The 140,645-nt window shown below is 43.4% G+C and overlaps 3 protein-coding genes across 9 annotated transcripts in view; 2 read left to right on the top strand and 1 right to left on the bottom strand.

Annotated features, from left to right (window-relative positions):
• The window catches only part of slc35f6 (solute carrier family 35 member F6), a 42,656-nt gene extending 34,629 nt beyond the window's left edge, over nucleotides 1-8,027 (top strand). Inside the window, exons 3-6 of the mRNA XM_041188267.1 lie at nucleotides 1-15; nucleotides 1,915-2,130; nucleotides 3,182-3,292; nucleotides 7,523-8,027. The exon at nucleotides 1-15 is cut by the window's left edge and continues 157 nt beyond it. Coding sequence (XP_041044201.1) covers nucleotides 1-15; nucleotides 1,915-2,130; nucleotides 3,182-3,292; nucleotides 7,523-7,995 — 815 coding nt within the window. The 3' untranslated portion in view covers nucleotides 7,996-8,027. The remainder of the gene's footprint in view (nucleotides 16-1,914; nucleotides 2,131-3,181; nucleotides 3,293-7,522) is intronic.
• An 11,677-nt stretch (nucleotides 8,028-19,704) lies between these two features.
• clu (clusterin) lies at nucleotides 19,705-64,582 on the bottom strand. Of its 4 annotated transcripts, XM_041187996.1 has the most exons (10): nucleotides 64,446-64,579; nucleotides 51,986-52,113; nucleotides 50,119-50,238; nucleotides 47,987-48,135; nucleotides 42,393-42,557; nucleotides 37,474-37,861; nucleotides 33,589-33,717; nucleotides 29,776-29,996; nucleotides 21,803-22,017; nucleotides 19,705-19,899 (listed from the first exon to the last, which is right to left on the bottom strand). In XM_041187996.1, exons 3-10 carry the CDS (start codon nucleotides 50,204-50,206, stop codon nucleotides 19,890-19,892), a joined length of 1,365 nt encoding a protein of 454 aa, XP_041043930.1. In that variant the 5' UTR covers nucleotides 50,207-50,238; nucleotides 51,986-52,113; nucleotides 64,446-64,579; the 3' UTR covers nucleotides 19,705-19,889. The 4 variants fall into 4 exon arrangements, with proteins under 4 accessions (XP_041043930.1, XP_041043929.1, XP_041043931.1 ...); XM_041187995.1 differs by lacking the exon at nucleotides 51,986-52,113 and having other exon boundaries at nucleotides 64,446-64,582; XM_041187997.1 differs by lacking the exons at nucleotides 51,986-52,113; nucleotides 64,446-64,579 and adding an exon at nucleotides 64,344-64,362.
• A 73-nt stretch (nucleotides 64,583-64,655) lies between these two features.
• On the top strand, nucleotides 64,656-120,883 carry scara3 (scavenger receptor class A, member 3). Of its 4 annotated transcripts, none has more exons than XM_041187993.1 (7): nucleotides 64,656-65,445; nucleotides 65,645-65,742; nucleotides 89,095-89,151; nucleotides 103,358-103,480; nucleotides 105,244-105,342; nucleotides 110,424-111,470; nucleotides 120,321-120,883. In XM_041187993.1, the coding sequence occupies exons 2-7, from the start codon at nucleotides 65,736-65,738 to the stop codon at nucleotides 120,731-120,733; spliced, it is 1,746 nt and encodes a 581-aa protein (XP_041043927.1). In that variant the 5' UTR covers nucleotides 64,656-65,445; nucleotides 65,645-65,735; the 3' UTR covers nucleotides 120,734-120,883. The 4 variants fall into 4 exon arrangements, with proteins under 4 accessions (XP_041043927.1, XP_041043926.1, XP_041043925.1 ...); XM_041187992.1 differs by having other exon boundaries at nucleotides 103,355-103,480; XM_041187991.1 differs by having other exon boundaries at nucleotides 103,331-103,480; nucleotides 120,321-120,882.
• The last annotated feature ends 19,762 nt before the right edge of the window (nucleotides 120,884-140,645 follow it).

The following is a 140,645-nucleotide window of genomic DNA, read 5'->3' as shown; positions in this document are numbered from 1 at the left end:
GTATTATGTACATTGGTAAGAACTATTGAATGCCAATATTTGAAGGAGTAGAGTATAAGCCAAAATTATAGTGCAGATTTTTAAAAGAATAATTATAACTTTCTTGATTGGAAAAACGCTTACTTATTTTGGAAAAACATTTATTTTGGTTGTATCATTGTCCAAGCCCCTCAATTCCAAAAAGTTGGGATTGTACGCCAAATTCTTGTCAATGGCATTTTTTTTTTCATAATCTTAAACCATGCTGCCCAATTTGTTATACTATTATGAAGTTAATGCACTGAAATAAATGTTTCTTGGTTTTTGCTGCACATCTTTGTCAAATTTAGGTTTTCAGTTCATAAGTGGTGCACTTTCTGGGAAACTTTTGAGCCAGTACACCTGACCTGTATTGGCCATATCCTATTTTTTTTGGATAGCAGTTTGTTTACTAAGCACTCCACCCCATTCTGTGAACACTGGAACTGTTATTAGCTGTTCTCTGCTGCTCCAGTTCAGATTGACTTGACTAAATACACAGATCAGGAATTGGTCCATATGACTACAACACCATATTTACACAATGAGTCAGCAGGGACAAAGCAGTGTGACTTGAGCTCCAAGTAAGTGTTCACAGATCATAAGATTGCATTCAGTACATATAATTGTTGCTGTTATTTTAAATTAATGTCTATTGGGTGTATTAGTTGGCATAGCAATAAAATTACTGGGGCTGAAGATGCACAGCAGTATTGTTTTGATCTTGCAAGCTGCACAAAAATTCAATTTTTTGTGACACTTTTTTTTGATGTGCGCAAGGGTCCTGAGGATGGAAAACTAAATCCCAGGTTGATCATGCTGGGTCAATATTGGTGATCAAAGAATTTGGTTTTGTTGAATTTTGGAACACTAACTTCTACAATGTAATCCATTTCATATGTAGTCTGTTATCCCCATTGACATTCTGGCTGCTTTTACCTAGTGTCTATTCGTCAGGGGTTTTTTTTCTGCAGCTAATGCCCAGCAGGGAAAATTGATTACCTCCCTTGAGGTCACAAATCAACCCACATGCTGTGGCACTAGATAATTTACTGTTTACATTAATGTAAAAAAAAAAATGTCCAATATAAATATGTTATACAAAAATGTCATTTTGCTAACAAAGTCTATTTGTTACTGTTGGATGCTAGAGCTACCAGCCCAAGCAGAGCTAGCAGTTTAGTGAAATGTGCACCCTTGAAGTGGCTAGATCAAAGAACTGGTTTCATGGAGAGATCAGAATTGGGTAATGGCTTGGGCTAACTGAGCATGTTGCTTTTCAACATCCATGCTCCTCTGAATTTTTAGTGAAAATTAAATGTTTTGAGCAGTGGACAAAATCAATAAGAGATTAAATTAAATAATTTACAATTCCATTGGTATTTCATACATAAGTAAATTTAGTCATTGGTCATTGCAAAGGGAAAATGTCCACCCTCCATGCTCTGAGGATAGTCTTTAAGATGCTGGTGCTCTATGGAGGTTTCCTTGATTCAACCATAACATTGTATTCCTGAAATCCTGCCCCTTTTTTTAGGTGCTAAAGGGTTAAAGAATTAGTGCTGCTGCACACTGGGAATAACTGTTCCTGATGGTTTTACAAGACCAGAGATTTCTATATCTACCAATTATCAATTTTAAATTTAATCTGTTCAACCATGGACCAATGTATAATTCTCAGCAGTTTTACCTCAATTTCAAATTGTGTGAATGTTGTGTATACCAGCAAAAGTTTGTTATTAATAGTGTATGCATTGTCATAAGTCTTAATTTTTCTTTCCTCTGTATGCTTTTTAAAGTTTTTTTTTAAACTCCTAGCCTGGCACATATGCAACCAATCAGGCCCATACATTGAAATGCATGTTCCTATACATGTTGTCTTTTTTTACCTTCCAGCTTTAACCTTGACGAGTGCCTCCAGTTTCCAGATGCTACGCGGAGCTGTTATCATCTTCACTGGCCTGCTTTCTGTTGCCTTCTTAGGCCGTCGTTTAATGACCAGCCAGTGGATTGGGATTTTTCTCACCATCTGTGGCCTTGTAGTAGTGGGGCTGGCAGACTTTGTCAGTGGAAATCATGACCAAGGGAGCAAATTATCTCAGGTTATAACAGGTAATTAAATACATTTAGTGTACCTTTGAACACTGGGTGTGGATCAGTGAATCAACCCCATGTTCATTTTGTGTGTGATGGTTGCAGTTTTAGGCTATTTAAATGCATATTGACTCAGCTATCAATACTGTTATGGCAGGAAAAGTGAACATTCTGTTAGCCAAGTCATTTTTGTCCGTCTAATCTGACACAAGTTTGAGCTGCTTCATAATTCAGTTGAATGCATAGTTTTAAATTTTTCCATAATGTATATTGCTGATCATACCTTTTAATATTTAGATTGATTTTCTTTACAATAAATTGTTTATATTTTAGAAGCATTTATTCTAGATCATCCATCCTGATCCATAAACATTAAAGTTGGCTGACTGAGACAAGCCAGGAGCAAGCCTTTATTTTTTTTTTTGTATGCGGACCTCCCTATGGTATATCATTCTGTTCATGGTCAGTGTTTTGTTTTTAAAAACACTTCACATCCCAGTTTTGGATTGTTGATTATTGCAGAAGTTTTAAAGAAAAAGTGCTAGGCTTGCAGACTGCCTATACCCAGAATTAAACAGTCATGTGTGAAAGCCAGTTAAATTTTATTTAGACCTGTTATGTTTCATAGATGAATGTATAATGGATTTACATGGTGCTTATAGATGATTGGGATTTCTTGGAATGATTGCTGGAATTTTTTGTGGACCATAAAGATTGGATGAGCTTGGTCTTCAGAAAGGCCCCGAGTGGCCTAGTTTGTTGATTGCTAAACTGAGTTGAACCTTAGACTGTTGGTATTTCTAGAGTCTCATGTGCTGAAGTTTTAGTGGAAACAGGCCATAATCGCTCCAATCCCTTCTGTCTCCAACAGTTTCAAATACATACTGTTAAAAGTACCAGCCTTCAGTGAACTGGACAATATACTTTCTAATTCAGTCTCTTGTCTAGGCAGAATAATATCTTCACCTTCAGCCCACAAAACAAGGTCAAATCCTCACCCTAGGAGTTTTGCAGCAGTAATTTCCCCATTTCGGTGCCCTTTTTTAAATTCTTCCTTTTTACTACCTAGGAGACCTGCTAATCATCATTGCACAGATCATTGTGGCTATTCAGATGGTGCTGGAAGAAAAATTTGTTTATAAACATGACGTACATCCACTTCGAGCTGTGGGTACAGAAGGTATGTTTTTGTAATAAGCTTTTACTGACAAAGACCATTTTTTTTCGAAAACCCTAAAATATTCTTGCGTTAAGCCATATGATGGGAAGATGTCAGTTTGTGTGAACACTGAAATTCTCAGCTCAGCAGGCACGTGCCCAACATGTACAAATGATAAAACGCAGGATGATATCGGGCAAGTGTCTGGACATCATCGCGCACTTGTGTGATATTTCGGTCAGGCACATGATTGTCCTGCCGACAATTAAGAGGGCTGTTAAGCCCATTAATCAATTGATTAAATGGAATTATTCCCTGCCTGCCCAACCCTGCAGGTGGGTGAATAGGTCAAGTGGCCTTTTGATTTTTGAGGAAACCTCCCCCATGGGTGGGATGAGACACTGATGTTAGTTTAAAATTTTTCAAACTCATTTGCAACAAGCCCCTGGTCATGTTTGAAGTCACATGACTGGACATTTTTTAATGTGGAAAATCTTCAGCTCCCTGAGGCAGCTCTATGCCTTCAGGGAGCTTTGAGCACACCTGCACACATATGCTGACCTCTGTACTCTCCCTCCTAGGAATGTTTAGTACTCGATTTACACTGGCTGTTAATTGGCCAACCAGTGTGAAATTGTGGGCAGCAGACCGTTGCGCAGCTGCTCCTGAACCAGCCCACCGTGCCCGCCTGAGGGGAGCCCCCTCCTAGAAATTTTGTCACATTGTTGGTGGAACATTTTTAACTAGGGCTAGATGTTAAATCTTGCTTAGGATTTGAGAATAATATGGCTGATTCTATGTTGGGAGTGTAATTACTATATTGTGGATCAGATGACTGTGTAGCTTAATCATGGACTCGATCCAAATGAAAGCTAGGGATTAAATAAATACTATTGCTTCTATCCCTAAGGAAATCTAGGAAAAATTCCAAATTCCTTTTATCTGAACTTTTCTTGTAAAGATTGCACCAAAGGCTGAAGACTTTGTATTTCAGTAAATTCAGCTTCCTAGATTCAATTTGTGTGCCTCAGTTAGTGGGAGTGGAAGTTTAGCTATGGGATAATTGCACTTTTTTTGATCTAGTACTGGCATCAAGGATTCCTATCTCAATTGCACCTGCTGCTTTACCAGTGTAAATTTCCATTTTTTTTTTTGGTCTGGAATGTTAATATTTTTAATTGTTAGAAACTGCCACAGAATCACCATGTTGTATCTGAATAACTTTGCATGTTTGCATGTCAATGCATTTTTTGTTATCCTTCTCTTTCCACTACCAATAAGATGAATTGAGTACAACTTAACATAAATGGGAGCAGGAGGAGACCTTTCAATATGATCATGGCATTGCACATGTGCACGTATACATTTTATTCCTGGCCAGTTTACTCCCTTTTTTAAATCGACTCTTGTAGTTTCGCTTTGGTTCTAAAACTCTCTCAATCCTCTGGCTTACTGCTATTCCTGGCAATAAACCTCTTAATCTATAATCTTTAACTTCCTTTAGTCAGCCATGTTTATCGGCTGCCAAACTTTGGTCTAGTTACCATCAACCTTGGCCAGCTCTCCCCTCATACCTATGGAATTTGCTTTTTTACATTTTAAGGTTCTTGCTTTTGAACTAGAGTATGTTGCTGTCAAAACTTAATACCATGTGTAATAAACTTGGGGTAATTTTCTTGTCAGAAACAGTAAACGTTATTTAGAGCTCCTGATGAAGCTACATGCTTGGATCAAGACTAGAAAACTCCGCCTCTAAGATTCTCCTTGCTTAGGGCTTATTTGTCTATACAGTCACATGATCCCCATAACAATTTGAAAGGCTTAACTTACAATTACTACAAATTTAATTTAATTGTATATGACTTAGAGGATCATTGAGGTTACTAATTAACTCTGCCTCACTACACAATACTAGCTTTAAAATATCTTCACCCCCACCTCTGCAGTTGGTTCCAGAAAGGGGCCATGAAAGTGCACTATAAACCCATCTTCTGGATCATATTTTGGCTTATTTAGTTCGTTTTATCTATGAAGATGCCCTCCATTACATTACCTTTTGTTACAAGCTCGATTCCCTGTTTAATATTGGGAGCCTATGATGTTCAGCCTTTTTTAATGAACCTTGTTCCTAATTTCCATCCATACTTCACCTAGTGACCTTTTGAGCCAAAAAGCTTTCTTACAACTGTCCTTATAGCTTATCAGGTCTACTAATTTTTCACTGCCCTGAAATTATCTTGATTCCCCAAATTTGTCATCTTATTGCATTTTGTGCTGCTCTTCTGTCTTATTACAAAAAATTTGCATTCAAAGAGCCTATGAATTACTTTTACCACATTTCTTTGCATGACCTACTTATTGAGCTATTATGTTAAACTGACCACTGTGCTTGTCTTTACCCAACTTCTCTAACCTAAGATTTCACTTCACCTCACTGCCATCACCACCCCCCCCCCCCCCCCCCCCCCCCCCCCCCCCCACCCAAGAAAAAAAGAAAATATTAAACAAAAGCTCTACGTACAAGCCTAGAATTATACATTTTTGCCAGGATGTTTATCCCAGCCCCATGGAGTCCATCTCAACTGAAACTCTCACTCCCAACACTAGTGCTGGTGCCCATGAATCAAAACCCTACTTCCACACTGGTCCTTCAAACCACTCAATTCCTTAATCTTTTCCCTATTCAAATTTTGCTAGGCTCAGGTACTAATCCAGAAATTACCGTTTTTGAGCTTCTGATTATTAATTTTTGTAATTCTTGATTCTCATCTAAACTGGTAGCAAGTACCTAGTAAATTTGGAGAAGATTGAGGGCCAAGGCTCCCCCATCACTGCATCCTGGGTCCCCATACTTGATCAGTGAGTACTTCCCTTTAACTGCAAGGGGTGCCTCCTGACATGGTGCCCCCTCCCTGATGCCCTACAATGTTTGCAGCTCAGAGTCCAGCCCAACAATCCTTGAGCTGCAGATCTGGTTGTCCAGAAACACTCATGCAGCTGCTACCGCACACCAGTTGCCCTGCCATATCTAAGTTGTTTAATTGGTTAAAATAATTGTAGAATTATTTTGGTTCTACAGATTAACTGACTGACTAAACTAGGGAAATGGGTCAAACTCCACAGCTAAGATCTGCAACTTTATTGATTTTGATAAATGTGCTTAGTTTAAAGAACAAATGAAACTGGACCAGATACTGTGGCTCCAAGAGCAGGTCAGAGGCTGGGAATTCAGTTGCAACCCTCATCTTGACTCTCAAAGCCTGTCTGCCATTTATAAGGCACAAGTTCAAAGTGTTATCAAATAGCCTCCTTGCCCAGAAGAGTGCAGCTCCAACAGCGCGAGCTTGACACTATCCAGGATCACGCAGCCTGTTTTTGATTTGGCACCTCATCCATCAACTTTTGTTAAACATTCCTTCGGCATCATCTTCTGAATCTGTGACCTCAGCATAAAGAAGGATAAAGGCAACAGATGTTATATGATTGGGGAGCAGGAGTAGGCCACCACCTGCAAGCTCTCCTCCAAGCCACCCACCACACTTGATTTGGAACTATATCACCATTCCTTCACTGCTGGGTCAAAAAACCTGGAACTCCCTTCCTTATAACAGCACTATGGGTAAACCCATACCATGTGGACTTCAGCGCTTCAAGAAGATGACTCAAGGGCAATTGGGATGAGCAACAAATGCTAGCCTAGCTAGCAACACTCTCATCCTATGGAAGATTTTTTAAAGATAAAATTGCAACACTTCACCTATTCTGCTGCTCCTCTGTTGCTTCATGTACTAGGACAAAAGGAGTGGCTGTAGATCAACAGTCATATTTTAGCCACTAAAGAAGCAAGTATTTTTGGTCAGAATAGTCATTTTCCTACTGCTAACAGTTTTTATGGGAGTGAGTATTTTCTACTTCAGCATTTCAGCAAATAGCACATTAAAAGATCAAGCTACATAAGCTATCTAAAATATCTTGGCTTGATCAAAAGGATTGATGTGGCAAAAATGGACTAGGATAAGCAAATAATATAGTGCACATCAGTCATGAGCAATAAAAGTAGCATAATTCTTAGTAAATATTTGTAATTTTAGAATGCCTGCCTGCAGGAAATTCCACTTACAAACTTGTCTACCATTCTCCATGTCAATTGTTCCTGTATTTGATCATCTGTTAACACTCACTTTAATTAATCTTGCATGAAAATCTTGCAATCCAGTTTTTTCTAATTTTTGTTATTTGTTTTCCCCTTAGGAATGTTTGGATTCATCATCCTAACTCTGCTGTTGATTCCAATGTACTATATCCCTGTGGGCCAATTCAGTGGCAACCCCAGAGGTGTCCTTGAAGATGCACTTGATGCTTTCTGTCAAATAGGGATAAAACCGTTAATCTTTCTAGCCCTCTTGGGAAACATCTGTAGTATTGCATTCTTCAACTTTGCTGGTATTAGTGTCACAAAGGAAATCAGTGCAACCACACGGATGGTTCTGGACAGTCTGCGGACCATAATAATCTGGATAGTGAGCCTTGCAGTGGGTTGGGAGCAGTTCCATGGCCTCCAAATCTTTGGCTTTTTCATCCTGCTGTTAGGTGCTGCACTCTACAATGGCTTCCATAAACAAATCCTGGCAAAGCTTCCTTGGTGCAAGGAGCGAATGGAGGAAGATTTTGAAAGGGAACGATTATTGACTGAAAACAAAGACTCCATAAACGTTACCCCATGAAACTATATTAAAATTTTTCCCTTTTTTTAATTGAAATAATTAGTTCACTTTTTTTTCCCAATTGATGAATTCACTTGGAACATAAGTTTGCAAGGGAGTGTAATTTAATGGTGCTTCTAGATTGTTTCAATTTTCTTTTTACATACTGGTACCATGAGCCAGACAGATGCTGTCTGGGCAGAACTTTTCTGCCTTGGACCATTTGCATGATGCTGTTGTACTGCTTGGGCTGTGATGAGGGGGAACAGAAATGTGCCTGAATGACTTGCAGCTATCATAACTGGTTTCAGTTACTACAAGCAGGAGGCCTGAAGATTGGGAATGGGAGGAAAATGAACAGATCTTGTGTTCCAGTGTTTGTTCAGTGCTCTTGGGGACCTGCACCCAGTCAACAGATCCTTCAGTTTGCAGCCTGCCCTAATGCATTTCCCAGTGTTCCTCTGGAGCTCCCCTCTAGGTGCTGCACAGGCTTGCCAAGAAGGTGAGGCAGGCAAACTGGTAATGCCTCCCTCTACCACTGCCACCCCTCTTCTCCCCCCCCCCCCCCCCCCCCCCCCCCCCCCCCCCCCCCCCCCACAGCTCTTCCCCACCCCCCCAACCAACACAACACACACACTCACCACTGCCGCTACCACTGTTTTATCTACAGTCACGCTGGGCCTTCTGCAGTTGTAAGCCTTGCAACAATTTTGGGAGTCTGGAAATTCCAATGATTCTCAAGCCCCATTTCCTCTGTCATGCCTAGGCACGCTATTGCACAGGCCTAACATAATGTATCGTGTAAAAGTGTGGGTAATTTTTAAGACTAAATGTCTGTGTTTGATCACTTGAATTACAGTAGAATGCTCCAAGATGAGAATTGCTCAAGTTGTATAAACTGCCAAAACTTGAGGGAATCTATGTACATTCCAAGGAAATTATTTTAAATCATAAAACAATTAAGGAAGTTGTATGTATGTAGTCATTATAAATTTATTGCTTTCAAATAATAAGCTGCTATATAAATCATACAGTAGGATCTTGTCTCTTTCTTGTGAAACCTTTTAACTCCTATATGTGATATTGCAATATCTGCATCCTGAACATAATTGGAATCAAAATAGTCAGGTGCCCGGTTTGTTCTGTGATTGGTTACTTTGATCAATGACCAGGTCAACTCTGAAACACCTCTATCTCCCTCACTGTCGTCATCCTCTCTTCCTCCTCTCCTCTCTTCCTCCTCTCCTCTTTGCCCAGTACATTTCCTGAGCCAATTGTAAAATTGTGTGCATGTACCTTCTAGTGGCACAATACACAGGAAGATACTTGTATGGTTGTATGGAAGGTGGCCACTGGAATGAGTAAAGATTTTTAGAAAGCTATTTGATTTATGTGCTGTCTTTCAGGATGATGCCACAGCTCAACATCCCTGCCTGCTATTTAACACTGTTCTTAATGTCAGTGTTTGTTCTACCTTTTTTGCTACCAGAACCAGTGGACCTAGGAGATTGCTAAAATTTAATCTTCAACATCCAACAATTCAGCTTAAGATGTGATTTTAACAGGAGGGTGGCCTTTTACTAATTGTAAAAAGGCTAGTTTACTCTGCTGCACTTCCATGGAATAATTAGAAACCTGGCTTTGGGAAAAGGAGGAAACTTCCCATCCAGATTAATGTAGCCACAATATGTTCTAAAACCTAAACAGTCCATTTACTTTTAAAGTTGTTGGAGTTTTACAACTTGCAACCTATCTTCTATATATGACTGCATCAGGCAGGGACAAGTGAGTTAGGTCTTATGGCTAAGTACAGCCTAGTTTTGTTTCTTTCATAAGTCTACTTGCAAGACTTTTTTGGGTAGTTAATTTTTTTTTTCTGAATTTAGTAAATTGCCATAAATGCAGAACAATGCCAAGACACTCCTCCCTGTCTTTGCAGCAGTATTGATCCGTTTCTAGAAATAAGCCTTCCGTTTTGGTCATAAATTACAAACCTTTGTGTATTAAATGCACAAATAGAGGCACAATTACCATGTTTTTGAATGTTGTATGCTTAAAACAAAAGAACTCCTGTTTTAGTGTGGCCTGAATGAGAAGCCTGATTTTAGTCCAGTTAAATTTTTTATATGTGGAAAGCCCAGATGGTCAGTCAGATATTAAAACAAATCTACAAAATAAAACTGGACTTTTCCTGAATTATTTGTGGTGTCTGTATTTAGTCACCTACACATGGAAGTCACAAGCAAAGACCAGCTGGCATTTCAAGCCTGTTATGTAGGTCTGTTTGACTATGCATCCATCAGTCACTGTGTAACCTTTTCAATCCCAGCTGATAATACTGGACAAGTCAGAACCCAGAATGAAACCTAGTGTGATAGATCCTAACTTTTTTTTGAGCCTGTGGAAGAAGGTTACTGAATGGATTCACAGGAGTCTGCTGAACTTTTAACACAAAATAATACACTTATTAAACAAGAAAAATGAACAATATTACATCTGATGTAAAGGTTGGAATGATCTCAAAACAAACAATATGATCAATATTCCTTCACCTGAGCTATATCTTTTACAGACCTAAATTAGGAAAAAGAAAACAATTTATAATAGTTATCCTATATCCTGATATGAGTATGTGGTACATGTGAATTAATAGGTGAACTATGGTCAGACACACCACACCAAAGTAAACAACAGATGTGCCTGAAGCAGATTTCGTGGCTTCCTCAGCAACCCACCCAGATGTTAGTCACACTGAGCCAGCTAGTTCTTTTCATTCATTCACAGGATATGGGCTTTGCTGGCTGGGCCAGCATTTATTGCCAATCCATAGTTGCCCCTGAGAAGGTGGTGGTGAGCTGCCTTCTTGAACCACTGCAGTACATATGATGTAGGTACACCCACAGTGCTGTTAGGGAGAGAGTTCCAGGATTTTGACCCAGCGGCAATGAAGGAATGGTGATATATTTCCAAGTCAGGATGTTGAGTTACTTGGAGGCTGAAGCATTCGCAACAATCTTCAGCAGAAGTGCTGAGTGGATGATCCATTTCAGTCTCCTCCAGAGGTCCCCAGCATCACAAATGCCAGTCTTCAACCAGTTCGATTCACTCTACATGATATCCAGAAATGGCTGAAGGCACTGAATACTGGCCCTGACAATATTCCAGCAATAGTTCTGAAGACTTGTGCTCAAGAACTTGCCACACCCCTAGCCCAGCTGTTCCAGTACAGCTACAACACTGGCATCTACCTGGCCATGTGGAAAATTGCCTAGGTATGTCCTGTACACACAAAGCAGGACAAATCCAACCCGGCCAATTACCACCCCATCAGTCTACTCTTGATCATCAGTAAAGTAATGGAAGGAGTCATCAGCAGTGCTATCAAATGGCACTTGCTTAACAATAACCCACTCACTGATGCCCAGTTTGGATTCTATCAGGGCCACTCAACTCCTGACCTCATTACAGCCTTCATTCAAACATGAACATGGTCTCACTGAAACTCTGTCTTTCTGATGAGTGTTTCCAATCTCCACATTTGAAGAACTCACCTTGGAATTCTCTCCAAAAGTTACTCTCACTTGGACGGCTTCAACAAGGATCACCTCCAAGATTTCAATCTTCCCTTCTGGGATTCATCCCTCTGGATCTCCGAGTACACTTAAACTTCACCTTCCAAGCACACTTTCAGATATTTGGTCGTGCTAAGGAGAACACTGCTCCAAAAGGCCTGCAGTAACAAGTCACCAATCTTTGGCTGCCTTCTCGTATCTTCTGGGCTTCTCAAGCCCACTTTGCTTCAAGTCTGTTCCCTGAAGTGGGGTCTCTCTTTTAACCCTGAGCATACTTCTCTGCTCCTTTCAACTTTACTTAACGGGATCTGTTTCTGATTCTCTGTCTCTGTTCCTTGCCTGGGATTGTCTTCTCAGACGTCTTTCTGACCCTTGTCTTTGTCGCTACCTGGGACTTCCTTCTGGGACCTCCTTCTGTCCCACCCCTTGGTTTGGGACCTTCTCCCTGTTTCCCTCCCTGTGTCCTGCTCCCTGGGACACCACCCCTCTAGTGACATGCAGTTTTCTGCCATTTCATTTCTATGATTCTTTACCTTCTGCACAGTTGTGCAGGGCTGTTTCCCAGCCTGAAGAACGTAACGATGGATGAGCCGCGCATGTGTGACCCTTTCCCAGCCAGAAGGCCCAAGGAACTTAAAAAAAAAAGAAGCCCGGGCCAATTCAAAACCAAGGTAAGCATTGGATTTTGTCGCAACGTGCATCCTAGATCTTCCTGCCCTATTTAATTCAAATAGTCTATCCACTTGGTCCCAGCCTAGTTCCCTTCATGATTTTAACAATCTCCATCCAATCCTGCTTTTGTAAAGGAAAAAATTCCCACAAGCTCTGTTAGCCTTGTGTAGTAACTAGGGTTTTTTTTAAGCTATATCAGTTTACTGGCCCTCTGAGTTCTTTTCCCAGGGCTTCTGTATCACCTACCTTGTGAGCAGACCAAATCTTGGACCTAATCTGAATAGGTCAGAGCATTGGCGTAATAGGCACGACTGTTGCATATTACTTGCCCCAAACAATTTGAGCTAAGTCAGGTACAATGAATGGAATTTTGTCTTCTCTCGTTAGCATTGCTTTCTGGAATTTTAATGGGCTGATGGCACGTACTAGGGTATGTTCTTTAGATGTTATAATTGACTAAAAGTAGAAAGGGTGAATAGTTCTTTTCATGATTAGTTCATTGGAACTGAAAGTAGCATGTTTACAAGTAAGGATTTGTGCTGAACTCAAGTATCATAGAAATGCATGGGGAAAAGTCTGTCTTCTGGGATGCTCTTGAGTGGAGCACATTAATTAGGTAGTAAAACATGTTAACGTCCCCATGTTTTTTTTTGGGACTGCTGACTTGTTGAGGGTAACAGCTTTCCTCAAGTGGCAATACAATAACTACACAAAGGCCTGTAAGAGGGAATTAAGGGATTGATATAGCTCTTGACTCTGTTACGATAAGGTGAAGAAGGGTAGAATTTCTTCCCCCCCCTTTTCCCATTCCTTGTTTGACCACAATAGGGATTTTTTTTAAAGGATATACTGGTCAATTCAGTTTAACTGAACTGCTGTGACTGTAAAAGACACATATAGACAGATTTGCTTGTAAGTTTTTTTTTAAAAAAAAATAGTATTTATTGTACTTAACACCTGGCCTTGATAAAAATGCTCCAACTCTCATTCACATATGTATTCATGAGTTCACACATGCACACAAGTCACAAAGTGGGAGGATAAATTAAGCAGTTTTTTAAAGTCCAATAAAAGTTAGTGGTTTATGGATCTTGTAGATTGATACCTTGGATGGTTTCAGACGCAGCTTAATGGTCCCTCTGGAATTGGCATTGAGATGATTTAAAGATGTTGATGAACAATTTACACCTTCTGGAGGCAGCAGCTGCCAGGCTGTTCCTTGAAACTCTCCTGCGGTGAGTGGGTGGTTAAACAACAGGCAGGTTTCAAACTTGCAGGATGGATAGAGAGAGAGTGTGCGTGTGTGTCTATTCGGGGACCTCTTCTGTTCTCTGGCCTGGAAAAAAGCAGTTTCTGCAAAAGCACAAAAGAGGGTTGGTTGGCTCATCACATGATCTCTTTTCACCAACTGAACAAATGTGGTCATAGCAAGTTGATTCCATGGTTTTATGGTTTCATGGTTTAGACATGATTAGATTATGGCCAGACGTTTTCCTTTCTTAGCCAGAGCCCATTGTCCAAAGTGATTGATTCTAATGGCTTGTTCCCCATCCAGTTGAATTCGCAGGTGCTTGTCTGGATGTTTTGTGCATGGTCAGGAAACTTGGTCATTCATATTCCTCTAAAGTGATTGCCTTTGATGGGTGAACACAAAATATGAAATAGGAACAGGAGTAGACCATATGGTCTGTTGAGCCTGCTCCGCCATTCAATATGATCATGGCTGATCTTGGGCTTCAACTCCATTTTTCCGTATGCTTGCCATATCATGTAATTCCCTGCAAGACCAAAAATCTGTCTACCCCGACCTTAAATGTATTCAGTGATGGGCATCCACAACCCTCAGGGATAGAGAATTCCAAAGATTTACAACCCTTTGAGCGAAGTAATTTCTCCTCAGTCTTAAATGATTGATCCCTTATCCTGAGACACTGCTCCCCTGTGTTTTAGACTCCTCCCCATCTGGCAGAAAGAATCTCTCTACATATACCCAATCAAACCCCCTTAGAATTTTGTAGGTTTTGATGAGATTGCCCCTCATTCTTCTGAATTCCAGAGAATATAAGCCTAATTTACTTTACCGTTCATCATAGGACAACTCCCTCATCCCAGGGACCAATCAAGAGAATGTGCGCTGTTCCACCTCCAATGCAAGCATGTCCTTTCTCAAAAGTGGAGACCTAAACTGCGCACACATTCCAGATATGGTCTCAGGGTTTTTGGATAGCCTGACTCCATTTTTAATGGTTTGGGAATTTGTAAGGTACAATCATGCAAATATTTGGCCATCTTAGGAGCTGTGGTTTTAAGTCACTGAAATGCTGTTGATTAGTCTTTTAAAACTCAGCCAGCCCAATAAAGTATTTAATAAAAATGACCATTTAAAAAGCATCGAGCAGTAGAGTTAACTAATAAAACCTTCTTTACCTTTTTACTGTGATGGGCTCACAGGTGAGCCCATCAGCAGCAAACACAGGAGAGAACTGGCCTCTGATTGGAGAGGCAGCTCCTTGCAGAATCTTAATTGAATTTTCCTGTAGTTTGAACACTGGCTTCAGGGGCCACTAGGGCTGTGGGTTGGAGAAGCCTGCCATAGGCAGTCTTGTAAAATTTTGTGTACTGGCTGTTTGTAATTTTAAACTACAGTCCTCAGTAGTGAGTCAGCATTGTTTACTTGAGCTGGGCACTTGGTAAACCTCTTCATTTGATTCACTTTACCTTGAAACTTTAACTATCATTAAACCAAAAAGGAAGACATGAGGTTCACAAAAACTTATTAATCTGTCCTTTCTTTTAGAGGCAGGTCCATTTTCATCTTGTGGTTAAATGTCCATGAATACTTCTCAACTTTCTGCTATAAATTTGGCAGCACCCCTGCCCTGCACTCCAAGAAGCCTTTCCACTCATCTCGTGTTGAAGTTGCAGCAGGCAATCGGGAGCATCTTGCAGTCTTACTGGTGCTGTTATTTTGGATGTCCTGATCTGGAGGCATTTCCTAAACAAGAACTATGGTACAATAGTCTCATTAGTACTGCAATTTCTTGTTTTGACTTAATTGAGGGTATACAGTGAATCCTGCTCCTATTGCAGTACCAGTTACTACAAAGCACTGAAACTGAAGTGTTCCAATAGATTGAAGACAAAATCTTCCTGGGATCTGAAACTGCAGTGATAATGACTCTATAGTTTCTTTTAGCAATGGATTGGCTAATAGATAAATCTTGGTGCAGTTTACAGCTCTATTGAGTTCCTCTGAGTTTGCTGCAATTCAGATTCAAAACAGTAAATAGCTGCCAGCAAACTTGCCACAAAAAATCCACAACGTTGTATTCATTCGGTATTAAATACAGCAATATTAGGAACAGTAGTAGCGTAGTTATTTTATGGGACTAGTAATTCTGAGGCCTAGGCTAGTGACCGACAGTTATAAGTTCAAATCCCACAGTGGCAGCTGAGGAATTTCAATTCAGTTAAATTTCAATTAAACAATCCTGGATTGGAAAGCTAGTATCAGCTATGGTGATCATATAAATGCTGATTGTTGTTTTGAAAAATAAACCTACCTGGTTCACTAATGCTTTTTGGGAAGGAAATCTGCTGTTCTTACATGCTCTGGCCCATATGTGACGAAAGACTAGAGCAATGCGATTGACTGTTAACTGCCCTTTGAAATGACCTAGCAAGCCAGATATTCAGTTGTACCAAACTGCTATGACAAAGCATAAGATCAGGCAGGATGGATCACCTGGCATCATCCTGGGTATCAGATTCCAACACAATGGCACACCTTGCCCTGTTGACACTGCAAAGTCTGCTCACTAATTTCTAGGGGACTTGTGCCAAAATTGGGAGAGCTGTTGTACAGACCAGTCAGTCAACAGCCTGACATACTCACGCTCACTGAATGATACCTTATAGCCAATGCCTCAGACACCTCCATCATCATCATCCCTGGGTACGTCTTGTCCCACCAGCACCAGAGCAGCACAGTGGGTGGTATATGATTGGGAGGGAGTTTTCCTATCAATGGTGACAGTGGACCCCATGTTATGACCCTATGAAGTTTTATGGCATCAGGTTAAACAAGCGCAAGGAAACCTGCTGATTATCAGTTACTGCCCTCCCCCACCACCATCTCCATACTTAGCTGACAAATCAATGCTCCTTCATGCTGAACATTGCTTGGAAGAGGCACTGAGGCTAGCAGGGGCACAGAATGTACTCTGGGTGGGGGATTTCAATATCTGTCACCAACATTGGATCGGGTAGCACCACTTATGACTGAGTTCTGAAGGACTTATCTGCCAAACTGGACCTGTGGGAGGTGGTGTGAGAGAATCAATGAGGGGCAAACCTACTAGGCCTTATCCTCACCATCTGTCCGATGCAGGTAAATGTGTCCATTGCACTATTAGCAGTCCTCGTGGAGACCAAGTCTTGTCTTCACACTGAGGATACCATCTATCATGTTGTATGGTACTACCACTGTGCTAAGTGAGAGAGTTTCAGAACAGACCTGGCAACTCAAAAATGGGCATCCATGAGGTGCTCTGGGCTATTGGCAGTGGTTGCAGAATTGTATTCAACCACAATCTGTAACCTCGTGGCTAGAGGCGCAGCCAATTCTGGAGCACAAGGCTCCCTAGCTAACAGCAATGTAGAAGCACCTTCACCACATGGACCTGCAATGGTTCATGAAGGCAACTCATCACCACTTTCTCAAGAGCAATTAGGGATTGGCATTGACGCACCCACATTCCACAAATTAATTAAAAATAAAAGTACTTTGTATAAGCTAAGAAGTCCGCGGTCAGACTGTTTAGTGTGGTTTATGATGTAGGACACAGCAATTATTTTACCCGAGGAGTATGCAACACTCTGACTCCAGCAATGAGTCACAATATAAAGTTACTCAGTCACCTTAATGGCTAATTTTACTGTTTAACTTTTGATTTAATTACGATTGCAAACTTATACAAAGAATTTGTATTCTAAGTCACTGATGTTTTTAAAAAATCAGATTTAGGTGGGTGGTTTGTGATCTTTTTACTACAAGCGTATAGAATGGTACCCGAGTAGGAAAATTGAGTGGACTCCACAATGGGGATGCAGCCTTCCTTATCTGATTTTCCTTATTTTGTTATTCCCAGGTGATGAAAATTTACTGCCAGGGTGTTCAGTTTATTTTCTATCAGTTCCTAGACTCTCCTCCAACCAAAATCGAAAAACACATCTGTCTAGTCTGAAATCAGAAAGATGATAATTCGACAACAAAGCTAATTTTGAAGTTGGTTGCTGTGTTTCAGAATGATGTAGCTGGGAAATTGAGGGTCTGCGGTACCTGATTTCCATCCTTTAAGTAGTGGAAAATCGGCTGCTACAAACTCATGACTCCCCAGCTGGTACTCCTGTGAGCACTGTTTTGTCCTGAGTTCTTGACTGTGAAATCAACCTTTCTGGGTCATTTCAATAATATAGCTAAACTGCTCAAGGCAACCACTACAAGCTGGTTAAATTAATGTGCAAATTCTAATTTAATTACCAAAACAGGCTGACTTGAAGGAACTTAAGTTAACCTTTTAATGGACTGAATTTTATAGTTTTGCAGTTTTCAATTTTAAAACGGTTGAGTGTTTTTTCAAGGATTATGTCTGCTGCATCTTTTAACTTACCTTCAATGCAACCAAATTTAAATGACAAATTTACCAGCTTTAAAAATATTTTCCTTCTGCTATCTTCAGCGATTCCATAATTGTTCATATTCAAAACTAATTGAATTTTGGACTCCACCATTACATCACACAAATTTATCAGGTGATTTGATAAGTCCCATTAATTTTGCAATTACACATATCTGATTAGCTAGTCAAACTTGTTCATGATACAAGAATCCAGGTAGTTCCAAGTGGTTGCTTGTTGCATCCCTCAAGACTGTTATGAGCACATGGTACATATCCAATGCTAATATGGTTGTCCTGTATTAAAGAGTTCCATTTCAAATTACAGTCATTCAGGTTTTAGGAGAGCTGAGCTACCATCATGAGATTTCTTTTTTGTTGTTATGGAACAAGCCAAAGAACTTCAGTCAAAGGATGCAAAGAAAAAGTGAATTCAGTCTATTCAAGGCAGTGATTTTTATGTACCTTACAAATTCTCAGTATATCCTGATAACTTCCCAACTTTGACCTTTTGTTTTGTTAATTGTTGCACTATTCAGTAATTGTGGAAACCATATTTATATCCAACACTTATAATTTAGTACCATATTCATTTACATGAATTTATTGGGATTCTCTGTCTTAGTTTGAACAAATAATATAGAATGTACACAGCGATGTATAAGTTTTATCTCAGGATCTTTACTTTTTTGTGTTAACCTTACTGGAAAGGAACTAGTTCTAGTGAAGGACCTGGTCTGTTCTGTGCTGGTCTGGTTGATGTCAAATACTGGGTCATCTAACATTAAAACCACAACCACAGGTAATGTGAGTGTCCATGAGACCTAGCCTGTGCTTTCAACTCCATTCTCACTAAACCTCTAATCATCCAACTTTCCTTCCTGCTCCCCATGCTAGCTGATATTGTAAGCAGTTTCCTCTCCTCAGGTACTATATCCCTCCTCAGAAAGCCCATCCTTGAACCCTTCTGTCATTGCAAATTACCACCCCCATCTTCAACCTACCTTTCCTCTTCAATGTCCTTGAATGTGTTATTACCTCCCAGATTCTATGCTATCTTTCCTTAACTCCATGTTTGAACCTCAGGTTTTCACACCTGCCACAACACTGAAACTTATTCAAAGTCACAAATTGCATCCTATGTGACTGTGTTAAACTACCCTTCTCAACTGCTTTGCCATCTTTGACTTGACTGACCTCGCCATCCTCCACTAACACTTCACCTCCATTGGGCCTGTAAGTGGGATTGCACTCGCCTGGTTCCACTCTTATGGGGTACATGTGGAGGAGAAATAGAATAATTTGGGTGAAACTAGCACAGTTTATTTCGATGATAACTGGTTACATCTCTAAATAAATATAAAATTATATTTCACATTTAGCAATTTTTTTGGATGCGGGAATAAAAACAAGGCACTAAGCATCAGTGGTGTCCCTCTCTCTCCAGGTCATAGAAGAAAGCTCCCTTCACTGAGCTACTTCCCCCACCTTTTCCTAATTCACTTTCGTTTTTCTCAATTAAATTATGTCAGTAAGATGGGGGGGAAAAAGTTCAGTCCCCCAAGTAGTCAGGGAAGAGTTGGTGTTGCTCCTCCATTCCTTCACCCCTTTTGGGTATCCCTGCAGCGTAGAGTGTTTCAAAATAAACTGCAGAAAATCTCAATGCCGCACTTCTTTCTCTACAGATCACTCACTACAGGCTGAAATGTGCTAGGAATGCATGAATCTAGCTAGCAGCTTCTATGTTAATCATCAAACCCTAAATGAAAAGAGAAATATTTAAAAGTTAATGAAAGCCATAAATCTTGTTTTTTGTGCACACAATAGCATTTATTTAGTAGTTCATGTTTAAGGATTTTAGCATAATGCAGTCTGCCAGCAACACATTTGTGCAGAGAGATTTTCAGTAGCTTTGTGCTGTAAACCTATTTGCTATAACAATAAGGTTTATGGAAGTAGTCTTCAAAGCAGGTAAAGTGAGAACTTGCTCCCTTCACGCTTCTCTGTAACAGAATAAAGGAAGATTATTGACACCTCTTCAATATTTAATATAGTCCAACAGAACTAAATGTTCTGCCCAATTTCAGAAGAAAAAATAATAGTCACATTTTAAATACTAATCACATTAAACAGAGAACACACCAGAGAGGAAAAAAGCAAAGATTAGTTTATCCCTCTTTCCTGTGAAAGTGGTGCAGATTTGGGGTAAGGCTTTTGAGAAGAAATAGATCAAACATGTACAAATGAATGCCGCAGCAGTACCAGCAATCATTAAAATTTATCCTTGGCAGTGGACAACACTCAATTATGCTAGCCACTTATAGAGATAGGGCCTTTGGAAAGTGTGCATGCCTGCGGCAAAACATTTCCTGGAAGATGTGTACTTGTACTTGGACAGAATACAATACATTAATTATGAATTCTGATTCAGTCACGTAAACATGTTGGTAGCTTAGCAGTACCTGTTGTAAAACAAATTTAGTATCAGAAAAATGAGGATATGATTGAGAAAAAATAAAATTTGTGCCATCAGAGAGAAAAAAGGCTCAATCTTTGGGTACTCAATTCTATCAGGTAGGATTGGGCAGGGCAAAGCTCATTCCTCATCTGATAGAGTCGCTCTGAGGCCTAACCAATTCTGGTGGTTGAGCTTCATAACAAAGGTGAGTTGCTTACAGATTATGAGCAGCTCCCTGATTGGAGAAGGACCAAAACCCAGCAGCTGAAGGCAGGTAAAACTGGCTGGGGGGGAAGCAATCCAGGGGAATGGACATGGAAGTCGGAGATCACAGGGTCTACCTTTATGAAGCCAGAGGAATCATTAACACTCTGCCCACAAAAGTCCATTTAAAATTTGAAATCTATCCCTTTTTGAACAACCTACAATAGCTCCTTTAAGCACTGCAGGATGGGTCACTCAATTTATTTTATTAACAATGGTTAGAGCAGGCGCAGTGCATACTATGCCAATTGGTAATGAAAATAGCACTGGGGATCCTATAACCAGCATCAGACTCCAATCCATGTATTGAAATAAGGCTTGTGCTTGTTTTGGGCAGGCGAGTTGGTCACCTATTTCTTTCACGTGTGGAGTTAAGTTTCAGCTACACAGCTGCACTCATGCACTCAGTTGGAAGTTGAGTTGGGATGACCTTGGTGAGCCAGTAGGCGAGAAATTTATTTTTAAAAATTGCGTACGCCGGTCACCCCGAGTTTATGGGGCAGTTGGCCAATGAAAGTTATCTTCAAGAAAGCAGATCGAATGGTCAACCTTAGCAATGAGTCCTAAGTTATCATTAGACTGAAATACATAACATTTACTGTTCTGTTTTTGGGTCAGCAAATCTCTCACCAGATATCTATGATGATTTAGTTCATGAATATCCAGATGTAGGAAAAGAATCAAATTGTCTCTGTGTTTCCAGACAGTGAGTGGGATATTGCTCCACAGTCTATCCAATGATTACGTTAAGCAATTTAGTGCAGGTCAGTTATAGTGCAGAACTGGCAGATCTGTTCTCATCCTCAAACAGGGCAGTGTGAGAGGTAGTGCTCTGTTCTTATAGCTCCTCAGATGAACAAAGGGACGGAAATTTGTTTTTGCATTTTATTTCTGTTGGCCAGCATGAACTTCTACCAGGCTTCCACCAAATCTGCAAGTGACAACTATGAGGTGTATGACTGAAGCAATAAGATTGATTTTCCTGTTCCGCATTCTGTATCAGCTTACTGTAGTATGGCTGTGATAAAAAATTCACCAGGTATGAAACTGAGGGCTTGAGCCATATTCTGTCACTGGACAACACAGTGATGCAATGTAACATGCAGTGATACTGAACCACCCCTCCATAAAATACATCTTTCCTTTAAATGCAAGGTGCCATAATGAGTAACAGTGATACTCACATGGTCTCCAGCTTATGATCTGGCAAGCCTTGTAACATTCTGTTCTCATTGTAGTGCTTCAATGCTTGCTGTGCCAGCATTTCCGAGAACTCAGGATCTTCCCAGTGCATCTGTCCTGGGACCATGAAGGTCAATGGAGGCGAATCAAAGATCTGGACAGTAACAGTGGTACCGGTGTCTTTGGATGGACCATCGTTTGCGGATCTTGACAATATCTGGGATGGGGGGGGGGGGGAGGTGTAAATGATCTAAGTCAATTCAGTTGTGTATAAGCTAGCAGAATAGAAAAAGAGTGTCGTGACCCAAACAAGCACAGACAGGAAAGGTTAATTGAGCCCAATTACAGTCAACTTAAATGGTATCTTGTTCTATCTTACTTCATCTTGCCATTGATTTCTGATTATCACCCTACTGATATCTCCCACTACATTTCCTTAGTTCAGAGAAATGAGAGAATTAAAACGTCTGTGCCAAAAGGCTATGGTGTCTGGGAGCTGGGTGCGATGAGGAGGGCCTCCAAGTTCGCACAGGCAACAGGGGCCAGTGTAGGTGCCTGGAAGTGGCCTCCCTGTGGGTCAGAACTCCATGCAGGCCTAGGCCCTCCCTGCCTGGATGCAGGAGTAGCCACATGCTGCCCTGTAGAGTGGTGGCCTTTGGCTGCAAGATCCTTTTTCTTCAAGTTTAAGATTTAAAGCAGTTGGAGAGAGGGCACTTGTCCTCAATTACAGCCTGCTGCTCTTTCCAAGCTGGAAATCCCTCCAACTTCAACCATCTTTAATAGGACACCGAGCCAGCCATTTAAGGGGGTGCCCCCGTAGAAATAACGATGAGTGACTGTTTCCCCCGGGGGTGGGTTCGGAACCCAGTAACAGTCTGTTTCCCGCACCACCACCCCACCCCCCACCTTGTCACAAAAGAGGTAAAATCCTGCCCTATAACTCATCAGCCACTTTTGTTTTCCCAGAGTAATAACCAACAGTTATTCATCTAAATGAAGGTTTTAACTTGGAGTTCCAAAACAAAATGAATACAGCAATAAACATGGATAAAATAGGCACAGGCAAATGGCCAATGTGGAAATTACTCTGTTTTGGGTTTGAAGATTGTTTCATATGTGCAGATCCAAGTTTCAGTTACATTGTTGCATTTGACATTCTGAGCAGCAAATTTGCACAGAGATTGATTTTTACTGCGCACCGCTTATCAGTCATGGTGCTGCTACAGTTCTGCCCATTAATGTGAATTTTAAAATAGATGACACATAAAGGAGGTAAGGATAATTTCTTGTATCCACACTCGTTGGCAAATAATTCTATATCAAAATTTGGTTCTTTGACATTACTGCATAAGTATTTTAAATGACATGCAAATCATGCAACCATTTTACAGGAATTCCCCTTTGTGAAAAGACTGGATTTGTAATGCACAGCACAGACATTGATATAAAACACAAAAGGAATTGTTTATATCAATGTCCTCCTACTTCAATGAGTCAATGAACTAATGCACCATCTGGTGTGGTAGCGAAATGTACAGAAAATGAAGATACAAGATAGCACAGTGCTAATTCAGACAATTTCTATCAGAGCACTTGATCTCAGTACCCTTGGAATCGGGAGGCGCAAAATCACCCAGGACCTGCCCTGCTATGTGATCTCTGCTGATTAATGTACATCCATGGATGAGGTTCACTTGTGCTGCCTTAATAAAATGGGCTTTGACCTTTCATAGATTTTCCAGTTGGGGTTATTTTAAAGCTAAGGCTAAATGTGTAAAGTAACCATTATTTAGTCACTTGTAAAGAATCATCATTTGAATGAGGTACCAGAGGGCTACAGCTGCTTGTGGAATGTAACCCCAATGTCAGTCAATGTCTTCAGCAGAATTCAGGGAAAAATACTGAAGATAGTGAAATTAAAATCACTGTTGTTGAACGCTTTCTTTTCTTTACAAAAAAAACCTCAATATTTTTTCATAAAAATGCCAACGAAAAGGCCCTGAAATTCTAATGGGCCACTTGAGCCCTTTATTTTAAATTCTAATGGGGCACTTCTGCGACGGGTAACTCACCTCCTGACTCCCTCAAGCCTGTCCGCCATCTACAAGGCACAAGTCAGGAGTGTAATGGAATACTCTCCACTTGCCTGGATGAATGCAGCTCCAACACTCAAGAAACTCGACACCATCCAAATCAAAGCAGCCCGCTTCATTGGCATCCCATCCACCTGAAAACATTCACTCCCTCCACCACTGACGCACAATAAGAGCAATGTGCATCATCTACAAGATGCACAGCAGCAAGTCACCAAGGCTCCTTCAACAGCATCTGCCAAACACTCGACCTCAACCACCTAGGACAAGGGCAGCAGATGCGTGGAAACGCCACCACTTGCAAGCTCCCTTCCAAACCACACACCATTCTGACTGGGAAATATACCGCTGTTCCTTCACTGTCGCTGGGTCAAAATCCTGAAACTCCCTCCCTAACAGCACTGTGGGTGTACCTACACCACATGGGCTCCAGAGGTTTAAGATGGCAACTCACCACCACTTTCTCAAGGGCAATTAGGGATGGGCAATAAATGCTGGCCTAACCAGCAATGCCTACGTCCTGTGAAAGAATAAAAAAAACATGGACTGACTGCACCCTTGAGACAGATGTCCCCCTGTACCTGTCAATGCTGAAAATAAATAAATGGCAGACTTAGTAAATGAATACCTTTTTTCTTATTAGTCTTCACAGTGGAGGAAGAAGATCAAGTACCAGAGATATGAGGAAAATTAAAAGTAAATTAATTTTAGATTACTTTTCACTAATACAGTAAGTAAAAGAATCTCAATGGATATTTACTTCAGAGATCATTTCATAACCTTTTACCTAAGAGGTGTTGGCATAAATAGAAGAGCTTGTTACTGAAAGCAAATTTCTGACATGTAAAGAATGGTTAGGATGTATGAGACAGAGAGTAGGGATAATGGTATATGTTCCAATTGGCTGTAAGTGAGTAGTGGTGTTCCCCAGGAATCTCTACTGGGGCCTCAGATTTTCACTACAGAGAGTCATTAACTAAATTTACTAAAGGCAGCCAGCTGGGTGGCATAGTAAGAAGTGTACATGGGAGCAGAAAGTTGTAAAGGGTCATTGAAAGATTCATGGAGTTCAATGCGGACAAGTAGGATTTGAACATCAGAAAAATCAATCTGATTTATTTTCTAAATGGTAAGAAGCTGGGGTCAGTAGAGAAACAGGGAGATTTAATTATACTTTAGTTGCATAAAGTTCCAGTTAGATTGCATCTGGAGTACTGCATTCTGTGCTGGGCATCACACCTCAGGAAGGATGTATAGGCCTTGGTGTGCATGCAACACAGATTCATCAGAATGATACCTGGGCTAAAAACGTTAAATTATGAAGGCAGGTTGCATAAACCAGGCTTGTATTCTCTAAATTATATACAGTTCAGCTGTGAAACAATTGAGGTGTTTAAGATGATTAAAGGATTTATAGGGTAGGTGGAAACTTTTTCCTTGACGGGGGAGTGCAGAACAAGGGGGCATAACTTCAAAAATAGAGCTCAGCTGTTCAGAGGTGAGGGAAGCTCTTCCTCACCCAAACAATACTGAAAATCTGGAACAATCATCCACAATGTTGCCACTAGGTCAATTGATGACATCAAAATTAAGATTCATCTATTTTCTACATAATGGAATTAAGGGATATGGAGCCTAGGCAGGTAAATGGAGCTAAGATGACGCAGCTGAATGGTGGAACAGGCTTGAGGAGCAGAATGGCCTACTCCTGTTCTTGCATCGAGTGTTGATTCTGCTGTGAATTGCAGAATCACCTTATTTAAACATCTATTGCTGTTCAGAATTACAACTCCCATGGCAGCACCCTGGCAAAGGCTCACGAATTATGACTGCAGTCTTTAAAAAGCAAGAACAACAGACTGGAGGAATGAATAATTAGACGAGTTTTTGGCACAGTGAGTTGACTGTTAGGTAGCTGTAATGGATGATTCCTGCGCTTCTGTAAAGTTTTCAAATGGAGGAGCAGGGAATTACACGGAAAAAGAAAATTCCGTTTCAACATTCAGACTCTCCTGGATGTGATGAAATGAAGGAGGGAAACAAAAACAAAAACAGAATTACCTGGAAAAACTCAGCAGGTCTGGCAGCATCGGCGGAGAAGAAAAGAGTTGACATTTCGAGTCCTCATGACCCTTCGACAGAACTTGAGTTCGAGTCCAAGAAAGAGTTGAAATATAAGCTGGTTTAAGGTGTGTGTGTGGGGGGGCGGAGAGAGAGAGAGAGAGAGAGGTGGAGTGGGGGTGTGGTTGTAGGGACAAACAAGCAGTGATAGAAGCAGATCATCAAAAGATGTCAACAACAATAATACAAAAGAACACATAGGTGTTAAAGTTAAAGTTGGTGATATTATCTAAACGAATGTGCTAATTAAGAATGGATGGTAGGGCACTCAAGGAATAGCTCTAGTGGGGGTGGGGAGAGCATAAAAGATGTAAAAAAAAAAAATTTTTTTTCCCTTTTTCTCTTTTTATAATGGAAATAGGTGGGAAAAGGAAAATCTATATAATTTATTGGAAAAAAAAGAAAAGGAAGGGGGAAACAGAAAGGGGGTGGGGATGGGGGAGGGAGCTCACGACCTAAAGTTGTTGAATTCAATATTCAGTCCGGATGGTTGTAAAGTGCCTAGTCGGAAGATGAGGTGTTGTTCCTCCAGTTTGCGTTGGGCTTCACTGGAACAATGCAGCAAGCCAAGGACAGACATGTGGGCAAGAGAGCAGGGTGGAGTGTTAAAATGGCAAGCGACAGGGAGGTTTGGGTCATTCTTGTGGACAGACCGCAGGTGTTCTGCAAAGCGGTCGCCCAGTTTACGTTTGGTCTCTTCAATGTAGAGGAGACCACATTGGGAGCAACGAATGCAGTAGACTAAGTTGGGGGAAATGCAAGTGAAATGCTGCTTCACTTGAAAAGAGTGTTTGGGTCCTTAGACGGTGAGGAGAGAGGAAGTGAAGGGGCAGGTATTGCATCTTTTGCGTGGGCATGGGGTGGTGCCATAGGAGGGGGTTGAGGAGTAGGGGGTGATGGAGAAGTGGACCAGGGTGTCCCGGAGGGAGCGAACCCTACGGAATGCCGATAGGGGGGGTGAAGGGAAGATGTGTTTGGTGGTGGCATCATGCTGGAGTTGGCGGAAATGGTGGAGGATGATCCTTTGAATGCGGAGGCTGGTGGGGTGATAAGTGAGGACAAGGGGGACCCTATCATGTTTCTGGGAGGGAGGAGAAGGCGTGAGGGCGGATGCGCGGGAGATGGGCCGGACACGGTTGAGGGTCCTGTCAACAACCGTGGGTGGAAAACCTTGGTTAAGGAAGAAGGAGGACATGTCAGAGGAACTGTTTTCGAAGGTAGCATCATCGGAACAGATGCGACGGAGGCGAAGGAACTGAGAGAATGGGATGGAGTCCTTACAGGAAGCGGGGTGTGAGGAGCTGTAGTCGAGATAGCTGTGGGAGTCGGTGGCTTTGTAATGGATATTGGTGGACAGTCTATCACCAGAGATTGAGACAGAGAGGTCAAGGAAGGGAAGGGAAGTGTCAGAGATGGACCACGTGAAAATGATGGAGGGGTGGAGATTGGAAGCAAAATTAATAAATTTTTCCAAGTCCCGACGAGAGCATGAAGCGGCACCGAAGTAATCATCGATGTACCGGAGAAAGAGTTGTGGAAGGGGGCCGGAGTAGGACTGGAACAAGGAATGTTCCACATACCCCATAAAGAGACAGGCATAGCTGGGGCCCATGCGGGTACCCATAGCCACACCTTTTATTTGGAGGAAGTGAGAGGAGTCTGTTTAACCTCTTAAATTAACAGCTGCTATCTAATCATCCCCTATTGTCATCAGAGCTATAATCTGTGCTATTGTGAAGTTGCAGGCTGGTATCAAGTGCCATCTGAGAGGGTGGGTTGTTGCAGTTGCAGATTTCTATGAAGCTCCAACACACTGCATTAATTGTTCCGACAATGAGAAAGCTTCAATGTTTCTGCAAATAGTAGTGGCAGATGGCAGAATGACAGCTGTCAGTTTTTTTCCCATTTTACAAAATCCATGGTTGTCTCTGAGAAGGTGGTGTTGGGCCAAGCAAGGATGATATGTGACATGAAGCAGTCCATGTCTAAATGCAGCAAGACCTGGACAATATCCAGGCTTGGGCTGACAAGTGGTAAGTAATATTCGTGCCACACAAGTGTCAGGCAATGACCATCTCCAACAAGAGAGAATCCAACCATCGCCCCTTGATGTTCAATGGCCTTACCAGCACTGAATCCCCCACTATCAACATCCTGAAGGTAAACGTTGACCAGAAACTGAACTGGAATAGCCATATATATACTGTGGCTACAAGAGCAGGTCAGAGGCTAGGAGTTGTGCAACCAGTAACCCACCTCCCGACTCCCCAAAGCCTGTCAATCTACAAGGCACAAGTCAGGAGTGTGATGGATAAATGCAGCTCCCACAATACTCAAGCAGCTTGACACCATCCAGGACAAAGCAGCCCACTTGATTGGCACCACATCCACAAACATTCATTCCCTCCACCACTGATGCACAGTAGCAGCAGTGTGTACCACTTACAAGATGCACTGCAGGAATGCACCAAGGCTCCTTTGACAGCACCTTCCAAACCCATGACCACTATTATCTAAAAGGACAAGAGAAGGGCAGCAGACAGATGGGAACAACACCATCTGGAAGTTCTCCTCCAAGTCACTCACAAACTGACTTGGAAATATATCGCCGTTCCTTCACTGTCGCTGGGTCAAAATCCTGGAATTCCCTTCCTAACAGCACTGTGGGTTTACCTACACAACATGGACTGCAGCGGTTCAAGAAGGCAGCTCACCACCACCTTCTCAAGGGCAACTAGGAATGGACAATAATGCAGGCTCAGTCAGTGAAGCCCACATCGCATGAATATGTTAAAAATAGAAGGGAACTTGAGAGTGGTGGTGTTCTCATGCCATCAGCTATCCTTGTTCTTCCGTGTGATAAGAGTTACAGGTCAGGGAGACATTGTCAAAGCAACCTTGGTGAGACACAGCAGTGTGTCTTATAGATGGTACACACCGCCGCCACTATGCATCGGTGTTGGAAGGAGTGAATGTAGTAGATGGGATACCAACGGAATTTGAGGAAATGGGAATGGTGTGGGAAGGTGGAGTTAAGGTAGATGATCATTAATATCTTATTGAATGGTGAAGCAAACGTAATGGGCAAAATGGCCTAATCTTGTTCCTATTTCTCAAGTTCGAGTGTATTTAGAATCGTACTCATTCCATCACACACCTGACTTGTGCCTTGTCTGTTACACATCAAGTCACTAGCCAAGAACACCTGTTCTTGTAGCCATGATATTATGTGGCTGATTCACTTAAGTTTCAGGTCAATGATTACCCCTCCATGATGTTGATGGAGGCATTCAACAATGGTAATGCCGTTGAATGTCAACAAGAGGTGGTTAAACTTCCTCTTGTTGGAGATGGTCATTGCCTGGCACTTGTGTGGCATGAATGTTACTTGCCACTTATCAGCCCAAACCTGAATGTTGTCTGGGTCTTGCTGCATGCAAATCTGGAAGACTTAATTTTTATGAGAAATTACAAATGGTATTGAGCACCGTACAATCAGTAGCGCAGACATCCCACCTTTGACCTTATAATGGAGCGCAGGTCAGATGAAAATGGTTGGACATTGGGCAGAAATTTTTTTCTGCTCTTAGCCACATTATTTGGTTCCTCAGCCCCTGTTTAGCACCTGTTTTTAGGGATCAGAAAAATTATACTTATGTTTAAAAGCTGTTGCACTTTGTTGATATACAACATGTTATTCTGGCCTTTGAGCTTTGAAAAGTTGCATACACCTGTCATGTGTATCTGCCCTTTAAACTCACAGCTTTAACATGAAATGATCCATCAGGGCTCTGTGTATAATTTGCCAGTTTAGACACCCATCCAAACTGTTTGTTCAGCATCTCTAACTCCTTGGTGCTATTCTCCATCTTCTGCTGAAATTCTTTCATTAGATTATCATATTTCTTTGTAAAATGCTCTGCCATTGACAGAGCCTCTTCAAACGCCTTTCGTAAAGGTTTGTGATCCATATCAAAACACTCTGAAATGAAGGGGAGAAAAACAAATGAGTCATAGAAAAATCCTAATCATTAAAATAACATCATGCTGCTTATTATTAATAGATGGGTGACTATTCACAATTCTACTTTGTTAATACCCAATTTAGAAACTAGCAGGGTGAAGGAACTTTCTGGGTAAATGACAAAAAATAGGTTCCCCCTCTATAATAAGCAACTTTTAAAAATCTTGTTATTTCATGGCATGAACTTTCTTCGAAGAAATTGCTAAATAATTTCCTGGTTTCCGATTATAGTACTTGGACCAGAATTGCCTTGCAGCTTCTAAAATGTTTTGATCAGTTAAAGCAAAGAGAATCACAATTAAGAGCAGAATTTGATACTAACTTATTTTCTATTCATTTATATTGCTTTTTCTAGTTTGAATGTATTCATTTTTATCCAATTTGATTCTTTCTTAACCATTACAACATCTAACTCTGTCAGCGTAACTCTTTATCCCCTTTTCCATCTTACACTTACCTACATTAAATATAATAATGCTACTCACTTCAACTATCCCCTAATGCTTTAAACATTCTAGTTTCATTCTTCATTTATGTTCCAACATATTACTTCCAGTTCATCCATTTATGAGAAAACAATATCTTTGATTGGAACTGAATTGTCCATAATAGATTTACTAGTTTAAAACATTTTGGTATAGCACCTTTCATGTCAGGACACGGGCCAATACAGCAGGCAATTGCACACAGCAAAGTCCCACAAACAGCAATGGGAAAATGGTGCAGTTAACCTGTGTGAGTTGATGGATAAATGCTGGCTAGGCTACTGCTTGAGCTCTCTTGCTCTTCTTTGAATCATATCATGAAACCATTTACATGTATCTGAGCAGGCAGTTTAGTGACTCAAGCAAAAGATACTACCTCCAATACACCAAGGCGATATGTGATGCAAGGGACAGAAAATCCTGGGCAATGCCTTGATAATTTAACGGTAACTCGCCCACTGCATGCAAGGCCCAACCAGTGGTACAGAACCTGGTAGAGTTATTGACCTAGGCACTGGAAACAACAACAGCAAACTCAGCTCTGTCGACCCTGCAAAGTCCTCCTTACTAACATTTGGGGGCTTGTGCCAAAACTGGGAGAGCTGTCTCAGGCTGGTCAAGCAACAGTCTGACATAGTCATACTCACAGAAAAATGCCTTACAGACAATGTAAATTATGCCCATTTACTCTAATCTAATTTCCCTGAGCTTTTATTTATCATAATATGGTGTAGATAGCTTGTAGCGTTTAACATCAAACTTCATCCAAATTGTTTTTCTATTGTATTACCACAAAATAGGTCCATAAATAATACCAAAATAATAAATAGCTGACTGTAGGATAACTAGCAATGAAATACTAATTCTATCTGGCTTGCAGCTATTGCTCTGGAAATAATTCCTCCTTAGAGCAGAGTTCAGAGATTTGTTGTAAGGCATGGACTCCTGGGCTGAGAAAGAAAAGGTCCATGATGTTCTATGTAATTATCACTCCACATCACATCACATTCAGGCTTCTGACTCAGACACATGAATTATTTGAAATACAGCTTTGTGTTATTTTTATGATTTTGATGTTTACCTAGGATCTTCAATTCTGAAGTAAATTTCTTTTCTACCACAACTTAAAATTGATGCATATGCTTAATTGGTTGAAATGCAAAACACAGCAATTACACAGACATAAACAGACAAGGTGAACTGTTAATAATTTAACAGATATACAATTTTGGTCAGAGCAATTTTCTTTCTCTGCATCTCCAACTATTTCTTAATGTAGAAGCCACCAGCCCGGCAATCCCTCAATACTTCACAAGAAGAATTTAATTTAAGGTATTACAAAATACATTTTAATGGGAAAGGAAAGGGCTTGCATTTCTAAATAATTTGTTTACAATATGTTGAAAGTTATGATGGGTAATAATGGTCAGCAGACCAGGAAAACACCCTTGGTTGTCTTCAAAAAATACCATAGGATCTTTTACCTCCACCTGAAACAGCAGTGAGACCTTGGTTTAACATCTCAACCAAAAGGCAGTTCAGAACTAGCTCCATCATGCAATGAAATGTCAGCCTAGATAATGTGCTCAAATCTCTAGAGTGGGGTTTGTACCAATGACCTTCTGATTTAGAGGCAAGAGTGTGCCACTAAGCCAAAGCTTATATCTAAAGAAACATATGTTTACTCAATCACCTGTGTGAAACAGGAAGGAGCTTTTCATTGTGATCCTGGCAGGCTATGACTGTTGGCCAACAGCTGAATGTATTTTTTTATGATTTCCTTGGAAAAAAGTTGGCAGCAAAGAAATATTAAAACATAATATGAATTAAACACAGTGTAAACATTCTCATTGAGGCTAGATCCAATAGAGCCTGGTCTCTCAACTGTTATGAGAGAATGCCATTGAGTTTTAAAATTGAAATGCATTATCTGAACCCCAGAAGGATTTTATTGTGGTTCAATGTGAATTTAAATTGGATATTGGCTAATGGAAAGCAGTGTTTTCATTTAACCGTTGGTGGCAGAACAAGGGTCAGCACTCTCTGAAAGCAAAACTTAAGAACAAGTTACGAAACTGGCCATGTGGGGGGAGGGGAGGGAGGAGGTTGGAAAAGAAATATCAAAATGGAGGACAGAGTTCACAGTCTGAAGTTGTTGAACTCAGTATTAAGCCCAGAAGGCTGTAAAGTGTCTAATCCGAAGATGAAGTTCTGTTCTTCCAGTGGAGGAACAGCAGCCCATCTTCCGATGAGCTTCAGACCATGAACTCTGCTATTAACACATGCTGCTATCTGACCTTTTTGCCACCATTAGCACCTGCCTTAGTCTTTAACACTATCATTACCACTCCCTTTGTCTTGTGTCCATGACATCTTTGTCAAATCCGCCCTGAGCTCCCACCTATCCCTGACCTACTTTGGTTCACCTACTCCACCCACTTTCAACAGTATAAAACCATCACATTTCTACCTCTCATCATCACTGAAGGAGAGTCATATGGACTTGAAATGTTAACTCTGTTTCTCTCTCCACAAATGCTGCCAGACCTGCTGAGTTTTTCTAGTATTTTCTGTTTTTAATTCATATTTCCAGCATCCGCAGTGTTTTACTTTACTTTAGTTAAAATTTAAATTGACTTACCTGGCCAGACTAGAAAATGCACAAATCTTCACTATGCATAGTAGATGCACTTGATTGACCATCAGATGGGTCACCTGACACTGTCCCATGCCAGGGGGCCCTTTAAAGTGCTGGCTGCTACCTTGTTCAGGCTGGGTCACAGCTTGCAGCCTCAGAGACCGGCCATCCCATCCTCCAGCACTCGTCGGGTGGGATGACGGTCTGTAACCTGCCCTTGCTGCTAATTCATGGCAATTACCATATTATCGGATGTGGAGCGATGGCGGGCCCAGAAGTCGGAACGCTGCTGACTTCCGGGTGTGGACCTCGCCGTTGGCGCAGCATATTATTCAGCCCCAGGTCTTTATATATAGCAAAAAGGACTTTTGTTAGTTTATTTTCTCGTCCTCTTTCAGAATTTAATCACTTGAATGCTTTAATTTACCTAAGGACATGAGTTCTTTGCATTTTTCACACTTGTCTGAAAGTTTCATGCACCCAGAAGAGTTCCGACGTATTTCACGGCAGATGAATTGATCCTGTCCTTCTGTTGAATTTGTCCTGTTTTGTCCATCTATTAAACAAGGAATCAAAATATCAGTAAAATCAAAAGAGGGTTTCATGGGAAGTGTTGTCTAAGGTTCTATACAAGTTTAATATTAACTTCTCTGCTTTTCAATTCTATCCCTCTAGAAATGAACAAGTCTTTTGTTTGCTTTTCTCAATTGCCTCATTAATATATATATTACTGCTTTTAGTGATCTACCCACAGATCTCTGTTCCTCTACATCTTTCAGATGCTTACTTTCCAAGCAGTATGTTTCCTCCTTTTTATATATTCATTCATGGGATGTGGGTGTCACTGGCTAGGCCAAGCATTTATTAACCATCCCTAATTGCCTTGAGAAGGTGGTGGTGAGCTGCCTTCTTGAATTGCTGCAGTCCCTGTAGTGTAGGAACAGCCCATATGCTGTTAGGGAGGGAGTTCCAGGATTTTGACCCAGCAACAGTGACGGAACAGTGATACAATTCCAAGTCAAGACGGTGAGTGGCTTGGAGGGAACTTCCAGGTGGTAGTGTTCCATTGCATCTGCTCCTCTTGTCCTTCTAGGTGGTAGAGGTCACGGGTTTGGAAGGTGCTGTTGAAGGAGCTTTTGTCAGTTGCTGTGCTGCATCTTGTAGATGTTACACACTGCTGCCACTGTGTGTCCAGTGGTGGAGGGAGTGAAGGGATGAGTGTCAGTCAAGCTGGCTGCTTTGACCTGGATGGTGTTGAGCTTGAGTGATGTGCAGCTGCGCTCATCCAGGCAAGTGAAGAGCGTTTCATCATACTCCTGACTTGTGCCTTGTAGATGGTTGACAGGCTTTGGGGAGTCAAGAGTGAGTTATTCTCCACAGGATTCCCAGCCTCTGACCTGCTCTTGTAGTGACTGTATTTATATGGCTGGTCCAGTTCAGTTTCTGCTAATGGTAACTCCCAGGATGTTCATAGTGCTGAATTCAGTGATGGTAATCCATTGAATGTCAAGGGGAGCTGGTTTGATTCTCCCTTGTTGGAGATGGTCATTGCTTGGCGCTTGTGTGGCAAGTGTGTTACTTTCCACTTATCAGCCCAAGCCTGAATATCGTCCAGGTCTTGCTGCGTATGAACATGGACTGTTTCAGTATCTGAGGAGTCGCGAATGGTGTTGAACATTGTGCAGTCATCAGCGAACATCCCCACCTCTGACTTTATAATGGAGGGAAGGTCATTGATGAAGCAGCTGAAGATGGTTGGGCCGAGGACACTCCCCTGAGGAACTCCTGCAGTGATGTCCCGGAGCTGAGATGATTGACCTCCAACAACCGCAACCATCTTCCTTTGTGCTAGGTGTGACTCCAACAAACGAAGAGTTTTCCCCCTGATTCCCATGGACTTGCTAGGGCTCCTATATACCACAGTCAAATGCTGCCTTGATGTCAAGGGCAGTAACTCTCACCTCACCTCGGGAATTCAGCTTTTTTGTCCATGTTTGGACCAAGGCCGTAATACGGTCAGGAGCTGAGTGACCCTGGCGGACTCTGAACTGAGCATCAGTGAGCAGGTCATTGCTGAGTAAATGCTTCTTCTTTTAACCAAAATGCACTTATTTATATTGAAGTTTGTTTGTCAATTACATGCCCATTCTGCAAGTTTATTAATGCCTTCCTGTATTTTGTTGTAGTGCTTCTCTGTATTAATGACAACTGCCAAGTTGCTGACAGCCACACATTTTGTAATTGTATTTCCGCTTTCATATTCCAAATTGTTTGTGTGAATGATGAACAGCAGTGGTCCCAGCACTGATCCTTCTGTCAACCTGAGTAACTACCTTTAACCTTTATTGTCTATTTTCTGCTTCATAGCCATTACTATCCACTCTGCTGCTTATTCCCCGAGTTTACATATTTTCATAATCGTCACGATCTACTATGCTGTAGCTTATCAAAGGCTTTTTGGAAATCCAAATATAATCTGTCTGCTGCATTACTCTTAAATCCCTTTTCTGTTACTTCCTCAAAGAATTCAATAAGGTTGGTCATTGCCTCTTGGAATCTGCGCTCACTGTTCCTTGTTATATTTTCAGTTTCTTGGGCCAGGATTTTCTGATTGTCAGGCGGGCGGGCTCAGAAGTAGTCGGGAAGCCAACGACCGCCCGCAATTGGGCCCGGTCGTGATTTCTCGCTGGCTGACCAATTAACAGCTAGCCAGCATGAATCATGTGCTGCAGTGCTGCCAGGCAGGGGCGGAAGGAGCGCGAGCGCTGAAGTACGCGCATGTGTGCTTTGTGCATGCAGTGAAAGCTCCCTGAAGCACAGAACTGCAGGACTTCCTCAGGGTAGTGTCCTAGGCCCAACCATCTTCAGTTTCTTCATCATTGACCTTCCTTCCATCATAAGATCAGAAGTGGCGATGATCGCAGATAATTGCACAGTGTTCAGTACTATTTGCAACTCCTCAGATACTGAAGCAGTCCATATCCAAATGCAGCAAGACCTGGACAACATCAAGGGTTGGGCTTATAAGTGGCAAGTAACATTTGCACCATACATGTGCTGGGCAATGACCATCTCCGACAAGGGAGAATCTAACCATCTCACCCTGACATTCAATGGCATTACCAATGTTAAATTGCTCATCATCAAAGTGCATCCTGGGGGTTACCATTGACCAGAAACTTAACTGGACTAGCCATATAAATACTGTGGCTACAAGAGCAGGTCAGAGGCTGGGAATTCTGCAGAGAGCAACTCACCTCCTGACTCCCCAAAGCCGTCCACCATCTACAAAGCACAAGGAAGGAATGTAATGGAATACTCTCCACTTTCCTAGATGAGTGCAGCTCTACTCCATCCAGGACAAGACAACACACTTGATCGACACCCCATCCACCACCTTAAACGTTCAATCCCTCCACCCCTGGCACAAAGTGACAGCAGTGTGTACCATATACAAGATGCACTGCAGCAACTCACCTAATCTCCTTTGATCGCAACTTTCAAATCCATGACCGCCACCACCTAGAAGGAAAGGGCAGCAGATACGTGGGAAAACCATCACCTGCAAGTTCTCCTTCAAGCCACTCACCATCCTGACTTGGAAATATATTGCCATTCCTTCACTGTCACTGGGTCAAAATCCTGGAACTTCTTAACAGCACTGTGGGTTTACCTACCAGTGCAGTGGTTCAAGAAGGCAGTACATTACCACCTTCTCAAGGGCAATTAGGGATGGACAATAAATGTTGGCGTAGTCAGCACATCCCAAGAAAGAACTAAAACTGTTAGATGGTATGACTGCTGTTTCATGCACACTTGCACTTTAAGAGTGCTTCAAGCTCTAGTTGGTTACAGTCAGGTCTGAATTTTGATGGCGTTCCAACAAAATCCCTGGTTGGATTACACTCATACTTTTCTGTAGTCATTTCTGATTGATCTGAAATGGTGTGAAACTTCTACCTGACCCTTAAAAAAAGTGGAAAGAGTTGGAGACTCCTCACACCAGGAGTTTCCACTTCTGAGGCTCACTCAGGATTCTGTGGAAAACAGTATAATCCTTTAAAATCCAGCAGGCGCCTTTAGATGCAGATGCTCCCACTGGACCATTTTCTGGTATTTAACAAGACCCCACAAATCCAGGAAAATCAGCCCTATTGGCACTTTTATGACGCCAAGGATTTGGCACATTCCCTCTTTCTAACTCCATTGAATGGTGATTAACTTGACAGTTGGCTAAGATGTATGGAATTGTAAGGTATCGTTCTTAAACTGATTGTATAACAGGCCACTCCCACGCCCAGATATTTCTTACCTATCTCATGATACATTCCTCTATCTAACTCAACATCATGCATAATTTTGTGGAATTTTTCAAACATCCGCTGAGTCATATCGAAGAAAGAGGAAAGCATCCCATGACTGTCAAACATGGAAGGTTTAAAGGGGGAAAGGGATGAATCTGGAAACAAAGAGAAGTGCTTCGGGAAAAGTCCAAAGTTGCTGAAGGGATGATCAATCAATCTATCTGTTCCATCAAACGCTCTCATGCTTTCTCTGAACATTTCATCGATGTCTTCATACTGTTTTTCAACATGTTCAAATTGTTCACCCTGCTCTGCATTCTTTTCAACCAGTGAGTCGAATTTATCCCCATTGACCCATACAGAAGCCAGTGGTGTTTCATTAAAGAACCTTTCTACCTGTTGAAAAAAGTAAGTAGTTTAACTTCCAAAGGTGAATGGTGAACAATTGTATGGCAGATTTACAGTAGGAGTTTATTGTTGATTCCCAACCTGCCTCTTATTTCAAAGAAATTGGCCTGCTAAATGAAAACATGAGGAGAATTCTATTCAGTTACTTTGGCACTTCTACCTGTTTTCAGCAAACCCACTGCTGACTTACAACCAAATCAATTGTGCAGACATGTATTCCAACGATTTATTTCTTACTACAAATAAATTATTCTGAATGTCAGGAAATTCTTATTTAGAGAAGATAATAAAATATTCATATAATTTACTCTCACTGTCAGCATGCTCACAGATGTTACAACTGCATCAATCTTAAATAGAGACAGACCTAACAGGGTCCTGATAGTTCAAAAGAAAGAGTTGCTAGGTGCTGAACCACATAGACCAGGAACAATATTTGGTATTAAGATCGAAAATTAGCTACTGCTCTTGCTCCCGATGACTATCCAGCCCTGATCAGGCAGTTTATGTGTGTGTGTTTGTGTATGTGGGTGTTAGATGAGGGCAGGGTCAGTTGCGGCTGTCATGTTCTCATCAGTCAAATTGCTTGCTGAAACCCTATGCTTAGGCTCACATGTGAAGGAGGACGAGCCACTTTAGTGAAATACAGGATTTGCAACTGGCAAGGCAGGTGGGCATAAACTGTGGGGAAATAAGAGCAGTAGGAACAAAGCCAAATCCCAAAAATTGAAATCTTTTAACCTTACAATAGATTCTGTTGCATGCTGGAACACTATTCACATTTTAATGATTGAAAAACAACCGGATATTTCCCTCAATTTTCAATCAAAATCAGACAATAGTGGGATGCCAGTGAGCAGTGTTCCCTACAATGTAATGCATGAAGTCCTACATTCTCCAATTTTGCAACAATGCAATAAGCAGTGACAATACAACTCCTAATATCAGCATGCAAATAAAACCAATGAAGCATCTTTCAGTGAATTAAAAATAAGACATTAATACATTCCTCTGTTCTCTAATCTTTTTCTCTTTAACAGGAAGGTGATGAATTGCTGCAGTTGCTCCAGAATGTAAATACCACAACCACAATGTGTCAGTGCTGGAGGAAGTGCATACTGAGACCATTGTAGGAATGTCAATCAAATGAAATGCTCTTTCCTGGAAAAGGTTGAGTTTCCCTAGTGTAGCCGTAGCTGCACCTGTCTAGATTGATAACTATTTCTTCAATTTTCTGGCTTGATCTTGTAGCTTGTGGAGAGGTTTTGAGGGGCAGGAAGTGAGTCATTCATTGCAAATTATAGAGCTTCTGCCCTGTTCTTTAAGATTAAATTTCCAATCAATGGTGACTTCCAAAATATTGATGGTGGAGGACTCCATGTTGGAAATTTCATTGAAGGTCGGAAGAGATGGCTGGGATTTCTCTTATTTAAGATGATCATTATCTGGCACTATTTGGGGACATGAATGTTATCCATCATCTGCAACCTGGTTATTGTCCAGGTCCCACTGCAGACTGCCATGAATACTTCAACATCAGAGGAGTTGTGAATGATGTTGAACATTTGGAATCATTGGGGACTAGTTCCATTCCTGACCTTATGATGGAGGGATGCCTAGAAATGAAGCAGTTTAAGAAGTTTGGAATGAGGGCATGCCTCTGACCCTCCAGCAGCATTGCTCGAAGGCTACATCATCAGAAAGTATCCTTAACCTGGTCTGACTTGAAGCCTCCCATCAATGTTATGGATTTGGCTTTGTTCCTACTGCTCTTATTTCCCCACAGTTTATGCCCACCTGCCTTGCCAGTTGCGAATCCTGTATTTCACTAAAATGGCTAGCCCTCCTTCACATATGAGCATAAGCACAGGAACACTGGTGGCAGCAGTCCCTCGATTTGAGGATGACATCTATGGAGAGTTGCAGGTTTCTGCCATGGGTCTTTCTGTGACTGAATAGGCAGATTCTTGACCATTTTTGGGTGCATGTGGCAGGATGTCCAACAAGGTAGTGGGATCCGGAGTGTAGGGTTTGCTTCCTTTTCTTTCTCTGCTGCTGCTCTGCCTCGTCATTAAGACATTTGTCTCAAAGTGCAATGCAGCTTGATGGACAAATTATTGTCATTTTGAATGACTGGTAGCAAGTTCCTCCTAGGCGTGAATGCCAATGCAGCCATGTTTCAAGAAGAGTTTCAGAGTGTCTTTAACGTGTTTTCTTTGTCCACCCTGGAATGTTGGCCATTTGAAAGTTGAAAAAACAGACCCTGACACTTCTCGAACATCCGGACACAGTGTCAGTTCACAATAGCATTATAAAGCAAAATATGACACCGAGCCGCATACAGATATTGGTTTTAAGGAGTATCTTAAAGAAGGGTGCAAGGTGGTGGGGGTGAAGAGATGAAGGGAGGGAATTCAAGAGCTTGGGACCTAGACAGCTGAAGTCATGGCCACCAATGGTGAAGCAATTATAATTGCGAATGCACAAGAGGCCAGAATTAGAGAAGTGCCGATATCTTGGGAGAGTTGTGAGGCTGGAGGAGAATTTGGAAACCAGGACGAGAATTTTAAAATCAAGATGTTTCTTGACCGGTAGCCAATGTAGGCTGATATGGGAACAGGACTTGCTGCAAATTAAGAAACGGACGGCAGAATTTTGGATAACCTCAAAGTTTATGAAAGGTAGAATGTGGGAGGCCAGGCGGGACTGTCTTGGAATAGTCAAGTCTGGAGATAACAAAGATATGGATGAGGGCTGCAGCAGCAGCCTGAGACAGGGGCAACATTAGCGAGGTGAAAATAGTGATAATGTAGTCGTAGTGATTGCACAAGAATGAGGTTGGAAGCTTATCCTGGGATCAGATGTGACACCAAGGTTGCAAGCAGATTGGCTTAATCTCCGACTGTTGCCAGTGAAAGGGATAGAGTTGGAAGCCAGGGAATGGAGTTTGGAGCAGGGACCAAAAACAACGGCAAATGCTTTCCCAATATTTAATTAGAGAAAATTTCTGCTCATCCAGTACTTGACATTGGATAATCAGTCTGATAAGTTAGCGACAGTGGAGGAATCAAGAGAGTTGGTGATGAGGTTGAGCTGGGGATTGTCAGCACACATGTGAAAACTAACACTGTGCTACTTCAGAGATCACTACGGCCAAGATTTTCTGGCTCCGTTGTGGTGGGACCCACTGCAGGAGATTTGGCAGCCCGGCCACTTTCGGTGGGATCGGATGATCCTGGCGGCAGAGGGGGCTGGAAAATCCCACCCTTGGGGTCAAAGATGTGGTATGGGACTGGAGTCACAAATCGATCAGACTGCACAGTGTTTGCAAGCTCCCTTTTCTGAAGTACATTCACAAACCAATTGGATTTTTAATGATAATTTGGCAGTTTTTCATGGCCATAAATGATTTGACAACAACAATTCAATTTTGCAACTTGCCATGGTGGAATTTCAGTCCATGACCTCTGTATTGTTAGTCATTACCACGATACTACTGTACCCCAACTACCCACCCAAATTTGGACTTCAGCAATCGTGTGAGGTCGGATAGGATTTAGTGAAAAAATTAAGTAGGGAACTGTGTATTTTGCTTTTGAAGCCTGAGGTCAGCAAGATTGACCATTATTCCTAAGACTTGTTCTCTTCAAGACTGGTGAAGCCATCCTTTTAAAATAAGAAGGGTGTTCCTGACATTGAGTGTGTGAGCTGGCCCTTTTGAGCATGCCTATAATTACATCTTCGGAATGGATTGTAGATTGAAATTGGAAGTGAGGTTTCTAATTACAAAAATATAACTTACCCATTATTAAGGATTTTACCACTTTGATGTGTGATCCCGGGGGCATAGGGGCCATGGGGAATTATGGAGTGGCATATCTTGGCGTGGTGGGGTGTGGCATAAGGAGGACCTTTTGCACTTACCTTCCAAAAGATCCTATGCAGACTATGGTTCACAACACCTCTGAGAGGCCATGAACCGTGACTCATTGAAAAGCTGGCCCAGCTCCATGAAAATTGCAGAGGACTCGGACAAGCTTACCCTCCTCAATGGAGCTAGCCAGGTTGGGAGTGCAGAGTGCAGGCTTTTGACCCAAACCAGCACCCTTAAAAGTTGCTCCCGAAAATTGGAAACCCAGGGAATGGGGTCGGGAATCCCAGAATTGAGTCCTGGATGCCATTTTTTAAGGGCTTCCAAGCCTTCTCGACTTGGTGAGAATTTAGCCCTTAGTGTTCACCCCTTAAGCCTTCAGCTTATTAATCCTTTCCTGATATGGATCCATTGTATTGGTATGTGATGTTAACCTGAGTAGTAAGTAGATTTTATGGAGACAGCAACATAAAGATGGCAAAGTCATTCAAATCAATGAAACGATTCACATATCCAGTTAAGTTTCAGTTTCTTTCAAACAACAACTTGCATTTTAAACGTCCCAAGCCATTTAACAAGAGTGTTATCGACAAACATTTGACAAATCACAATAATCTTACAGGTTTCTTACTATATTACAGTACTTACGTCTTTTTCAACCAGCCCAAAGCCTCTTCTGCAAACTCTTGAGTAGAATTGTGTGCACGTTTGCTTCAAGCATGGCTTGCAGTCTTCCCAGAGGGCCTCCTTTGACTGACATTGCTCAGCATCAGTCAGCTTTCTCTGAGCATCTTTAGCAGCTACCAGAGCTTCCTGGTTAACAGTTGAAAACAATAATTTAGCAGTATTGATATTGCATAGATCATGTAAGATTAAGTTCAAGTACAATTATCTAATTACTCTTTACAGATGCTGCCTGACCTGCTGAGTATTTTCAGAATTTTCTGTCTTTATTTCAGATCTCCAGCATCTGTTTTTGTATCAAATTAATTGAATGCTTTTGAGCATTTGAGGGATGGTAGCAGCAGGTGATTTTGTACATTTGACATCAGTGTAAGGATCTGGGATTTTCAGGTCACTTTACACAAGTTAGATACAGGTTAAATCTCTCTTCCTTTAAATACACAAAATGTATTAGCCCCAGTCTAAGGTGAATGTCCCTTTGCTATCTATGTACCACTTTTTCAATTGCCACTTGATTCATACTTCTGCCTTTTCAAAATAAGACCGTGCTCATTTGTAGGCTGCTACACTGTATTTTCATTCTTCCAATGAAGTAGATTGAGTTCAGAAGTAATTTCAATTAAGACCTTTAAAAATATAAGAGACATGAGAATGTCTCATTCCTGTCAGACTTGGCAACATTCAAACTAGAAATTCAGAGATGAAAAGGTATAGAAGCCAATGCTCCATTTGCCAGTCCTGGCTCTCTGAAAGAGCTATACAATTAGACACACTCCCTTGCTCTTTACCTATAGCACTGCCCATCGCAATGGAAGATAGAAGTCAGGCATTAGACGCCCTACAGTGATGGAAAACTAGGTAGGAGCCAAAAATACTTGGTCTCCGCTCAGAAGTCTTGTGGCTGCAAATTTGTGCTGGGGCTTAAGAGTAGATTTGTCCCGAAAATGGTTCCAATGACACAGAAGGCAGACCCAAAGGGAAAGCTTTCCCGCATTGAGAATTTCCTTGGTTCATGTTTCCTTTCTGTCCATAGAGCTGGATGAACCAGCCACCGGGTTTAGCTTGGAGGAGGTGCCGAGAATTCCAGGGGCAGGGTCACAGCATGGAAGATCCCAAAAATGCAGAATGCTTGGATTGTCCCCTTCTTTTAAAGCAGGGTCCTGAAGTGGCTATTGGGCTTTGGATTTCCCATATCCCCATCCCTATTTGACAGCCAAGATATAACCATGCTGATTCATGTGCCCGATAGATGTAAATGCATTGGCCTCGCTCTCACTCCAGATATACTGATAGGGATAGGAACAGAGGTCAATGGTACCCATTCTGCCACGCATATCTCAGTGGAGCAAGGCAAGGATTTTCAGGGCCAATATGTATATCAGGAAGTAGTGAAGCTTTTAAAATCTAAAGATTATAGGAAAAAGCAAAGGCAGATAAGAAAATATCTTTATAATTTTGAGGTCCTGAATGAGTTAAGAGTTTGATACCATGCTTGATTTCAACAGCGTGTTGTTATAAGGAGTTGTTATAAGGGGGAGGAAAGACACGAAGAATGGTTTACTTGAGACTGGAATTTAGAGGAGAAATTATGTTAGTAATATTGATAAATAGGAAAAACTGGTATTGCAGAGGTGGCGAAATGTTAAGATAAGACAAGGGCTGCAGATCAAATGAAAAAAATTTCCTTTATACAATCTAGGAGTGAAATGGAGTGCCAGAGGTGCTGCTCCAAATTTGGAAACAATATAGAATCTATGGAACATTTTCACTTTGAGTGTGGGCGGAATACTGTGAGCTTTAGATCGGCAGTCCATTATACCCCACACTGGGACATGTCCAAAGTATAAATAACCCCTCAGTGTGGATAAGAAGAAATACTTCACATAAAAAAGAGAAATTTCAGCTGCTTAGAGGCACTTTATATTGCAAGACTTGCAGTTTGTGAGGCCAAGAATGTTCATAGATTTAACGGCTCCATCTTAGTTCTTCAAAGAGATGATCATTGTTGGTTATATTTCAGAAGACAGAAAGCAATTGTGAGGATAAAATTAGTCTTTGCTTTGTCCAGAACGCTGGCCTTTACAATATGATTATGTTTCAAAATGTCTCCTTTAAATTAAAGTAAAATTGAGAATTCCAGAAGCACAAAGATATGCCTATGTGATCTTGTTGCCATAGGGGTGAAACTCAGAGACCTATTGAAATCAAGTGACAGTTTTTGCACCTTGACACTGTAAATCAAAGAAAAAGGACTGCTCTTTTGAGTCAGAGAGAGGGAGAGAGAGACTAGGCAGATACTCTTGTGTGGAACAGCAAAGCAGCTACTGTAGTGAAAAGCAGAGAATGACTGTTTTTTGTTAACAAACAAGCAGGAAGCTTCTCATAGCTGGTGTTCTGTTCGAAAATGAAGGGAATAGAACCAACGAGATTTTTGGAGATTTGAGGAACAAGGAATCACCCAGGGGGGCCTTACTAGCAAAAGACGGATCTGGAAGGCTCAAGTTAAGTGACATGACTTTCAAAGGACACTAGCATGCTGGAGAGCCAAGAGTAATTTTAGACTTGTTCTTGTAATGCTATATGTCTGCCAGAAGTGGGGTGCACAGCGAAAAGGGCTGTAGGATGTATCTTGATTACATTAGTTAGTTAATCCGAAAGTACCTTTACTTTAGTCTAGTGTCTTAGTTGCCTGTTAAGTAAATGTGGGGTCTATGTTAATCTTAGTTGTTTGTTACAGTCAAAGTCTTAAAACATGAAATCTTATCCTTCAGTTATTTCCATTGGTTGCAAGGAAATTCATCTCTTTTAAAAAGCTACTGTTCTCCATGGGATTGTAACAGCTACTAGTATAAAACAGGTAAACATGAATCAGAATCCCATTTTACATGCTACCCAAATTTCTTTTCCATTGACTATGGGTATAAAACTGGTTATCACTATAAGCCCAATTCAAGCTGCTGCTAAAAACTCATTTCACCCACTGTATTTTTTAAGGAATTGAAAAAAACAAGAATATAGACCACAGAATCAGTATGATATTAACATCACTTAAAATAAATGAGATAATGCCAGTCACAAAATAATCTCCAAAAGGAAATTTAGGTTAAGATTATCTTTGTTTCACTGGAGGGTTTAGAATAGTGCTTCCCAAAATTTTTTCTGTTGTGACCCCATTTTAGTGCTTCACGCTTGTTGCAACTGCAGAGTAAAAATTGCAGGGAGGGGAGAGAGTTGTTCAGCTAGCTGAGGGTTAGAACAGCAGACATACAGGAACAAAAAAAAAACTAAGACACATGTTATTTTGCAGGCTCTGATGGTGTCAGTGACTGGGCCTCAGAGTTCATTTGCTTATTTCGTTAGTTTATTTGAAAAATCACGTACATTTAAAGGGGTCTTGCAGCTAATCCCAGGACTGTCAAATCTTAATCTCAGCTCCACCGCCGTTATTGCTGCCGCAGGGCTCTCGATCCCATATCCTGTGACCGCACTGGGGGTTGTGACCCACAGTTTGGGAACCTCTGGTTTAGAATGATTCAGCCATTGTGCTGCCTCTCAATGTGAACACTGAAAGTGCACAACCGCAAACTTTAAGAAATGAATGCACAGTGAAATCAACAACAAAAGACTGGATAGGGTTGAGTAAATTTATTTATTTGTAAAAAGCAAAAAATGGCTGATGTTAAAAAGCTGAAATTAAAGAAAATGCTGGAAACACTCAGCATGTCTGGCAGCATCTGTGGACGGAGAAACAGAGATAACGTTTCAGTCTCTCTTCATAGAAGATGCCAGATCTGCTAAGTGTTTCCAGCACTTTTTGTTTTTATTACTTATTTGTAGCCTTTTCATATAGCCAATATCCCAATTTTCAAAACTCAAAGGGAGTGATTTCTCACAGGGGTTCGTTCATCTACTTGCCTGCCACAAGTTTGACTAACAAGCATTGGAAACAACAGCTTGCATTTATATAGCACCTTTCACATCATAAAATGTTCAAGGCACTTCACAAGATCATTATTACACAAAACGTGACGCAGATTCTTAAACAAATTTTAGGTCAGGTGACTAAATGTTTGGCCAAAGAGATTTCAAGGAGTGTCTTAAAGGAGAAAAGAAAGGTAGAGAGGTGGAGAACTTTATGGATGAATTCCACGTTTTAGGACCTAGGCAGGTGAAGGAATGGCTGGTAATGGCCAGACAAAATATACTGGATTGCACAAAATGCTGGAGTTGGAAGGGAGCAGGGCTGTAGGTAGTTTTTTTTTAAGTCATTCACAGGATGTGAGCTTCACTGGCTAGGCCAGCATTTATTGCCCATTCCTAGTTTTCCTTGAAGTAGTGGTGAGCTGCAGTCCATGTGGTGTAGGTACACCCACTGTGCTGTTAGGGAGGTAGTTCCAGGATCTTGAGCCAGCGAAAGTGAAGGAATGGCAATATATTTCCAAGTCAGGATGGTGAGTGACTTGGCAGGGAACTTCCAGGTGGTGATGTTCCCATTTAGCTGCAGCCCTTGTCCTTCTAGATGGTAGTGGTCATGGGTTTGGAAGGTGTTATCCAAGGATCCTTGGTGAGTTCCTGTAGTGCATCTTGTAGATGGTACACACTGCTGCTACTGTGCGTCAGTGGTGGAGGGAGTAAATGTTCGTGGTTGGGCTGCCAATCAAGCAGACTGCTTTGTTCTAGTCAGTGTCAAGCTTCTTGAATGTTGTGGGAGCTGAATCATCCAGGCAAGAGGGGAGTATTCCAACACACTCCCTACTTGTGCCTTGTAGATGATGCACTGGCTTTGGGGAGTCAGGAGGTGAGTTACTCGCCACAGGATTCCCAGCCTCTGACCTGTTCTTGTAGCCACAGTATTTATATAGCTAGTCCAGTTCAGTTTCTGGTCAATGGTAACCCCTAGGATAACGATATTGGGGGATTCAGTCATGGTAATGCCATTGAACGTCAAGGGGTGATGGTTAGATTCTCTCTTGTTGGAGATGGTTATTGCCTGGCACTTGTGTGGCACGAATGTTACTTGCCACTTGTTAGCCCAAGCCTGGATATTGTCCAGGTCTTGTTGCATTTGGACGTGGGCTGGGAACCTTGGAAAAAAAGAGTGAATAATGATAATGCCATATTTCCAAGGTTTCCTCTGTTGGCATGAGAGTGGAAAAACAAGAAATTCATGTCCATTATTGACAGAAATACTTCCACTCTTATGTCCAATGCTCCATGCCCACATTCTGTTTCTAGGTAGAGCATTTTTGACTGAGATTAGACCAAACTTTAACCCCAATGTTAACCTAACCTGCTTGGCAGGAATGGGATTGATTCTGGTTGAACGGTGTAGGCAGATGAACCCGTACCTCCCCTTTCATACTCCTAACTCTAAGGTTTGCCCAAAGCCGGTCCGGGACCATTTTACATCCCACTTGGTTTTACTTTCCAATTAATTTGATGGGGCGTAAAACAGGAGTTCAACACAAACTCATCCATTGCCACTGGGCAGGTTGAGCTAAATTGGAGCCATTGTAAAAGTAATACAACCACAGAAACCAGTAGAACATTCACAATACCTCCTTTTGCTTGCTGGTTTGTTCCAAACTTCGTAGATACTCCTGGTGTTGTTGGTCACTTTTATCCGCAATAGATTTCATAATCTTTGCTCCACTGATAGCATTTTCGATTTGTTTATTTAGATATTTTTGTCCATCTATCGATAGCTCTGGAAAAATACAGTGCAGTGTTAGCTGAAATTATTTAGGTATTCCCCTATTGCAGGCTATTGCTCAAGAAGTCCTTATCAACTTGCTCCCCCCTCCCCAGTATACCCATTTTCCCTCTTACTCTTCCTTTTCTAAATACGACAAGTTGCCCTGATATATATGCAGTTTCATGGGTACCTATCTCTAAGTGGCTATGCTTTATGCTCAAACCTGTACAGTCTGTGCTTGTGAACTGTTCGACAGGAAAGCTTTACAATTAAGCTAATCCTGACATCACAAATTATGCATAGATGAACATTTCCAGTTAACAATTAAGGAATGGGAACATTTATTTGCCTGTCTAGCTTGGAGCTAAATTCTAACAATGCCCCACCAAGATTTTCTGTCTCAACATAAAACCAGATCAAAACTGGGACCTTCTTCCTTTATGGTCTTTTTAGATGAGTAATTTTTACTGGGTGACACTGGATAAACTCTGATTTTACAATAAATGAGGAATTGCTAGATGAACAAATAATGTTGTCCATCTAGTTCACCTTCTACCATTCTGCTTATTGCATGATGCAATGATAATGGAGTTGTTGACTAATTATAACAATTAATCTCTATTAGTCTACAATAGACACAGACATGAGGCAAAGGAAACCCCAGTAGGTCCACAGGCACCTGTTCCTGCATGTATGCTTCACATACATCAATTTACTTGTTTACCATAACCCAAGGTATTATTTTCTGCAAAAAATCTAATTTGCATTTGAATAAATCAACACCATCTGTCTGCTGAGGGTGCCAGTTCCATATATTTACCACTTGCTCACTGATGTTTCTGCAGATTTGTCAAGTACAGGTCTTGTCCTTTGCTTTTACTGTTCTGGACAAGGTGAAATATCTTGTCATGGTTTACATTATCTAATCCCTTTAGAATCCTAAAAACATTGATTATATCACTTCTCTCTTTTTCAGTGGGAACTTATCCAATTTACATAATCGCTCCTCATAATACAAGCCCTCCATCCCCTCAGTTATACTGGATGCTCTCTTCAGGGGGTATCCTTTCAACAGCTGTATCCTTTGTGTACCATAGCGATCAGAACTGTACACAACATTCTACATGTGGTAGCACAATGATTTACAAAGTTACAGGATTATTCCACTATTTTTGTTTAATATTGACCTTTTAATATCTATCATCTGATTTTTACCCCGATTAAAACTCAATTTCTTTCAGAAATCATCAGGTCATGTATTCCCATCAGTTGGTAAGTTCTGATATGTCCACCAATATGTGAAAGGACATATTGCACCTTACTGGTCACTCTTGGCAAGAAATTCATTTGCTTCAAAAATGAGTTGGAACAGCTGAGTGAATCTGTTCAGTTTTGTGTCCCCATCTACCCAAGTTCTGCCCACTAAATGGAGAAGCAAGAGCAGAAAAATTTGGCTGCGAAATGCACACCGGCTACTCTCAACAAGGGTAAGAATGAAAGTCACACGTTCATCACTTGCACTTTATCACAAACAGAAACACCCATAATACAAAAGTGCTTTGGTCATATTTGGAGCTTGAAAATCTTACCTTACACTCACAATACACAATTTGACGTGCTCTATAAGTGCATTGTTGAAAGAGCTTGGCACAGCCTCTAACCTGTCCTCTAACTTTAAGGACTAAAACTCGAAAAGTACTGTACCTTTTCTATACATTAAATGCATGATAACATGATTGACAATATAATTCTGCTGCTGATTGAACTACCAATTTTTAAACTTTATCGTAATTTTAACTAAAGAAGATTGAGAGAAGACTGAAGAATCTACACAGCATCTGCTAGTGTAAATTTGCTGTGGCAGCATCAACAACACTATAATTGGAGGCAACAATATTTCATTAAACTAGTAACTACTTAAGTAATAAACAAAAGTATTTACTTTAGAGACCTTCACAATCAATAATTTACTCCAAACAGAAAAATGTCACTCACTTTTGAGTTTCTCTGGTGGGATCTGTTGCCAGCTTTCACTCACAGCAAGCACGAGAACGAGCCATACAGTGAACATAATGTTTTTCATTTCTCCCTCAATGGGGCTTGAAAATTCTCAATCTGAAAGGGAGACAAATGATGGCTAAGTTACTATGGGAAGTTTCATAAACATATTGAGATCCAAACTGAACTTGTTACAAAGACAGCAGAATGGGTATAGTTTCGCATACATCAATGGCTGGTCACGAGAAAAGAATGGGCAAGTCCACACATAAACAACCATTTTGTGTTATTAAATCTTAATATCATAATGATGGCAGAGCAGACAAGAAGCATTTGAGTCTACAAGCAATCAATTTAATAATTGTACATTATGAACTAAAAACAAATAAATCTATGCCCAAGTGGTGGAGAGAATCTGTCAGAGCTTGTGCTGGTGGTAGGGTGGAAATCTGGTACCTTTTGTTTATCCTGCATTCTTTTCTAGTGAGGAGGGTGTGGGCTTTTTCACAATACTGGTCCACCCATTCAATGCCTAGCAACCTAGTAAGGATTTGGTGAGCTGCCTTGTGATTCTGATGCCTTGTTGCTCACTGTGGCCCCTTGCTGGAACATGAGCATTTTGGGTTTTGCTAATACATGAATAATTTGATTTGCAGCTTGTTTTATGAATATCTATCTTCTGAGCTTTGACCCTATTTTGGGAATGTAAACGCTAATAGAAATCCAGTTCTCAATTTACAACACTGACAGTCATTTTTAAGCATTTGTTTCAAGCTCACATTGTTAGAAAATAGAGATAGCTTAAGTAAGTTATACTCGTATTTGTCAGTGTTTTATTTGTGAGCATTAGGAATGAGTTTTAGCTTTGAAGTTTAAGTTTGATTTGCATTTCTGTATCTGTGTGTTATGAAAGGTCAAATGGAGTTTTAGTTTCACCTCAAAAGGCTGCTTGCATTTCTAATGAGACATTTACCACCCCTATAAAGTGAAAATAAACACACAAGAGTAGGAAGAACAGTGCTGTTGCCTCGTAACAAGGGAGGTTCCTCCCTGTAGACATACACACAGAAGAAGAAAGACAACAGTTTGTTATGGAAGTTGTTTGAGTTCAGTTGGTTTGAAGGCAGTTGTAAAGCAGAAGCAGCCTAAAAGGGGACAGATAGCAAGTCCCAAGCTGAGAAAAACGTCAGAAGTCCAGGGGAGTGGAAGAAGAGAAAGTACAAAGATTACCTTCTAGTTAAAGGAAGGGCAGAAACCAGGGAAAAGGCCCTGTTAAGTGAAGTTAAGAGTGAGGGTCAGTGACCATAAGACATAGGAGCAGAAATTAGGCCATTCGGCCCATCGAGTCAGCTGAGTGAGAAAGGCTCCAAGTTTTAGATTTAAAGTGAGAACAGCTTGCAAGAAGCAAGAAGGTTCAAAGAGACAAGTGAAGTTTTCTAATTCTTTGCTATGGGCATATGAAACAATGGTGAGTTAGTGAGAAGGATGCATGGAAGACAGCTTGAATGCATGTGGTGACCCAGGGAAGAGGAATATCAGAAGGAGACCTCAAAACCCTTGTGGAAGGTGTCTGAGTGAAAACATCAGTTTGGGGAAAGATTCCAAAGCGAGGTCCTGGAGAGTGGAGATTGGAAATGCTCGTGTGAAGGAGGGAATTCAGTGAGACCGGTTGGCTCACAGTGTGACAAGCGTTTGGGGGGAGTTGGGGAGAGATCCATAGCATCTGGTTGAGGTGACATCTGTCACTTGGTTTCAGAGTGTGGTGAGTCTGACCACAGGGTGCCATAGGTTTACATGGACTGGGTACTTACTGTGAACATTAGATTATAAGCTAGATTTTGTAACTTGTGTCATCCTTACAAACCTGTATATATCTGTAAAGGTATAGTTGTGGGTGAAAGAGTATTGTAATATCATATAATGTTGTATTCTTTTGTTAAAAGTTGATCAGCTGACTCCTGTGCCTCTGTTCAGTAGCTACTCTCCATGTATCTAAACAAACAAAAATAAAAATTAGGATCTATCAAGCTGGGTTCCACTCTGGGATCAGGCTTGTCAAAGGGTAACCTCAGCTTGGATCATAACATACATTTAGACATTCAGAAAATTAAGAGTGAGGAATGAGGAGAAATTAATAACTTTGTTCAGTGGGGAATTCTTGCCTCTGCTTCCTCAGCAATGTCAGGGGAGGCTTTCCCATCAGCCCTGCCTCTGGTGTTTCCAAAGTATTGTACACCAACATATTGCATATGCTATTGACAGGACCGGGGAACACATAAACAGATAAAAGCGGGAATGCCCAATTATGCACACATCATTGGCATCCTTCCACCTGCATAAAGATGATGGACATGCAACAAGTCAAATCCATTGACGATGAGGTATCTTCATATGGTGCACTTTTGCTGATGGCTGATGAGATGAATCCATGAGAAGCAAGTTCTGCCACAAGTGCTGCATATGAAGAGCTTAACAGGTGTAGTTATGGGTTCTTCTTTTTGACATTGGCGCCTATTGCCAAGCTGCTGTAGCCACTGGTCATCATGGTGGTATATGCTAGCCCGCAGGTGCTGATGTCATTTCCCTCTGTCGTTTGCTAGTGTCTCTAAAATGAAAAAAATGTTTAGGGCCTTCATGTCAAGCCCCCTTGAAGCAGAGCTTTGGGGGTCTTACTAGTCTTCTGGCTTCAGCTATCTCATCATACATAAAGTCCATCGTGACAATTTGCCTGAGCCAGCAAAGTCGCCTCTGCTTGATGAGTGCCAGCGTACTAAGGAGATTTCCCTTTGAGCGGACTGCCGCATTCCTAATTTTCTCCTTCTACGAGATGCCTAGAATGCGCCAGAAACAGCAAAGATGAAAGTTGTTGAGCTTCCTTTCTTCATAGTCCTAAGTCACCAATGTTTCATAGCCAAACAACAAGTGCTGAGACACAGGCCTCATAAACCAGCATTTTAGTCTTAAGGATCAACGTGATGTTACTCCATGTATATTTCATGAGTTGGCCAAAGCTGGCAGCTGTTTCCCCTATTCGTGTATCAGTTCTGCATCAGGAGACAGATTGTCTGTTACCATGGATCCAATTGGTTGCAGAATTTGCTAACCACTTCCAGCAGGATGTTACGTAGAGTGATCAAGGATTGAGGAGATGTCACACCTTATCCCATAGCCAAAATTACAGGCATGAGAGAGGCAATCCAGGAGTCTTTGCAGCAATTAAGCACACAGATCAAGTATATATCTATATCTACTCTTTTGAATCATAACATGATAAGATTACTTCTCGGATTGTTATGCAAGATTGTGCATAATACAATTAAACAGACTTGAGCTGGTGGGGAGCTCAGAAATTGCAAGCTCCTTGGAGGAGACCACGTAGACATTTCCATATATGACAGCATGAGATAAAATCCCAGAACGAAATAACAGTAAAAACTGGGAAATAAGAATACTGGGCCAAAATGTTTTTTCCTTCTGGGATGACAGGCCTTTTCCAAGCTCATCCTGCTTTCATGAATAATTCCCCTGCTCACTCGTGTACAGATAGGCATACACATAATCACACAAGCATCACACACATGTATACGTACATGTCAAGTATTCTAATGCTTATTTCTTTTCTGTCATTTTCAGTCTAGAAAAGCACCATGACAGAACAAAGAGTAATACACAGGACCCTGTATCTCGCTTTTACTAATATTTGTAAGCACCAGGAGTGTAGCTACACATATCCCACAAGATGTAGCTAGAAAACCTGAGGAGCTAAAAGTGCAGAGGCAAGGAAGACCAGGTTTTGCTGGCAAAACAAGAACAGGGACCGGATGGTGGGAGGGCCATATCAGTGACCTACTGTCCCTGGGAAATGCAAGCACACTTGCAGTTGATGGGATGTTCTCCTGCTATTTCTATCCAGTGGGAAAGGAAATGAAAGCACTGGTCCTGCTTAACAATATGCCAGTAACATTTTGATATATTAACAGAAATTTGCATTTATATAACACCACATTCTAAGGCGTTTCACAGGACTGTAATCAGACAAAAATTGACACCAAGCCAAATGAAATATGAGGATGGGCGGATCTAAGTTTGGTTGCGGAGGCATGTTTTAATAAGGGGTTTAAAAGTGGAGAGGTTAAGGGATGAAATTCCAGAAGTTAGGGCCTAGACAGCTGAAGGCACGATCACCAAAGGTGGAGTGCAGAAAGTGGAGGACACAGTGGAAGCATGCAGAAATCTCAGAGGGCTGGTGGAGGTCCCAGAGATAGGGAGATGCAAGGCCATGGAGCTATTCGAACACAAGGATGACAATTGGAAAAATCAAGACTTTGGTGGACCGGGCGCTAATGTAAGTCAGTGAGCACAGGGGACATGAGTGAATGGGACATGCGTAGGTGAGGATGAGCTCAAGTTTATGAAGCAATATATTGGAGACCAGGGAGAAAAATTTCAGAATAGTTAGGTCTGGAAGTTACTAAAGCATTGATGTGGGTTTCAACAGTTACGGCTCAGAAGAAATATTATGTCCTGTCGAAGGCGAGCAGATACACGGAGTTGAGAGTGATGGTCGAGAAGTAGATCTGGGTATGTGGAAGCTGATTCTTTGTCTGCACATGATCTCACCAATGGACAACATGTAGATGAGAAAGAAAGGCTCCTCTACCTGCAGCGAATTGGGAGTTGAGTAAATTGTAATGCCCAGAGTAAAAGGCTCAGCAACCTGACCAACATCACGAGGCTTAAAAATGATCTTTTGTGGTGGGTAAAATTGGGGAACCATAGCCACTACATGTTTACCACTTTCTTTCTAAAACTTCCCGTGAACAACAGTGCCAAGTCTTTCAAGGCCAGTTGCGTCAATTTGTAAATATTTAATGCATTCAAGTGACAGGACTGCGCCTGCAATCATTTTGAAAATTCCCTATCTTTCTTCCTGTTTACTAATAAAATGGACAGTTTTTTTGGCAAACAGGCAGACTGAATCTGCTGAGTAGATAAGAAGGAAAAGTAATCATTTCTGAAACAGACTCACCATAACTTCCTTGTTATAAAAGTAAAAAACTGCAGATGCTGGAAATCCAAAACAAAAACAGAAACAAAAATACCTGGAAAAACTCAGCAGGTCTGGCAGCATCGGCGGAGAAGGGCACAGTTGACGTTTCGAGTCCTCATGACCCTTCATCAGAACTAAGTAAAAATAGGAAAGGGGCGGGGGCGTGTTGTTAGTACAAGCAGCCAGTATTTGGGATGTTGGGTGCTCCTGTTCCCCATCCACCAGTACTCTCCTCCGTTTGGCTGAACAATTTCTCCTTTAACTCCTCTCACTTCCTCCAATGGAAGTACCCGCATGGGCCCCAGCTATGCCTGTCTCTTTATGGGGTATGTGGAACATTCCTTGTTCCAGTCCTACTCCGGCCCCCTCCCACAACTCTTTCTCCGGTACATCGATGATTACTTCGGTGCTGCTTCATACTCTCGTCGGGATCTGGAAAAGTTTATTAATTTTGCTTCCAATCTCCACCCCTCCATCATTTTCACATAGTCCATCTCTGACACTTCCCTTCCCTTCCTTGACCTCTCTGTCTCAATTTCTGGTGATAGACTGTCAACAAATATCCATTACAAGCCTACCGGCTCCCACAGCTACCTCGACTACAGCTCCTCACACCCCGCTTCCTGTAAGGACTCCATCTCATTCTCTCAGTTCCTTCGCCTCCATCGCATCTGTTCTCATGATGCTACCTTCAAAAACAGTTCCTCTGACATGTCCTCTTTCTTCCTTAACTGAGGTTTCCCACCCACGGTAGTTTACAGGGCCCTCAACTGTGTCCAGCCCATCTCCCGTGCATCCACCCTCACACCTTCTCCTCCCTCCCAGAAACATGATAGGGTCCCCCTTGTCCTCACTTATCATCCCACCAGCCTCCGCATTCAAAGGATCATCCTCCGCCATTTCCGCCAACTCCAGCATGATGCCACCACCAAACACATCTTCCCTTCACCTGTCCTGGCGGCATTCCGTAGGGATTGTTCCCTCCGTGACACCCTGGTCCACTCCTCCATCACCCCCTACTCCTCAACCCCCTCCCACAGCACCTTCACATGCAACCGCAGAAGGTGTAACACCTGCCCCTTCACTTCCTCTCTCTCTTCACTGTCCAAGGGCCTTTCAAGTGAAGCAGCATTTCACTTGCACTTCCCTCAACTTAGTCTACTGCATTCGTTGCTCCCAATGCGGTTTCCTCTACATTGGAGAGACCAAACGCAGACTGGGTGACCGCTTTGCAGAACACCTTCGGTTTGCCTGCAATAATCACCCAGACCTCCCTGTCGCTTGCCATTTTAACACTCCACTCTGCTCTCTTGCCCACATGTCTGTCCTTGGCTTGCTGCATTGTTCCAGTGAAGCTCAATGCAAACTGGAGGAACAGCACCTCATCTTCCGACTAGGCACTTTACAGCCTTCCGGACTGAATATTGAGTTCAACAATTTTAGATCTTGAACTCTCTCCTCCATCCCCACCCCTTTACGTTTCTTCCCCCTCCTTTTTGTTTTTTCCAATAATTTATATAGATTTTTATTTTCCCACCTATTTCCATTATTTTTAAATGTATTTCCATCCATTGTTTATATCTACCTTTTATGCCCTTTTAGTATTATTTCCCCCCATCCCCACTAGAGCTATCTTTATCTTGTTTGTCCTGCTTTCTACTCTCAATTAGCACATTCCTTTAGATAATATCACCACCTTCAACACTTCTTTGTCCTTTTGTCTATGACATCTTTTGGTTATCTCCACCTAACAACACCATTCCCTCCCCCCTTAAACCAGCTTATATTTCACCCCTTTCCTATTTTTACTCAGTTCTGTTGAAGGGTTATGAGGACTCGAAATGTCAACTGTGCTCTTCTCCGCCGATGCTGCCAGACCTGCTGAGTTTTTCCAGGTATTTCTGTTTCTGTTTTTATAACTTCCTTGTTTTTGTACTCTATGTCTCTATTTGTAAAGTCCAGGGTCCTACATATCTTCTAACAGCTTTATCAGCTTGTTACCAGCTTCAAAGATTGGGGACACCCTCTCCCCCAGGTCTCTCTGTTCCTCTACCCTCTTTAAAAACTTTGTATTCTAGGATGATCCTGGAGTAGTGAGCAGTTCTGGCTAGGTACAGCAGGGCCGAAGATTGCATGGTGTGGTCATGCCAGATATAGTAATGAATGGCTAAACCAGTTGTGCACTATGTACATATTCAAGTTGGCAACTGTTGGATTGAATGGAGTAAAGATGGGGGCCACACCAGGTGGAGCACCAGGGTGCCAGCAGAGTAGAGGTTTTGCTGGGTACAAAGGGCAACAAAGGTGAGGTGAAGCTGTTAGGGAGTAAATCCATAACTGAAGAAGTATAATGGAGAACAAAGGGTCAGAGGCTAGATTGTAAGGTGTTTAAAAGTGTCATTGTAAGGGAAGTGAACAGAAAGCAGTGGGGTTGGAAGGATTAAGCGAGATCTGTGTGGTGAGGGATACAAGAAAATTATCAAAGATGCAGACTATGGAAATGGAGAAATCATGCAAGATGACTTGGTTGAGAGACTGGTCGTGAATATGCACAGCGGAATTTATGTGGAGGTTGGAGGACTGGAGTGGAGTGAACCAGGATGAGCGAGGGCAAGGTGAACTTAGATGGAGGTTGAAATGGCCAAGGATAAAAGCGTGAATGTTCCTGAGTAGGTGGCAGATAATGAAGATTTCAGAGGAGATGAGGGAGTGGTTGAAGGAGATGAGTTGCTCAAAAGAGAAGGTGCCAGTGGAGCAGGTGGCAGGCCAAGGTGAGATGAACAAAAGTGCCATTTGCCCATCTTGCATCTATCTGGGGTTCAAAACGTACGCTACCGATTAATATAATGCATATGAATGATCCAAATCTGAACAGTCTGTTGCAAACTCAACCACCAAATATATGAATGCTACTAACACATTGAGTGAAGGCAGATTTCTCTTCCAGGTTAGGGTGGTTAAGGGGAAAAAGCATATATAACACTGTGCTTTAAATATAGCATGAGTGTCCAAACTTTGTTTGGGATAAGTGGAACTTTGATAATGATTTGTGTACAAGTAAATTGTTTGTGTCAGGTTTGCAATGGTATTCACTAATCAGTTGAAAAACCTTCACAAAAAGGGTTAACATTTCCAGTACTGGAAACACCTTGGGCATCCCCTAGTAAAGGAATAGTCTAACTCAGCCATTCATGTCACAGTTAAAATCTGCATTTCGGGTAACTGTAGGTTTGTATGGATGGGTGAGCTAGGCAGAATGAATGGTCTCCCTCAGCTTTGATTCTTCATGAAAGTTAATTGATTATTGAAAGAGGAAACAAAATCTAAGGGGAATTATTTTTATTAATTCAAAGCTCTCCAAGTTCTTATGGAATTAAAATGATAAATCTATCTAAAATACATTTTTCTTTTGAAAATGTCAATTTTCCTGCAAGCTGAAGACCCCCAGGTCTCCCTTGATGCTACAAGACTCCTGTGATGAGTGACTCAACTGCTAAAATGGGAAGGCAGGACTTCAAATCAGTCTGATACCCACATGGACCTATCCATGCCTGGAAACACTTTATAAGTTCGGAATGCAAATTTCTTGGAAAAGCCTGAAATGTAAATTGACCTAGAAGTCTTACAGGGTGGAAAGAAAAGTAACTAATTGTAAATAAAGGAACTAAAACACTTCAGGTACTAATAAGATTATAAGCCTAAAAATATGAAAGCTAAGATAAATGAACTTGCCAAAAATACTTACTGAAATTGTTTCTGAAAATGTAACATCCCAATGTAGTGTAAAAACCTAACAAAATAATCTCAAAGTCACAGTCCATGCTTCAATGGACAATTAACACAGTTATATTAATGAAGCTATAATAGTTGTCTCTGCCATTTCCAATTTTTCAATGGTGCATGCAATTGCATTTCTGTGGCTCACTCTCTGCTGTCTTTGAGTTACCTCAGGAAACTATCTTGCATTCTGACATTTGACATTCACAATTATTTTACAAGTCAACAGTTAACTATTTTTATGCCATCTGGATTTCTGATAGTATTGGGCTGGAGCTAAAGTGCCAATACATATTTTGTCATCTCTTGATCCCTGACAAATTAAAAAGAGACCTAGCTACAACACCCTGTCAGGTGAAAGGAAGCATCTTGCATAATTCTGTTGTTTTTGGGGCATTGCTTTAAATTTCTGGTGATCAATCCAATGAATCCTTGCCTAGGGCTAGTTTTAAGTTGAAATATTAATGTGTGTTCTGCTGTAAAATGTTATGAATTCCTTTGTTAGTGGAAGCCGATTATTGATGCTGAAAATTATTGCTGGCATCAATAATAGTCAAACTGTCAACTTTGTTTTAATGCGGACCTTATTCCATTTTTGAAGTGTTAATGTCTATATTAACAGAAAAATGTGTCGCACAGGCACACAAGTAATTGCTCTTTAATGTCACATTTAACAGAAAGATTCACATTCTGAGCTTTAGTGATTTTTAATTCCGTTATGAATAATGCCAATGCTGTAGTTTTAAATTTGCAGCCAGTGTTAGTATCAAGCACGCCCACATCAAATATAGCACCAGATAAATATATAGTACCTTAACTCTGCACTGAAAAGATGCTCCAAAACTATACACTTCCAGAGAGTTAAATGTTTGTGCGCTGGAAATATACAGCAGTAATTCATGTACATTTTTACTCCCTTATTTTAAAAGTATTTGTGCTCCCCACACATCTCACACAATTCACAACCCAGGATGAAATAGAGGGGAGGAATGATCCATTTTTCAGAACTGTCATCCTTTTTCATGAAACTCTTACCAGGCCTCTGTCAATATAACTGCAATTTATTAGATGGGATTGTTCTTGTAACATATCCGTGTTCTGTCCCTTAATGTAAGTGAAACAACATTCCCTCAATTGTGTCAGCTGTGGCTCAGTGGGAACACTTGCTTACCTTTAAGTCAGAAGATTGTGGATTCAAGCCTTACACCAGGAATTTGTGCACATATTCTAAACTGATACTCCTGTGGTGTTCTGAGGGTGTATTATACCTTTGGAGGTGTTATATTAAGGACCGGAGGTGTTATACTGAGGACCAGTCTGCTCTTACAAGTGGATGTAAAAACCCCATAACACCTTTTGAAGATGGACCGGGGATTTCTCCCTGGTGTTCAGGCCAATGATTATCTCCCAACCAAACATCACCAAAAACAAAGATAATCTGGTCATTATGGGCAAAAAAAACGTTAGCGGGAGTTGTATACAGACCCTCAAACTGTAGTGGTGATGTTGGGAATAACATTAAACAAGAAATTAGAAATGCATGCAATAAAGGAACATCTGTAATTATGGGTGACTTTAATCTGCATATAGATTGGGCAAACCAAATTAGTAACAATACCGTAGAGGAGAATTCCTGAAGTGTATACGGGATGGTTTTCTGGACCAATACATTGAGGAACCAACTAGAGAACAGGCCATTCTAGACTGGGTATTGTGTAATGTGAAAGGAATAATTGGCAATCTAGTTGTGCGAGGCCCCTTGGGGATGAGTGACCATAATATTATAGAATTCTTCATTAAGATGGAGAATGACGTAGTTGATTCTAAGACTAGGGTCCTGAATCTTAATAAAGGAAGCTACGGTGTATGAGATGCGAGTTGGCTATGATGGATTGGGAAACATTACTTAAAGGGATGATGATTCCCTTTCAAAGAGCACAGGGGTGAACTGCAACAATTATTTATTCCTGTCTGGCGCAAAAGTAAAATAGGAAAGGGGGTCAAACCATGGCTTACAAGGGAAATTAGAGATAGTATTAGATCCAAAGAAGAGGCATACAAATTGGCCAGAAAAAAAACAGACCTGAGGATTGAGAGTACTTTAGAATTCAGCAAAGGAGGACCGAGGGATTGATTAAGAAGGGGAAAATAGAGTGCGAGAGTAAGCTTGTGGGGAACATAAAAACTGACTGTAAAAGTTTCTAAAGGTATGTGAAGAGAAAAAGATAGGTGAAAACAAATGTAGGTCCCTTGCAGTCAGAAACAGGGGAATTTATAATGGGGAACAAAGAAATGGCTGATCAACTAAATACATACTTTGGTTCTGTCTTCACAAAGGAGGACACAAATAACATACCAGAAATTTTGGGGAACACAGTGTTTAGTGAGAGGGAGGAACTGAAAGAAATCAGTATTAGTAGGGAAGTGGAGTTGGAGAAATTGTTGGGATTGAAGGCCGATAGATCCCCGGGGCCTGATAATTAACATCCCAGAGTATTTAGGAAGTGGCCCTAGAAATAGTGGATGCATTGGTGGTCATTTTCCGAGATTCTATAAACACTGGAGCAGTCCCTACAGATTGGAGGGTAGCTAATGCAACCCCACTATTTAAAAAGGAAGGTGGAGAGAAAACAAGGAATTATAGACCAGTCAGCCTGACGTCGGTAGTGGGGAAAATTCTAGAATCCATTATAAAAGATTTAATAGCTGAGCACTTGGAAAACAGTAGCAGAATCGGACAGAGTCAGCATGGATTTTCGAAAATCATGCTTGTCAAATCTACTGGAATTTTTCAAGAATTAACTAGTAGCGTTGATGGGGGAGAGCCAGTGGATGTGGTTTATTTGGACTTTCAGAAGGCTTTCGACAAAGTCCCACATAAGAGATTAGCACGTAAAATTAAAGCGCATGGGACTGGGGGTAGTGTATTGAGATGGATAGAAAACTGGTTGGGAGACAAGAAACAAAGAGTAGGAATAAACGGGTCTTTTTTCAAATGGCAGGCAGTGACTAGTGGGGTACCGCAGGGATCGGTGCTGGGACCCCAGCTATTCACAATATTCATTAATGATTTAGATGAGGGAGCTAAATGTAATATGTCCAAATTTGCAGATGACACAAAACTGGGTGGGCGGGTGAGCTGGGAGGAAGATGCAGAGATGCTTCAGTGTGATTTGGACAAGCTGAGTGAGTGGGCAAATGCATGGCAGATGTAGTATAATGTGGGTAAATGTGAGGTTATCCACTTTGGTAGTTAAAACAGGTAGGCAAATTATTATCTGAATGGCTATAAATTGAGAGAGGGGAAAGTACAATGAGACCTGGGTGTCCTCATACACTAGTCGCTGAAGGTAAGCAGGCAGGTGCAGCAGGCGGTAAAGAAGGCAAATGGTATGTTGGCCTCCATAGACAGAGGATTCGAGTACAGGAGGAGGGATGTCTTGCTGCAATTATACAGGGCTTTGGTGAGACCACACCTGGAATATTGTGTGCAGTTTTGGTCTCCTTATCTGAGGAAGGATGTTCTTGCTATAGAGGGAGTGCAGTGAAGGTTTACCAGGCTGATTCCTGGGATAGCGGGACTGACATATAAGGAGCCACCATTTTATAGATAGCTAGCCGAACAGCTAAGTGATCCCAGTTTGCACTTAGTACCGTCGCAGCCAATTGTTTTGGTTAAAAAAAATCATAAATTATAACATTTAGAATTAAAGTTAAAACAAAATATCTTTTTTAAAACTATCAAACCACACAACGACATCAATATCCCAACTTGCTTCAGAACAGTTGTAGTGGCAAACATAAAAATGAGCCTATCTTGTCTGTTACTGTTTCAAAGCCCTCCCTCTGTGATGCAGTCAGACTGCATCAGGCTGGGAACAAGTAACTGCAGTTTGGCTGTGTGCCAACATCCAAAGCAATAACCTTGACGTCTATAATGATAGCAAGCAGAGTACCAGTCTTTAAAAGAGATAGGTGTGCTATTAACATGTTTCATCATATTGCTAAAATAACCTTATTTTATTATTAATAACAATAAAAAAGTTTAAAACTTACACTTTATTTATTTAACTCTGTAATTTTCTATATTTTGCTCCTCTTCACAAGTCTGGGCAATGGTGAAAGGTGGGAGTAGGCGTTGGCAGCAACCTGCTTTTTGGTTAATTGAGGATCAACCACTAAGCAAAGAGCGACAGTCACCACCACACAGTTCTCCTCTTACCCCACCCTGCCCCATGTCTTCTTCACATTTTTTCTCTTTGGTAACAGGGGAAAAGGAAATCTACAATGCTAGCATCTGCTCAACTTCTTTACATCCAGCATGTGCACCATATGATGCAGATGTTCAGCAATTTAAAAAGCTGAAACTGTGGGAACTGTCTCATAGGATCTTAGCTATCTTTCAACTGTGCTACAGCCACTCTTCCTTCTAGTTCCCTCATTTGGTAGCATGTTTATTATGCCTTTATATATGCCAATTTAGCCATCCTGGTCCTGCTAGATCTTCAAAGTTGCACTTAAAAAGCAGTTTTGGGAGGGTAGAATGTGTGGTTTGCCTGAATTGGATTAGTTTGTAAACAGATTTTGATAATGTTCTAGAATCAAAATGATAAACCTACAAGCTGATATCGGTTTGGGAGGACAACAACAATGTTCCGCATGGAGTCATGGAGTTGTACAGCACTGAAATAAGTGCTTTGGCCCATCTTGTCCGTGCCGGCCATCAACTTGTGTCCGATTGTGGTTTTTTTAAAATAATGCAGTCTTTGTGCGCCCAAGGCCTATACCCACTGACAGTAACTCCTCCACACAAGGTGGAGCAGCTTCATCGCCTGTACATTAATGCACACAATAGTAAACAATGAGCAGTAATCAGCAACACTTGCGTGGAATTTCCTTAATACTGAAGCGAAACTCCTCTTAAGACTAATTACAGTATCAGAATATCTGTACATGTCTTTTACAGTTTTACCTTAAATATTAATGATAGCTCAAAATAACTTTCAAGTTGCATTTAAGTACAAACCTAATGTCAGATTTGCCAACTCACCTCTACATTTCAAACTTTAGGATAGAACGCGTTTAATGCAGCTCCCGGTCTGACTGACAAGACTGAACAGGGTGTCGTTTGCATTACATTATTCTAACAACATGATACACTCTATTGAAATCAGCATATTTATCACCCACAATATATTCCAGCTTGTGCCAATTATTGTTTATTTTTAAAGTTCAATTGCTACAATTTTCAATTTCGTTTTCAAATGTTGCAAGTAATACTTTTGTGTTATCATGGGCTAAATCTATATTGTTGATCGTTCATACTTTTTTATATTCTATATTTTAGATCAATATGTTTCCAAATAAGATTATTTAAAAATTATAAAACACTTACTGCTGTTTAAAGTAAGCTATTCCTTTTTGACAAAACACCAGAGTAGCAGCCCCTCCCAAACCATTAGCAGTTGTAAAAACAAACCCTTTCTTGTGCCCATACCTTGCACAGAAGTCCGTCCCTGCGCTTGCTGATCTCCGCTTCGCACAGCAGTCCTGGACCTTTTTATCCTGCCACTCAAGGTTACATTTACATTTCTGTTGAGTCACCAATACGCAATGTTGAATAGCTTTCTGGGACTTTCTGGAAAAATCTACATAGACTGTCTTCTCCCGAGGTGAAAAAAAACCCCGAACGACTGGAATCCAGGCGATCGGTGCAAATGCTGCGTGGATCCAGCAGTGGGCAACACGACACAGGCTACAAGCTGCCGGAGCAACCAGGGCAGTCATTCTCAAACAGCAAGGGCTTTTGGTTTCTAGCTGTCACATACTTCCCTTCATTTGGCGTCTTGTGTTTATGTGACTCAAAAACAGCAGAGAAATTATTATCTGAGATTAAATCATTGGTAGAAATGTACATCCTGACCATGATCATTTCTGATTTTTGCACGAGTTGCTGGAAATATGGAGAAGTATTATATTCAACGTAGTTTAATGAATTGGGAGAACCAGTAATTGAAAAGGATTTGTTTTTTTTTTCATTTTAGGTTAGTTTTTCAGGGATGGGCTTTCTACATTCGCACATGCTTCTACAGCTGCGGTGCTCTCTATTTGTTGTTGTACTTTTCCCCCAATGTGGTTAAAGGGAACGTGTAGCTAACTTCTTCACATTTTCCAGCTCTGATCTGCACATTTGTCAATGCAAAGTCATTTTTTCTCTCATCTCAAAGACATTTGGTAGCAATTATCATCGCCCAGCTGTGGTTACCCTGCAGACTGACAACATGGTCGCTACGTCTCTGAAAATGGTTTGATTAAAATGAGCCAAGGTCACGGTTCTCCAAACGTGAAACATGTCGCCAGGCAAAAAATGTCCAGCCTTTTTTTTTCAGTGAGAATGTTTATTCAGGCACCAGAACCAGGAAGATTAGTAGAAAATTTTAGTTGGAGTCTGCGTTTCCCAGACATGTTTTCATGAAGGAAACTTAGCTGAAAACAAGGTAACTGTAATCATGGTGTGTTTTTAAAAAATCCAAAACGGGCTTTAATCTTTTAATATGTATATAAATAAAACGATGCATGTTTAAATCTATAGTTACAGACTCTTCGTTCAGTTTTTTTTTGCAACAAATTGAATGTCTGCATCTACGTGTGCCTTTGTTCATTGCACTGTTATCCTAAACCTTTGCTGTATTACAGGAAGTTCTTGTCTGCTTAACTTTCCAAGAAAGTATTTTTTGATGCAGAGATGCAACAGGCGTTTACTGCAGATAGAATATAATTACAGAACATGAAAGGTTAGTACCTCACTATCTCCGTTTCATTTTACTAGCAAGTTTATTCGCCCAGCTTTTTTGTTGCACGTTTTTTCCATTTCTGATACTCTCTTGATAAGATTGTCTAAGGTAGACATCTTATTATAAAATATGTGTAAATATATATAGTGTGTCTGTGTGTGCGTTCCTGTAGCAAGTAAATCACAGGGGTTTTACGATGACTAACTCATTCAGTGCTTGGGATCTTGAGAAAGTCATTATTGGGTAATCTTGGTTGGTACATATTTTGTCATCATTGTAGCTATAGGAGTTTTAAAAATAATTTTCAGAATAATTTATACTTTAGCACATGAATATTGTGAAACAGATTTAGTAGTAGATGCAGTAGTTTTTGGTCAGTTTGTATGTGTTAAAACATTGTGCATATATATTTGCGAGTAGTATCGAGGAGGGAACATTCTCCTCAAGGATTATTGTATTCATTAATTAAATGTGTCATTTTAACAACAAAGAAACGCTCCTTTCGTAAATAATCTAAAAGGTTAATGGAATGTTAACCTTTAATAATGAGAGGGATAGAACAGTTCTGGGCAACCCACCTTAGAAAAGATACATTGGTTTTGGAAGGAGTGCAGCATAGGTTCACCCTAATGTTAGCAGGGCTTCAAGAGTTAGATTATGAGGAAATATTACATAAACTAGGATCAGAGTAAAATCACAGAATGGTTACAGTAGAGAAGGTGGCCATCCCTTGCCCTTTCCCCTACTCCTGGATTTTTTTTTGTCTACAAGTGCTTATCCAAATCCCCTTTGAAAGCCACGATTGCATCTGCCTCCTCTGCACTCTCCCATTGCAACTGGGCTTGTATTCCCTAGAATAATAACAGTTAAAGAGTGATGTGAAAAAGGGATTTAGAATTTTGAAAGGAATTGGTACGGTAGATAGAAAGAATTTTTTTCCACCGGTTGGGGAATCTAGGACAAGGGGACATAACCTTAAAATCAAAGCCTGTTTTTTTAGGAGAAAGAAGGGAAGATTTCTTCATATGAAGGATGGTAGACATCTCTCCCACAAATGCCAGTAGATGCTAATTCCATTAATAATATTACATCTGTGATCTAGCCAAAAGTATTAAGGGATATGGTGTCAAGGTGGGCGGATGGAGTTAGAATACAGATCAACCATGATCTTATTGAATGGTGGAACAGGCTTGAGGAGCTGATTGACTGTTCCTGTTCCTATGTTTCAAGATGCTAAGCCCAGGAACTTGTGAGGTACAGAGCTGAAATGGTAAATGAGAGAACAATTTATTGTAGAATTTTTGACTTACAGCTGGATGGGGAAGGACAACTAGACTTTCAGCTGTTGGCTGCATTAGCATGGTTGAAAGCAGGAGCTCCTGCAATTACCAGACGCCTGCTCGAAACAGCCTGTTTGTGAATTTGGTGAGGACAGGAGTAACCTTGATTGTGATGCTCCTTTGGTCAAATAGCCTTTACTGACACTCACCTTCCATATTATTGTATCAAGAGCTGAGCTGATTGGTGTTATGTATGGCACTGAGTAAAACTAACACATGGTCAACTGCAGGCAGCCATGATTCAGCTAACTTTAATGACACCTCCCCAGCAGAGAGGACAATATAGCAAAACACTCATATCTTTCAATATGCTGCCATAGGTAACATAAACCTGACAGTACCCTTGGAAGCATTGGCATAATTCTGGAACCTCTATCTGAATTTTTGCTTTGGGAGTGGGAAACGGGAGCCGAGACTATTCCCGAATCCTGAATCTGCCCCGTGGTGAACCAGTCACATGTTGGAATTTTGACTTTGGTGCCCCCTTAATTGGCATGGGGACGGGTTCCCTGTCCAATTAAGGGTGGCAGGAAGGCTTGCAAAGCAGGAGAGGCAATCAGAGGCCCTCCAGCTTTGGAGGAGCAGCCGGCTGCAGCAAAGGATATGTAAATGAGAGGATACTTCAATGCGAAGGTGCCCTCTCAACAACTTCTTTAAACATGTAATTAAGCAATAGAAAAACCAGCCTTGCCATTCCTGTGGTGGGTGGGGGTGTTGTGGGGAGGGGGTATGGTGGAAATTCCTCGATAAGGGAGCCTTTGGCTGCACCCACACTCAGGCAGGCAGAGAGGGCCTGTAGGTCTGCCTGGAGCTCTGGCCCTCCAGCTTGCTGCTGGTTGCTCCCCTAGTCCTGACAATTAAATTGATCCACGTTGTATCAGGAAATTAGATGCTGACTGGAAAATCCCAGTCAGCCTCCATTAAATAGTGTTAACTAGGCTCCTCGTGAGCCTATTTAGTTGCCCACCTCATATAGATGGGCAAAACTGGGGGCCCCGAACCCATCCCAGACAAAATGGCCGATACCAGGAACATGGTCGGCAAACTAGATGGTAGGCTGATTAGTGCTGGTATTTTTGGGCCCCATCTACCACTGTTCCCGCCCATCCACTATCATTCTCAACCTTGGCGGGACAGAATGTTCCCTCCCCCCCACCTTGTGTCTCCAGCAGGGAAGATGCACTCAAAGGGAGCATGAGTCAAAGCTGGGGAAGCACCAGTAGCTTCAATTTCCTAACACACACCTACAAGTATAATCCCCAGCCGAAAGTTTGGAAGTAAAATGTTATTCCTCCATGTTTTAACATGAATACTACCTTCAGTAGGGGAAAGGACCGAAACGAAGAAAGGAGGGGCACGATTGAAGCTGTGAGTTTCAATTAGCAATCCATTTAAAGCACTGCTAACATTATCAGCAGCTCTCTGGTTCAGAGGGGATTTTTCTTGGGGTTAGAAATGTAATCTAGATTTCAAATTAAATTAGGTTTCAAAAAATCAAATTGCTCCAACAACTCATCGACACCAACACCCATCTAGGACCCTCCACCCCTGCCTGTCCCTCCGTCCCCACCCCGTCTTCCAATCCCAGCCCCAGCCATGTATTCACTATACCCCCTGACCTTCCCCTCTCCGACGCTGAACGTTCAGTGCTTAGCAAAGGACTTAGTTTCATACCCTTACACCCTCATCTCAATGAATTTCGGGCTCGGCACGATGCTGAACTCTTCTTCCACCATCTTTGTCTCCGGGCTCACTTCTTTGGGCAGGAGTCCTCTCTCTGTTCAATGGATCCTTTTACCCACCTCCAATATTCTCCCTCCACCTGGACCCCTCCCTCTGGATTCTTACCTTGTCTTGATCTTTTCATTGAGAACTGTCGGCGCGACATTAGTCGTCTCAATTTCTCTGCTCCTCTCAATCATTCTAATCTCTCTCTCTCTCTGAACTTACTGCACTCCGTTCTCTCAGGTCCAACCCTGACATTTTCATCAAACCCGCTGACAAGGGTGGTGCTGTTGTTGTCTGGCGCACTGACCTCTACCTCATGGAGGCTGAGCGTCAACTCGCAGACACTTCCTCCTACCTCTCCCTGTACCATGACCCCACCACTGAACATCAAGCCATTGTTTCCAGGACTGTCACTGACCTCATCTCCTCTGAGGATCTTCCTCCCACAGCTTCAACCTGATAGTTGCCCACCTCGGACGGCCCCCTTCTACCTCCTACCTAAAATCCACAAACAGAACTGTCCCGGTAGACCGATCGTGTCAGCTTGCTCCTGCCCCATGGAACTCATTTCTCATTATCTTGACTCCCTTCTCTCTCCCCTTGTCCAGTCCCTTCCCACCTACGTCCGTGATTCCTCTGACACCTTACGTCACATCAACAATTTCCAGTTCCCTGGCCCCAACCACTTCCTCTTCACCATGGACGTCCAATCCCTCTACACCTCCATCCCCCACCAGGATGGTCTGAGGGCCCTTAGCTTCTTCCTCGAGCAGAGGCCCGAACAATCCCCATCCACCACTACTCTCCTCCGTCTGGCTGAACTTGTTCTCACACTGAACAATTTCTCCTTCAACTCCTCTCACTTCCTCCAAATAAAAGGTGTGGCTATGGGTACCCACATGGGCCCCAGCTATGCCTGTCTTTTTATGGGGTATGTGGAACATTCCTTGTTCCAGTCCTACTCCGGCCCCCTTCCATAACTCTTTCTCCGGTACATCGATGATTACTTCGGTGCCGCTTCATGCTCTCGTCGGGACTTGGAAAAATTTATTAATTTTGCTTCCAATCTCCACCCCTCCATCATTTTCACGTGGTCCATCTCTGACACTTCCCTTCCCTTCCTTGACCTCTCTATCTCAATCTCCGGTGATAGACTGTCCACCAATATCCATTACAAGCCTACCGACTCCCACAGCTACCTCGACTACAGCTCCTCACACCCCGCTTCCTGTAAGGACGCCATCCCATTCTCTCAGTTCCTTCGCCTCTGTCGCATCTGTTCTGATGATGCTACCTTCAAAAACAGTTCCTCTGACATGTCCTCCTTCTTCCTTAACCGAGGTTTTCTACCCACGGTCGTTGACAGAGCCCTCAACCGTGTCCGGCCCATCTCCTGCGCATCCGCCCTCATGCCTTCTCCTCCCTCCCAGAAACATGATAGGGTCCCCCTTGTCCTCACTTATCACCCCACCAGCCTCCGCATTCAAAGGATCATCCTCCACCATTTCCGCCAACTCCAGCATGATGCCACCACCAAACACATCTTCCCTTCATCCCCCCTGTCGGCATTCTGTAGGGATCGTTCCCTCCGGGACACCCTGGTCCACTCCTCCATCACTCCCTACTCCTCAACCCCCACCTATGGCACCTCCCCATGCCCACGCAAAAGATGTAACACCTGCCCCTTCACTTCCTCTCTCCTCACCGCCCAAGGGCCCAAACACTCCTTTCAAGTGAAGCAGCATTTCACTTGCATTTCCCTCAACTTAGTCTACTGTATTCGTTGCTCCCAATGCGGTCTCCTCTACATTGGAGAGACCAAACGTAAACTGGGCGACCGCTTTGCAGAACACCTGAGGTCTGTCCGCAAGAATGACCCAAACCTCCCTGTCGCTTGCCATTTTAACACTCCACCCTGCTCTCTTGCCCATATGTCTGTCCTTGGCTTGCTGCATTGTTTCAGGGAATTTTCCCAACGCAAACTGGAGGAACAGCACCTCATCCTCCGACTAGGCACTTTACAGCCTTCTGGACTGAATATTGAATTCAACAACTTTAGATCTTGAGCTCCCTCCTCCATCCCCACCCCCTTTCTGTTTCTTCCCCCTTCCTTTTGTTTTTTTCCAATAATTTATATAGATTTTTCTTTTCCCACCTATTTCCATTATTTTTAAATCTTTTATGCCCCTCCACCCCCACTAGAGCTATACCTTGAGTGTCCTACCATCCATTCTTAATTAGCACATTCGTTTAGATAACATCACCAACTTCAATATCTCCGTGTTCTTTTGTTCTTTTGTCTGTGACATCTTTTGATGGTCTGCTCCTGTCACTGCTTGCTTGTCCCTACAACAACACCCCCCCTCCACTTCTCTCTCTCTCTCTCCCCCCACGCACCGCCCCCCCCCCCCACCTTAAACCAGCTTATATTTCACCCCTCTCCTTGTAAAGAAAAATCAGTTCTGTTGAAGGATCATGAGGACTCGAAATGTTAACTCTTTTCTTCTCCGCCGATGCTGCCAGACCTTCTGAGTTTTTCCAGGTAATTCTGTTTTTGTTTTGGATTTCCAGCATCCGCAGATTTTTGTTTTTATTACTTCAAATTAAAGTTGTTTGTATCGTGGTTTTCAATCGTTTCATGCACAATGCAAATCATTCTACTGATATCTTTCTTGAGCTGTATGCGCAATGTTTAGCTAGCCAGTGCACTATTTCAGAAGGAGTGTGGTATATGTAAATGCTGGGAATTTTATAGAGTGATCATTTAATATGGATAAATAGGAAAATGAAAGAAATGCAAGTTCTGAATTTTCCAAATATATTCTAATGGCAGGGAGCCTACGATTTTCCAATACTTGCTTTTGGTTGGTGAGGTTTGCTCTGCTTAAAAATCACACGCTTAACCTTGGTGTTTTCTAACTTTGTGCAAACCACAATCACACAGTAATTTTAATTTCACTTAAACTAATGGACAATTCAGATCTATTCTGTTGCCCAGTGGAATGTTACCCACTAACCTTTTGTCTGGGGCTAAATCCCTAACTGCGATTTGTTCAAGATTCACTCTCTGGGAAGTTGCAGTACGCTGCATCTTGCAGTGATGTGGGCCTATGTCTGTGATTTCTTGGGCACATCCTGATCTTAATCATTTCAATACAGGCAAATGCAAATTAGACACTGGCACCTCCTCAGGGGCAGCGGGAAAGGTTCAAAGTTTCAATTCTACATAAACATTAGAGGCAATTATACGACAACCCATTTCTTGGGTGGAATCTTGTGCTCTCCCCCATGGGGGAATTTGATCGCCCTGGGTATTTAATTGGGTAGGAGGGTGACAGGTGGGGATCTCGACATCTTCTCGCTCCAACCTGATTAAGTCTGTGGCAGGAAAGCCTGTGAAGCCCTTACCAATTAAGGCTCTTAAGGTTCTGTGCAAGGGTCATGAGGGCTCAAAACATCAACTCTTTTCCTCTCTGCCGATGCTGCCAGACCTGCTGAGTTTTTCCAGGTAATTCTGTTTTTGTTAAGGCTCTTAAGTGGCCAGTTAATGCCCACTAAAGGACCTCATCCAGCTGGTATTAACCTAGCGCAGGGCAGGGGCCCACCATGGGGGAGCACAACAAATAAACCCTGGCATGTTTGCTTGCGGGCTCCCAGGGAGTAGGGGTGGGTGAGCTGTGGAGATGGGGGGGATCCCTCGTTCACAGGCATTCAGCACTCAGTGCCTGACCGAGGGACCTGGCAAGTGCTGAAAGCCACCTCCCTACCGTTGCTGTCGATCACCCCTCCCCCACCACCTCCAGCCTGCGACCCCACCCTCCCTGTAACTATCACCCACCTAGTGGCCTGGGTCCCTCCTCGATCTAAGGCCTCAGACCACCACCTCCCCAGTGCTGCTGCTGAATACATAAGAGCTGCTGGCCTCTGATTGACCGGCAACTGTCTGCAGGCGGGACTTCTGCCTTTGGGGTCCTTGTTTCCGGGGGGGGAGACCCACTGCTGGCCTGTTAAGTGCCTGAGTGGTACAAGATGCAGTGGCCCTTTAGGGAAAGAAGAAACACAGGGGTCTCGCAGCTCTCCAGCCAGCGACCAAGACCTCTGTCACCTTCACAATATTCCACCCCTTGTGAATGAAAGTTATTGCATTGAAATAGTTCCTCTCCCAGCCTCAGGATGTGCACTTTACTGCCATTAATGTAGCCTTGTAGTGTGGGCAATGTTGTAAGGAAGTGCAGCAACCAAATTACACACATCAAGGTCTCCAAACAGCAATGTCAGATTATCTGACATTGTTTGAAGGATAAGTGTTAGCCAGAACACCAGGGAGAACACACTTCTACTGTTCTTCAAAGAGTGCCATGGCATCTTTTACTTCCATCAGAGAGGGCAGAGAGAGCTTCAGTTTAATGTCTCATCTGAATCACAGCACCTCCAACAGTGCAAAACTGCCTCAGTACTGCAATTGAGCATCAGACTAGATTATGTGCTTAAGTCTCTTGTGTGGGACATGAACCCATAACCTCCTGATCTAATGGCAAATGTGCTACCACTGAGCCGAGATTGATACCTAAATAAATGGATGGAAAAATATGAGGGACATTTGCCCAAATTTCTGTTGGACATTCCTGTTGGATATGGTTCTGTCAACAGAGCAATTTTGTAAAATTGTGACAAATTCTTAAATATTTAGCATTAGATAGTCAGAGCTACGCGATCCCACAATTAACAGATCAGATGAAAGCTCTGCAGTCCTGCCGCACCCAGTCATGAATGGTGGTGGGCAATTAAACAACTAAGCAGAGGAGAAAGCTCCACAAATATCCCCATCCTCAATGATAGGGGAGCCCAGCACATTAGTGCAAAAGACAAGGCTGACAATTTGCAACCATCTTCAGCCAGCAGTGCCAGGTGGATCTTGGCCTCCTCCTGAGGTCCCCAGCATCACAGTTGCCAATATTCAGCCAATTTGATTCACTCCATAGCCAGGATTTTCCCCCCGTTTGGGGGGAAGTTGAAGAGCGGGTGTGCAGAGGCGTGCCTCCGATTGGTGCCCCCAGTCCGGGGTCTGCTGCCATCTTATGTGGGTGGGCCAGTTAAGGCCTGCCCAACGTGACGTCCGCACGGAAGTGCTGTGCGTTCCCTGTGTGGGCGGGGGGAGGGGATTCCCTAAACCCAAGAGTGCGCTCTTTCGCGCATGTGCAAGAAAGAGCGCAGTCATCTCCCTGAAGCAACACACAGTAAAAAAATATTAAAAATAGAAAAAAAAAAATTCCCTGATATGTCCCTTCATGTGACACTGTCACATGAGTTGGGGCATGTCCATAACTTTTAAAAAAAACTTTAATTACATTTTTTAAAACCTACATGAAACCTCATCCCGCCCATGGATAAGGTTTCATACTTTTTCTAATGCCCGCCAGGGCTCTTTAAGGTTGGACGGGCAGGTCCATTAATTACTTAAATGACTCTGTCAATGGCCTCAATTGGCCATTGACAGGTCAGCAGGTGCACAACTGATTTTCCTCCACCCCCACCTACCTGAAAATTTAAATGGGGCGCAGTGACGTCAGGAGCTCCACCCAACATCACTGCGTGTCATTTTACGTGTCGGCGAGCGGGCCCCACCCCCTGCTCACTGACGGGAAAATCCTGGCCCATATGTTATCAAGAAATGACTGAAGGTACTGGATATAACAGGTCAGAGGCTAGGAATGCCGTGGTGAGTAATTCACCTCCTGACTCCCCAAAGCCTGTCCACCATCTACAAGGCAATTGTCAGGAGTGTGATGGAATACTCCCCACTTGGCTGGATGAGTGCAGCCCCAAAAACATTCAAGAAGCTTGACACTATCCAGGACAAAGCAGCCTGCTTATTGGCACCCTATCCACAAACATTCACTCCATCCACCACTGACACACAGTGTACCATCTACAAGATGCACTGCAGGAACTCCCCAGGGCTCTGTAGACAGCAACTTCCAACCCACAACCACCATCATCTAGAAGGACAAGGGCAGCAGATAGATTGGAACATCACCACCTGGAAGTTCCCCTCCAAGTCACTCACCATCCTGACTTGGAAATATATCACCATTCCTCCATTGTCACTGGGTTAAAATCCTGGGACTCCCTCCCTAACTGCCTATGGACTGCAGCGGTTCAAGAAGGCAGCTCATCATCACCTTCTCAGGGGCAATTAGGGATGGGCAATAAATGCTGGCCTAGCCAGTGACATCACATCCCATAAATGAATAAAAAAAAGGCTATGAGCCCTGACAACATCCTGCAATTGTACTGAAGACTTGCGCTCCAGAACTAGCTGTGCCCCTAGCCAAGCTGGCATCTACCCGACAATATGGAAAATTGCCTAGGTATGTTCTGTCCACAAAAAGCATGAGAAATCCAAACCGGCCAATTATCACTCCATCAGCCTACGCTCGATCATCAGCAAAGTGATGGAAGTTGTCATGAACAGTGCTGTCAAGTGGCACTTACATAACCTGCTCAATGATGCTCAGTTTGGGTTCTGCTAGGGCCACTCAGCTCCTGACTTCATTAAAACTTGGACAAAAGAGCTGAACTCAAGAGGGAAGATGAGAGTGACGGCTCTTCACATCAAGAGAGCACTTGACTGAGTGTATGGTCAAGGAGCCCTAACAAAATTGAAATCAGTGGGAATCAGGGATGAATATCTGTTATGGTTAGAGACTTATCTGGCACAAAGGAAGATGGTTGTGGTTGTTGGAGGCCAATTATCTCAGTCCCAGGACATTACTGCAAGAGTTCCTCAGGATAGTGTTCTAGGCCCAACCATCTTCAGTTGTTTCATCAATGACCTTCCTTCCATCATAAAGCCAGAAGTGGGGAAGTTCGCTGATGATGGTACAATGTTCAGATTCGCCACTCCTGAGATACTGAAGCAGTCCATACCAATATGCAGAAAGACCTGGACAACATTCAGGCTTGGGATAAGTGGAAAGTTAATATTTGTGCCACACAAGTGCCAGGCAATGACCACCTCCAACAAGAGAGAATCTAACATCTCACCATTCAATGGCATTATCCCCACCAGCAACAGCCTAGGAGTTACCATTGACCAGAAACTGAACTTGACTAGCCATATAAATACTGTGGCTACAATAGCAGGTCAGAAGCTGGGAATTCTGTGGCATGTAACTCACCTCCTGGCTCCCCAAACCATGTCCACCATCTACAGGGCACTAGTCAGGAGTATGATGGAATACTTTCCATTTGCCTTGATGAGTGCGGCTCCAACAACACTCAAGAAGGTCAACATCATCCAGGACAAAGTAGCCCACTTGATCAGCACCCCAGCCATCAACTTAAACATTCAACCCCTCCACTGATGCACAGTGGGAGCTGTTTGTACCAACTACAAGATGCACTGCAGCATCTCACCAATGCTCCTTCGGCAGCACCTTCCAAACTAGAAATTTCTTTCACCTAGAAGGACAAGGGCAGCAGTTGCATGGGAACACCAGCACCTGCAAGTTCCTCTCCAAGCCACACACCTTCCTGCTTTGAAACTATTTCACCATTTCCTTCATTAACATCCTGAAACCCCCTTCCCAGAAGCACTGTGCACGTGCTTGCCCCACATGGACTGCAGCGGTTTAAAAAGCTGCTCACCACCACTTCCTCAAGGGCAGTTAGGGATGGGTAATAAATGCTGACCTAGCCAGCGACATTCACATCCCATGAAAGAATAAAAAGAATAGAAATACGCAGACTAGTCCTATTTACTTGTGAAGGTTGTGAAAAAAAGGTGTAGCAGTGTTATTTTTGAACAGATAAAACTGCTGCTTCGTAAGTGAACCTGGCGCAGAATTTTCCGGCCAGCGTATGGGGTCGGGCCCAGCATGCCGACGTGTAAAATGATGTGAGATGATGTTGGGCATGCGTCCTGATGTCATCGCGTGCCATTGTGATATTTCGTTCGGCGGGCACGCGCCGGAGTCTATTAAGGCCGTGAAGAAATTAATTGAAGCACTTGTGAATGTTGCCTGTCCAACCTTAGATTTGGCGGGCAGGCAAAAAGCCCGAGTGGTGTTCACGATTTTCAGGAAATCTCATCCTCGAGCGGGATGAGGTTTCTTGAAGCTTTCGTTAAATAAATAAATTTTGATAAGTCACATGAGGGGACATGTTTAAATAAATTTTTAAATCATTTCTTTAATTATTTGAATGTTCATTTAATCTCCCGGAAGCAGCTCCGTGCCTCAGGGAGATTGCTGCCATCTTCGCTGGCCCTGATACTCCCTCCTCCCCCCACCTGCACAGGTAGTGCTGAGCACTAATGGCTGCGTATTACACTGGGCGGGCCTTAATTGGCCCGCCTGCGTAAAATAGCGGCGTGGAGCTGTTCACAGGCAGCGATCAGCTTCGCGCCCACTCCCGCCCAGCCTGGGCACCATAGGAAAAATCCTGCCCATAATTCTGTCGTGTGCAATAATTACATCAAGAAACTTCCAGTAGGGCTGGAAATTAAAAGGCTGAAAACTTGGGGATGATTGAATGTTGGCAATGAAGATTATTGGTCCACAATAACAGTATCCCAGAAAGTGAAAACTTGTTTACCTTCAAAAAGGTAGTTGAAACAAAAGTTTCAGAATGCAAGTTCCAGATTGTGAAGCATTGAGCTGAATTCGACAGCTCATTCATGAGGCTAATCATCCTTTCAGGGCCACTTTTGGATAGTTCTGCTAGTGGTCCAGTGGTTGCTGATAGGAACATGATTATAGCTCCATTCTCCATGCACCATGTTTTGCAACACCTAAGCTTCAACTTGAACCTCATATGGGAATTTAGCAGATGAGTGCCAATCTCTCATCGCTGACACTAACATTATGAGGCCTACTTCATTATAATGAACCTGCACATTTCACCATTTATGGATTGTATTTTTTTCTGTAATTTCTATAAAACCTTGACCAATCTTAGCCTTGCTGGGCAATCCTTCCCAGTGCTTTTTGTCATTATACTTTATTGTTGCTGGCAGTTAAATTGCATTGTATAAAGTGGCAAGGGTGGACATTTCTTTTAGAGTTCTGGTCATACTACATGATTTAGATCAAGAAAAATAGTTGATAAATGGCCAGCAAATGTAGGTGCAACAACGCCTGATGTATTTGATCTGCATCCACTTTACCTATAGTCTGCATATATAGACCCTTCACATGTGCCAGGGTTTCAGGGGAAACCATTTCCATTATACAAGGAGACCAAGCCCAACCTTTGCATCCATGGTGCTGATCACACTGAGGAACCTTCTAACAAGCTAAGCGACTGCTGGCAGTTTCTCAGCCTCCACTGATTAGAAAATGTGCTACCTAGCTTTGGTTCAACGATCATGTCTGTGCAATGTTTGATTTAGTATCTTCCAGACGTTTGAAACTAAAGTGTGTGTCATGCTTTATGGGGCCCTACAGTTAAGTATCTGGAAAAATTGAGGAAGAGTTTCATCATGCTCCCGATACCATCAAATGTCATCAATGTGAAGCCAGGTATGGAAGACTTGCAGGACTTGATCAGTAACTTCCTTCAATGCAGACTTGCATCTGTGCTTTTACAAAAGGGTTAGGCTTTAAATAGCACCATCCTACTTTGATGTACCTTCTGCATTACAACCTCCAGCTCCTCATCATCAAAGAAGCATGTTGCCAAATGTTTCTAGTGTGTTATGTTTAGATGAATTTCCTACAAATATCCCTTTAAAGGCAAGCTCCAGTCCTTTAAGAGCAGCTGTTACACTGGATTTCCTGTACCTCAGCATAAGTGTGCTGCTACGAGCTAAGGTTCCTGCCCGTATTATCTGCATGTTGGTCTCCTATTCAAAGAGGGGGGGAAAAGACTTCCATTGGATCTTTTTTCTTTTATGGGATGTGGGTGTCAGGCTGGTGTTGTCCATCCCTAATTTTCCATGAACATTGCTGTGGGGTCTGGAGTCACATGTAGGCCTTCCCTGGTGAACCTGATGGGTTTTTATGACAATCAACAATAGTTTCATTATCATTAGGACTGAAACTAGCATTATGGGCAGGCTCTTCCCCCTATTTGGCGGGGGGTTATGCGGGAACAGGCATGAGTGGACGCTTCCTGATCGGTGTCTCCAGTTGGGGGTGCGCCGCCATTTTATGTGGGCTAGCCAATTAAGGCCTGCCCTGCGTGACATCTACCAGGGAGCGCTTGCGCTCCATGTGCGGGTGGTGGGGGGGGGGGGGGATTCCCTAAGCCGGGTGTGTGCTCATTCGCGCATGCACGCATAAGACCGCACAGATCTCCCTGAGGCAAAGTGCTGCCTCAGGGAGATCGGCTCAGGTTTGAAAGTGTCAATAAAGAACAGGACAAAAATTGCTGACATGTCCACTCATGTGCCACCGTCACATGAGCTGGGACAAGTTAATTTCTTTTATTTAAACATTTTATAAAAATTTTAATACCCTCATGAAACCTCATCCCGCCCATGGATGAGGTTTCATGTGTTTTCAGAAGCCCGCCTGGTCAACCTCTTTATTGCCAGAGTTCCAAATTTGGACTTCAGTGTTTTAAATTATTAAGAAAAATATAAATGGTGGTCTAGACAATGGATAACCTTTTTTGGTAATTTCATGCTATCTCTGAGGAGTTCTGTACATATTTGTTTTCTGAATAGGTTAATTGATACAATCAGTAAACAATATGAAGTGTAAAGGCCCAATCCTTGGCCTCTTTCATAACCGTAGATAGGTTTTAATTTCTTTAAAAATGAGGAAAAATCATTAGAGTAAATTATTCTCTTACTGCTGTGCCCCTGACCTCTCAAGCTTTTCAAGGAAAGATGCTGCAGTTCCTATACATGGTGAAACTGGAGAAATGCGTTTAGATTTTTTTTTTGCTCTGAATTAGATGGGGATGCTGAGCCTAGTGCAGCCTTGTGCAGAATAGAAAGTTTTCTGTTTGTGTTTTATAATTATTTTATCCTCCCCTAAGTCACACCTCAGAAATTTTCTCAGGGCCAGCAGGCATTCAGTGAGCCAGTAGTACACAGTGAGATGGAGAGAGTGGGCGTCATCAGATGTGTGGTCCATGTGGGGTCTAGACACAGCTTCTGACCTGATTAATCCACTTGCTATAGGTGCTTTGGGATCCTCATGCTGGCACTGCTGTCAGCCAGCCACTACCACTCCTTCTGCCTGACCCTCTGCTCTGACAGGTATCCAATATGTGCCAATAGTGACATGCCATATACTATTTTTATATAAGTGAATCTTTCCCTGACTCTGGAAAACAGGTGCATCCTGGTGCTGATACTGGATGCTAGTCTTCAATACCCTATTCAGTATGCCCAACGGATGATAATCCTTTAGCTCCTCAATGCATTATATCCTTATAATCTGTAAACATTGCTATTTAACCAGCAGGACAAGATGCTGTTTACTCATCATGAATGGATGCACACTCTTTAAGGGTGCCACATTAGGAACCATAGGCAAAGAAAGAATGCAACGAATCTAATGACTATCATAATGCTCAACTTCTATACTGTCCCACTAATTGTCATTCATGCAGGCACACACACTGAAGGCAGCCGCAGTATTCTGGTCAATTGAAGTTATACCTGTGAAAATTTGTTCTCTTCACAGAAAGGGAGGAACAAAATGAGTTAGGAACTGGTACCTACCAATATAACCACAAATCACAATATCCTGCAGCTTAAGCACCGCATATTCTAAACACTTGTATAGGTACCTGCATTCTGGGAGTTTAGTTAGTGAGTTTGTAGAGGAATTTCAGGTGAGACACAGTTCAAAGCTGAGGAGCAGCAAGTGTTGTTGATGTTACAGGGCCAGGCACTTTCTGAGTCATGTTCCAGCATTACTGATCATACTGCAGTAGTTGGGGACAGAAGTGAAGCATAATTCTGTTGCTTACAAAGAAAGTGTTGTCATAGCAACACCAGTGACATCTGCAATGACACAAACCATAATAGTATGTGCCTCATAAATTCTCTGATTGGTGCAAGATGCTTTGGGATCAAAACTGCAACAAGCATTTCTTGCCTGTACTAGGATGATTGAGAACATTTTATGCAAGGGATTTCCGAGCGGTTTCTTCTGCCCTCTGTGGAATGGCAGTTGCAGGCTTCTTTTTGCTGTGCACCAACAATGATTTTCCATCCAACAATTTTAACGGCTAGAAAAATATAGGACAGTGAAGGAAGACCAAGGCTATTCTAAGGATAAGGCTCCTCCTGTGACCATGCTTTGTTTAATAGCCATCTGTCCCCACCAGAAAATTTTGGCATCATTTTTGCGTTCAAATGCATTCAATGTGCTCAAAAATGATCAGCGATCATGTGAAATCAAATGTTCTAAATTGGAAGGGGTTTTTTGTGCAGTCCCGTTTTGCTATCTTTGACATCAAATGTGTTCAAAGGTGCTTGAATGCGAAAAGTGCTAGAAGGTATCAAAATTAAGTGCTCAAAAGCACTCAAAGGCATCAGCAAAGGCCTTAGAGACATCAAAATTAAGCACTTAAAGGCATCACATGTGCTCAAAGGCATCAAATATTCTCATTGACATCAGATGCAACCTAATGCATTGAAAATCACAAGGAAATTAATTACTGAAATAATATCTGAACGTATTAAGCTTTTTCATTTAGAAAACATGCAGGATGAACAGTGTGAGTCTTGGCGTCCCTGGTGTCTCCCTTTTCTTCCCACCCTTATCTGCTCTCACGGTTCCCTGGTGCGTCCCCCCCCCCGGCTCTCCCCCCCCACCTGCCGATCTCCTCCCAGCTGCCCAGCTCCCCCACCACCCTGATGACTCTCCTCTCCTCTCCACACTCCATCCACTGCCCTCCCCGCCCATCCAATCACTCTGCTCTCCTCGTTCCTCCCCCCGATGGATGGTACTGAACATTGTGGCTGGAAAGCTGCACTAGTTATAGATTATGAAGAAAAACATCAAACTAGGTTGTCAAAACATATATTTTAAAACAGTCTGCTTTTTCTAAAGTTAGCTCAGTTCTAGGATGTTTGAAGCCATAGAAATTCAGAAATATGGAGGATTGTATGTTTAGAAGTATAAATCTGGTTTAATTTCTAAAATGCCTTTCAGGGACCTCTCAATCAAGAAATAGACCAGTCACCCATTAAAGTTCTAATTGATACACAAAGGGTACCTGTAAAAAAATGCGTGAAACTTAGTCAAATTTTGCTGTGATCGTTATTTCTTAAGATTTTGCTTAAGAACAAATTCTTAAGATCAGTTTTGGCATCAGAATGATTAAGGGAAGCAATTTTGCAAATGTTTGAGGGCAATTGATGACAACGATGTCAGTTGGTCACTGCTTTTGAAGTCAAATGATGGCAAAATGATTACTTTTGAGTGCAAATGATATCAAATGACGGCTAAATGATTGCTTTAGAGCGCAGTTGATGTAAAATGAGTGCAAATGAATGCTATTGAATGCAATAACATTGATATGTCAAAAATTTCTGGGCGGGGTGGGATTTAATGGCAAGCCTCAGGTAATAGAGCCTTCTGCACCAGTGGAGCTGTTCTGAAGTTCTTACCCAACTGATGAGTCTAAATATTCCCAATTATCTGCTGAATGCATGAGTTCTGTAGGCATGCTCTGCTGTTAGATATAGGTCACATAAACACTTGCAGTGGGCATCCAAGATCTACATGCAGAAACCTTCCAAAACAGTGCTGTTTCAAAAATGGGAACTTTGCCTTAAAAGAAAGGTTTGTGAGCTCCCAGAGAAATGGGAATGGACCTGGATTATTCTCCATGTTGGTGTTCACATACTAGCTATGTGTTAACGAGGTAACATTCGGGTCTGTTTTTGCATGGAATGCGATTGTGCACAGGGGCAGCATAGGCATGCTCAATGATTCCATGCACATTTGGGGAGGTAACACTTGGTAAAAATGTATGCTCCTACCTTGCTGATGCTGAACTGAATGTATGCAATTTGGTGATGGAATAAGGCATTTGTCATCTCAGTGATGCAAACTGGCAGCACCCCTAGCAGTTGGCTGTCGTGAATAGAAGTTCAGCGTTGTGGTAATATTCGTTGGCACTGATCTATATTAATGAGCTAGATGAAGGGACTGACTGCATTGTAGCCAAATTTGCTGCCGATACAAAGATAGGTAGAAAAGGGAGTTGTGAGGACGATACAAAGAGTCTGCAAAGGGATATAGATAAGTTAAGTGAGTGGGGAAAAGTTTGGCAAATGGAGTATAATATGGGAAATGTAAGGTTGCCCACTTTGGTAGAAAGAGTAGAAAAGCAGCATATTATTTGAATGGAGAGAGACTACTGAAATGTTGCAGTACAAAGGGATCTGGGTGTCCTTGCCCATGAATCAAAAGAAGTCAGCATGCAAGTAATTAGGAAAGCAAGCAGAATGATGGCCTTTATTGAAAGGGGGATGGAGTATGCAGTTTGTTATAACTGCACAGGGCGTTGGTGAGACCATACCTATAATACTGTTTAAGTCAGCTTATTTAAGGAGGGACATACTTGCATTGGAAACAGTTCAGACAAGGTTCACTAGGTTGAATTCTGGGATGAAGGGATTTGTCTTATGAGAAAAGGTTGAGCAGGTTGGGCCTATACTCATTGGAGTTTAGAAAAATGAGAGTTGATTTTCTTGAAACGTAGTATTCGAGGAAGCTTGACAGGGTAGACTTTTAGATGATGTTTCCTCTTGTGGGGAAATCTAGAACTAGGGAGCATAGTTTAAAATAAGGGGGTCTCCTATTATGACAGATATAAGGAGGAATTTCTTCTCTCAAAGGGCGGTTAGTCATTGGAATTCCGGAGAGCAGTGGAGGCTGGGTCATTCAATATGTTTAAGGCTGAGTTAGATAGATTTTTGATCTACAAAGGATTCAAGGGTTATGGGGGGAAGACAGGAAAGTGGAGTTAAGGCCACGATCAGAACAACCATGATCTTATTGAGTGGCAGAGCAGGCCCGAGGGGCCAATTGCCTACTCCTGCTCCTATTTCTTATGTTCTTATGGTGCCATTGGATGTGTCTGCATGTTTTCTTAAAGGAGATACATCATCTATTGTCATCCTGCTGAACTGTAGCTCCATTAAGCATTGCTCCTCTGAGAATTCCAGGTAACTCAAAAAGGGACTTGGAGACATACCTATATTACACACTATCTTTTACTTTGCTTCCTGGTCCTCCCCTAATAAATGATGCCAGTAGCCCATTGAATTCTGTGACCTCCTGAATGGAAACAAAATGCTTCCACATCATTCTGAGATGGTGCTCTACTACCAGTGAAACTAAACTACCTTCAGCCATTCCTGCTGCAGCAATTTTAAATCTGGTTTGTACCAGATCACACATGCAAAATGTGAGGCAGGGAGTTGCATTCAAGATTTTCAAATGTTGATTATCAGTTTGCAAAGTTGAACCTATACATACAAAATTTCCATTATTATGTTGCACACCAGACTCGTGCAGGAAAGCAGTGATTAAAGTGTGAAAAATTAATGTTATGGTTTAGTACAAGAATTTCTACTCTAATGCCTCCATGTATATTAGCATGTTTCATATTTGTCTGTTGCATGAGGAAGATGGAACTGCCTGCTCCAGCAGTGGGTGCTGGCAAGGGACTGTCACTCAGATTAGAAATTGGGGAGCATCCCTGGCTCCTCCATTTTACTCTCTTGTTTCTTTGTCAGCCAGTCTCCCTTTTTGATAGATACCCACCCCTCCATAATTCCGATAATCGCGAAAGGACATGCAGCAGTTCTTGTGTGTAAGTAAGTCCCTTTTCTTTTTTGGACAGATGTCAGGGCAGAGAGCAGGCTGGAGACTGTCAAATTATTATCTTAGGAAAGCAACCAAAAGGCCCTAATCATGGGGCTCAGCGAGTCCAGTGGTAGACATTTGTCTTCCACACCTAGACACTAGGGGCTGGGCACCACAATGCACACAGCTAAAAAGCCAGTGGAGAGCAGCCAATGACCTTGATGGCTGGCCCACAGTAATTTAACACTGGGAGCAGCATTAAATGGTTTAAGGTGAGACTTCTATCCCTCTCAGAGGCCCAACCACTTCCTATCCGCCACCACCTTGCTCCACTTGGCTGAACTTGTTCTCGCACTGAACAACTCTATTCACTTCCTCTAAATAAAAAGTGTTGCTATGCAACCTGCATGGGTCCTCACTATGCCTGCTGTTTTATATTCTATGTTCCAGTCCTACTCTAGCCCCCTCCCTCACCTCTTTTCATGGTACATTGATGATTGAATCAACACCATTTCGTGCTCTCGCTCTGAATTGGAAAATTTCATTAACTTTGCTTTCAGTTTTCACCTTCCTCTAACCTGCACATGGTTCATCTCCAGCCCTTTCCTTCCGTCCCCTTATTTGATTTACTTGATTTCTTTGTCTCCATTTCTGGGAATAGGCTATCAACCAAAATCCACTATAAGCTCACTGACTCCCACAGCTATCTCAACTATACTTCCTCACATCCCACTTCTAAGGACGACAATGGAATACACAATGAATGGTAGGACCCTAGGATGTACAGAAGATCAGAGGAACCTTGGAGTACATGTCCATAGATCCCCAAAGGCAGCAGCACAGGTAGATAAGGTGGTTAAGAAGGCGTATGGGATTCTTGCCTTTATTAGCCGAAGCATAGAATATAAGAGCAGGAGGTTATGTTGGAGCTGTATAAAACACTAGTTAGGCTACAGTTGGAGGACTGTGTATAGTTCTGGTCGCTACACTATAGGAAGGATGTGAAACAAAAACAGAAAATGCTGGAAAAGCTCAGTGGGTCTGAGTCATATGGACTCGAAACGTCAACTCTGCTTCTCTCTCCACAGATACTGTCAGACCTGCTGAGGTTTTCCAGAATTTTCTGTTTTTGTTTCAGATTTCCTGCATCCACAGTATTTTGCTTTTATCTATGGGAAGGATGTGATTGCACTGGAGAGGGTGCAGAGGAGATTCACCAGGATGTTGCCTGGACTGGAGCGTTGCAGCTATGAAGAGAGACTAGATAGGTTAACGTTGTTTTCCTTAGAGCAGAGAAGGCTGAGGGGGGACCTGACAGAGGTTTACAAAATTATGAGGGCCTGGATAGGTAGATAGGAAGAAACTTCTCCCCTAAGTGGAGATGTTATCATTAACCAGCAGGCATAGATTTAAGGTAAGGCAGGAGGTTTAGAGGGGATTTGAGGAAAACAATTTTCACTTGGAGGGTGGTTAGAATCTGGAACTCACTGCCTGAGGAGGTGGTAGAGGCAGGAATCCTCACATCATTTAGGAAGTATTTAGATGAGTACTTGAAATGCCATCGCGTGCAGGGCTACGGGCCAACCTTGGAAAATGGGATTAGAAGACAGGTGCTTGATGGCTGGCATGGACACGATGAGCTGCAGGGACTGTTCCTGTGTTGTATAACTCTATGGGCAGAATTTCACGGGTGGGTGGGCAGGGGCAGTCTCGAAGCTGTCCGCCGCCCACGATTGAGGTCGGAAGGCAATTTCACACTGGTGGGCCAATTAAGGCCCGCCCAGCATGAAACACAAGTGGCAGCACTCAGTGCTCGGCGCTGCCTGTGCGGGCGGGGGAGGGAATGCGAGCAGGGCGAGCACGATTTCGCGCATCTGCGCGAGTGAGTGCTTCATAATCTCCCTGAGTCACAGAGCTGTCTCAGGGAGAGGAAGAGTTTAAAGAAAAATAAAGAAAAAGATAATGTGATAAAACATGTCAAATCATGTGACTGTCACATGAGCAGGGACATGTTATTAATTAAATTTTACATTTGTTATTTTATTTTCATTTGCTTTAGGAAACCTCTTACTGCCCATGGATGAGGCTTCCTTAAAAATTGCAGAGGCCGCTTGGCCTTTTTGCCTGCCCATCAACTGTAAGGTTGGACGGGCAGCGAAAAATTCTATTCATTTGACCCTTTAATGGCCTTAACAGGCCTTTTAATTGTCGGCCGGAGTCGGCAATGCGCCTGCCGAATGAAACATCGCATGACAGAGCATTGACATGGGGACACTCGCCTGCTGTCAGTGTGCGCCATTTTACTCTCGAGTGGGTTGGGCGCGAGCCTGCCCGCTGAGCTAACAATTTTGCCCTATGACTCAGTTCCCTACTATTAGTTTCTCCGTTGCATCTGTTCATACGATGACACCTTCCATACCAGTGCTTCAGTTATGTCTTCCTTTTTCCTCAGTCGAAGACTCTCCCCCACCATGGGGCCCACAGAGCCCTCGACCTTGTCCATTCTACTTCACGCACTTCTGCTCTCCTTCCTTTCCTATCCTCCCAGAACCATAATATGATTGCCCTTGTCCTTCCCTTTCACTACACCAGCCTTCATATTCAATGGATCATCCTCGCTATTTCTGCCACATCCAATGTGATGCCATCACCAAACACACCTTCCTCTCTCTTCACTTTTCAGCATTTCTAAGGGACAGCTTCCTCCATGACATGCTGGCACCCCAAACATACCTTCCCTTTCCTATATCATGTATCCATGCAAACACTGGAGGTGCAGCACCTGCCCTTTTACCTCCCCCTTTCTCACTGCACAAGGCTTCAAACACTTCTTCCAGGTGAAACAGTGATTTACTGGGTGACTTCTTTGCGGAAAACCGCCACGCAGTCTGTAAGTGCAACCTCGGTCTTCCAGTTGCCTGTTCTTTCAGTTCTCCACCTTGCTCTCACTCTAACCTTTCTGTCCTTGGCCTGCCACAGTTTCTCAATGAAGCTTAACACAAGATCAAGGAACCATACCTTGTCTTTTGGCTTGGCACTCTACAGCATTCTGGACTCAACATTGAGCTCAACAATTTTACATCATAACCTCTGCCTTCATTTTGTTTCATGTGTTTTTTCCTCGCTCCTCTCTCATTGCCTTTGCTTTGCATTTGGACAGCAGCTGCCCTACTATACACAGCTCTTCAAGCCACATTTTTTATTTCTTTACTTGTTCCATTCCCACTAACTTTGGTTTTGCACCATGAAACCTTTAGTCATTTAATGTCTCCTGCCCTGTACCCTATAACAGATCTTCCCTTTTGTTCTTCTTTCCAATCCACCTCTTTCACTTGCTCAAAACCTATTGCATTTCTAAGGGCAGGATGTTCCGGTTTTCCAGTGGGGGCGGGGCCCACTTGCTGATGCCTAAAATGATGCAGGATGACCCCGGGTGGAACTTCCGATGTCACCTGGCTTTATTTCAATTTTCAGGTCAGTGGTGGGGGGGGTGGGGGGCGCAGCCGAGTCAGCTGCACGCCCACAAACCTGTCAACAGCTTATTGAGGCCGTTGAAAAAGTGATTAAAATCATTCATGGACCTGCCCGTCCAACCTTCGGGTTGGAGGGCTGGCCGGGCGCCCTGGGAGGCTTCAGGAAAAAGCATGAAACCTCATCCACGGGTGGGATGAGGGTATTTAAAATTTTAATAAAAGTTTCAGTTAAAGTTATGGACACGTCCCAACTCATGTGACAGTATCATGAAGGGACATGTCAGGAAAATTTTTCTGTCATTTTTATTGCAAATTTTAATTTGGAGCCGATCACCCTGAGACAGTGCCCGACTTCCCCCCCCACCGCCGGGGGAAAATTTTTCCTTAACTCTTTGCAGTTCTGATGAAAGATTCCAGACTTGAAATGTTAACTTTGTTTCTCTCTCCACAGATACCACCAGACCTGCTGAGTATTTCCAGCATTTTCTGTCTGTATTTCAGATTTCCAGAAACTGCAGTAATTTGCTCTTGTGCCAGCAATTCAGTTTCAATTAAATACTCCAATTAACAATTGCAGGTCATAATATCTATCCTTTTTTATTGTGGATGGCAGCTGTTGGTAATGATTCAGCTCTTCCCATTTACAGCTTGGCTAGACATATCTTTTGTTTGTTTTTTACTTGCGCCATTACCATTCCCCTTTTGCCTTGCACCATTATCCCATTTGTCATTTAATTTCTCCTGCCTTTTACCTGATCATAGACCTTCCCTTTTGTCCTCCCCTGCCCCTTTCCCTGCTTCTGTACTTGCTTTAATCCTAACTTTACAAAAGCAAAATTCCGTGGATGCTGGAAAACTGAAATAAAAACAGAAAAAAAACCGGAGAGTTCTGATGGAAGGTCATTGACCTGAAACGTTAACTCTTTCTTTTTCTCACAGATGCTGCCAGACCTGCTGAGTATTTCCAGCATTTACTGTATTTTGTTTTTACTTGTTAATTAAATAGATATGTTTTCATTTTAGACGACGACTTCTCTAGAGAAGAAGAGGAGATGCATTCCTTCGGATGTGAACAAAGCGGTCTGTAAAAAGTTCTTTTTATATATATATATTCTTGTTTCCATGTATTTCACAGAATTGTATTGTACCATCCATATTTTAAGTTTGTTTAGTAATAGGATTGAATTCAATTGTTGGCATCAGAATTTTACTTCACCCTTTTTAGGAGCTGGGAATGTAGCTGGACTTCACTTCCATCTCATTTTGTCCAACCATTGACCCTATCCCAAACCACGGGGACATAGTCATTTATATACATGGCATGGACAGTCAGCACCTGTATAGGTGCCACTGAGGTGACTGGTGAGGTGTTGGAAATTGGAACAGTCTCTGCCAATCTGAGAGGAGGACCCAATGCCCAGGAAGAGTGGAAGAAATATAGTGAAGTATTAGTTTTGGCCTGTCATGAAGTTATGGAGCAGGATTTTAAAGGTAACAGATCCCTCTGTGATTAATTTCTTCGCCTCATCCCTAGGCCTATATCTCCTCTCAGTATAAACCCCACGGGATCTGTCAGGTAACAAGATGGGCAGAGCCGCAGTGTAAATTCAGTCATGCCACCATATGTGCCCCCAAAACTGACTGTGGATAAAACAGTGGCTGCTTTAACACCTCCTTCCCCACATTGACTGTAATTTATAGCAGTTCTTTTATTAATCATTCTTGGGATTTGAGCATTGCTGGCAAGACCAGGATTTATTGCCTGTCCCTAAGTGCCCTTAAGCAGGTGGTGCTGAGCCGCCTACAACTCAATCACTTGCTAGGTCATTTCAGAAGGCAGTTAGGAGACAATCACATTGCTGTGGGTCTGGGGTCACATGTAGGCCAGACCAGATAAGGATGGCAGCTTTCCTTCCCTAAAGAATATTAGTGAACTAGATGGGATTTTACAACAAATCGGTAGTTTCATAACCATTATTAATAAGTAAAGCATTTTATTCCAAATTTATAAATTAATTGAATTTAAATTCCCCCAGCTGCCCATGGTAAGATTTGACCTCGTCTCCAGATGTCTAGATTACCCGTCCAGTAACATTACTACCATTCTGCCATGGAGTGGAAACCTGGCAGATCAGGCTCCTTGGCCAAATTATAGCCTCAGGGCCAGATACTGTTCTCCCCTGAATTTTGGGCACATAGTGCACAGCCATTTCTGGACAGTTATTATTATAGGCCTGCCTTATCTTGGCTTGCATGACACAGCTGCAAATGCAGTTTTGGTGCAGCTACGTTTCAGACCTTTGGAAATAAAACCAGAGCACAAATAAATTAGAACACTGAAGCATTTCCCTGGTGCTTTTCACTGGATCCTGTCATACTATCTCCACATCAAGTAAATGCCGCTCTTCCAAAATTTGTTTTGTCTTCCTTAGAAGTTTACAAGAATAATTTCATACACTTCAGATTTCATGGAAGCAATTTTATTCAGCTCAGATCACTGGAAAGGACTTTCTTGTCACATACCCGTTTCACCACACATTTCTCAACCACAATAACTCCAAAACTGCGGGCTGGATTTTCCCAGGCCCATGATGGCGAGCTTAGAGGGGGAGGGGGTGGGAAATAGTGGAGAGCCATGTGGGATGGCTCCCAATGCATTGCTGCTGCTGGAGTACTTTCCCAATTAACTACCAATTAGGGTAGTTAAATTTCCAATTGGGGATGATTTTATGGCAGCGCTGGAACTTTCCCACTGGCGGAGAGGCCCCTGCTGTGTGCTGAGGCTGCCAGCTCATTCGAGGTGGCCTTCCTGTGGCAGTCCCAGGAGCTTTTGGAGGCGGAGGCTCCGTACTCCAGTGATGGAATCACAGTGATAAAAGACTGCAGTTAGGGCAGCATCCACTCCTGCAGAAGGGTTTCCCCCCATCCCGATGGCCCCAGTGGCTTTTAAATCTTCATTACATCCCTTTTCTGTTGGTTAACGAAGCTGCCTCCATGTTGAGACACCCTCGTAATCCATAATCTGCCTTAGCAATGCCAACCTTTCCCTAAGGGGCTATAGAGGTGCTAGAGCTCATTAGGAGCCCACCCTCTTTCCTTAGTAGGACAGCGAGTGCAGAGGCAGCCAGTTCGGAGACCACTTCCCAGAAGATTGCATTGCTGGTCTTGCTGTCAGCAAGTGTGGGTTCGAGAGCCCCTTTTGGTCCTGATGTCGGGGTCCCAGAGTCTGCAGGGAAATCCAGCCCTGTGTGTCAATTCACATTGAAAATAAAGTTTGCCATTTCTGGCTGGGAAATGGTTAACTCAGGCATAGGCCTTATTTTGACGAATTATGATGGAAGACTTTTTTTTTAGAACAGTCTTCAAAGAGCTCTTACTGATTCATGAAACCATGGAAGACATAATTTAAGGCAGTCCTTTCCTACTTCCAACAACAACAGTAAACTGGCTGAGATAACCAGTGTCTACAAAACACCAGCACCTGAAATGGGTGAAAGTCATAGCAGTTCCTGCCAAACTGCAAAATGTATTTTCCAGACAACCTTACCTCACAGAAAACATTTAAAATATGGTGACCGCGTTGAAAACAAAATCGACCTTCAGTGCAAGATTGTGTTATTCTGTAAGTTAACATCAGCTCTTCAAGGTTAAGCTGCTTTATACAGAAAACTAATTACTATACTCAGGAATTCGTTAATGTCTGGGTTCATTTTAACACAATTGAAAACAGCTGTTCTTTCTAATCTGGCCATGTGTTTTTTTTGACAAAAATGATTTGCTGCACTGTCCTTATAGCAGAATGAGCTTTGAGAGGAATGCTTTCTTTTTAAAGTAATCTCCCAGTGTCTGCGGGCAAATGAAAGGAAAAAAAAAGCACTGCCTTTAAGAAGAAAAATTAAAATTTCCCGCCCCTGTGTAACGCACCAACTCATCTTTCTTTCATTTTGAGAGTGTTCCAGTGCTATCGATGGCAGGGTAAAATAGAATTAGCTACTCCTTATCAGCATAGGTGGAACTTAAACCCAAGGCCTAGCAGCAGTGGCAGAATTTTACGCTGACCCGCCGGCAGATTTGTAGGTGGGAGGGTAAACGTAAAATTCCTTGGATGAGCTTCCCGCTGGGTTCCCACCCGCCCCGACCCCTCTGCATTTTTACGCTGGGACGGGTGAGGTCTTGCCCGGCCCACCCTTATCCCAGCTGAGGCCCTTAAGTGACCATTTATTGACCACCTAAGGACCCTTACCTGCTCAGCCTCAATCTTTAGGCTGGCAGGAAGAGTTCCGGGGTATGCGGGAACCCAAAAATAATTGCGTTCAGCCCTTGCGCAGGAAGGGAGACGGCACCTCCATCAGCAGCCCCATTTTAATATCGGGTACTCCGCTGGTATCCCCTTCCCCACCAAAGTCCGGTAACCTCAGGACATCACTTCACCCCTCCCGGCCTCCCAGCCAACACCCCAATCCCCACTGTCCAACCCCCAAGCCTCCTCTACTCTCCCCGCCTTGAGACCCCCAGACATACTTGTTCCTGCAATCCCGGGACTTAGTCCTGTCTACTGCAGCTTCTGGCACTGTAGGGACCAGAGAGTTGTCGGCCAAACAGATTGGCCAGCAGCTCATTCAGGAGGAAGTCCTGCCTTATTGATGGGCAGATGTCCCTCCTCCAGCCAATTAATGTCCGTTGGAGCGTGAAGTGGCTGCAGGGCAGGCAGTGGCAGCAGGGATGTGTACCCTGCCGATTCCGTGAATGGTGGGAAGGGAAACGCCGCCATCCTAAAAATCCTGGCCCGGGTCTTTTCTGTATATATTGGGCAGAATTTTCCAGCTGATGTGCGGGTGGCGGAGGCCGCACGTCAGCGCTTAAAATGTCGCGCGAGCGTCCCGACGTCAGCGCGCAACATCACGATAGTTCAGTCGGCGGGTGCGCTCAGCAGCGGGGCACTCACCTACCATTAATTAAAGGCTTCATTAAGGCCCTTAACTTGCCAATTGTCCAGGATGTTGAGGGGCCCGTGCAAACTTCGGGTTGGCGCATGGGCCCAATGAGCAGGCGGGAAGGAGATTTTTTAATAAAAGTCATGCACTGGCGGGATATGTGGACTCAGAGGGGTTGTTCATGTTTTCCATGAAGTTTTATTTGCAGAAAGTGTTTTAAAGTTGCCTGTTTGGTTGTTAGCAGTTCACATCGATTTCCAAGTGCTTTTTGTGTACTTTGAAACCATTCTGCAGACAGTAATCTTTCTCGGGCCTGCAGCTTTCCGGGGGCCTCCATTTAGCCTGGGGGTATGAGTTCTGACATCTCCATGGAGGCAGCTCCTCTGAGGAGGAAGGGAGATAGAATAAGGAGGAGGCCAGGACAGGACAGTTAGCCTCCAGGGGAGTCACCTTGGGGAGGCCAGGTGCAGGAACAAGGGGCGCAGGGCCAAGAGGTTGTTCAAGGTGCAAGGGGCTGTAGAAGATGCCACTATCCTGCTGCCAGGGTATACAGGTGGTGAAGCAGCTACCTCAATATGACTGAGGTGCAGTGCTGAAGGAAGCTCCGACTCTCAAGGGAGACAGTCAACTATATCTGTCAGATGATTGGCCCTGAGATCTCCCCTAACTGTGTGAGTGGACACCCCATGCCAGCGGCTCTGAAGGTCAAAGTTGCCCTCCACTTCTAAGCATCTGTCTCCTTCCAGGGCTTGGTGAGTGATTTTTGCAGTGTCTCCCAATCAGCTGTCCACACTGTGTCAAGCAGGTTACAGACCGTCTGTTCAGACGGTCATTGACCTTCATCCACTTCCTCTGCGACCAGGCAAGTCTGGCACAGCGAGCCAGAGGCTTCACAGCCATTGCTGGCTTCCCCCGCGTCCCGGGTGCAATAGACTGTACACATGTGGCCATCAAGGCGCCAGCAGGTAAGCCCGGTGCCTTAGTCAACAGGAAGGGCTTCCACTCCATGAACATGCAGATAGTGAACTGCACAGGATGCTGATTCTACAAATCTGTGCAAGGTACCCAGGCAGCTCCCACGACGCCTACGTCCTCAGACACTCCCAGGTGCCAGGGCTCTTCAGTGCTCTGGCTCAGCTGGATGGATGGCTGTTGGGTGACAAGGGCTATTCCCTGCGAAGGTGGCTCATGACGCCACTCCACCATCCAAGAACAGAAGCTCAGCAGAAGTACAATAGGAGCCAGGGCACCACTAGGGCTGTGCGGAGAAAGCCATCGGTCTTCTCTAGATGCGTTTCTGATGCCTGCACCGCTCAGGGGGCGCACTCCAGTACCCGGCAGATCATGTCTATCTGATAGTGGTAGCATGCTGTGCTCTCCACAGTCTTGCGCAGGAAAGGGGAGATGCAGTTGATGATGAATACCTTGACACCCTGGAGAGGCAGCACATGATGAATCCAGCATTGCCTCAGAGGATGAGGAAGCACAGGGCAATGATGAGGGGCAGCACGCTGACCCGCATTTACACCAAGTAGGCAGGGACACCGAGAACAATTTAATCCAAAGAACCTTCAGCCAGTCCACACACATGGATCAGCAGGAGCAGCATTGCCTGGCGCTTCCTCACGCGGCACTTAGGTGCTACCTCTTCCACCTTATCAGCTGCAAATAAGGGCTTAGTACAGAAACATCAATGTCCACTCAAACACTCATGAGATGTCTGTGTAAAAGAAAAATGCACCACAAAGGATACACCCTCAGCCATAGTTAGAAAAGTGGACTTTATTTTGTCCAAAAAAACAGCACAGACTTCTCCATTGCAATAAGAAGAATTTTATTCCCTATTCTAAGGTCAACACAAAATCACCAGTGACATACCGGTTGAGTCCCTAAGGTGCCTTATGTTTTCGTTTGTGGGTGCTACGTTTAGGTGCCACCCCATCACTCAGAGTGGCTTGTGACTGTGCTGACTCTGCTGTCCTGGTGGCCTCGATGATCTTGGTGGGCGTCCTCTGGCCTGTGTAGCCTGTGCTGGCCCCACCTGGGAGGGAGTGGCCAATTCCAGAATGGCACCTCCCCAGTTGTCGCAGCCTCAATGGAAGCAACATTGACTGGCAGAGGGGCGGAGGAGCTGCTGCCCTCATCCGGAGCGCCCTGAGAGGAGCTCGCAGCGACGACAGGCAGCTGCTGCGCTGTTGTGAGATCCTTTTCGACCTCCCTGCTCACCGCAGAAGCATGGGCACCGAGTGCTGATGCTTGGTGCCCACAACATATCCCACATTGGGAATGACCACCCGTGGCCAGTACTGCTGTGAGGGCTTGCAGGTCAGAGCGTATCCCAATCAGATGATTTTCCATCCGATTGAGCCCCCTCTCCATGAGAGTCACCAATCTCTCAGTGGAGGAAGCGTGAAGCTCTGCCCTGAGGTTCATGCCTTCACTTGCACTCTGCCTGGACTCCTCCATTGCAGAGACCAACTGAAGCATACCCTCTTGCAACCCTACCAGATGCAATCGCGCTTCCTGTCGCTTGTCTTGCAGCTGCTGCATTGGTGACAACTCCAGAGGCACGTCATGAGTGCCGGACTCAGCATGTGCCTGATCCCCTGCAGCCCTCCTGCTGCTGGCACCATTGGCACTCTCTGCCCCTACCCTCTCTTCCAGCGATTGTGAAGTGCCCTCTCCACTGTGACCCGGGACATTAGCCAATGGTAAAGTCCCCACCGAGGTGTGTGAGTCTGCGCTGGTGCCTGGCTGGTTAAAATGATGTGCCGCAAGTTGCACATGTTGGGCCTCAGGTGTAGAGGAGGGCTGTGGTGTCTTTGGGCGCGGCCATGCGGTGGTGATGCTGAAATTAACAACAAGGACAGTGCATCAGTTAGTGTACAGTTAGTTAAACCTTTCATCCCTTTCCCTCCAGCCTCATAAGTCATTCACCCTTCAAGACCCTAAGGAGTCGAACATTGGTGGGGTGGAAAAGAGTCAAGAGGAGCCCCAACTATTAGACGCACATACAGACACGCTGGTCAGATGCCTCAGGAATGGCACATGGCAAGTTATGTACCATAGGAGTGGGGAGAGTGCAGAGGTACCTGACCCGGATGCACTGTGGCCTGGATAGTTGCGGTGCTGAGGAAACATCGCAAACACTTGTGACATTTGCCGTGGATCACAGGAGATTGACAGGTCACATTATTGACCTTCATACCATTAGGAGGGGTATAGACCAGGTGGGCAGAAGGCAACATTTCCCCTTGGCGCAGGGATGAGTAACGTGGTGAGATTTATCTAAGATGAGTGCCATGAGGTTCACAGCTGAGATGCTGAGGACCTTTTGGACAGAGTAATGTGGGGCGCACTGGCTGAAAGGGTGGTAGAGGTCCCAAACCCCCTAAGATGCAATAAGTCTTTGGCTGTGCAGCAGCAATCCAATGGCATGTTGGGCCATGGTGATAGTGGTTACAAATGGGATAAGGTGCCTTTGGAAGGTGGTGGAGGTGCGAATCCTCGAGGGTACGAGGGACCTTTGTGTATGACCCACACGTCAGAGTGTCTTAGTCTGTGAATGAGCAGTGTTGCTGCATTAACGATTGCAGTGGTTTGGATGGTGGGCAGACAGAGTGGATGGGACTGTGGGTCTCAAATACCTGGCCACTGGACCTCAGCCTCGCCGCCCTGGCCTCCTGCCTCCTACCCAGCTCCATGACCTGCTCCTCAAATGTTGTGAGGAGCTGGAGCAGGGCGTGCCCACCTCCAGTCCTCTGGTGCTCCCGAAGATTGTGTTGGCTTTGTGCCTCCAGAACAGTGAAGAGGATTTATTGTGGCTAATCGCTCATGTACTCTGCATGCGCACGCCGCACCCCAACCACAGTGGCCCATCTGAGGCCTCCAGCGGCTCCTGTCCATATGACTGGTGATCAGTCCCCAGAAGATAGCACGGCTGGTCCCAACCCCCTCCCCCAGTGGCCACCTTGGACACATTCGGCATCCATCACTTTGAATAACACATGGGTCTTAGCGCCCATGGCAAGGAGGTGCAACTAGGTGCGGCGCCGATGCCAGCAGATAGCACTTGGTCACAACACCTTGAGGCACCCCTTGCACCATCTCATTACCATCAATAAGGTATGTGTTGGAGTTCTGAGTAAGTGTCTAGCAGCCTCCCCTGCAGGTTGCCCCCAGACTACTCAAATGCCACAAAGACCGACATCTTCTTCTCCTCAACCACTAAGGCTGGTGTAAGCATGGTCAGTACCCATTTGCCCACCAAGTGTATGCCAAATGCCCAATGCAGTAACAACAGCAAGACATGGGGAGGGGCTCAAAGGCTAAGGCTACCTTCTGGGTCAAATGGCCAAGGCTGACATGGTACTCACCCTTACAGAGCGCTGCAAATCATGAATCTCTTGCGGCACTGGGTGCCAGTGCTTCGCACATCATCATGGGCGCTCACAGAGTCACCCACCTCCTCCCACGCCTGGCTGGTGACATGGGGGGCTCTCTTCCTCCCATCTTTCGGATACAACACATGCCGACAGCTGAAGACCTCTTGGAAGAGGACAGCAAGGCATGCATCAGAGAATCAAGGGGTACAGTGACCCCCCGCTGGCCTCTCCTGCAGCCTGCCCGCCACCACCCCCCCCTACTCATGCTCCTCTGGAACCACAGCTCCCTCCCTCGCTCCCCAAGTGGCCATGGTGCACTGCCTCAAGCAGGCTGCCTGGCCACTCTTTATACAGGCTGTTGGTTCCCCATTTGAACTGGCAGTCTGAGGCCGCCCACCCCACGACTATTTTCCTGTTCTCTTTGAGAGTCGCTAACCTGCTGGATGGGCCTTAATTGGCCCGCCCGCAGAAAATGGCAGCATGGCCCGTTTCGGCAGCGCAAACGGCCACCCGCCCACCGCCGAGTCAGTCGGGCCCACCCTACCGGCAAATGGATAATTCTGGCCATTATTGCAGATGAGGGACAAGAGGAGAAGCAACATCACCACCAACAGCAGCATCTGGAGTGGCACCAGCAGCAGCACCAGCTGCCTTTGACTCAGCCACACGCATCTCATCAGGGCAATTGGGCTGGCGACCAAGATCCAGCTGGAAGTTGGTGACACTCCCAACACAGGGTCTACAGGTAGAGGATCAGCGCTTTTGACATGTCTGAGTGTCAGAAGGCTCAGGCTGTCACAGCAGGTCACTGGTGGTGACACCAGCAGCCTCCTGGAACAAGACCTCCTTCCATGTAGAGCAGGTGAGCATGCATTGCCAATAGCTGACAAAGTGCCTGCCACTGGAGGGAAACTTCGCACACCCCCCACAGCCCCAACTGCCCAACACCCTCTGGGTCTCTGCCTCTTGCCAAGCTGTGTGCTCTCCTCGTGCAAGGAGAGGTGTGAGTGTTGGTGATGACTTGTGTGGAAAAGAGGAAAGGACTCCATTGTGGAGGGTGGCTATGAGGAATGGGTGCAAGAGGCCAATAGACTGAGGGTGGGTGAGAAAGTTTGCTGTTCAGATGGGCATGTGAAGTGTCTAGAAAGAGAGGAATGAGTGCAGCTATAAGAGGATTGCTATGAAAGAGAATGCTGGGCAGGTCAGAGTGTGGGCTTGGCATCTGAAAGTGTTATGCCACTCACCTGTCATGCCCTCCTGAGGTCCTGGATACTTTTGGTACATGGTCTTCAGGTTGGAGGGAGCACTCTTCTGCTGCTGGCTTCCTGGGCCACTTCCTTCCATGCTTGCTTGGTTAGAGAGGTTCTCCTCTCCCTCTCATCCTTGGGAGAACTCACCTCAATGAAACACAGCAGGACCGCCAGGTAAGAGTGAGAGACCAATGGAGCAGCCTTACCAGGTCTCCACTCCGTTCCAATGGTTGTTGCAACCTCAAAAATTCACATGCTGTTGCACCCTGTCACGGTCCCTTTAATTAGAAATCTCTCCTTTGTCAGATCCAGCACATTGTCACACCTCCCTCCCTGAAAGCTGGCCAGCCAATTCAGGTGGTTAAGGCCCCAGTTAGGGCTCATTTTACAGTATCACTGTAACATACCCACTGGCAGCTCATTGGAGGTGACCTTTTGGCGGCAGACCAGAGTGTCTTAGGAGCCGGAGGCTCCATGCCCCAATGAGAGGGTGGCAAGGATGAAAGTCCTCAATCATGGCTGCGTCTGATTCTGTGGAGAAGGTTATGCAAATTCCAAATTTGCCATTTGGAAGGCAAATGGAATGTTGTTTATTGCAAGGAGAATAGAATATAAAAGTAAGGGTGTTTTGCTACAGTTTTACAGGGTATTAGTGAGACCACATTTAGAGTACTGTTTTGAGAAGTAGGATACCCTTTTGGATTGGTCCAGAGCACCTTTGGGAGCGATATGGTACCCTTTGGAAGAGGGAAACAAAGCAGCAGGTTAGCGTGTTGTGGGGTGGGGGGTGGATTCAACTTCATGGAAAATTATGAAAAAACTGAAAAGATGGGAGCCCAGGAGAGGCTATTAAAGTCTCCAGAACATAAAATAGGACAGAGTGTTTGGAAAGGGCTAGGAATCTAACTTCAAGCACATCAGATAAAGGGATGACAATGAGAAAGGGGACGGGAAATACAGGACTGAAGGTGTATCTCAATGCACGCAGTATACGAAATAAGGCAAATGAGCTTGTGGCGCAGATTGAAATTGGCAGGTATGATGTGGTGGGCATTACGGAGACATGGCTGCAAGGGGATCAGGACTGGGAGCTAAATATCCAAGGATATACATCCTGTTGAAAAGATAGGCAGGTTGGCAGAGGGGGTGGTGTTGCTTTGTTAGTAAGAAATCAAATTAAATCGATAGCAATAAATGATGTAGGGTCAGATGATGTAGAATCTGTGTGGGTAGAGTTGAGGAACCGCAAAGGTAAAAAAACCATAATGGGAGTTATGTACAGGCCTCCGAACAGTAGTCAGGATCTGGGGCACAAGATACACCAGGAGATAGAAAAGTTGTGTAAGAAAGGCAAGGTTACAGTGATCATGGGGAATTTCAATATGCAGGTAGACTGGGAAAATCAGGTTGGTAGTGGATCCCAAGAAAAGTAAGTTGTGGAATGTCTATGAGATGGCTTTTTGGAGCAGCTTGTGGTGGAGCCCACTAGGGAACAGGCAATTCTAGATTTAGTGATGTGTAATGAGGCAGATTTGATAAGGGAGCTTAAGGTGAAGGAACCCTTAGGAGGAAGTGACCATAATATTTACCCTGCAATTTGAGAGGAAAAAGCTGGAATCAGATGTAACAGCATTACAGTTGAATAAAGGCAACTACAGAGGCATGAGGGAGGAGCTGGCCAAAATTGACTGGGAGATGAGCCTAACAGGAAAGACAGTGGAACAGCAATGGCAGGAGTTTCTGGGAGTAATTTGGGAGACACAGCGAAAATTCATCCCTAGGAAGAAGAAGCATAGTAAAGGGAGGACGAAGCAACCATGGCTGACAAGGGAAGTCAAGGACAGCATAAAAGCTAAAAGGAAAGCATACAATGCTGCGAAGAGCAGTGGGAAACGAAGGGATTGGGAAGCCTACAAAAACCAACAGAGGATAGCTAAAAAACAGATAAGGAGGGAGGAGATTAAATATGAGGATAAACTAGCCAGTAATATAAAAGAAGATTGCAAGGGTTTTTTTTTAGATATATAAAGGTTAAGAGAGAGGCAAAAGTGGACATTGGGCCGCTGGAAAATGACGCTGGAGAAGTAGTAGTGGGGAACAAAGAAATGGCGGAGGAACTGAATAGGTACTTTGCGTCACAGTGGAAGACACGAGTGACATCCCCAAAGTTCAAGAGAGTCGGGGGGGCAGAGGTGAGTATGGTGGCCATTACCTAGGAGAAGATGCTAGGAGAACTGAAAGGTCTGAAGGTAGATAAATCACCTGGACAAGATGGATTACACCCCAGAGTTCTGAAGGAGATAGCTGAAGAGATAGTGGAGGCATTAGTGGCGATCTTTCAGGAACCACTGGAGTCAGGGAGGGTCCCAGAGGACTGGAAAATTGCTAATGTAACCCCCCTGTTTAAGAAGGGAGGGAGGCAAAAGACGGGAAATTACAGGCCAATTAGCCTGACCTCGGTCATTGGTAAGATTTTAGAGTCCATTATTAAGGATGAGATTTCAGAATACTTGGAAGTGCATGGTAAAATCGGGCAAAGTCAGCATGGTTTCATCAAGGGGAGGTCATGCCTGACAAATCTGTTAGAATTCTTTAAGGAGGTAATGAGTAGGTTAGACAAAGGAAAGCCAATGGATGTTATCTACTTGGACTTCCACAAGGCCTTTGACAAGGTGCCGCACAGGAGGCTGCTCAGTAAGATAAGAGCCCATGGTATTAGAGGCAAGGTACTAGCATGGATAGAAGATTGGCTCTCTGGCAGGAGGCAGAGAGTGGGGATAAGGGGGTCCTTCTCAGGATGGCAGTCAGTGACTAGTGAAGTTGGACGGGCAGGTCCTTTAATTGTTTTAATGATCCTGTCAATGGCCTCAATTGGCCATTGACAGGTCGGCGGGCACACCACTGATTTTGCTGCGGGCCTGCCTTCCTGAAGATTTAAATGGGGCAGGATGACATCGGGGGTTTCCCCCATTGTCATCCCGCGTCATTTTGCGTGTCGGCGAGCGAGTCCCGCCCCTTGCTCGCCAACGACAAAATTCAGCCCCTTAAGTTCTTCACTCTTCTTAGCTCCTTGGTTACACTTTATTTCTAGTATTCAAATGGTGCCTTCTATTGTGAAGCCAGACACTAAATATTTGTTCAATGTTTCTATCATTTCTTAATTTCCTATGAAAATTTCTCGTCTTTGTCTTTAATGGACCAAGTTAATTTTAGCTACTTACCTCCATTTTATATTCTTTTAAAAACTCTTCTGTATCCCTGGCTTGTTTGCTCTCATATTCTGTTTTTTCCAGTTTTATCAACTTTTTGGTTGTCCTTTTTCTAAAATGGCCCAATCCTCAGGCTTACTATTATTCTTTGCAACATTCTAAGCCTCTTTTTTTAATCTAATACTATCTTTAACTTCTCAAAAAGCCATGAATGGAACTTTCCTGCTAAGTTTTTGTATTTTATTGAAATGTATTTTTGTTCAACATTTTGAGCTGTTTCTTTAAATGTTTCCCACTGTCCATTTACTGCCCATACCCGTTAGTTTATCTTCCTAATCAATCTTCTCTAATAATTGGCTTTATTTAGTTTTAAGATTCTTGTTTGGGACTGGATTGTGACTCTTTCAAACCTAATATTGAATTCATTTGTATCATGATTATTTTTCCTAGATGAACTTTTACCATGAGATCACTAATTAAACCTGCCTCATTGCACAATACTAGAGTTCCCTCTTTCTCCAGTAATGGTGCCAGTGCCCCATGAATTGAAACTTTTTCTTCACACTCTTTGAGCCACATGTTTAATTCTCTAAATCTTCTTGACCCTATGCCAGTTGGCACGTGGCTCAGGTAACAATCCAGATATTATTGCCTTTGAGAGTCTATGCTTTAATTTGGATCTGAGCTCCTCATAGTCTCTAAGCAGAACACCATTCCTTGTTCTACCAATGTATTTTTCTGCATCATTCTAAAACTATTATTTAATTATTTGATTATGTTTCAACAACTTAACATGTTCATTTATTATAATAAAAAACAAGCATTTATATTTCAGGGTGACCCCAAGCATTGTAAGTGCATTCTTTGGAGTCACTTTAGGAGAACCTGGCAGCCAAATTACACATGCATGTGTAGCATAGGACCCTGATTTGTTTTTATAAACAGATCTACAGCCTGATGCAGTTGGATGTTCCCTACACCAAGTGGTAAACCCAACCGAATATTGTGGCAGCAATGTCCGGGTGGGACGATAAGTCATTTGTACCATTTTTGGGGTGTTACTGTCCTACTTCTGCCTCAAAATCTATCTCATTGTTTGGGAAGATCACCTAAAATGTACCATTTATAACTTATATTCAATGTGACCTAAAGTAATTTTGTTCTGTGGGACTATGCAAATGTATTTCACTTATGACTCTTAATTCTGACTTGAGAATCTTGAGAGTTTTTGAAACCAACAACGGATAGAACATCATCCACTCGTCATTAAAAACTCCTGCCTCTTCCCCAATAAAACAAGAGTTTGGAAAGTCACTTTTTAAATAAAGATTCTTTAAATTGCATTAAAAGAAAAGTATAATTGGTTATTCATGTTTTAAACAAAATTACTATTTTAAACAAAATTTTACATAAGTGCATACAATAAATGTAATGGTGTAATTTTAATAATACATAGATATATTTTTCACCTTAACTTACAGACATAATTTTGTTTTCAAATGAAGCAGAGAGGACTTCAAGGCCTGGCTGTTGCAGATGCCAAACTGCGTGGTTATTGAGTCTGGCTGTGAAAGTGCTGTACATATTCTTTAGTTGTCTCATCATAGCTGTTGCTGTGCTGGCGTCTGTAGGTAAGGTGCTTCTGTTATTTTCTCAGACACAAAGTTAACAATACATTTACAGCACAGAAACCAGCCATTCAGCCCAAGAGGTCCATGCTGGTATTTATGCTCTACACAAGCCTCCTTCTACGCCTCTTCACCATCCCATCAACATATCCTTCTATTTCTTTTTGTCTCATGTACTTATCCAGCTTCTACTTGAATGTGTCTATGCTAGTTGCCTTAATTACTTCCTGTGGCAGTGAATTCCACATTCCAACTATTCGCTTGGTAAAAAATCTTATTCTGAACTCTCTGTTGGATTTATTAGTGACTATCTTTTACTTATGGCTCATTGTTATGGTCTTAGCCACAAGTGGAAACCTCTTTTCTATGTCTACCTTTTCTAGCTCTTTCATAATCTTGAAGACTTCTATCAGATCACCCTTCAGTCTTCCCCTTTCTCGATACATATAACTTTTCTGATAGGCACAATTTCTTAGTTTTGGTAACATTGTAGTAAATCCTTTTTGTACCTTCTCTAGCACCCATCAGTCTTTTAACAATGGCAAAACCAGAACTGTTCAGAGTAGTCCAAGTGTGGTCTAACAAAGGTTCTATATAAGCTTAATATCACTTTTCTTGTATGCTATATTCTTTTGTTTCCATTTATCATTCACAATTGGATCAATTATCAGATAGTGAGATCTCATCGCAATAGCAGTCCCCATCCATGCAGGAGGAGCTGGACTAAAGTCAGAGTGAAAAATTATAATTCTAACACCCACTTACAGCATGGAGCATTTTTGCCAGAAAGGTGAAGGTTGCTAAAGGAAAACTTTACATTGGCGACCTGAGCTTGATCATCCCATGTTACCTTGAACCTAGGGTACCGCTTCCATCGCACTTGCCTTTGGCTGCTTCTCAGTTGATGTGAGAAGTTTTGTGGAAAATCTCGAATGAAGCTGAGATTTTGAAGCGTGGAATTTGTAAAATTCACACCATTTACAATAGCAAATGGAAGCCAAATATTCTGTTAATTCCCCACCAAGTCATATACCATCCCGACTTGGGGCTATATCGTCATTCATTCATTGTTTCTGGATCAAGATCCTGGAACTCCCTCCCTAATAGCACTGTGGGTGTACCTACATAATATGGACTCCAGTGATTCAAGAAGGCAGCTCACCACCACCTTCTCGAGGGCAATTAGGGATGGGCAATAAAAGCTGGCCTAGCTGGTGATGCTCACATTCCAATGTACAAATAAAACAAAATTAACACCCATTTGGTATAATTAACCAGATGCGTAACATTGCAACATATTCCAATGTGCTATGAAGTAACATTTTGAATTTTGAAATATGTCTGTAATCTGTGGGCAGTTACTTCTTTCTATTTTAAATATTGTTAACTATTCTAGAGATGAAAGCCCATTTAAAAACTTATTGAGCCATATTAAAAGCAGAAGGAGGAACTTCATTCTGTTTGTTACTCTAAACAATTCTCTATAATAAGTCCGCAAGCTGATCTTTTCCCTTCCCCAGCCTGGGGAAATTGAGACCATTGTCTTCATGGCTGAGATAACTTAATGTCACTTTGAACCTTCTTGAATGGTGCACCTCTTTGTGCCTTCATCTACTGAGAAGGGGGCTGGAATATATTTTTGTTTGATCGATTATGATTCAGCCATAAACAACATTGACTGCTAAGCAATATTAACCAATGAAATATTGAGTTTTTCATTCTGTGTGTGATTGTTAGACTGCTAACTAAATCTTGCATTATTACAGTGTTCAGAAAGGTTGACTCCATTACTGAAGATATCAACGTGGCCCAATCATTCTATGATACAAAGATTAGCTCCGTTCAGATGAACATTAAAGAGCTCGGTGAGTAATGCTGTTTATATTCTGTAGCAGGCTTGCTCCTAATTTCCAGCATGTCAATATATTTACACTGGTGACCTGAGCTTGATCATCCATCCCCATGTTACCGTGAACTAGGGTATTGCTTTCATCGCACTTGCCTTTGGCTGCTTCTCAGTTGATGTGAGAAGCTTTGGGGAAAAACTCGAATGAAATTGAGATTCTGAAGCATGGAATTTGTAAAGTCATACCATTTACAATAGCAAATGGCAGCCAAATATTCTGTTAATTCCCCACCAAGTTATATATCATCCTGATTTGGAACTATATCGCCATTCATTCACTGTTCCTGTATCAAAATCCTGGAACTCCCTCCCTAACAGCACTGTGGACATGTCCCAGTGGAAAATAAGGACAAAAGCTGTTAAATCAGGGTTGATTCAGTAGTTCTAAGTGTGATTTCACTTTTTGAGTAGATGCAGGAATAACCATGCTTCCCAATGACATTCACTTCCTTCCCTTACTGGACAACAAGAAGAAAAACCAAAGAAAATTGCTGAATGTCAGCCTGGTTAATGTTTCACAGTCTGGCAGATCATGAATGAAAGTTGAGAGGGATATGGAGGGGCAAATCTGCCAGGAATCACAGGTACAGATGCAATGGGCTAAAGAGGATCTGTGGGGATGGTAGAATTACCATTGTACCCGACTGAGATAACAGGTGGATAAATTGTTGTCAGGAGGCTGGGAGAAATATGATGGCTGCTGCAATATCACATATCAGCAGCCCTTCAGCCTAACTAAGATTGATGATTTTCAAGAAATGAGTGCTGGCAATCAAAATGCTAACTAAATGGTGAGGGCGAACTGAAACACCAGTAAAAAGCATCTAAACTGAGTTCCTCTTGCTTTGCACCACCATTGCTTTTGTCATTTAATCTCTCCTGTCTTCTACCCAATGACAGACCTTCCCAATTATTCTTTTCTCCTTCCCTCCCCCTCCCTGCCTTCGTATTTGCTTGAAGCCTGTTGTACTTCTAAATTTTGCCAGTTCTGGCAAAAGGTCATTGACCTGACACATTAGGCAGAATCTTTTAACTTAGCCCTCGCTGGAGTGGTAGTATCAATGATGAAAGCGGAACCCAGCTCTCTGAATGGTAGTGGTTCTTCGCTAGAGCAAAGTAATAGTCATCCCATCTTTAGGCTCCCCAACAATTTAGAGAGGGAGGTGGGATGACACATCCATGCTCTCAAAGGAAGATTCCTAGTTAAAGGGACCATGGTATGGGTAAGAAGAGCTCACCAGCACTTGATTTTTCAGGTTGCAGCAACAGGAATAGAGGGGAGACACTAGTTACTTCCCAGATCTCTCACGCTTATCTTGAGGTCCCGCTATGGGATCAGAGGGACTGTAGTTAGGTGAGTTCTCCCAATTAAGCACAGGAGGAAAAGGACAACCTCTCAAACCACTCCACGTGGAGTGGCTGAGGAGGTCAGCAGCAGACGTGTGCTTCTTCCAACCGAGATAGTGCACCAAGAGCATCCAGGATCTCAGGAGGACATGATATGGGAGTGGCATGATACTTTCAGGTGCCAACACTCTAACTTGCCCAATATTCTCCTGCACAGGATGCCTCAGGTCGACATACTTTGCAGCTGCACAAATCCTCCTCTCTCCAGTCACTTCATATCCCCATCTGAGCAGTCAACACTCACACTCATCCTCAGCCTATTGCTCCCTCACACCCATAGCTCATAGTCACCCTCCACAGATGGAGTTCTTCCCTCCTCTCCATGCAAGCAATTATGACCACTCACACCTCTCAACTTTTTCTCCTTGCACAAGAAGAGAACACACCACTTGGCAGGAAGCAGAGATTTAGGGGAGGTGGGCATTGCTTAGATTGCCTTCCAGTGACTGGCACCTTTTCAGCCACTGGCAATGCATAACCACCTGGTCCATTGAGAAAGAGGTCTTGTTTCAGGAGGCTGCAGATGTCAGCAGCGACCTGCCATGAGAGCCTAAGCCTCCTGAGGCACTGGTGCTCGAGACATGTAGAGAGAGCTGATCCTTTGCCCGTAATTCCTATGTTGGGAGTCTCGCCTCCTCCCAGCTGAATTTTACTGATCATTTCACCTGTCCTGTGGAGGGGCATGTGGCTGAGGAGAAGGCAATTGGTGCTGCTGGTGGTGTTGCCCCTGCTGCTGCTGGAACTGTTGGCGATGGTGTGGCCTCTGCTCTTGAGCCTCAATAGAGGTGGAGGTGGAGCTGCAAAAGCTGTTCCCATTTCGTGTTGAAGTTTGGCAGCAGGGAATTGCAGCAGGCCATGAGTCAAGTGCTAGAAAGATGAAGTACTTTCCAAGAAGTTGGCAATCGCCTGTCAAGCGATGAAAGCTCTCTTTCAGAGGAGAAGTGTTTTGAACAGCAGCCTTTCACCTGGCCATGGCCGGAGCTCTTCAGTGTCACTGATCAAAATCTTCCCAGCTCGCCAGCTCTTCAGTTTCACTGAAGAAGCTCTTCCCACTTTGCACTCACCTCAGTGACCCAGGCGAGTCACTGACATGTTACGAAACAGATTCCATTTTTGAAAAATCCAGGATTCAGGACTGAGGAGCTCATAATTGGTTTCTTAACAATCTCAATCTCGTAACTTCTTAATTGCTTATCTGACAGACCCAAGGGGTAAACTGTTCATCTTCAAGGCCACTCTAGGGAAAACTGGAAAGGGCAAGATCATATCAGGATCCCCATCCAACATCGATTTCCAGGTCTTTCTACCCAGTTTGGCCCCCACCTGCAATGGTTTGAGAGAATTCTGCCCATTAACTCTCCACAGGTGCTTTCTGACTGGCTGTGTATTTACAATATTTTCTGTTTTTATTTCTGATTTTCAGCATGCGTGGTATTTTTGATTTTTTTTGTTGACTAATTTTAATGTTCCTGATTAAAGAGCATTATGCTAAAGTGTTTCTTTATTCCATAGTAGAAATCTCCAAGGACATTTCTCAGGACTGTAACTTTGTACATAAAAAAGTAAGCCATGTACAAATACCATATGAAATGATATAGGCCACATCAATGACAGTTTCTTTGTTTTAAAAATGTAACCCTCAGAACCTCTGTCAAAAGCATCGACAGACAAGCTGACGCAAGGACTGGTACCAGATTATAAACTGCTGCTACCAATTTATAGGCAAATGAAAATGTCCTACAGCTCATTGTTAAGAAGATGAATGAAACCAACTTGTTTGTCTCACATCAGCATATGTATTCTTACAGCTCTAACATCCATCAATCTTCCTGAATGCTCGTTTAGTTGAACCAGGAGGACCAGCTGAGTTTTAAACTCAGGTTCACTCTATTACCAGGACTGACTTCCTCCACTTCCACTCCACTGCCATCATGATTCAATTTAAATGGACAGAAAATTTGGAGGGCTCCATTCAATGTGTTAATCCTGTGTTCTTAATTTTTCTCTGTGGTCTATGCCTGGGTGAGTACTTAATGCCCAATGAAAGAAAGGAAAAAGTGTCTCACATTTAGTGTGATGTGCACTTTAAATGCCCATACACCTGTGGCACTATTTCGAAGAAGAAAAAAAAAGTTATTCCTGGTCCATTTTTTCCTTCAGTCAACATCACTAAAATGGATTGTCAGGTCATTGTTATTTGTGGGAAATCGCTGTGCACAAATTGACTGCCATGTCCCAGATATTGTAATAGTGACTACACTTCAGAAGTACTTCATTGGCTGTAAAGCACTTTGGGTCATTTGGTTATCTTGACAGGCAGTATATATATACAAATCTTTTTTTCTTTTGTTTATTATTAGGGCAAGGACTGATGCTTTGAATGAAAATGTGATGTTTCCATTATGCAAAAAGTGATCCTGTTCTATGTAAGAACTAATTCAATCAATGCACTGTGCACAATATACTTTTCTTTGAATTTCAATGATTTTTGGAATGGAGCATAGCCTTCCCCAAATTATTGCAGTTGGGGATGGAATAAATTGTCTGCACATGTACACTTTAATTAATTTGTAAAGTGAAACAATAAATTGCTTTTGACTTAGACTAATATATGTTTTCCACTGCGATCTTTCATTTTACACATAAACAACTACATTAATTGATTTTGGTACCGGTTAGATATATATCTTTAACATATTTGTTTCTATACTGAATCAGTTGTTTCAGTGAGAGGCAGTGGGGGTCTTGAAATACTGGACAAGTGTGGAAAAATGTTAAGCAGGTTTCCCACTCTTTACCATAATTTAGCAACATCTGTGAGTGTGCTGAATACAGGATCTTGCTTAAGTGTGTCCTCTCCGTTATCAAGTGGTCTACCAAACCTGTCTAGTCATGAAGAATGGCCAAGTATCAGAGGATAGCTCATGCCTTTAGATCCATGTCTTACTAGAAGTTCCAACTTAAGAAAGGGAGGTTTAATTTTTAAAGTTTCACTTGATTTGAAGGAAACCCAATAGCAAATATAGGAGAAATGAATTCTGGATAATCAATTTTTAAAAAGCATCATCAGAAATGTTGCTCAAAGCACTCCCACTCTGCTGCTGTAACTGCCAGAAGCGTGGTGGAAACCATTTTGTACGTGCATAAATGAGGTTGCTGTCACACTTACAAATAGCAGCAGAGCAACTCCGGGGATGTTCCTGACTCATAGATAACCTTATGTGGCCCTTATAAACCAATTACATTAGTGATAGCTCTTCAAATATGAGTGCAGTGGACATTATCCAAAAAAAGAAGCGGCTGGATTTTTATTCTATCTCTGGATGTGTTGCTAGTTTAGCTTTGGCATTATTGGCTATTTCTTGTTGATCTTTACTTTTGTACTTACTGCCAATTTTCAGGTCCCTAGAAGTGCAGCCTCATTTTTTTCATCATAAGATGACTTTATCATAAGGGTACTTTACGTATTTGTAAGATTTTGATTTCACCTTTACTTTTCTATTAGGACACAAATAACAATATGAATTGTAAGCGTTATGGAAAGCAGGCAACCGGGAGGACAAATTTAATAAAGGGAAAACAAAAGAGAAAAGAGCAATAACTTTTTTTATTCTCATTTCCCCACTCCCACAGATCAAAAATCCATAAGCAAAAACTGCTCTTCGTGCCACGAGGTCTCACAATTTGCGCAAGAGATTATTGACTTGCAGAAAGAGTTTGAACAGATTCAGCAGTTGCTTTTGGCACAAGAGCCTGTTCTGGATGAGACTGTCCAAAATCATCTAACACTTTCATCTGACAACAGAAGAATCAATAAGGAGATTATCCATTATTCAACATCTATTGAGCAGATCAACCAAACAGTGGAAAGTGTTTCAGTGCAAGTAAATGGCTTGCAAGTACTTGTAAAGGAACTCGATGAGTTTATGAGGAGACTGACCCAGGACCAGTACAAAGTCAGGATTAGTGTACAACACATTAACTTCACCACCAACCAGAATACTTTATGGCTTGAAGAAATTCAAAGAAAAGCTGATGAGGAAACCTTAATATTACAGAAGATAGTGACAGACTTGCAGAACTCTACAAAATTATTTGGAGTTTTAAGGGCTTCAGTAAGCAAAATGAATGAGGTGGTCAAAGGTATTCAGAGTACTCTGAGCACTGCACTCCAGAGGGTCTCTCAGAATGCTGAGGTCATGCATGATTTAAGCTTGCAACTACTTGTGGTACATGAGCAGTTTGAAAACATATCCTCCTTCCTTGATGACCATGAAGAAAATATTCAGGACATCCTTTATCATGCAAAATATTATGAAAATAGGACGGCTGAAAGGTTTGAAACCATCATGGGGCGGATGGTTTCTCATGAAACTGAAATTAATACCATATTGGCCAATATCAATGCCACAAACAACCACGTGCATAGTATGATAAAATATATCAGTGATGTGAGGACATCTTGTTCGAGTGGGCTTGGAGCACATTCAGAAGAACTTTACCATTTCAACAATTCTCTGACCGTTATTCAGAGCGCCACTGATATGTTAAGGCAGCGGTATAATCTCTTAAGTGCAACATTAAATGGAGAAATAAGCAAACTTGCTATTGTAATGGAAGAAATGAAAATTGTTGATGCACAACATGGAGAGGCAATCAAAAACGTCACAATTTTAAGAGGTGAGCTACTTTTATTTCCTATATTTTTTTTGAAACTTCAGAATAATGCATTGTGATTGCTGGGTTATATTTTGTAGTCACTATAGCCGGTGATGCCATTGTAGAATGGGTAATTGGGGCCAGGAAATAGAGTAGCAGTTGCACTCACTTTTGCAATGAGCATCATCTTCTGATGGTTTTGCAGGCAGCCCTTAAATGCTTCCACACATGTGATAGCTTCATCCTAATATTATACGCCATGGTAACAAGACAGAAATCATTTTGCAGGAATGAGTTCCTGATTTTCTCACAGGAATGTGCTATTCACTCAAATCAGCCATCTAAAGTGGGTGATAAGGGTCAGTTTTGTTTCAGGATGAGGCTATCGGAATATAAGAAATAGAAGTAGGAGTAGACCATACAATTCCTGGAGCCTGCTCCGTCATTCAATATGATCGTGGTTGGTCGCCGGACTTCATCCAGTTTCCTGCTGCTCCCCTTACTCTTGATTCCTGAGAGACCAAAAATCTGTCAGAAACACAACATTTACTGTGAGTCAAAGCTGATTCAGAAATTATGTGAAAGTAGACTTGACCTTTGAGCTTGTGAGAGTTGAATCTTTTGTGTTTTAATTTTTGGAAGAATGTTGTCCTATGCTTTTGCCCCAAGATTTATTGATGATTAAAATTCTGGATAGCCTGGCCTTTTGCACATCCCAGATTTTAATCGCTGAATCATTGGCAGTTGTGACCTCAGCTGCTTAGGCCCAAAGTTGTGGAATTCCCTTCCTAAACCTCTCCACCTCTCTACACGCCTGTTTCTCTTTCTTTTTTCCCTCCTTCCAATTCTCTCTCTCTGTCTTTTTTCTCTTATTTAAGAGACTCCTGTGAAGGGTCATTTGATGTTTAACTGTACTAAGAGTGTTATATAAATGTTTGTTGCTGTTGTACTGTCTTTATGTGCTGTTTGGGTGAGAGAGAAGAGAATGAAAGAGGGATGTGAGGTAGATTCACTTACATAAGTGGTGGTCTGCCCAAAACTATCCTTTTCCCCATTTAGGTTTTATAAATAATCAAATGTATCACAGGAGTATTTCTTAAATAGTGCTCACACACACCTTAAACTTTAAATGCCAATTTTAAAGTTCACATTTAGGTATTGCCAGCACTGTTTCATGACATTTATTTTGCTTGCATTGCAGTGCTAAAATAAATCTTTAACACTTATTTACCAACCTAATTTCTCCAGTCAATACTACCGATTTACAGCATACCTATTTACATTCACTTCTCTACTGTGTATGTGTCTTTCAAACTTACTATCCCTAATGTAATGAGTTGCTGTGGGATTGTACATAAAAGTTATTGGAAAGCACATACTTATGATTTTTTATCAGTTGATAATTTAGTGATATACAAATGCATGCAAATTTGCATACTTGCAAATCTACAAAACGCAGATCACCACGAAGTAGCATTTCTGTCATTACCAAATGTGTTTACAATCAGCTTGTTTATCTCTAAGCCGACATGTTGCATATAACATGATTTCAATGTAATTCAGTTTTTCAAATATCATAACTCTGAAAATAGTAGTTTATACAAACAAACATTCTTTGAATATTAACTTCCCAAATACAGACTCCCATGGCCATCCTCTTAACATGTGCGTACATTTACATAGATTGGAACAAAATACTTCCATGGGGTGGGGGTGGTGTAGTAGTATTGTCACTGGAATAGTGCTCCAGAGACCCAGGGTAATGCCCTTGGGGTCTAGGTTCAAATCCCACCATGGCAAATGATGAAACTTAAATTCAATAAAAGATCTAGAATTAAAAATCAAATGATAACCATGAAACCATTGTTGTGAAAACCCATCTGGTTCACTAATGCTCTTTAGGGAAGGAAATCTGCCACCCTTTCCTGGTCTGTCCTACATGTGACTCCAGACCCACAGCAATGTGGTTGACTCTTAAATGCCCAGCAAACCACTCAGTTCTCAAGGGTAATTAGCAATGGGCAATAAATACTGGCCCAACCAGTGATGCCCACATCTTATGAACAAACAATTTTTAAAAATTGTCATCATACATTGAGAATTCACAGAATCACAGAATTATTACAGCCCAGAAGGAGGCTATTTGGCCTGTTGTATCTGCACTAGCTCTTTGAATGAGCAATTTACCTCGTGCCATTCCTCTGCTTTCTCGCCTTTGACCCTGCATGGTCTTCCCTTTCAGATAACAGTCTAATTCCCCCTTGAATGCCTAGATTGATTATACTACTCATCTTTTCTTCACAATCAATCTGTTGGAAGTCTGTAAATGAAAAGCAAATGAAACAAGTGGAGGAATTAAGGAGTACTGTCAGCAGAAATTTCTAGATTGCAAACAACAGATTCCTATTTATATAAACAAGTTGACTGGATACTATCTAAGCACAAGGCTACTGCAAACTTTACAATAGTGTTACTTCTGAAGTTCCTGAACGGAATCGTAATCTACAGGAAGGTCACACCTTTGAAACATTAAGTCAAACAATGGAAGTTTATTTGGAAGCAAGTAGTAGATTAAACAGCTGCCAACTTCAGTGTTGCTGAGCTAAATCCACTATTGTAACGATTTAGACTGTTAATGCAACCACATCAGGAACAAAAATCCTTGTACTTGCTCCACTTCTGCAAATGCAGAGGAACAGACATTGCTGACCTGATATAATCAAGATCAGAGTGGGGTCACATGTGGGAGCATCTTGGGTACCCACAGGTTTTGGTAATGGTGGTGGTAGTGGGCTGGGAGGGGATTTGGTGGGGTGTTGTGTGGGTGGGAGGAAGTAGCACTGGTGCTGCAAGAAATGGCATCAGGTGGGAACATTTTTCAAAATGCGTTCAGTTGACACACACCCCTATCCCATAAGGCAGCTGAAAATAATGATTGTGCTGCAATTTTACGGGCGAGTACCATGGCAGAACTGACCTGCATCAGAGATGGGGGGTCATGTAAATGGCCTGGGGCAGGAATTTTGGCGATCTTGGAACTTGACAGCAGCAACACATTTCAGATAAAGAAAGATACATATTTATGTAGTACCTTTCATGATCTCAGGGCATTTCGAAGTGTTGTATAGCTAATTAAGTACTTTTGAAGTATAGGTATTTTTGTAATCTGGGAAAAGCAGCAACCAATTGGCACATGGAAAGCTCCCACAAACAACAAATGACCAGATCATCTGTTTTATTGATGTTGGTTGAGGGATTAAAAATTATACTGGCCACTGGGAGCCCTTCCTTGCTCTTCTTCAATAGCACCATGAGGTATTTTATGTCCACCTTAGAGAAAGCAGAGGCTTTAGTGTAACTTCTCATCTGAAAGGCAGTACTCTCCCAGTATTGCACAGAAGTGTTGGCCTGGATTATGCAGTGGGGCTTTAACCCACCAACCTTCTGATAATACTTCTGTCCAGTGCTGGGGTTGTGAAGAGCAAGATGATTTTTTTTTAGAGATTGTGAAAGATTGGGCAAACAACATGCAGTACAAAGGAAATTGAAGTCAGGTGATTCAAGCTGACTAGCAAGGACACCGCAACACACATAGACACATGCGCCATACTTGACTCATAAGGGCAAGAATTATTACATTTAGTACCACACAGAAATCATTAATTTAACAAAAAGCTTACTTTCAAACAAATCCAATGTTCAAATTCACCACATCACCTTGTCCTTGTATCAAATATAGGATTTTTTTCCTTTTTAAGTTTGTGTATTGTTGGGTTCCTACAATGTGAGAAGAACCCAAACATTATCTTTGTTATTATTTTTAGAAATGGGTTTTCTGCTGAGCAAAAAGATAGCTGCTCCAAGTTACCTGACCTGATACTGGAAACTATCCCCAGAAGCTACAAGAACAAAATAAGATTTTGCTCAGCTTCTGGAATCTCACTCCTTATTATACACACCCCTTGTAATCACAAAAGACCAGGAGACAGGCAGATCAGAACTCGTTATGCCTACAAAACTGCTAACACTCATTACACCTGGGAACCAAAGGAATGTCATTTGTATCTGATAAGTTTACCTTGCTAACAGAGTCAGTGGGCTTCCATAGACGATGGCTTTCCAAACACCAGACCCACGACATAGATGGTATGTCTTTCAACAATTAATGACTGGGACCTTATCAGCCCTGAAATCGAAGCCAATTCTAGACACTGGATAAACATCCCCTTTTGAAGTCATTGGGGAGAAGGAAGGTCACATGACTTCAGTGATCATTTGGAAATCCTTATGTGCCTTTAGGAACTGTGAACCAGTCAGTCTGTTGTTTTAACATCCAATTGGTGAGCCACCAAGAAGCAGGCCCCTCCAAGCAGAACAACATCCTGTACCTTGAAGCCTGTCCCTGCTGGAAGATTTTGTACCATTGCCTCCAGAACTGACTCAGTCACTGCGTACCAACTTCATCTTGCAGTCAACACCAACTGAAAAGCAAATACTACAACTCTGGTCTTCAGCCAGCTGAACTCAAATATCTATGTGAAAGACTCTGACTTTGGACTCTGGAAATCATGTGAACTAATATTAATTTCAGTGGTTCTTGTACTGTAAAACTTTTCTTTATCCCCCCTTTACTGTGTGTGAGTATGTGTGTTTGGAGTGGGATGCTGTGAACATTCCTTCCCTGGGTTTTTTGAATGTGGAAAATAAACTGACCTCAGTTAATCCTAACTTGAGTTTCCTGTGGATTTTTAGTACATTAAATCACAAAAACTGACGGATTGGGAAAACATGCCACCGCCTATTTAAAAAACAAATTCAAAACACCTTCTGCTTATGGACAGGTGGTAAGAGAAAATCTATGCAGTTTGTCTGTCTCTCTCTTGTCCATAACAGTATAATTATAAAAGATGTTTGCAACTAAATTTAAAATAGATCCTGTTCACTTCTTCTTCCCACTTTGTATGTGGAACTTTCTTTGATCTGGGCTGTGATTGCAGACAGTGTCCTTTAAACCAGAACTAAAGATTATAAGGTGTAATCAACTGAGCAAACAATGTGGTAAAAGATACATCAACAATAATTAGTGGGTGCTTAGCACTACTGTAACTTAGAAAGCTCCACTTCAGCAGTTAGCTCTTACATAGAATACATTAGAATGAATCACTTCATTTTAAAATATAGTTCTTTTGAACTTGGACCATAACTTAAAGAGAGCTTGGACTTAAAAGCTGAATGGTGAACACAGTTCTTCAGTTTATTTTAAATCTAAGCCAAATTGCTGTTATAGTTGTAGCTATTGTTGTTGAGCCTAGTAGAAACAACAGCTCCAAGGTCTGGATCTTCCGCAAAGCAGCAATCATCATTGGATTACCGTTTTGCTCAAACTTTTCCACGTCTAGACAGCTGTCCCCATTTTATGCCAGGTTTTCCAAACTTGGCTTCCCTAGAGATGCAGAGCACAGTGCCTCTCGGGGAACTTCATCACAGTACTGTAGCATCGGGGTTAAGACAAGCCACGCCCTTTTTATGGCACTCGCTGCTGTATGGTGAGTTTAAATGTCCAGTGTGAATGTTATTGAATGGGTGATTGGATGAATAATTGAATAGATAGATTGTGTAAGGTAAATGGATATGATGGCAAGTGGCTGAGGTGATAGATTAGTAGGCTGGCAACTGGGTTGGTGGCAGGTGTGTGGAGTTACAGGTGGGTGGGGTGGCAAGTGATAATGGTGATAGGTGAGTAGAGTAGCAGGTGGGTAGGGTGGTGGGGGAGTTGGGGGATAGTCGGGTCGGAAGGGGTAGTCAGATCTGGTTGGGGGCTAGTTGGTTGGTTGAGGGTAGTTGGGTAGGTTCGAGTCGGTTTGTGTGGGAACTGGGTTGGTAAGGGGTAGTTGGAGGGGTCAAATTGGAAGTCGGGGGTCATCAGGAGGGAGTCTGGATGCAGCTAAACACAGAAGGTAGTAAGTTTGCTATCCAAGATGCACTGTTCCTCTAGAAGATAGGTGATAATGAGATCTCACCAAGAGGCCTGGCATGGAAATATATGGACAGCATGAAGTTGTTGCACTTAACTTTCTATTTACAAATTAAACTCACCAGAAAAATTTATGGTTTGCCCATTCCATTCTAAGTACTGGAAAAACTCAGCAGGTCTGGCAGCATCGGCGGAGAAGAAAAGAGTTGATGTTTCGAGTCCTCATGACCCTTCGACAGAACTAGGTGAATCCCAGGAAAGGGTGAAATATAAGCTGGTTTAAGGTGGCGGGGTGGGGGGTGGGGGGGGGGTGGTAGAGAAGTTGAGGGGGTGGTGTGGTTGTAGGCAAAAGCAGTGATAGAAGCAGATCATCAAAAGATGGCGCAGACAGCAGAACAAAAGAACACATAGGTGTCGAAGTTGATGATATTATCTAAACGAATGTGCTAATTAAGAATGGATGGTAGGGCACTCAAGGTGTAGCTCTAGTGGGGCCGGGGGGAGCATAAAAGATTTAAAAATATTTAAAAATAATGGAAATAGGTGGGAAAAAGAAAAATCTATATAATTTATTGGAAAAAAAACAAAAGGAAGGGGGAAGAAACAAAGGGGGTGGGGATGGAGGAGGGAGGTCAAGACCTAAAGTTGTTGAATTCAATATTCAGTCCGGAAGGCTGTAAAGTGCCTAGTCGGAAGATGAGGTGTTGTTCCTCCAGTTTGCGTTGGGTTTCACTGGAACAATGCAGCAAGCCAAGGACAGACATGTGGGCAAGAGAGCAGGGTGGAGTGTTGAAATGGCAAGCGACAGGGACGTTTGGGTCATTCTTGCGGACAGACCGCAGGTGTTCTGCAAAGCAGTCGCCCAGTTTACGTTTGGTCTCTCCAATGTAGAGGAGACCGCATTGGGAGCAACAAATTTCTTAATTAGCACATTTGTTTAGATAATATCACCAACTTCGACACCTATGTGTTCTTTTGTTCTGCTGTCTGTGACATCTTTTGATGATCTGCTTCTATCACTGCTTTTGCCTACAACCACACCACCCCCCTCCACTTCTCTGCCCCCCCCACCCACCCTCCCCCCCACACCTTAAACCAGCTTATATTTCACCCCTTCCTGGGATTCACCTAGTTCTGTCGAAGGGTCATGAGGACTCGAAACGTCAACTCTTTTCTTCTCTGCCGATGCTGCCAGACCTGCTGAGTTTTTCCAGGTAATTCTGTTTTTGTTTTGGATTTCCAGCATCTGCAGTTTTTTGTTTTTTGTTTTTTCCATTCTAAGTACTCTTTCACAAACATGGGCCAGGATTTTGCCCTCGTTGGGAGGGAGCGGTCAGGAAGACGACCGCTGCCCACGATCAGGGCTGGACCACAATTTCATGCCGGCGGGCCACTAAGACCCGTCCAGCATGAAATGCGTGCTTCAGTGCTCAGCGTTGCCTGTGGGGAGGGTGAGGAAGGCAAGTTCGCGCATGCATGTGAGTGCGCACTGGTAAAGCTCCCTGAGGCACAGAGCTGCCTCAGGGAGATGAAGAGTATTAAAAATTAAAATTTAAAATTTTTAAACTGTTAAAAACCATGCCCCCTCTGACTCTGGCACATCAGCAGGGGCATGTTAGAAATTAGGATGAATTTTGAAAAAAAATTTTTAATGACAAACCGAAGCCTCATCCCGCCCATGGATTAGGTTTCGCAAAAAATGCAAAGGCCGCTTGGCCTTTTCGTCTGCCCGCCAACCTTAAGGTTGGACGGGCAGCAAAAAGTTTAATTCAATTACATTTTTAATTGCCTTAATAGGTCTTTTAAATGTCAGCAGGCGCGCTGCCAACTCCCACATGCGCCCGCCAACCAAAATATTGCGCGAGTGCGTGATGACATCAGGAGGCCCGCCCGATGTTATTGCGCCTCATTTTACGCTGGAGCGGGTCGAGTGCCTGCCTACTCGCCCACTCAATGAAAAACCCTGCCCATAGAGTTTCATTCCTTCAGATTTTGATTACTGTTGGAGATTTTTAAAATATAATTTTTTTCTGTCTTTTATCTCTCTCTTTTTCCTATCTTCCTTTCCCTCTGTTTTGCTGATTTGTCACTGATTTCACTACTGATTGGTTAAGGTGATATACAGTTGGTCCCAGACCCCTTATTGAGGGTGTTATGCTTTTTAGATAGGTGACTGATGGGAACTTCCAATGTAAAAGCGCATACAAAATGTATTGGTAAATGCAAGAATAACTGTAATATTGACCCAATGCTGACGTAGTGATAACACAATGTGCTTCATATCGTCTGAGAGCTGAGGTCTTCTGAGTTCAGTGCAGCCAAGGCCAGCTGACCTGACCAATGACCAAAACAAATAAAAGAGGCCCTGAATTTCCACAGGGCTTCAATAAGTAATCTACTTGTCAGACTAGAAAGCCTTCTATGAATTTTCAAAGCCAGATATGGATAGCTTTGCAAGAGTCAAGTTCACAGCCTTCCAGAATGATCAGCCAGTCTGACCAAATCCACTTGATGATAATATTACACAAAATTGGGGTTATCTTTTTTCAGAATATTATGGTGATTAGCTAAGTTTGTGCTTGATACAAATGTCATAATTCATAACAATCGGTATTTCCCAAGTCCAGCTGAGCGATCAGTTTTTGGAATAGATGGTCATGCTACAGGACGAGGTATCTGTCATGCTGTCATTGATATACTAAATCATGAGCAAGGAAGCAGCATAATGTTATAATTCAATGTAGTACTGCACACTTTTACATTGGCCTAATATGAACCAATCTGTATAAAGCTACAGCAACAATGGAGGTATTCATGGTATTATCTTCATCAAATTGATTAACCTTTCTGATCTAATTTACCAACATTTATTCATTGTTGTCATTTTCTTATCATAGGTTTGCCAGGTTTGCCGGGACCGAAAGGAAACAAAGGAGATGCAGGGATAAAAGGAAATGTTGGACTTGTTGGACCGAGAGGTGACACAGGTGAACCAGGACCTGTAGGAAAACCGGGCGCAAGAGGTTTGAATGGACCTCCTGGTGTTCATGGAGAAAAAGGTTCAAAAGGTCCAGTAGGGGGACTTGGTCCTAAAGGAAATAAAGGTAACTTAGGGAGGTCTGGTTTACGAGGCGAAGTTGGGCCTAAGGGAGATAGAGGACCACCAGGACCACAAGGAAATCCAGGACCACCTGGGCCCAAAGGACAATCAGGAATTAAAGGAGATCCCGGAATTCCAGGCCCACAGGGACTTAGGGGAGAAAGGGGGAAACCAGGCCCCCCAGGATCTCAAGGACCGCCGGGTCCATGACTGGAAGCACTTTAATTTTCTTTTCAGCTGTTTAAACTTCCCGTATGTCTATTATATAATTATTCCTCATGCTCAATCACAAAGAAAATCAGTCATATTTTGATTTTAATCAGAAACGATTTGTGTTTAACTTTCTGAGGGAATCATAAAACAGATTCATTGGGCCGAATAATAAGGGGGGGTGGGTGGGGGGGGGGGTGGTGGTGTTGTGGCAGACAGCCGACTGGCTGCACGCTGTGCAGCCCCACAACCATAAAGTGCTGCAGGGCTCATTAACCAGGGCTGAGTGGGGCTTCCACCCCTCCTTGGGGGAGGTCCCGCCCTCTAGAGCTGCCGGCCAATCTGATTGGCTGGCAGCATCATCAGTCCTGGCAGTGCCAGGAAGGCATCAGTGGCCACTGCCGGGACTGAAGGTGAGGAGTGGAGCCTAAGGCCTAGGTTCCCTGAAGCAGGTAAGTCTGGGGTCTAGGACTGGGAGGTTTTGGGAGTGTTAGGTTCAGGAAAGTTGGGTGGGAGAGGACGGTTTCAGGAGAGGAAGCGGGTAGGAATGGAGCAGGGGCTTCCGGTCTAAGGGAGGGTGCATACCGAGTGCGGCGACACCTGCCCTCCCTTCCTACCCTTTAACTGTTTCAAGTTTAAAATTGGGCTTCCCTTTCCTGCCCTGCTGTCCGCCCCAAACTTATTTGGTGTGGACAGCATATTATTAGGGTCAATATACTTGATAACAAGCCTATTTAGCCCTTAGTTAATCATTTTAATATGGCGGGTGGTCTGCTGATTTCGGTGCCCGCCCTCCCCTCGTATTATGGGGATGAGTTCCGAGATGGGCAAGAAGATGGCGGGATGGGCGTCCACCCCATTTTAAGTGCCCCCGCCTTGGGAAACACGCCCACCGGGGGCAAATAATATTCAGCCCATTGAAACTGATATAATGGAGATCATTGTCATGTGATCCTTGGTCATGTAATTGGTTACCACCCAGTTTAAATATTCATGGCTGAAAAATGGCACACAAAGTGACTACCAGTAAAGGGCTAATTATTCCTTCATTTTAACCTAGATAAGCATCACATCTAAATTTCTTGTCATACCAGTGTTCAGTTTTAATTGTCGTGCTCTAATTGTTCAAAGATGGGATATAACATGAAGAAAGGCGATGTAAGTGAGCCATCTGAGGGTTGTGAGAGCCATCGAGCTCCACTCCGCCATGTGTCACTGCCTTTCAGAGGGGAGGCCGTACAACAGTTGCAACAAGGACCATTTCAAGGTTTGACACCCAGCACACAGAGGGTGCCTGAGAGACGTTTGACCTGATATTGGGTTTCATGATTTTTCAGGCATCATAATATGGGCAACCCAAAATAGGTGCTATAAAAATGAGGGGCTTAACACCTGTTTCAGGCCCCCCTCTGCTGACTTCAGTATTTGGAGGGCACAAGATTAACTGACACCGAAAGGCAAATTTTGTACAAAAACAAGAATAAATTAATACTTTGATGCCTGGAAGAACAGGAATGCTCCCCAATTCCACTGTATTCTGATTGACCGCACCCCACACACTTACTGTGGGTCACTGCAGAGAGGTAAGCTGCCTAGCGTTCATTTCTTCAAATGGATGAACTCCCTGTGGAGAGACAAAAGGTACCTGCAGTTCACCCAAATTAAAATGGCTCGAGACCCAATTTTAAGTCAGACTCGGGCTTCCAGTCCAAGGACATGTTGCAGCCACATTGCTGTCTCCATGCTAGAAACTATTACTGATGAATTTATACCCCAATGTTTTTGTCAGTGTGGCACTATGGACAGGCTTGCATAACTTAAAGATCATTATTCACTGGTTTATTCAACACTGACTATAGTGCAAGATTTTAAACTTTAAGGTAAAGCCACAAATAAATTGCTTTTTGCCAAAAGACCCGTAACAATTAAAACATTTGTTTCTTCCACTTTTCAACTACTTTTGACTCTTTATTCATCTTCTCGCTTACTTGCAAAGTGTTTGCAAATTTCTTAAAATTAGCTCTTCTACACTTGCTGGGTAAAGAGGTTGCTCTGTAGTTTCTGCTGAAAAAGAAATCCAATCATTAGTTATAGAAATTTTAGGAAAATGAAACACTCAAAGCTTTGTGACTATCCTCCTGTCAAAGTATATGAAACTTACTAGTTTTCTTCACAGCTTTGATATAGATGTCGCTGATTGGTCTGTCTATCCTAAAATGGCTCTGCGTATACGCACCAGATGTATAAGGTGTTATTTTCTCCGTGGGCGTACTCTCATTAGAACGCCAACTGAATACACTTATTGGGATTTACACATTCCAAAGGGTCGGCAAACTTCCTTTCACCAGTCGTTGCTTGAATCTGTAGAAGACAACCTGGTGCCATGATCACAATGGTGAAAAGCCCAGACAGCATCCCTGCAGCAAACAACCGCAGACACGTGAGGACATTGTTCGGCTTCTTCTGCTGTAGTATGTTACTTAAGCCTAAGCCAAAGAAACATACAGCAAACATAACGCCAACAATTGAGGCAGCCATTCCCTTGTATAAACCTTGGATACACTGCACAGGTCGCCACCATATCTCAACCCCGTGACAAGAAGGCTGCGAGAAGTAAAACTTCTACTCTGTAACATCAAGTGCTACTTATTTGAATTTAATACATTTTTACTGAGAAATCATATGCTTTCTGCGACTGTAACCCTCTGTGTTCCTGCAATTCATACTGATAGTACTCTTGTCTCTAAGTGTTAGAGCAAAATGAGGTTAAAATTTCACAGGATTTTAGTAACAGAGATTTATCCTGGCGTATAAAACTCCAAAACTTAGCCCACACCCCCAACCTCCTCCCCTCCCAATCCAGAAAACAAAATATAAATCTGACATAAATATATAATGATATCTTCCTATACATAGCAACCATAAAGACCTTTTCCAAAATTGACATTATGGGCAGAATTTTATGACAGTGGGATTTTATGTTCCCGCTGTTGTCAATGAGGTTTAGAATGTCTCGCCGCATTTTACAGCCCCATCCCCGCCGAAACGGGGCTGTAAAATTCTGCCCTATTTCTGTGTATTAAATGAACCCATAGGAAAAAAAGGTTTTGCATTCCAATATAAATTTAACTTTAAACACATGGTGCATCCAAAATAGCAACATTTATTTCCACATTTGCTGAAATTTTCAGATATTCAAGCAGAAAAATAAGAAAATGACACTTAATAAAATCTGTTAATAATGTCAATGTTAATTTTCACACTCACCATTTCAGGAACTATTATTGCTTTATTTCAGAATTAATAAGGATTACAGAGTAGGTGAAACATTATTCATACTTCGCATGCATTTATTAAATTGTAATTTTTCTTTTGAAAATGGCCTAGATTTTCATCCTCATGGTGGGTAGCGGGACTTAGGAAAATTTCCAACTCGGCCCTCCCTCCTCGGGGAAAAAGTGACTGCAAGGACGGGATTTTCATCGTGGGGTTAAGAGTGGATGCGGGCTTGAATCAAGTCAGTTTACTGACCAGGGAAAAAGGTCGGAGGCAGTCACATGAGCTGACAGATGCTGACACATCGCCTCAGTGCTTTGGGACTTTGTCCCAGTTAAAAAAAAAAAGAAGGACCCTCTAGCCCTCACACCCCCTCACCCCACCACACAATCCCCATGTCCCATCTATGTCATCTCGTGCCCCATGTCAAGGTATTCCCCCTTCAAACAACCCTTATGGCTCGTCATGTTCCCTTTGCCAAGCTATACCTCTCCACAAACCCCCATGGTCCCTTATGCCAATTTATGCCTTTCCATCCTCCCCCATGGCCCCTCATGCCCCCTATGCCAAAGATGCCCCTCCACCCATCCACCCACCCATGGCCCCTCATGTACCCTATCCCAAGCTGTGGGACTTATATGCCATTGACCCACTTTAGATTGTATTGAACCTATGAACCCTATAGTGACAATAGGTTGTGTTTAAACAAAAGCTCTTAAAAATAGTTGTCATTTATTCATAACTTTCCATTATGTTAAAAGAAAGAAAAACCTTTTTTACTTTTCTCTGGGACTCAGGTGTTTTAACAGACTAGTGGATTTCTGGGCTCCAAACCTAAGTCTATAGGTTATCTTGGCTGAGAGTCCAGATATCCATTAGAGTACTAAAACATCTGACCCTCCCAGAGAAAACATTGCTTGATTGATAGGTTTGGCTCTACGATCTCTGATGTCAATTTCACAATGTTTTTTACACAAGGTTAAGAGGCTCAAGTGCCTCTAGTTTTAGCTATTGAAATTTTAAAGGGTCTGGATGATTGACACTTTTATTGCCCTGTAGTAAAAGGACTTTTTGAACACAGTGGCAAGTTATGAAAGAATGACTGTTTTTGAAAGCTTTTCTTAATGCATCCTTTTGTTGCCATAGGGGTCATTGGTTCTATACAGTGTTTAGTGGGTCACTGGGCATGGAAGTACCATAGCATGACATGGGGAGCCATATGGGTTGTTTGTGGGCATACCTTGGCATGGAGGGCATGAAGACTCATAGAGGTGGGTGGGGGGCATACCTTGGCATGCTGGTATGAGGGGCCATAGGGGTTGTTTGGGAGGTATGCCTTGGCATGAGGAGGACCTTTTAAAAGGTCCCCTACTGCATACTAAGGTTCAGAACACCTCTGAGGTGCTGTGAATCACTACTCATTGAAAAGCTGAACTGACTCCAGGAAAATTGCTGAGGACTATCCCTGCAATTGAGGCGGTCAGGTTGGGAGTGCAGGGTGCAGATTTTTGACAGGAACCAGCCCACACCCTTAAAAGACACTCCCAAAAACTGGAAACCCTGGAAATGGGGTCACGAATCCTCAAATCAGGTCCTGGCCACTATTTTTAAAGGGCCCCCGAATCATCCCGATTTGGTGAAAATACAACCCAATAGCTGTAATGGTCATTTTTTGCAAGTATGCAATAGTCTGAGAATTACATTTTAATTAATTTCTGCCCAGTTTGGCTTTGTAACTGTAAGATACATGTGAAATTGTAAGCTGAGAAATAGTCATGTTTCACCACAAAGGTACATTTTATGTTAAATGTATTATGCATTATTGTTTGCTAGTGTGTCAGTTACTTGTTTGCATTAAAATACTCTTAACATGTTGTATCCTGTACTCAAATGAACTTCACCAAAAACACACATTCAAATATTTAATGCAGTACACATACTCAGTACTTTTTACTCCTTTCAGTAACATCTATGATACAGTAGAAACAGTTATAGGGTTTAAACTACTTTAATAAGTGTGTATCATAATCTGACATATTTTCAAAGAAATAGAGTATTGTTCTATTATAAATGGGGAAAACAAACTGGTTTCCTCAATTTTTTGTTACTTATGTTAAAACTGCAGCTGGTTTGCAAGCTATTACAAGTGTCATCCAATCTATGTAAGCATTGTAAGCATTGTTACTTTTAATTATAACCAGGCATCTGAGGTCCTGGCTTAATAAATATAGTACACTATTCTATATTATTGTCCAATATTTCATCAAATTAGAGGATAATAACTCAGAGGAAGACTTTCCCTTGGTGCCAGGTAATAGCAAATTGGTACATTACAATTACATTATACTAGGCCCAAAAGAAATCTTCTAAAATATCTGGTTTGCTTTAAAGGAAATTAAAAAGCGATGGTCTTGGACTAATGTTTTGTTAACTTTAGTAAAATTATTGTGATAAAAAGATGGTGTAATGTCAAGAGAAAGCACCACCTGATGAATTCTCTGAATTTAGTGCTAATTGAAATTTTTTTATCCTATCTCTTGCTTCTCTTTTAAAATCCTCATTCCCTTCTGTCCCACCTATGCCCACCCAAGCATCATACTGAAATACCCTCTCCCCTTTCCTCCCTCAGTTCTGACTCCAATCATTCACTATTGTTCTGCCTTCCTATTCTCCTGCCACCAGTCCTGACTTGTAACCTCCTTGGAAAAGTGGCAACTTCCCTGCGTGCTTCTTGTGGCTTTTCCAAAGGGTCCCTTGCTTCATCCTTATGACAACCCCAACTGCCAATTTTCTCCCCTCTCATCAACCTTCATGTTGTTCCTGCCACCTTCAGGTTAAAGACTCTGCTCCAGGATTGTAATGGGACCCGGGAGTTAAAATGGCCCAGGATTCATTTTGGCATGGGCATATGTGTTTGTTACTTGTTTCTGCTCCACACAACCTGTTTATGCCCCCAATTAAACTGAGAAGGATATGCTGGGCAAATAGTCAAAGTGAAAACTGGACACATGACCAGTTAAAAGAAATCCTTGCTGCAATGCAAAAAAAAACAGATGACAGGATCTTCTATTCAAGATCTTTAGCTCAGTGACTGCCACATCCTCCTAAAGCATTAACGTGCACCATCCAGTGCCGATATAATTTCAGCAATATTGACCTTTGTACTAACCCCAATCCAATTCCATGAATGCCAATCACGATTTGATAGTGTCTTAATCACTGACATCAAAGAGAAAACTATTGAAGTAATGAGCAACCAAATTACCTGAAAGTGATTAGTATACGCAATTAGGTTTTTCTTACCACAATCTTAGCCCTATGATGATTTCAATTCTAATCTTATGTTTTCCCAGTGGCAGAAATACGTGAGTTTACTGGATACCAGTGCAAATTTATTATGGTGGCATTGCACAAGAAATATGGTTGTGGCTTTAGGAGGCCAATAATCAGAATCTCAGGACAGCGGAACAGTGTTCATCTTCAACTCTTCGTCAATGGCACTCGCTCCATCATATTTCCAAAGTGGGGCTGTCCTTACACAATCCACCCTGTACATCTTCATTTAAAATTCCTCTAATAATGAAGCAGTCCAGGCTGGCTTACAGCATCTGGCTAAAATCTGGGCTTGGGGTGACAAGTGGTCAGTAATGTTAACACTATGTCAGCCAAGAGAGAACCCACCCCAGTCATCTCTCCCTGACCTTCAATAGCATCACTATTGTCGAGTCCTCTATCTTTAGGTTCCTGAGGGAGGGCTACCATTGAACATAAATTTATGTGAGCCAACCATACCTTGGACCGTCGGGTGGACAGAAAAGTAGCAAATGGAATTCAACTCGGAGAAGTGTGAGGTGATGCATTTGGGGAGATCAAACAAGGCAAGGGAATACACAATAAATAAAAGGATACTGAGAGGTGTAAAGGAAATGAGGGGCCTCAGAGCAAAAGTCCTTCGACCTTTGAAGGTAGCAGGATAGGTCAATAAGGTGGTTAAGAAGGCAAATACAATCCTTTCATTTATTAGCTGTGGCATAGAATATAAGAGCATGGAGGTTATTATGGGAACTATATAAAACATTAGTTTGGCCACAACTTGAGTACTTTGTGCAGTTCTGATCACCTCGTTACAGAAAGGGTGTAATTGCACTAGAGAGGCTATAGAGGAGATTTATGAAGATGTTGCCAGGGCTGGAAAATTCAGCTATGAGGAAAGATTGGATAGGCTGGGGTTGTTGGGGTGGATTGGAAAAGCCTATATACCTTAGCAGAGAGGTCAGTGACTAGTGGGCATAGATTTAAAGTGATTGGTAGAAGGATCAAAAGGGAGATGAGGAAACGTTTTATCACCTAGAGGGTGGTAGGGGTCCAGAACACACTGCCTGAAACGGTAGTAGAAGCAGAAACCCTCAACTCATTTAAAAGGTGTCTGGATATGCACCTCGAGTAACTTGCAGGGCAATGGACCAAATGTTGGAAAGCGAGATTAGGCTGGGTGGCTCATTTTTCAGCTGATTTAGACACAATGGGCCAAGTGGCCTCCCTCTGTGTCATAAACTTGCTATGATCTCTATACCAAAACTATGGCTATCAAGGCAAAACAGAGCCATTTGCACTTCTCCCTGTAGCTTCTTCATTAACTAAAGGACCTAAGTCAGGAGTGTGATGGAATATTTTCTACTTGTTTGGAGGAATGCAACCAAAACAACACTCAAGAGGTTTGAAATGCAGGACAGAGCAGTTCACTTGATTAGCATCCCTGCCAATGGACTCAATACCATTCCCCTTGGTGAACTGATGTTGCAGTATGTACAGTCATTAGAATGCACTGCTGTAATTTAAGGTTACACATGGCACCTCCCTTCTCTACCATATGAAATAGAGCAGAAATATTATGGAAACACCATCATCTCCAAGTAATGCACCATCTTGACTTGTGTGTGTATATCTCTGTCCCTTCTTCATTGCTGGGTTAATATCTTGGAATTCTGTGCCAAGAATATTGTGAGAGCACCAGCACCACAAGGGCTGCAACAGTTCAGGAGAAAGGCCCAGTTCCACTGTCTTAGCTCAATTAGGGATGGGCAACCCCCTGCCCTTGTCTCTGACACCATTCCTTGTCCCGTGACTTCCTCCCCACAAACCCATCCTGCCCTCAGCTCACCTGAGTTTAGGAATCCACCGACGTTCGCTACTGAAGTCCCTGGAGCACTCTTCACAGGAGTCATCATTCCAGTTGGCTAGCCAACTGAGTGCCTAGTTTTGTTGGGCCTATCTCACCGAAGTGATGAGGGTTTCCCACTGGTTCTCCAACCAGTAAGTGGGACCCACATGGGGGACATTAAATCCAGCCCACTAAGTCTGTTTCTCTCTCCACAGATGCTGCCAGACTTGCTGTATGTTTCAAGCATTTTCTGTTTTTGTGCGGGATTTTCCAGCTGGCTGACAGTGTGGTACCAAGACAAGGGCTGCACTGCAGTTGGGGCAATTTGGAGGGGCAAGGCAGCACACCCTGAGGCGAGTTGGTGTCTGGCATCATGGCAAGTGTGAGCGGACAATATGGCGGGAAGGCCAAAAATCAGTTTCACACCATCGTGAAACCAGTTTGTGATTGTCCGTTCCACCTGTCAATGATGGGCGACCTTTTCTGCCACTGGACGTTGGGAACATCATTTTAATACATCTGCATATCATTATAAGCCCCACTCACTGGAATCATCCCCCCCACACTGGATCATCCGAGCAAGTCGGTGTGATTGCATGCCAACGTGTTTCACAACAGCATTTATAAGGTGTGCACCTGGCAAGCTGCACTTTGAGGGGAACTCAAAGGTGAGTGCACAGTAACGCTGAGCAGCACTCACGGGGGCCATCCGTTCGACTGCAAGATTGAGGCAAAGCACATTCAGGTGAGGGCACAGGCAAGTCATTTTTTCCCCGCCAGCTGACAGTGTGGCGTTGGGGCAAGGGCTGCCCTGTGGTTGGGCTGAGTTGCAGGGAGCAAGGCAGCAGGCTGTGAGGTGAGTTGGCAGGGGGGCAAGAGCAACACTGCATCTAAGGCAAGGCAGCCCGGTCTGATGGTAGTGCACAAGCACGTGGTAGGGGGTAGGGGTTGGGGGTGGAGAGAAGTGACCATGCATTAGGGAAACTTTGTATAAAGTGACCATTCCTCTGCAGCTGAGACAGTTCAGACGCAGCCACATTGAAATGATTGGAGTCTGCCTCTAGCTTATCTGTCCAAACAACGCAGAGGTCTGGAATTGCCACCAGATGCTCCTGAGCTTTTCACCCCTCGGGTACAGACTGCAACATATGAGCATTTTAGTGGACTGCAGAACTTTGGACAGCTGGACAAGTTGTACAATCTCCTTACGAAAAATGTCAGTGGAGCAGTCACTGATGGAAGTGCTCACAGCCCCTTGCAATGTCATCATCCCGATTTGGGCCAGTCTCCCCCATGGTTCAAGTTAACAGTGCAGCCTTGCAGTACGGGTTAGGAGAATGCCTGTGCCTGAGCTGAGAGCACAGCATGCAGTCTAGGTGAAGCTATCACCAATCAGTTAGGTAGAGTGAGGTGCAGGCAGCCATGTAGTGCACTAAATTCCAGCCATCCAAGTGGCAGCCAGCACTCTCCAGGATGTGTTAAGGGGCCTTCAGACTTAACCGAGAGAGGTTCTTAGTACACCCATGCTAACGCACGTGTCTCTCTCTTTCATCCCGCAAGAGGAGTACATCAGGATCATGGAGCCTAGCGACCTAGCTGTATGCGTTATGGCCATTAGGGAGCAAAGACAAAGGAGAATAGAGCGACAGAGGTGCCTTGCTAGACAGAGGGAGGAGCAGAACCTTAAAGAAGAAGGGGTGGCTGGGGCTCCCGTGCATGCTGCTGAAGAGCCACAGCGAGCTATCGCAGGTCAGAACCTAGCTAAACCCAGGGTCTCTCCATGCTGCCTTTCATTACTGCAGATGACCGAGAACTGGCGTTGCCAAAGACTGCGCATATCTAGGGAACTGGTTGGTCACATCTGCCACCTGCTGCAGGATTTGGCACCATAGGGACATGGAGGGCATCCACTGTCAGTGGCCATGAAAGTGGCCACAGCGCTCAATTTTTACACTAGTGGCTCCTTTCAGGGCCTCTGTGGAATATCGCAAGCCTCCAAGCACAAAAGTACCCATGAGGTTACAGGCACCATCTTCATGAAGGCACACAACTTTGTGCATTTTGCCCAGGATCAGGCAAGCCAGGAAGCAAGAGCGTTGGGATTTGCCCAGGTCTGAGGTTTCCCACAAGTGCAAGGTGCCATCAACTGCACTTATGTGGCGATCAGATCTCTGTGGCAACAAGGGGTCAGCTATGTCAAACGCAAGGGTTTCCACTCGCTGAATGTTCAGCTGTTGTGCGACGACCACAAATGCATCCTACCAGTCTGCGCATGGTTCCCAGGGAGTGTCCACAACACCTACATTCTCAGTAGGTCTCAGACCTGATGTCTTCCAGGGTTCAGAGAGGCTGCAGGTTTGGCTTCTCACTGACAATGGCTACCCACAGAGGATGTGGCTGATGATGCCCATGCAGCGGCCTCAGAGTGCAGCGGGGAGAAGGTACAACGAGGCTCATGCTGCAACTCGCACTTTGGTGCAGCAGACCATTGGAATGTTGAATATGAGGTTCCAGTGCTGGACCGGTCTGGTGGAGCCCTGCAATACAGTCCACAGAGGCTGTCACGAATCGCTGCCGTCTTCTGCATCCTTCACAATCTGGAACTGCAAAGGGGAGAGGAGCTGGTTGAGGAGGAGATGGAGGAGCTGCACGTCTCCTCCGATGAGGAGGACGTCGACAGGGATGGTAGTGAGGAGATCCTCAAAGGCAAGGATGGTGGTGATGAGGCCATCACACTGGCCAGACGAGACAGGCGCACTCGGGAGGCCCTCATGCCTGTTATATTCCTGGAGGATGATGATGACATGCAGTGAGGAGATACCATAGATCCTTGCATTGCATCTGTGAATGTTTGTAATGTTTGTCTCCTGTCTGGCTGATGGCAGCACACGTACCCTCGGTGATAAGGCTCCTGTCATGGAAGCTGTCAAAAAGATATAGTAATGTCTATAATGTTGTTGGAAATTATATCAAAATAGAGTTTATTGGTGTCTGTGTCTATGTGTGTGTGTGTGTGTGTGTGTGTGTGTGTGTCTCTTAACTGGATTAAAGCCAGCTGTCCTAGAGGCCTTGATGTATAGAAGTAGGTGTGAAATGTTAATTAGGTAAACATGGAGGCAATTTGCATTTTTTCTTTAAACAAACTAGTGTAGCTTGGATTCAAAGAGAGGGAGTGAGATATTACACCTAACTAGGTGAAGCTTAGAAAGAGCATGTTTGTTTATTTTTCACAAAGATTACTAATAAAGTGTGTATTATGAGAGGGTATTATCAGAAGAGGTAAAGTTCAAAAGGTATAGTGATACAATGAAAATTTGCCTTCAAAGAGGAAAATATGTATAAAGGAAGTAAAGGCTATTGGTAAAAAGAGAGGGATTCTAAGGTCTAAAGCCCTGAGCCTGTAAGTCTCAAGTCGCTGTCTGCAAGGACCCAGAGCTGAAAGAAAATCATTTGGAATGTGACCGCCCAGAGAGTGCTTTGCCAGGGTCTGTTTAAATCTTTGTGCTTTAACGGAGATGTAACTGAGCGTCAAATTAATTAGGGGATTTTTGTAGTTATTATTGTAGTAACTTTATAGACATATATATAGCTTACAATCTTTCTTGTATTAATAAATGTTTAGTTTAGTTTTATAAAAACCTCTTGCGACTGGATAGTCTTATTACTATGAATTCAAAGCCTGCATCTTGAAACATACAAATTGCAAAATGGGCTATGACAGTTGTTTCAAGTTTCCTTCTGGGATTTGAACAACTCAGCCTTTACCACCGGCTGTGTCATAATAGAAGCACAGCGGCTGTCCATAGTCCCTACATTCCAGGAGGATGATGTTGACTTGCAGTGGGGACACTCCATAGATCCTCACATAGCTTACTGAATGTCTGACTCCTGTCTGGCTAATGACAATTAGCTTGTACTCTGTGAACAGGGTCATATCATGGAGATGTAGCGGGGAAACTTTAACTTGTCCTGAACCTAGGGCATCCTTCATAAGCTTAACCCTTCAGGACCACACTGTCAACAGACACAGGTACCGGAGATGGGGGGCAGCCGTAACTCAAAGATGCTGAGAGCACACAGACCGAATGACCGACTTGTGTGTTACTGGCCCAGGATATTCTGGCAGCAATGATAAGCCCTAATCGAGGTGCAGGCATGACTGATGTGTCCAGTGACTGTGAAGGCGCACCATCATTGTGCTGGGAAGGCTGCACAAAGCATAGGGAAGAGGATCTGGATTGAGGTACCTGACTTTATATTGTGCAGGGACCAAGGTTTCATATCTGAGTGAACATTGCTCATCAGAGCAAGCAGCCAAGGCAAGGAGACATTCATGGAGTTTATCTCCATTGTGAGCATAATGTACAAGTGACTGATTTCCGTGTCCAAGCTGTGCACCTACATTTTTTTAACCTTCCTAACCTGCTGCTACATCCTGGTGCTCTCCCGACATGCACAGCGGAGGTGGAGGCCGCCTGCTGACTTCTTCGCCTTGTCTATGATGACCTTGGCGGGCATCCTCTGGAAGGCCGAGACCTGGAGAGCCCTGGCCTGCTTTTGGGGCCCTGCTTTGTGGCAGTGGCACCCTCCTTGGCATGTGGAGCTGGAGCAGGAAGAAAGGGATTTGGATGGGCCAGGCACTCCCCAAGTCACCTGGATGGCTGACCTCTTTTGGGCAGCATTGGCACTGACCACCACTGCCACCATCTCCCAAGCTGGATTGGTGATGTTGCTGCCCCTCCTGCAGCCAGAGTGGGGGTAGAGGACATCACAGCAGGCTTCCATGGTGTCCAAAAAGTGTTCCAGGGATACATCTCTGAATCGGGGTTGTAGTCCTTTTGCCTTTTGGGGCCATACCTTCTGTGCAGCAGGCCTGGGCTGGAAGAACTGAGAGGTGTGCATGCGGCTGCACTTTAAATATGGCACCTGACATGAGGAAGCGGCTAGATGACAGCATGGTGGGTGAATCGGAGGTCACCTGCCAATGGAATGGCGTGTTTCCTGAGAATACATCACTAAAGAGGCTGGATTGGGACAAAATGCTGTGAAAGGCTGCCATGGCGGCCAACAGATTAAACATCCTATATCCTGCCCGCTACCACACTGAGTGCCAATCTGGGACGATTCTGCTCTTTATTTCAGATTTCCAACATCCGCACTATTTTGCTTTGCACTAGGGAATATTCAGGCTTGGGCTTATAAGTGGCACGTAGCAGTCACGCTACACAAAGTGCCAGGCGTTGAATATCATCTCCAACAAGAGAGAATCAAATCATTTTCCCTTGACATTCAATGTCATTACCATCGCTGAATCCCCCACCGTCAGTATCCTGGGATAACCATTGACCAGAACCCTAACTGGATCAGCCATAAAAATACCGTAGCTACCACAATCTACAAAGTACAAATGTGATGGAATATTGCCCACTTACCTGGGTGAGTGCATCTCCAACAACACTCAAGAAGCTCGACACCATTCAGGACAAATCAGCCAACTTTATGAGCACCTATCCGCCACCTTAAAGATGTAATCCCTCCGCCACCGGGCACAATGGAAGCTGTGTGTACCACATGCAAGATGTATGCAGCAACATGCCCAGGCTAATTCAACAGCATCTTCCAAATCCGTGACATCTACAACCTAGAAGAAGAGGAGCAGGTGCATGGAACCACAACCGCCTGTAAATACCCTACGAAGCCTCGCACCATCCTGACTTCCTTCACATTGCTGCATCAAAATCTGGAACTCCCTATCTAACAGCACTGTTGGTGTACCTACACTACATGGATGGGAGCAGTTCTAGAAGGTGGCTCACCACCACCTTCTCAAGCACAATTAAATGCTAGTCTTGCAGTGACACCCACATCTCATGAAAGAATTTTTAAAAAATGACTGCACTTCGTTAGTTGCCTTAAGAAGGTGATGGTATGATGGTAGGTGTTCTCCTTGAATGGTGTCAACTGAAGAATATTGACTGAGGACACTTCCTTCAGGAACTCCTTTCGTAATATCCTAGGCCTGTGACTCCAACAAGCACAATCATCATTCTTTGGCAAATTGTCCGCCTTGGAAATTTTTAGGACATCTGTAATTTATTTCACTCCTGCTTCCTCAATTCACGGAAAGCTGAAATGGAGTTGTCACTTTCTGAATGTTCACAGCATGGCTTTCAGTGCTGCATTGGAAATGTTTTATTACCTGGCGTTGCTGAAACCATGGGCAGAATTTTCTGCCTGTCAGGCGAGTGGAGCTGGAGTGGCAGCAGGCAGGAGTGGACCCAATCAGTGTCGACGATGGGGGTCTGTGCCGCCATTTTGCACAGGCGGGCCAATTAAGGCTTGCCAGCGCATTTGCCAACTCCCGTGAATAGCGAGAGTGTGTGGGCTGTGGCGGACGTGCACAGACCACTAGGTCCGACGGCAACCTGGCAGTCTGTTTAAAGGGAGGCCTGGCAGCCTCTTTAGGCTGCTCACAATGGCCACTTCCAGGTCACACCACAGGGAGTCAGCTGAGCAGGGGAGGGCAGAGGAGCAGGACAGGCTGCAGGGTCTGCCACAAGAGCAGGGCAGGCTGCAGGGTAGGCCAGCGGGGGAGGGGGGCCAATGTGCCCCTCGCTTTTCTGATGACTGCCTTGCTGCCCTCCTCGAGGAGATGGCAGCATGGCGGGAGGTATGGGCCCCCAGGATGGGAGGAGAAGGACCCCCACATGATGAAACGTGCCTGGGAGGAGGTGGCGGATGTGGTAGCTCCTGTGATGTGGTGTGGCCCACCTGGATCCAGTGCCGCAAGCCTTTCAATGATTTGTTGCGCTCTGGCAGGGTGAGTACCATGTTGGCATTGGGCATTTAACCCAGCAGGTAGGCTTAACGTCTGCGGCAACGCCCCCCCCCCCCACCCCACCCCCACTCCGACCCCCCAAGTCTTACCGTCATGACTGCGTTGAATCATGTCGGGCACTTGGTGGGCAAGCAGATAGTGTCCATGCTTAGATCAGCCTGAATGGTTCATGAGGAGATGAGTTCTCCCCCACACCATGTGTTGCTCTTAGTCACACATGACTAGTCTGGGGGCAACCTGCAGCTAGGCGCATACTCAGAACTCTAACACATGTCCTATTCATGGTGATGAGATTGTGGAAGGGGAGCCTCAAGGTCTCGTGGCCAAGAACCATCTGCTGCCCTTGACGCTGCATGTAGTTGCGCCTCCTTGTTATGGGAACTAAGACCATGTGTTTCCTAAAGTGATGTACGCAGAATGTGTCCAAGGTAGCTTTTGAGGGGTGGTGGGAGCAGTCGTACTATCTTTTGTGACTGATCAGCAGTAGCGGGGAAAGGAGATACTGGAGGCCTGATGTGGGCCACGGTGGTTGTGGTGCGGCGTGCGCATGCAGAGTCATGTGCAAATTGCCACAATGAATGATCTTCTCTGTTTTTCAAGAGAAGAATGCTCATAATGCGTCTGAGCGTTCGCGGACTGGAGGCGGCCAGGCTCACCTGGTGATGTTAAGCTGCTTCGAACAGGAGGCCCTGGAGCTTGAGAGTCGCCATGCACCCAGGTCAACTGGCGTCGGTGAGGCTGGGGTGGAACGGCCAGGTTTTTGAGGTCAACAGTGAGATCCGCTATGTCCTCCCACCATCCATTGCACTGATGATTGTTTGAATCGTTATTGTTGCAACATTGGTCAGTCACAGACTGATAGAGTCAGAGGTGTTGATCACAGAGAAAGGTCCTTCGGCCCTTCAAGTATGCGCCCTTCAAGCACCTTCCTAAGTCTCCTAATCCCATTTCCCACCACTATCCCCATTGCCTTGTATGCCATGGCATCACAACTGCACATACAAATACTTATTACATGTTAGGAGGGTTTCTGCGTCCACCACCCTTTCATATTCCCAACGCACCCTGTGTGCAAAAATTGCTCATCACATCAACTGTCAACCTCATGCCCCTTACCTTAAATCTATGCCACCAGGTTACTCATCCCTCCGCCAAGGGGAAATGTTCCTTTCTGTCCACCCTATTTATGCCCCTCAATTTTATAAACTTCAGTAATGTCACCCCTCAATCTCCTCTGCCACAGGGAAATAACTCCAGTCTATGCTATGTCTCCTCATAAGTCAAACTCTCCAGCCCAACGAGTATCCTGGTCAACGACCTCTGCACTCTCTCCACTCCAATCACATCCCTCCCGTGAAGCGTATTTCATAACTGCACACAGAACTATAGCTGTGGTCTAGGCAGCGTTTTCTGCACTTGGAACATTACCTCCCTGTTCCTATATTCTATTCCTTGGCTAATAAAGGCAAGTATGGCATTTACCTTCTTAAACGCCTTATGTACCTGGCCCGCTACATTAACGGGTCTGTTGCCATGCACAGCAAGGTCCCTCTGATACTCCTTACTTTCCACGGTCCTACCATTCATCGGGTATTCTCATGCCTTGTTTGTCCCATCTATATCTGCCTGTAATGTAAGGGTATCCTCCTCACTACTTGTCACCCCATCAATATTCGTGTGCATAGGTTCTGGAAGGTTGAGTGCATAATGAGCCAGGGGGAAAGGAATGAAGTGTGTCACTGTGTGCACACTAACTGATCCACTGTCCTTGTTGTTAATTTCAGCACCATCAGAGCATGGCCGCCAGGAGGGATTCCAAATGCCCCCTTTCACACCTGAGGGCCCTCAACTGTCACCTGCATTATACCATTCCTGTGAGGCAGGCACCAGCGCAGATACTAGCACCCCGGTGAGCATTGGAACATTGACTGGTATCCCGGCGCACAGTGGAGAGGGCACTTCACAATCGCTGGAGGAGCTGGCAGAGAAAGTGCCGATTGTGCCAGCAGTCAGAGGACTGCAGGTGACCAGACACATGCTCAGTCGATGCATGATTGTGTGCTTCTGGAGTTGTCCATGACGCAGCAGCTGCAGGAAATGCGGCCGGGTGCACAGGAGCATCTGGGAGTGATACATGAGGCTATGGTTCACTTGGTGCCCTTGGTGGAGGAGTCCACTCGGAGCATCACTGATGCGTTGAGCCTCATGGCAGAGCATCCTGCTTCCTCCATGGAGAGAGTGGCAACTCTCATGGAGAGGGGCTTCCAGGAAAACAATCAGCTTCTCCTGGGGATACACTCGGACCTGCAAACCCTCACAGTGCCAGTGGACACAGCTGGTCAGTGCCAATGTGGGAGATGGTGTGGGCTTCAAGCTTCCCAGCTCGTTACCCATCCATTGATGGTGAACAGGGAGGTCCGGGGTGACCTCACGTTGGCGCAGCAGCTGCCTGTCTTATCTGCGGTCTCCTCTCAGGACGCTCCGTTTGAGGGCACCAGCTGCTTTGCTCCTCTCCCAGTGACGGCTTCATTGGGTGAGGCTGCAATGGCTGGGGAGATGCCAGCTGTGGAACTGGCAAATCCCTCCTAGGCAGGCCCAGCACAGACTCCACGGGTCAGAGGACGACTGTCAAGGTCATCGAGGCCCACAGGACAGCAGAGTCAGCAGGCTGTCTCAGATGCCACTCCGAGTGATGGGGCAGCACCAAGACGTAGCACCTGTAAACGAAAGTATAAGGCACCTTAGGCACACCAAGGGTTTCTCACTGGTGATTTTGTGTTGGCCTGAGATTAGGTACTTATAATTTTTTTCTGCTTGATTAATGTTTTGTTTTGAAATTGTGAGAACTTATGTTGATTAAAATAAAACCCAGATGTGTTACCATGGCTGAGGTTGGCTCCTTTGTCCTGCATTTTTATGTTTAAGATAAATCTCATGAGTGTTTGATTCGACATTGAAGTTTATTTCCAAAGCCCTTAGTTGCAGCTAATGACCTGGCAGATTTAACACTTAGCTGCTGAGTATGGAAGCACCAGGCAAGGCCAGTCCTGCTGATCCATTTGTGTGGAGCTAGCTGAAGGTTTGTTGGGTTAAAGTGTCCCGGGTGTCACTGCCTCCTTGGTGTAGTCCCGGGTCAGTGTTTAGCCCCTCAGCATTCCCCTGTGCTTTCTTATCCTCAGAATCAGTGCTGGACTCATCGTGTGCAGCCGCATCCACTGCGTTGATGTCTTCATCGTCCATTGCGTCCCCCCTTTCCAGTGCAAGATTGTGGAGAGCGCAGCATGCAACCACTATCACCGAGACACGATCTGGGGGGTACTGGAGTGCGACCCAGAGTGGTCCAGGCATCGGAAGTGCATCTTGAGAAGGCCGATGGCTCTCTCCACCACAGCCCTTGTGGAGGCGTGGTTCCTATTGTACCACTGCTCAGCTTCTGATATTGGATGGAGGAGAGGCATCGTGAGCCACCTTCTGAGGGGATAGCCCTTGTCACCCAGCAGCCATCCATCAAGCCAGGCTGGAGCACTGAATAGACCTGGCACCTGGGAATGTCTGAGGATGTATGTGTCGTAGGAGCTGCCTGGGTACCTTGCACAGACTTGTAGAATCAGTATCCTGTGATCACACACTATCTGTACGTTCATGGAGTGGAAGCCCTTCCTGTTGATGAAGGCCCCGGGCTCATCTGCTGGTGCCTTGATGGCCACATGTGTACAGTCTATTGCACCCTGGACACAGGGGAAGCCAGCAATGGCCACGCAGCCTCTGGCTCACTGTGTCTGGCTTGCCTGGTCCCAGTGGAAGTGGCTGAATGTCAATGCACGCCTGAACAGAGCGTCTGCAACCTGCTTGACACAAGTGTAGACAGCTGATTGGGAGACACTGCAAAGATCACCCACCGAGCCCTGGAAGGAGCCAGAGGCATAGAATTTGATGGCAACTGTGAGCTTCAGAGCCGTTGGCATGGGGTGTCCACCCACACAGTTAGGGGAGATCTCAGGGCCAATCATCTGACAGATATAGTTGACTGTCTCCCTTGACAGTCAGAGCTTCCTTCAGCACTGCACCTCAGTCATATTGAGGTAGCTGCTTCACTGCCTGTATACCCTGACAGCAGGATAGTGACGTCTTCTGTGGTCCCTTTCACCTTGGACAACCTCTTGGCCCTGCGCCTCTTGTGCCTGCACCTGTACTCCCAAAGGGGGCTCCCCTGGAGGCTGAATGTGTACTCCTGACCGCCTGCTTATTCTAGCCCTCCCTTCCTTCTTGGAGGAGCTGCCTCCAGTGGACATGTCAGAACCCATACCCAGGCTAAGGGGAGGCCTCTGGAAAGCTGCAGGCCTGATAAAGATTACTGACTGCAGGGTGCTGACCTGAAGGTTCAAAGTGCACAGAAAGCTGCTGGAATTTGGTCTGAGCTGCTGCAGGTCACACAGGCAAGTTTAAAATGCTTTCTGCAATAAATACTTCACAGACCAGATTGATGACCCCACTGACCCCTCTTATCCCACCCGTGGATGAGTTTCATTAAAAAGTCTCTTACCCGCCTGCCCATTGAGCCCGTGTGCTGACCCAATGATCACACGGGCGCCTGAAAATCGCCCTCAATTGCCGAGTTAAGGGTCTCAAATAGCCCG

This window comes from Carcharodon carcharias, chromosome 5, assembly GCF_017639515.1.
Source record: "Carcharodon carcharias isolate sCarCar2 chromosome 5, sCarCar2.pri, whole genome shotgun sequence".
NCBI lineage: Eukaryota > Metazoa > Chordata > Chondrichthyes > Lamniformes > Lamnidae > Carcharodon > Carcharodon carcharias.
Note: the sequence above shows the minus strand (reverse complement) of the source record. Positions and strands in the feature narration are given on the sequence as shown.

Coding starts and splice junctions, on each gene's coding strand:
- clu (XM_041187995.1), bottom strand. CDS start 50,206: ATGAAAAACATTATGTTCACTGTATGGCTCGTTCTCGTGCTTGCTGTG. Junction 37,862..42,392: donor TTGGGCTGGTTGAAAAAGAC/GTAAGTACTGTA, acceptor TTTTTTCAACAG/GTAGAAAGGTTCTTTAATGA. Junction 33,718..37,473: donor AGGAATGTATCATGAGATAG/GTAAGAAATATC, acceptor CTTGTTTAATAG/ATGGACAAAACAGGACAAAT.
- scara3 (XM_041187991.1), top strand. Junction 105,343..110,423: donor GATGAACATTAAAGAGCTCG/GTGAGTAATGCT, acceptor CCACTCCCACAG/ATCAAAAATCCATAAGCAAA. Junction 111,471..120,320: donor AAACGTCACAATTTTAAGAG/GTGAGCTACTTT, acceptor TTCTTATCATAG/GTTTGCCAGGTTTGCCGGGA.